At 44.6% G+C, this 126,901-nt stretch overlaps 2 protein-coding genes and 1 long non-coding RNA gene across 5 annotated transcripts; 1 reads left to right on the forward strand and 2 right to left on the reverse strand.

Moving 5' to 3' along the window:
• Positions 1-17,677: 17,677 nt before the first annotated feature.
• Positions 17,678-94,468, reverse strand: gli2a (GLI family zinc finger 2a). 2 transcript variants are annotated; one of them, XM_028022755.1, is made up of 14 exons: positions 94,068-94,468; positions 73,084-73,188; positions 58,383-58,485; positions 53,547-53,752; positions 52,056-52,241; positions 45,467-45,668; positions 45,073-45,250; positions 40,314-40,424; positions 40,006-40,146; positions 39,355-39,504; positions 24,103-24,267; positions 23,747-24,016; positions 21,138-21,483; positions 17,678-20,900 (listed from the first exon to the last, which is right to left on the reverse strand). In XM_028022755.1, exons 2-14 carry the CDS (start codon positions 73,172-73,174, stop codon positions 18,679-18,681), a joined length of 4,371 nt encoding a protein of 1,456 aa, XP_027878556.1. In that variant the 5' UTR covers positions 73,175-73,188; positions 94,068-94,468; the 3' UTR covers positions 17,678-18,678. The 2 variants fall into 2 exon arrangements, with proteins under 2 accessions (XP_027878556.1, XP_027878557.1); XM_028022756.1 differs by lacking the exons at positions 52,056-52,241; positions 53,547-53,752; positions 58,383-58,485 and having other exon boundaries at positions 94,068-94,467.
• Positions 35,787-38,154, forward strand: LOC114147938 (uncharacterized). 2 transcript variants are annotated; one of them, XM_028022758.1, is made up of 3 exons: positions 35,787-37,041; positions 37,121-37,200; positions 37,753-38,154. In XM_028022758.1, exon 1 carries the CDS (start codon positions 35,845-35,847, stop codon positions 36,880-36,882), a length of 1,038 nt encoding a protein of 345 aa, XP_027878559.1. In that variant the 5' UTR covers positions 35,787-35,844; the 3' UTR covers positions 36,883-37,041; positions 37,121-37,200; positions 37,753-38,154. The 2 variants fall into 2 exon arrangements, with proteins under 2 accessions (XP_027878559.1, XP_027878558.1); XM_028022757.1 differs by lacking the exon at positions 37,753-38,154 and having other exon boundaries at positions 37,121-37,487.
• A 30,838-nt stretch (positions 94,469-125,306) lies between the features above and the next one.
• LOC114148372 (uncharacterized) lies at positions 125,307-125,617 on the reverse strand. The gene is made up of 2 exons (XR_003596264.1): positions 125,557-125,617; positions 125,307-125,496 (listed from the first exon to the last, which is right to left on the reverse strand). It is a non-coding gene; the product is annotated as an uncharacterized LOC114148372 (long non-coding RNA).
• Positions 125,618-126,901: the final 1,284 nt, after the last annotated feature.

Raw genomic sequence — 126,901 nt, forward strand, 5'->3', positions numbered from 1 at the left:
AAATAGAGAAGATGGGCACATCGACTACCTGATGCAATAGTTCACACTACATGATTTTTTGCTCCTATTTTTCCCCTTACAACAGGGGTGTCGAACTCAATTTCACCAAGGGCCACTTCAGCATATTGGCCACCCTCAATGGGCCACATTGACGGTATAAATCAGGAATGCCCAAGTTCAGTCCTTCAGACTGCAACTTTTAGATGCGTCCCTGCTAAAACATCCCCAGACAAAAAGTTGACTTCCCTCATTAGCAACAACTCAGTTCTGTAGAGGCCTATGAATGAGTCAATGATCCAGGTGTGTTAGAGAAAGAACGAGTCTAAAGTTGCAGAGTGATAGGTCTGGAAAACTAGACTTGGGCAACCCTAGCATAAATGTATGAAAATACAATGTTAAAAATAAATTAAACAACACCTCATATTGTTAAATAACTGATTTTATGTGTTCAAGTTTTAAATATTACATTTGAGTTTGCATGGATGTAAAATTACTGCTCAGTTTAAAAATATGCTCAGTATTTTTAAGCTGCTCAGCTAAACTTCGCTCTTTAGCTCGTTAGCTTGTCGATGTTTCAGTTTTATTCGCTGGGAAAATTAATCTTTGTCTGCTTTAAAGATAAACAGACAAAGAATAAAAACAAGTTTTGATATTAACTCTCAACTTCATTCACAAAACTTGTTCGTTATTTATTACACAACGAACATGTATTTCACATAAGAACAAAACAATGAGGTGATGTTGCCTGTCCTTGAACACAAAGCTGATCCTCTTCACCCTGTCACCAACTCATCCTCATTGTGTTCTGTAAATAAACAAAACACAAGCAAAATCAATAAACTATATACATATTCCAGTATACTGAGTTTTGGTTTTACATTCATTCTGTTTAAATTTAGTTTGTTCGTGCTTACCAATGTTTTCTGGCCGCATGTCTGGCACCGTTTCCCCCTGGTCAGTTCGTCCATGTCTGGTTTTAGCTCTTGTGCTGTGGCAATCCGCAAAACGGCGTGTAGGTTTTCGTCAGTAATGCGCGATCTGGTCTTGGTCTTTGTCGCGAGATTAGTTTCTGTTGTACATCTAGAGTAACGGTAGTTACACTTCCTGGCCACTGGGGGAGCACTAGGAAAGGACACACAGAAACGAGTTCGAATAAGAAGTAGTTCATGTTGTTACCTGATGTTAGAAGCAACAATAAAGAGCACGGCTTTTCAACCGGATAGCTTCTCCTGTCTTTCCTCATATCATGACAGTCTTGTTTAAATTAATTATTGAAAACATCTGTTCGCACAGATAGGTGCCTCCAAACATGGACAAAACACACGAGCTGCATGGAGTCGAAGCTGTGGCATCAAATCAGGGGGCAGGAGACGGTAAAAGTCCTCGATTGAAACATCACGGGACTTCGCTCTTTAGCTTGTCGATGTTTCAGTTTTATTCGCTGGGAAAATTAATAATCAGCTTGAGGTGACTCTGCTGCACTCTAGTGGCGAGAAGCCGTAATGTTGGCTGGTAACAATCGGAAGGCATTATGGGAGATGTAGTTTGTAGTCAATTCGTGCTCAAAACCTATTTTAAGTCATTCAATGGGGCTGTAAAACGGTGGTGGGGGTAGAGGGCCACATAAAATGACGTAGCGGGCCACATGTGGCCCGCGGGCCTTGAGTTTGACACATGTGCCTTACAACAATCTTAGATCGTTGGTCTTTCTAAGATTGTGTGGTGTGTTATCGTTGCCGCTCCGATCTAAATCAGGGGTTTTCCCCGACTGGCAGCTTTAACTCCACCTGTTGAATGTGACAGGCAGCCAATCAGAGAGCGCGGATTCTCCTCCGCGCTTTCTGGGGGGAAATTATGGAGGGGAATCCCAAACAGCTGACACGGCGCAACCAGAAGTCCAGCTGACATTGGAGATGATATGTGGAAACAATATTAATGTTTATTCAACATGCAAAGAATATAGAAATGACAAGAGGAGGAGTTGGAGCTAAATTGCTACCGCAGTTGATAAACCCGGTAACTTTTCAGCTGTTCTTTGTAGGCCTGTCGCGATAAACGATAAATCGATTAATCGTACGATAAATTAAAACTATCGACGTCATTTCAATTATCGGCATTATCGTCTCTTTTTCTCTTTCTGTTAATGACACTGAATGAAAAAAGGCTCAACTCCGGTGCTCTCCACTGACCCTCCCTTCCTCATTTCCTCAGTGTAAAGCCCAGAGCACACTACACGATCTTAGAGCTGTCGGCCGATTGTCGGCCCATTTTCAAAACCTGACAGACCAAACATTAGCCGACAGAAATCCTAGGTATAACGGTTCGATCGGTTCGGTCCTGCCGTGTGGTGTCCAACAATGGGCACAAAATAATGGCTACAAGTCCAGTGAACTAATTTTAAAACCAGGCATTAATCAATGCTTTACTACAATCTACCTGCAATGCATGTGGCTAGTGTCAGAGTAAAGTCCTGACTGAATGAAAATCATTATAACCTGTTTACGTCACGTTAACGAAGAACAACTGAAAAGTTACCGGGTTTATCAACTGCAGTAGCAATTTAGCTCCAACTCCTCCTCTTGTCATTTCTATATTCTTTGCATGTTGAATAAACATTAATATTGTTTCCACTTCGGCTGGACTTCGGGTTGCACCGTGTCAGCTGTTTGGGATTCCCCGACGTAATTTCCCCTCAGAAAACACGGAGGAGAATCCTTGCTTTCTGATTGGCTACCTGTCACATTCAACAGGTGTAGTTAAAGCTGCCAGTCGGGGAAAAACCCTGATTTGGATCGGAGCGAGAAAGACCAACGTTTTAAGATTGTCATAAGGGGAAAAATAGGAGCAAAAAATCCTGTAGTGTGAACTATTGCATCAGGTAGTCGATGTGCCCATCTTCTCTATTTAAATCTAATTATTACTGAAGGGCAACATAATATACAGACTTCATAATCTGCACTCTTGGTTGAATGCAGTATTTATTTCCACTTTGGCTTTATGGTGTTTAGTTTTTATCAAGTACATTTTTTGTTAATGGAGACTGAGAATCCATTTTGTTTTTGGTTGTTTTGTTTATTTTGTTTATCAGCTCCAGTGTTAAATATTCTTTTGAAAATAAAGTGTATCTATCTTTGGCAGGAAATCGCATGCATTATTATATCATTTCCATTAAATCAGTGTAAAAAGGTCTTCAGACAATATTATCGTTTATCGCAATAATTTTTTGAGACAATTAATCGCTCAGCAAAATTTGCTATCGTGACAGGCCTAGTTCTTCGTTAACGTGACGTAAATAGTTTATAATGATTTTCATTCAGTCAGGACTTTACGCTGACACTAGCCACATGCATTGCAGGTAGATTGTAGTAAAGCATTGATTAATGCCTGGTTTTAAATTAGTTCACTGAACTTGTAGCCATTATTTTGTGCCCATTGTTGGACACCACACGGCAGGAACGAACCCGATCGAACCGATATACCTAGGATTTCTGTCGGCTAATGTTTGGTCTGTCAGGTTTTGAAAATGGGCCGACAATCGGCCGACAGCTCTAAGATCGTGTCTCTGCGCTGGGCTTTACACTAAGGAAATTAGGTCAGAGGTCAGTGGAGAGCACCGGAGTTGAGCCTTTTTTATTCAGTGTCATCAACAGAAAGAGAAAAAGGTCAGAAGAGACGATAATTAAAATGAGGTCGATAGTTTTAATTTATCATACGATTAATTGATTTATCGTTTATCGCGACAGGCCTAGTTAATCGTAACACAGGAAGAATGTTAGGTTGCACGGTGGAGCAGCTTCTGTCTTAAAGCATCAAGGTTCTGGGTTGAAATCCCGGCCAGGTCTTTGCCTGTTCTCCCTGTGTGTATTCTCCCGGTACTCCTGCTTCCTCCCACAGTTCAGAAACACGACGGTTAGCTCTGCTTCCTGTGGGTTTCTGTTGGGTAAATTGTATTATTAGTATTATCAAATATTCGTTGTATCATGTAGTCTTGTAGTTACATTTAGATAATGTTTCTGTGTGTTAAATAACTTTGATTCCTTCCTGTGACTTCCTTGAGATGCCAGCAGTGAAGCGGAGACAACTCTTCTAGCAATAAACTCTGCTCTCCTGTGTGATATACAACTTGTTTTACTCAATGCCGGCCGTGTCTGGTACTCGAATGGAGCAGAGGGATTTAGAGTGTAGATAATATGTGTCTAAATAGTAAAAGTCATTAGCGCTGCAACTATGTGATAAATTGTTTTGCCCCTCCCTTTGAGAAGTTGCAAAGCGCCCAATGTACGAGGGTTTCTGAGAGTAATAAAAAGAGAGGAGCGGCCAGATGTGTTTCAGAGCGGTAGGAGATTTGTAACTGAAAGCACATCTCTGTCCGTTCTCCTCGCGAGAAACAAAGAATCTAACTCTCTTGTCTTTCCTGTGTTTGTTTAAATTGTCTCTAATAGGTATTTAGACCTGACAGTTTCCCAAAGGAGGGGAAGTGGAGGTGTGCAGGGCCGGCCCAAGCCTTCATGGGGCCCTAAGTGAAATGTGGTTTTGGGGCCCTCTATCTCTGCTAACAATGTGGACTGGCTGCAATCAGCGGTCCGATGATTAGATCCTTCACACACTTGCTGAACATATTGCATCTCTGACAGTGATGTCTACATTATATCTTATATGCATGTATAATATATTATACATTTATCGCCGCTGATTTCCTTAATTTTGGGGGATCGGTGATCGGCCAATACTTGTGTAGCCAATCTTATCCCCTGATCTTCATCAGCAATGAAGATTGCTGATGAAGATCAGCAATCTTCATCAGCAAGATGATGAAGATCATCAGCAAGATGATGAAGATCTCTTTTAAACCAGAGATGGTTTAAAAATCATCTCTGTCCTCTTCTGCCCTGCAGCGAGAGATTTGACCGACCCAACAGGTCAGGTCTGAACGTTTGCAGGTAACAATATTCACTGTTACCAACTCAGCCACTTTCTTGCTAGCGACATTTCAGACAAAACAAATTGGTATCGACCAAAATCAAAATCAGGTCAGGCTTTTGAAAGATCGGTAATCGGGGATCGGCCAGAAAACTGGAATCGGTGCAGCTCTACTTAAGATGGAATACACACATTCATGACATTCTTTGATTAAATAAATTTCTCTTAGGCGTAAATACAATAGCTAAAAATGTAATTTACACCAGGTGAGTCTTTCTCTCATGAGAATGTGGACCGGTACCGGTACTGGACTGATTCTGAGCCTTCAGATCATTTTAATGGGAGAAGTTTCACATAACTTATTAGATGATGTAAAAAATAATGTTTGTTTTAGCCAATAAATGATCAGCAAGCAACAAATCGCCAAGTCCAGCTTAGAGCAGCTCAGTGATATATTAATGTAGCCTAAACATTTACTAGACAATGATTTAATTATTGTTATCAAACGTTTTGAAGACAAAGAAACCTCAGAAAGTTACAGAGAAAATCAACTCATGTAAAGTTAACACTTAGTTTCACACAAAGACGCTAGCTTAAATGTTTGGCTGTTGAACTGGACCGGTCCAGGTCGCTACCAAGCTAAGTTTCTATTAGCAGCTTCACAAAACTTTCTGATAAACTTTCCATTACCAAGAGACATCTTGACGTATCTTCCCCTGTCTTTTCTCTGTCCCTGAAGGATAGATAAGTCCTTTTTGTGACATTTACTAATTTATCTTCCACCGGAGCTTTAGAGATATTACTCATATTACTGGTGACACGTGACCTGCCGCGGCCACCAGGGGGAACCCAAGAGCGATTTCTTTTTTCTCTTTTCTTTTTGTCCTTATAAAAAATTATTTCTACATACATTATCAAATATATTGTTGTAAGAAAAACCACAACTTTATAATGAAATTGTGTGTTTTTGTTAATATAATCACATAGAAATCATTACTAATATTAATAATAATAATCTGTTACACTTATGAGGCCGCCTAACGGCCCCTAACCCCAATTGGCTGCTAGGTTTGCTTATAACTTGGGCCTGCCCTGCAGGTGTGCGTGTGTGTGTGTGTGGTCCTGCGTCTCTGTGTTTCGCCGCCTCTTGCTTACCAACTGCTGGAGAAAGGCGCCTCCACTGCTCCACTGCTCCACCGCTCCACCGCTGGGCGAATAGGAGGCGATGCAAGGGGTCAGTGTCTAAGGCAGAGCCTGAACTCATTTGTCTTCATCCTCACTATATGTGAACTTCTGTGATCCAAAGCGTTCACATTGTTCCTGACCTTCAGGTTTAATTCCTCATAACCTGAGTTGGCATAGAAACTGATTGCTAATCAAGCTGCTTTTGATTTACGTCCCAACAATTAACAATAAGAAGACATTCATCTTTCCAAACTTGTCCAGTAAATCCTGCTATAGTTCCAGACTTTCAGCACTGAGTCACACCGAGTCTGGCTGGCAGAACCGGAACGTAAAGATTCACCACATATCGGCGTTATCATTAAAAACTGGGCCGATATTAATATCCAGTATTAATTTCCTTCTGTTTCTGGTGATTTTTTTCCCCAAAAGTGCCAAAAAGATAAAGCAATACATATAACATCATATTGGTTATCAACCATAACAGCAATGTTGATAATGACATCAGCCCAAATTATTGCATCGTGCATCCAAAACTTTTATGACGTCCACTGATAGATCTTCTTCTTCTTCTTCTTTTTAAAAGAAGAAAACCAAACAGCAGTTTGCCTTACCGCCACCAACCGGTGAGAAAATCAGTCAGAACCATAATCTTACTGAATTTGCAAAACAAAAAGAAACAAAACAGCAAAACTTTGGGTCTTGCAGAAGAACTCTTCTGCCTTCAGCTCCACGTCAACAAAACGACGACTTCTGAGAGACGGAGCGATGAAGACTGGAGAGCGTCAGGTTGAGCAACCAGGAAGGTTCTGAGGTTCAGTTCTGCAGTCCGGTCCTGAGGTCCGGTCCGGTTCTGCGGTCCGGTCAGGATATGCAGCTGCAGGATTTCTGAAGCGATTCCTGAATCTTAGGCTGAACTTCAACAGGTAAGCTGAAAAGCGGCTGAACCAAATCTTTTAGGTTTTTTGACATCAGACAAGAAGTTTCCCACAATTCCCTGCGGCTGCCAGCCGGAGTGACCCCCCACCCCATCTGAGTCTGCCAGCGGTGAATTATAACCTTCACTCTGGGGAAACAAAGTGACGATTGTGATTGGATTTTAATTATGGCGCTGAGCTGAAAGCGATGGCTTCCTGAGAGAAGCGGCCGAATTTATGGCCGCTGGCCCCACATCCTCTCTGATCTGCTTTTACTCCGGTGACCCCACGACCCCCGGGGGTCATTAGCAGCCCCCCGAATACTCTGCCTGGCCGGCGGCCCACTTTGCAGCGCCTGTTTTCCAATCAAATCACTATATTTAACAGAGACACGAGTCCAGAGCCAAGTCCAAACGGACATCTGTTTGAAATTGGTCCTTGCAATTATTTCACACAGAAGCTCTGCCCCCCCTTGCTCCTTGCTCCACTTTGGTCTTTTGTTTGTTGTTGTTTGTTCCCCCCCCCACACACACTGTGCTGCTAATGGACAGAAACGAGTGGGGGAGGGGGGTCTGGCTCCTGTATCGGGCCCCTGCTGAAACCAGCCAGGTCTTTGTGGTTCAGCACAAAGCAGGTTTTTACCCGGAGCGGCTTTCACTCCGCGGGGCGGCGGACCGCAGCCAGGCTCATGACGTCATGACCATCAGCGCCGCAGAGAGCCGCTTTCACCTGCAGCCTGGGCTGAGCGAACATTATGAGCAATGGGTTTAAAAACAGAACGTCTGCTGCTGAGAGGATACGGCTGAAGGAGCAGGGGAACTGCGACGCCTGCAGGGGGCGCTGCAGGCGGACACACACGGCCTCTCATTGGGGCGGACGGGACCAAACAGCAGCCGGTCTCGATTCAGGGGACAACATGGAGGAGGTTCGGACTGAACACCCGTCTGCTTTCTACACCAGGAATGGGGTCATCCTGAGCTGTGTCTGTAGTCATGATGCTACCTGGCCATGTCTCCTCACTTTCTTCTCCTACTACTCTCCAATCTGCATTATCTGCTGTTATTTTAACTGGAAACTTTTTATTTTCTCAGATATTTTCTTTCCCAGAAGCTACACCTGGTCTGGCATTCTGATTGGCTGATTCCTTCCTGGAGGCGGGGCATCAGCTGCCATCACCTAACTGTCCTCCCTCTCCTTTCTTAGCTTTTGGCTGCAGAGCGAGGCGTTTCAGATCCTCTGACCCTGAAAGTTTATCTCTTGATGGCTTTTCATTCCTGTAGCTACAAGGGGAGAGCACCAACTGATCCGAATGTTTAACTCTTTAGGATTTTTACTGTACTTGAAATACTTTTTAAACCTTTTAGAGTTCCCTGGGTTGTGTTGCACTGTGGATGTAACGGTGGCAGTTTCTTCCTGTTGAGTCCCTTCGAGCCGGGGAATTTCCCCCGCGGATAAATTAAGATTTTATTTCATTCTATTCTCACTGCTGGTCGGCAACACAGACAGAGTTCTGATCCGCTCCAGATCACTGACCCGGTCAGACTTCTGGATTGGTTCCAGGGTTGTCCAGTCCGTTTGCCTAGTCAAAGTCCGGTCCGGTTGGTGAGGTGTGAATGCTAATTGACCTCTGACCTCTGGTCCTCCAAAACGCGATAGGGGCTCGGTTGAAGTGAACTCTGGTTCAGTCTGAATGCATATGTGAACGCCAAGCGGACCAGAGACCGCTCCAAAAGCAGGAAGTGGACTACAGTGCAGGGCATTCTGGGTAAATACAACCAAAATAGCTATAAATGGAACAAATGTTGCAGCTTGGTCTCCAACCAAACCGAGTCTCCCGAACTGAGCGGCGCGGCTCCTTCGTTTTTCAGCTTCCAAGTTGCTGCTTTAGAGCGCCGATGCACCAGAGGCTGCTGGGCAGAAGAAGTTGGCCAGTACTGGATGGAGTAGTTTATAGACAATGCTCTGAGTTTGGGGTTGGGCACAATAATTTAATTTAAGGTTGATAAGAAAAATGCTCTGGCCATACTTCAGTATGATAGATGGCGATAACAGATCTAAACGGTGGAAGTCACAGCAGACATGAATACGCTGGATGCTGAGTCCAACGTTACGTTGCCGCCATTTTGAATGTGGCAGTAGAGCGATGGGCGCTCCATACTTCATGTACTGAGTAGACTTGTTTCAATTGTTTTACAGTAAAAACTGGACCCATTAGCATTACATTTCAAAGGTAAGAATTAAAGAAAATAATGTAATTTTATGAGCAGAATTTCTTGGCTTTGCGGCTAGAATCTACTTCTAAACAGCCAAGAAATATTTCCCAGGTACATAACTGGGCCAAAGAAACCACTCTGGTTATAATTTTGTTAGCTTAGCTAACTTTCATACTGTGTAGTTTTATTAACAAGAGAAAGCTGATGACCAGAGGGTTTTAGAGGTCAGTCAGGATCAGCACCGACTGTTTTTCTCCAGTCTTCTGTTTCAAAATGTCGATGTTTAACTATGTTGTAAAGATGCTCAAGTCAATGCCCCTATTTGTTAAAAATGTATGTTTTTTCAAAATGTGAAGGAGTCACGATTTAATGTTCTATTAAGATGTTAGATTATTTGTCTTTTATCTTTGGCTTTAGCCACCAGGACGTCACTGGACTGCTCCCAGTTTGACCAGCAGACTGAACCCGGTGTTGGCAGTACAGATAAATCTGTATTTAATGTACAACTTTTCTCTTTTACTTTTTGTGTGTTTTTATGTTCATGAATACACTCCAGTGTGTCTTCATTAATGTCGATATAAAAAGGATTGATGAGAATCAGTTGTACCAAATATAACACTGTGCTCTTTAAACAATTAATCACATCAAAAAGTTAGAAATATTGTCTTTAGTGCTTTTCTTTAATTCCCAAATATATTAGGGTGTGACAGAATGTGTCAACGACAGACATTAACTTCAAATATTTTCTATAACCACGCTTTATAAAGTTCGGGCAATTTACTTACTGGCACATAGGCCACATTTAAAATGGCGGACGCTGTAGAGGCGCCTACGTATTCGTGTCTTTGTACGAGGTACATGGAGACATGGGGAATTTTTTTCTTTTGCGTTCCCTCGCAATAATGTACTGATCAGTTCATGCGGCATAACTGAATCCTGTAAGCCATAATCTCTGCTTTAATACAAGGTTATGTAACATTTATATGTTGGGATAGAAATGCATCACAAACCTATGACATAAACCAAAAACTTTACGTAAGTAGGATAGAAATAAAAATATACATCCAAACTGAACTATTTCTGACTCATTATCTAAGTCAATAAGTCATCTGGCAGTTTTTTGTGTCTCTACTGTGTCTGAAAGGTTTAAAGGGCCGTTTTTCAACCTTACACAAACAGACATAAACATGCAGTGAAGACATCGATTTTCTTGTTTTTTTTTGCACCAGAGATTTAATAATAAACACGATTTCACTGAGGATCTTTAAATGTGTATATATTTGGCATTGTGGAAGTCAGCAGAAAAAGACGGAAATATAATTTGAGTCTTGTTTTATTCTCAATGTCTTCCAATTCAAACCAAATATAGAATGAAGTAAAACCGTTGGTGTCTTCTCACCTCACCTTCTCCCCTTCACAATAAAAGTATACATTCAGGTGTGAAATATATACATTGTACACGCCACAACATTTTAAATGGACATTTGTGACTGTATACAAAATAGACCAGTAAATATTGCAGCAAGCATATTGCAAGGGAACGCAAAAGAAAAAAAAATCCCCATGTCCCCTAGAGGGCTCCGTACTCCGTAACTACGGATGTCACCCACCATAAAACCCAAGAAGAAGAAAGAGGAGGACGCACGGAGCTGCAACCTGACATGTTCTGTGTTTTACAGGTGAGCTGCCTGCTAAGTGGCATACAGGTGATAAGTAACAGTGCTGATGTCTCATAAGTGCCTTGCGGCGTAATGAAATCTCACATTTAAGCATTTATGAAGGTGATTGGCTGCAGGGTCCTGAAATGGCGGACTTCATGGTCCGAGGCGGTAGTGATGGGCGGACAAGGCCTCACTGGGTTTGTGGCGCATTTCACAAACTGTGTTGACCATAGACATAATATAATGAGTAGAGCCAAGTCCACCTCGCTGCAGCAAACAGGAAGGGGCGGGACGGACCGCTGTCAGTCTCAGACCTTCTTTAGAAATGGGACCATTGCACTCCGGAATTGAAGGGGGCGCTGTTTCCTATATTATCCGCGGTCTCCCGTTTTAATTTTCTTCTGAAATCTGTGATATATCTTCACCTTTAGGAAGGATTTTCACTCTCAGCATGTATTTGAACTTCTCTCTCTCTTATTTACTTCAGTGCAGCTCACAGTTTTTAACACATTCTGTAGCTTTCTGTGAACTTCTAAATCTGCTCCTTAGTCACATCTTTTCGGGCCTGATACTGCCTCTAGTGGCGTGGAGGTGGTAACACAACTAATAAAATTACATTACTAAATCAGAATACCACGAAGTCTTTATTATTTATTATTATTTCTTTCATTACTGGCAAAGTGAAAGATGAATTATATTCTAAAACAGTGGTCCCCAACCTTTTTAGTCGCGCGGACCGGTCAGCCCTTCGCAATTTTTCCGTGGACCGGGGGGGGGGGTGGTTTCTTCTAAAGCCCGCGGTGCAGGTGTGTTTCTTAGAGAGAAGAACATAGTTATCGGTAGATGTTGTCGCTCTTTTTTCTTCTGGGCAAAAATATTCTTATAAACCGACATGCCACCATCGATTATGTTAAATCTGGCAAGGTGTTTTACGTACGTGTACATCTTAAACCGCAACGTTGTTGACACACAGGTAGAGAAGAAGCGGAGAGACTGTTTAGCCAATCAGAATGCAGAACACAATGCACGATGCAAATCCGTGAAGCAGCGAGACCGTGACAGGTGAACCGCGATATGACGAGGGTTCACTGTAAAGATGCTGTTTTGTTACTCATTCTGCTGCAAGTTGGCTCAATTTTGACGCGCAAGATGTAACCGGTAAAATCCGGTTTAGGATTTTCAAAATAAAAGATCCGGAAGTAGTTCATTATTTCTTGCGCGGCCCGGTACCAATTGGTCCGCGGACCGGTGGTGGTTGGGGACCACTGTTCTAAAACAACATATTTTTCCATTTTCTCCAGGATGTAGAGCTAATTAGGTGACATAAACAATACCTTTATACATTATAAATAATATCTACATATCCATCAGTTATAGGAGGAACAAAAGAAATAAGACATGAAAAACAACATGATCAACTGAGACCCAGCAATACATTTTTGTCCTCTGTGGAGCACATAGGTGTTTTGTTCATAACTCTGAAACCATACATGCCACTGTGTTAAATCCTGTTGGTCCTTAGAGAGGACATCCTGGGCTCTCCAATGATATGACATGTGTGGGGGTAGGGCTTTTCTAGAATTTTCTTCCTGATTCTTCAAAATGGCTGCCATCCTTGTGAGCACATTTTATCGAAAGAAGAAAGGTAAGTATATTATTTTCTAATTATGAGCTTTGTGAGTTTAATATTCAGATTGCTTCTAGTAAATGAACATCTAAGGAATAGTTAGGTGAATTTTCAGAGCAGTTTAATTATTTGTTGGCATAAAACATAACCTGTTTATGTGTGTCCTCCATAGAGGACATCAGGATTTGCTTTTTATTTTTTAACCTGTTTTAATAGAAGTCAGCTCACTGACTGAGGCAGAGAAAATCCTAAACAGGATTACTTATGGAGACTCAGACATAGATTTGTCAGATGAGGAGGACCAAGAGGGACAGATTGACGGTGATTTTGAGGTCGGGAGTTCAGAGGATGAGGCATCAAGTGAGGAAGAGGAGAGTGAAGTTGAGGATGCAAGGGCCCGTCGCCCACTTTGGACCAAAACTAACACGTAGGCTTCTGAGACAAGAGTAGATAAGCTTAGACAGATAAGAGTATTTTTTGGATGAACTATCACTTTTAGAGGACATAATTATTTAACGTATTTGTCTGTCTCTTAAGATTCCTGCCTGTGCTGGAAGACTCCGGAGAGGTTGTCTGTACTGCCCCAAACCGTGTAGACTGGCCACCATCAAAATACTTTGAGCAGTACATTGACAACAAAGTTTTTGAGGACATGTCCTTTTGCACAAACCAGAGACAGATTCAGGTATCAGGCTCAAGTCTGAATACAACACCTGAGGAGATTAAGACCTTCTTTGGAGTCTCGGTGTACATGGCATGCCTTGGTTACCCAAAAATCAAAATGTATTGGGCCAAAAAAACAAGAGTGCCAATAGCTGCTGAGTCCATGACAAGGGATCGCTTTTTCCAAGATCAGATGTTCTCTGAAAATCACTAATGATCTTGATGTAACTGAAGAGGAGAGGAAGCTAAATATGCTTTGGAGAGTCAGTCCACTTCTGAAGAAGGTGCAACAAGGCTACCTAAACCTACCCAGGCCAGAAAATGTTTACATTGATGAACAAATGATTCCCTTTACTGGTCGATGTCCAGTCCATCAATTCGTTCCTGGCAAGCCAAATCCAACCGGATTGAAGGTGTTTGTTCTTGCTACTCCAACTGGAATTGTATTGGATTTTGAAGTCTACCAAGGAAAGAACACCTTCGTCGGCAGAGACACAGGACTTGGAATAGGAGCAAATGCAGTTCTTCGGTTGACTGAATCCATTCCCAGGGGAACTCACCTGTACTTTGACAGGTATGATGAAAATGTCAACTGTGGTGCTGTTGATGATGATTCTCTGTAAACAAATGACACTTATTTAACTTTTGTGTTTGTGTCTGTCTGTCTGTCTAGGTACTTCACCTCAATAAAACTACTGGATAAATTGCTAGAAATGGGTCTGCCTGCAAGTGGAACACTGATGAAAAATAGACTCCCAAAGGATTGTAACATTACATCTGATAAAGAGTTGTTGAAACAAGGAAGAGGCTCCTCCGTAATGGTGACAAGGAAGCATCCTGAGCTGGCTGTGACAAAATGGGTTGACAATAAACCTGTACTCATGGCATCTACAGTGCATGGAATAGAGCCCCAGGATACCCGGACCAGATGGTCACTGAAAGACAAAAGGCATGTTCAAGTCTCCAGACCTGCAGTGGTGGCAGAGTACAACACCAACATGGGTGGGGTTGATATGTGTGATAGAATGCTTAGCTTTTATAGAATGGCTAACCGCACAAGGAAGTGGACTGTACGCACAATCCTACACTTCTTCGATCTGGCCATCACCAACTCCTGGTTACAGTATAAGGAGGACAGCCACGCTTTGGCACGACCTATGAAGAAAACTCTCCAATACCATGACTTCAAACTGCTCTTAGGTGAGGAACTGATTGCCCAAGGGCAGTCAGGCCAACCCAATCCAATTGAATCTGATGCGTCAAATGATGAGGAGTACGTTCCATCACAGAAGAGAAGGAGGCCCCAGCCAGATAAGGAAGTGAGAAAGTATGGAGCTGTCCATTTGCCACTGATGATGGACAATCCTAATACTTCCAGGTGCAGAGCAGAAGGGTGCACTGGAAAAACCTATATAAAGTGCATCAAATGCAACATGTACCTCTGCATCTCAAAGAAGAAGAACTGCTTTATGGACTACCACAAACCAAAACAGAACTAACACACCTGATTAAACTACACTAATCAGCTTGCTTTTGATAAGTTGAATGAGGTGCCTGGAAATCTCAACCACTGGCTTAAATGATGTAGCCATTTGAAATTTACAGCACTAAAGATTGTCAGAGTTCAGAGGTAAATGTATGCCTCAAAATGTGTTCATATTTGCCACAAATACTCTAAAAAATTAATAAAAACATGTTTTGAAAATTTTTCAATTGTAGTGATGTTTTTTCACTCCAAAGAGTCATGTAGTGTAAAAAAAAAAAGAAATTCAAAAACTTTTTTTCTCTGGGTCTCATCATTATTAAAAATACCATTTACAATGTATAGATAAGAAATTTAATTGAGCAAAAGTCAATAAACAAATGAATTACGTTCACAGAAGAATAACCAGGATTGTTAAACAGATACAAGCAATAATTCACATTTTTATTTTTACTGTGCCACATATATTATTCTGAGACTTTTTGTTGGTAGAGTCTTATATATAGGAAAAAATCTGGTTAAACTATTTAGTCTTCCAAGGTGGAAATTTTTCTTCGACTCTAAAACGATAAAATAAAACTCCTTCATAGAATCACAATATCAGCAATTTGTGCATCAAGTGAAACTGGAATCACTTTGAGGTTTTGTTTATGTCATTTAAGTAGCTCTACTTCCTAAAGAAAATGAAAAGGTATGTTGTTTTGTGAGGGACTTTATCTTTTATGGTTCCAGTAATGCCAGAATTAATAATAAATAATAAAGACGTTGTGGTATTCTGATTTGCCTGATTACGCAGGATGTCTATAGAGACAGTAAGGAAGTTTCATAACAGGAACTGTTTAAGTGCTGCTGCCTCGTTATTGGGTTTCCAGTATGAGCGCATTCTGTTACAACAGAAGAAGTCGGACAGTCCTTGATGGAGCGGCTTATAGACGACGCACCGACAAGCTCCTGCTACCTGCTGCTTTCTGTGTTCTACAGTTTCTGCTAAAATAAATGCTTCATGGGAAATGAGTTAGTCCATCACTTTCAGCATAAAACTTCCCTTCAGAGGATTTGATATTGGAGAAACGGGGCCTTGCCCAGCCTGGGGGCCACAGGTCAGCCTGGGATTTGAGCCAGGGACCTTGAGGAGGTTCTGAGTCGGGACCAGACGTGTCTGTGCTAATAGACAGAACCATCCAAACTGCCTGATGAGTTCATGGTCCGGTTTAAGTGAGATGCTGTGGGACTCAGACTCGCCTGCAGGAATGTTTCAGCGTTTAGCCGCTCCCACCCACCCAGCTGGACATTAGACGTGTGATGATGTTTCGCCACCTCAAATGGAGCGTTTTGACACCTTGGGTGCTAAAAGCCAGCCTATCAGAGACCGGCGCCTCCGGGCCACTAAAAGCTGGTTTCCTTCACTCATTCAGAGAAATAAAAACATCAACGCCATAAAGTCACAATCCCAATAAACTGCCAACTTTCCAGAAACGCTACTGAGGAAAAAAGGTTTCATGTCTGAAAAATACTTTTGATTATTTTGAGATGAGCTCTTTAGCTCACCTTTTCCTACAACCAATTGTTGCTCCACCCAAACCAGAACCCGGAGCAGAACCCAGAGGTAGTCAATTCAGAAACATCTGAAGTTTCTTCTAGTTTCTGTCTGAAGTGAACTGCCTGACCTGACGCGCGTCCTAGGAGAGGGTTACAGTCCTGGACCTCCGGCTCGGCCCGGCCCGCTCTGGCTCAGAGTAGTGCAGCTAGCCTCAGAGAGAGGCTGGACAGTTGGACTTCTGGACCACCTGTCAGAGATGATTTGGCCTTGATCATCTCTGAAGAACCACTGGTAGGTTTTGTTTGGACTGGAAACTGAGTGGGATCAGCCGACCCTGGCCAACAGAACCCCCAGATCTCTCTTCCTTCGACCCGCTGGACTCATCAGTCCAACTGTCCGCTGAGTCAATCAGTGAAAACTCATTGAATTGAAAACCCCACAATGATGAACTCTGTTGTCCGCAGAATCAACAGAACTAGCAAAACCGGCAGAACCTGATCTGCACCAGAACCTTCAATCACTTCCTGTCAGGATCTGACTGTGTGGCTACACTCAGCACCTCTGAAACCTGAAATCACTGAGGCTGCCATGTTGGTCACGGACTGTGGGAACTTCATCTCCCAGCATTCATTGCACTGGAGATGACACAGGTAAGGACTGACCTGCTATGAAGCCCAGAGTTGGTCCAGAAGACTTTTAACCCTTCGAGTTGTTGCCTGGTGAACTGATAGCTGTTAGCGCATCCAGCTCTTTCAGAACCAGCAGCTCATCCGCTGGACCAGAACCACTTCCTGTTCTCCTTCCATCGTTTTTACCTCTGCACATTTTTGACTTGAGCAGTTAAATCAGAGTTGGTGGTCTTTCCTTCACAGCTTTGCTGATTAGATGCTGTTCTGTCCTCTGGATGCTGCAGGCTGGATCTGCTGAAATGTTTCTTGCTGCTCATTCTCCCCCCAGCAGGCAATGAGCAATGTCAGTGGCAACAGCAATCAGCACTCGCTGTCAGATTCTCTGAGCTCCGGCTTGTTAATCCTCATCTGAGTTCTGCTCTAGTTAGTTTCTGCAGTCCAGCCTCTCGCATCTTCATCCTTCTGTGGATTCAACTAGACCAACATTGAGCAGATTGTCAGGAAGGATAACTTGAAAAGGAGTGGACCCCCATACTCTGATACCCCTAAACGCAGTCCAGCTGGATGGGAGGAGCTCCAACAGCACCACCACAGTGAAACATGCTGTTGGCAGCATCATGCTGTGGAAAGACAGATGGAGATAAACCCGGACAGTCTCAGAAGAAAACCTGGCAGCAGCAGACCTGAGATTGGGGTCAAAGTTCACCTTCCAGCAAGATAACTAGCCTGAACATGCAGCCAGAGATATTATGGGATGATTAGAACGGCCTAGTCAAAGTCCTGCTGAAAATCTGAAAACTTGTTAATTGTAACATCTGACTCCAATGAAAACACAAAATAAATTTAACAGAAAAGAGAAGATAGTTTATTTAAAATGTACCAAAGCTACACACTCGCTGTGAGTGGAGCGGGACACATGGAAAAACATGGATGGGGTTGAGTTCACTGGGATTGAGTCTCTGCTGACGACACAGAAAATACATCATCATCACCACCGGGGATGAAGAAGAACCTCCGATCCAGAAACGCAGAACCCAGAACCTTCAGAATTAAATGTAACTTTTAACAAGGCAGTTCATCCGCCTTCTGCGATTTGTAGTCACCCTTCCCTGCAGACGGGTGACTACCCTTCCCAGAAGACACCATCCTGCAGGGTGAGTCCAGCCCCCTATAGAGGCAGCTGGTTTCACTTCTCTCACTGTGGGAACAGAGGACAGGAGACATCCTCTGGGACAGAGGGTTTTCGTCTCCTTAACAGACCCGAACAACGGATGCTCTCATCCACACTCCTGGAACCTTACCCTCTGGACCAGTCTCTCCCCAACCGGAAGGTGGAGGTCCGTCTCCTTCCAGCTGAGGAACACGACTGGGTTGGGGTTAGTCTTTAATCAAAAGCAAAAGGAAACATTCCAGATATAAAGTAGAGCTGTTAGCAGCCCCAGTTTAAACACACAGAGTACAGCATAAGTTAAAACGGTAAACTCCAAACACATCAGAGATCAGTCTTCCTGTATCTACATGTCCATTTCCTGATAAGTGTGTCCTCGGGTGCTGAGCTGTGATGTCCCAGAAAGGCACAATATGGTCTGTTTTCAGTGCACTACTTTGTAAACACCAGTAGTCCTGACAGGCATTAATATGCCCTGGGCTGGATTACTGTTAAAATATGGCTTTAAAGACAGAAAACAGTACCTCCAGCTAAGCTAACTATGAAAAAGAGAAGATTGCCATGGTGCCATAGACAGCGGAAACAAAGGTCTGAAGCAGCTAATCAGTGCTTTCTGCGAGTTTCCTGAAGGTACCCAGATGTTCCCATCTCCAGGGACTAGAGGAGGTGGAAGTCTCAACTGATGAAGTTGAGGAACTTGCTCTCTTCAGCCAGAGCTGTAAGCAAGGAGTTCATGTCTCCAATGGCCATGTTGCCGATCCCAGCTGGGACGGACGCCAGGGTGATGGAATTGCGTGGCGTGGTGAGACGGGAGGAGCTCTGAGACAGGCTTTGCAGAAGCCCTGGACTCAGCGTCCCAGACATCAGGCTGGAATGATCTCCGTCATCTAGCATGGTGTCGAAGTCGATCTGAGTGTGCTCTGTGGCTCTGGACCGGCCGGTGGACGAGTCAACGATACTGCTGGAGACCTGGTTGGCTCCTGGAGAGGCCATGCTGGCTGCAGCAGCCATGTCGCTACAGGTGGCCTCATTGGCACTTGGGGACATTGAGTCATCATCACTGCTGTGAGACGAAGGCTGAAACATGTGAATCTGAGCCAGGTAAAACACAGCAGAGTTCTGGTTGACTGGGCTGCTGTGGTTCAGCCCCTGGCTCTGCCTCTTTGGGCTTGCCTCAGAGCAGATGTTACTGGGGTTCAGTTCAACTAGCCTGGGGCTTGGTTGTGTCATGGCAGAGGCTGAGTGCTGCCTGGGGAAGGACTTGGGCTCGTTAGGTGGCTGGGGTTGTAACATCCTTCTGGCTCCGTTCTGGATCACATACTGCTGCTTCTTGAGGGGAATGCTGTAGTTCTGCTCCTGGTTCACTTGGTTCCCATGACAGTACCCGTCCACCTGGGCTCTGGTCTTAAAGCTCTGCAGCTCAGAGCTAGCCGCAATGTTGAGGGCTATGCTAGAGCTTCCAGATAACGAACGAAGCCTTCCTTCCTGACTGAGCTCTTGCTGATGACTCATGTGCTCATTAAAGCTGCATTGTCTCTGCTGCTGATGATGCTGGAGGGAGGTATTCCCCGGGCTCTGGTGGCTGTGGTACCCCTGTATAGAGAGGTTGTGGCTTATTGGGACGACCTGCTGGTTGCCACTCAGGGCATGTAGCACCCCAGAGCTGTGCCTTTGCTGAGCGGAAGCCAGGTTGCTCCTGAAGGGATGCTGCTGAGGTTTGGGGAGTTTGGTGTCCATCGTCCCGGAGCTCACCTCGTTCCACTGCACTGGCATGTTGCTCTTATTGTCTCGTGGTGCTGGGACGAGCTGCTGGGAACCATTGACACCCCCCTGGTAGGAAATGTCATGACCAGACTGTGACAGGGTGGCGTCCACCATGGCCATCCTCCTCTGGCCATGAAAGTGCAGCGGTGGAGCCATGCTGGCTTGGTAGCCCTGACTGTTATAGCTGTGGCTTGTTGGGCCAGAACTCTGAGACCTCAGGTACTGAACCACATCATCTGGAAGCACAATCTCATCCTCTGCACTCTGCTCCCCACTGCTCATCAGCCCGTCGACTGCCATGGTCTCCATGGCAATGTTCTCAGAAATGCTTGGCGGTCTTGGGGCGAACGGGTAACGCTGGAGACTCCCATCCGAGCGTGTGTAACCCTGCATAGCCAATGCCTGATGGCGCTCGGCAGATGACAGGGCATTCATAGGGTTCACATTGTTCATGCTGCTGTAGCGCTGAACCCTTGGAAGAGACAGCGGGTCTAGGGGTGGACGGCAGACGGGGTCACTTGCCCGACGTGGGAGGTTGGTCGGAACTTCATGGGGCATCATGCTGTGTGAGCCATAGGTGATGTCGCTGCACCGCCGGGGTGCATCGCCGGTGGCCGGCTGGAGGAAGGTGGAGCCTTCCTGACAGTCACTGTATAGAGCCATCCTTGTCCTCAGGCTCATTCGATCCATGTTGGGGAGAGGAGTAGGTGGAGCACCGCCAATAGCGGCAGCGTACTTCGCTTTGAGCCGATAATGCTGGGCTGGGGTTAGACTCAGAAGGCTGGGCAGGGCTCCTCCACTAGCCACACCCCCACCACAATGACTGGCCTCACTGGAGCGCCTAGACAGATCGGTGGAGATCGGGTCATACGAGTCAGCCGAGCTGATGTTGTTGTGACGGTTAGTGCCAAACTGGGATGCCTCGCTGGAGCGCCGGCTAGAGTAGCAGGGCGAGATGCCGGAGGAGCGTCGACTGAAGGTGTAGGCTGAGCTAATGGTGCTGGTGGTGCTGTCGCGGCGGTCGTTGAGCTGGTTCAGTAGCGTTATGTCGCAGGAGGTCAACTCCCCAGTGGGTTGGCCAGTGTACGGAGTGCAGAGGCTGCTCGTCATGATGGAGCTCTCCAGCAAGGAACCTAGCAGACATGAAGGGAAAATTACACCAGGAACCTAGATGGCTATGTGAAGTTTTACAGTTTACAGAGAGATTATGATTGATTTATACATCCATAGGGGAGAGGGAAGCTGCTGGTAAATGCTGTCCATTGGTTTTTACTCTGACTGGCCTGACCTTTCTCATTGGAGCAACTGGGACCACATGTTGGAGCTCAGAGACATTAGTGGTTCATGGACATTCAACATGTGATGCTCACCAGCTGCAGGGATGGGAGGAAGCTTCATGCCCTGTGGTCTGCTGGTAGCCCAGCTGCAGGTCTCCCGCACCGCCTTCAGCCTCTCCTGCTTGATGTTCTCCAGCTTGATCGTGACCGCTCCTCCGTGAGCCACCGATTTCCTCAGCTGAAGCCCCATTCCCACCTGCGGCACCCCGGCGGGGATCGTGGAGTCGACTGTGGGACCCTCATCCGGCGCGCTGAGGTCCCCGAAGCTGCCCCCGCTATACATGGCCATCTCTACCCCACTGTCATTGTTGTTGGCGCTGCCAAGAGGCGACGGCTCGCTGCTGCACGATGACTGGCCGCCAGGACTGGACTGATGCATCTGCAAAGGAACAGCAGGGAGTGGCGTTCATGCAACACTGAAAATATTCTGCTCAAACCGATGTGGGTTTTCTGTGGGAATATTTGATGCAAATAAAGACGAAGAATGAGATGAAAGGTGATAAAAATGCAAGTGAAAATAGAACCATGCCATGTTCACACAGCTCCATTATGCATTAATCACTAGTTAATTATTACCAAAGTTCAGATATTCTGACTGTAATGGTGTTTTGTAATGACTAATGCAGGCTTGTTCTTCCAGAGTCATTAGTTATGTATGCATGTGATTTATTAACAATATGAAAACAAGAGAATAATAGATGATTCTATGTTAAACAGTCCAGAATGCAAAAGTCTGATCATAGTTTGACCCACAGCTGAAAACTGTCTGATTCTCTGAATATTAATGACAGCAGCCGGATGATCGGCTCGACTGGAGCGATTCATGCAGGTCTTTCATATGAATAAAGAGACAGAGATGCTCTCTCACCTCAGAGATGTCTGTCCGATTGTTAGAGGAGAAGCAGAGGAAAGCAAGAAGCCAGACAGTTCAGTGGAAAACGACTCAGTCAACATTTACGGGAACCTGAAACACATTTCATTCTCCTGCTTCCCCAGCAGCAACCAGCATTCATACCCTTTGAGGTGACTGAAGGTGATTTTAATGTTCAGACTCCGGTCCAGACTCCACTCTGGACTCGGGTCTGATAGAGACTTAGCTGCAGATTAGGGTGATGGTAGAGAGGCCTTCCTTGGAGGCTTGGAAAGCTGTTCCATTGTAATTAGATGGTCTGAATGCTGTGATGCTAACTAATGGGTGCAAATGCTATTCAACATTTACATTTTATTGAAAACGTTTTGAACATTGAAGTGTCCTTTCTTCTCTTCCTCTTAGTTAAATAGTCCCTTGTTGAAACCTTTAAATCTGCCAGGGGTGTGAATACTTTAAGGCGAAACTGTAGAAGATAAATGTGAAATCTCTGCCCAAAATCACCATTGCTTAAAAAACTGAACTGCACTAGAGTTCACATGTTAGCTGAGGCTGAAACAGAACATCCTCCACACAGCAGAACATGGTAATGGCGGGAGCATGCTGCGGGGATAATTGACATGACGCCGGCTCCACCCACATGCGGACATAGAGCAATCCTCCGTCAATCATTCCAGTGCATTTGTCAGCAACTGAACAATTGGCGGTTTGTCCGGAGGTTTCACGCCCTAATCTGGAGGACTTGACCTCCAACAATAATGCCAGTGGTTATCTCAGCAAACACGCTGTGGTCAGAGAGGTTTCCAGGAAAATAATAGGAAGTCATGGCCCAGCATTGTCAGCGGGGAACGGGCAATTCCAACAGCTGTTACCCAGAACTAGTAGAGGGTGGAATACATTGGATTTAATTTTCAATATGTGAAAGTATGCATGATTTTATATGTGCAGATTCCAACGGTAGCTCTGTGGCAGCATGATAATGTGCTGCAGTAACTGCAGTATTTACATTTAAGAAACTTTTCATGCTATTGTTTATTTCAACCATTTCCCTGAAGGGAGATTTTCACAAGCTGGTATTATTCAAGTCATTACTCACCTGCTATGTGCAAAATGTGTCCGACAGCATTCATACTTGGATCCAACCAGACTTTGTTCCCCTCAGCATTGTTCCCAGTTTATTGTTGATTTTTCTGTTGTTTCTAATAACCTTATAGACCTGACGTAGGACTCGTTAGAGATTTTCTTGCTCGCCATCTTTGCCTCAGTGTTGTATTATAAGGCAAAAATGACTCGATAAATGTCTCAGGTAATGCATTGAGTTCCTCTACCTACCGCTATTCGTAACACTGTTTGTCGGAGTTTGCTCTACTTCCACATGTGGGCGGAGCTGGCGTCATGTCAATTAAACTGGCCAGAAATAAGTTATGAAATAAAGAAAAATAAATAGGACATTATTTTATAATTTTGGATTGAAATCTCAAAACTAGCAAACTCCAGAAAAAGCCTGATCTCCAGTTTATCCTCACCGTCTGCTCTGTGATCAGTCTGTGGTAAAACAGCCTGAAAAATGCAGCCAGAAACGCATTTTAGCATGAGTGACGGCACTCATGCCATGCAGAGGGAAACGGGCAGTTTGATAGAGGAAAGGCTAATTAGCCTTTGAGACGGTTAATTAGGGAAGAGGAGTAGATAGATTGACTAGAGTCGGTTAGCGAGGCTGGTTGAGGAGAAAGCGTCCTGCTAGCTGTGATCCCATGAGGATACAGGAACTCACCACAGAGTCCTCCATCTTGATTGGTTTGACCTGCAGCCGCTCGTCTCCTCTGGATGCACCGTTGGCCTCCGTCTTCCCATCTGCGCCTGCCGGGCCATGCTTGGCCTCGTTCTCCCCATTTCCTCTAGGGGGCAGTCTAGGTGGCGCGTCGCTCCGCTGCTTCTTAGTGACGTGGGCGTCGGGTCCGTGAACCGTCTTGACGTGCTTCCTGAGGGAGCTGGGGTCGGTGTAGCGCTTGGTGCAGCCCAGGATTTTACAGATATATGGTTTCTGCAAACAAACGTCTAGTTTACTGCCAAACACATTCAACAGCTGGCTAAACACCGTCCTCATGGAGGCACAAAGAAGACCGGTACCTCATTGGAGTGTGTGCGGTTCTGATGCTTGGCCCTGTCCGAGGCGTTGGAGAAAGCCTTGTTGCAGCCTTCGTGCTCACACACATATGGTTTCTCACCGGTGTGGGACCGGAGGTGAGTCTTCAGGTTCTCCAGGCGAGAGTAAGCCTTGAAGCATCCCTCAAACTGCAGAGACACGGGGGACCAATCAGGGACCAACTGGCCACTGGATGCTTAGTGCAGGTACAAACACCCTGATACATCAAGTAAAGAAACACCCAATGGTTCCTAGTAGCGATGGAGAACTGCTGCTGCTTGGAGCTCCTCCTAGTGGAGACAGAGAGTACTGCTGTCTGCAAGCTCCTTGTTCTCAACAAGGTACCATCTGGTTTCATCAGCTCCTTCTTGGGAGTCTAAGAGACTCTGAAGTGGAAACAGAATCAAATCAGAGAAAATGTCAGAACTTCTTCCTTTCAGAGCGGCAGCTCTGAGACGGTCCATGAGGGACTCATTAAACAGCGGGGCCCCCTGCTGGGGAGTTATCTTAATTACCCCCCTCACTGCTTTCATGCTTGCAGCAGAATCAGATGGCTTTAAAGCTTTGCTTCACTCTGCAACATGGAATATTCCTGCTCTGCTGCAAAACTATTCTGACTCCTTCAACTTTATTTAAACAGATTTATTTTATGTTTTTTTTATTTAGTCAGATATCATTCATTAGTTACAGCTTTACCCATTTAAGGTTGTACATGAGGATGGAAGCACAGTCCAAGTGATTTTGTACATACTGCCTTTCTAGTATTTTTTTACAGACTGTCACTGATTTTAGTTGTGAACGATAACAAAATTGAACAATAACGGGGAGTGCACCACCTCGAGCAATAAAAACCACAAGAACATAAAAGGGCAGGACACATAATTCAAAGTACAGTCAAAAGAAGTCAGATCAAATTGGTTTTATATGCTCAGTCCATTTGGTCCAGATCTTATAAAATTGTTCTTTTTCTACTTGGAGGGAAAAATAAATCTTTTCCATAACATAAATCTGGTAAACAATTTCAATCTGTCATGTTTGGTTCCAGTTTAAGAACCCACATGCACGAACACAATCAGGAGACGCTTGTGTAAAACAATAGTGAAGTTTATTGACATGAGGGTATAGGGTTGGAGAGAAAACACGGAGCAGGAGTCTGGAAGGGACAACCAGTTCAGCCACTGTCAACGAGGAGAAGCTGTTAGAATATATGAATCCAGGAAGGTGGATGAATATATATGTTGACGAAGGGAAAGGCTTACGAGGAGCGGATGGATGTTTCCTTTGGAGCAACAACGGACCCAGGGGCGGCGTGGAGAGGCAATGAACCGTTGGAGGGCGGACAGGTAAGTCAGGCTGAGTGGAGGAGCGAACTGGCGGCTGGTCGTAGTCTGGGACAAACGACCCACAGAACTCTTCTCTCGGAAAACTCCGGAGGAATCCAGGTAAACCAAGGTAAACAAACACTCAGGCAAGGAAGTGTCAGCTCGCCGTTTCTTAAATACTCCCAGCCTCAGTCAGACAATGCGCCACAGGTGTGTCCCCGGGTTCGACCCCACGCCTCTCCAGGGGTTCTGCTCCTAGGCGGCATCCGGTGGAGGAAGTGGGAAGCAGCAGGCTTCCACAACAAACAAAAAAAACAAAACAACGATCCTGACACAATCCATTCGTCGATGGTGGGTGGATCCAGTTGAAGCCATTTCCTGGTGATGGATTTCTTACTGGCTGCCAGTATAACCAGCAGTTTTTAGTCTTTGTTGGTCCATGTGTCCAACTGTAAGTTGCCCAGATACAAAGATTCACATTTGAATGGAATTTTTACATTAAATATATTTTCAATGTGTTTGTGGAACTTTTCCCAATATGGTTTTATTACCTGCCAGTCCCAAAAACATGGACGTGGTTTGGCTCCGTTGGACCCACCAAGTCTCCAGCAGGCGTCCCGTTGCTTTCATATCGTCTCTGAATGGGTGGAACAAAAAATGGTTTTTCCAGCAAAACTCCCGCCATGTGTTTGATCCGGTGGAGACTCAGTGCGGCTGACAGATTTCCTCCCAGCCTTCTTGTGGGATTAATACCTTCATTTCCTTTTCCTCTTTATACAGTATATTCTGTATTCTCATGTTTAGATAGCTGTATGGCATTATATAATTTAGAGATAATTCTGCTGTCTGATCTGGGATTAATTAGTGATAGAAATACCTCCATGAAACTTGAATCATTTTTTCTAAACACCTCTTTAAAGTTTCTATTAAAATAATGTCAGGTACCTAAAAAAATAATCTTTTTCCAGTCCATGATCCGTCTGTAAGGTTTCAAAACTCTGAAATATCCCTTTGTGGGCAAATAAATAATAGGTAGTTAATCCTTTTGAGATTCATAACTTGAATCTGTTATCAATTCTATTTGGTGTAAAATCTGAATCATAGGCACACCACCTCATAAGTTCAGATATGTCTCCTATTTTGCACATTTTAGCCAATTCCTGCCAGGACTTGAGGAAGCTACCAGTTATAGAGTCTTCTGGGATCTGCTGTTTTTATAATTTATAATCACTAAGTAGGGCTGTTATTGGGATTCCTTTTATCGTCGTTCCTTCTCTTTCCTTCCACGCTGCGGTGTATGATGGTGATCGACTTCAGGAAGAACAAAACGGACATCCAGCCTCTCACCATCAGTGGGACCTGTGTGGAGAGGGTCCCAGTGTTCAGGTTTCTGGGCATGGAGTTAGAGGACAAGCTAACCTGGAGCACCAACACCAAGGAGCTGTTGAAGAAGGCACAGCAGAGACTGTACTTTCTGAGAATATTCAAGAAGAACCGTCTCCCCTCAGACCTGCTGCAGGCCTTCTATCACTGCTCCATAGAGAGTGTGCTCACGTACGGTCTGTGCGTCTGGTACGGCAGCAGCACATCAGCGGACAAGAAGGCGCTCCAGAGGGCTGTTAGGGCAGCAGAGAGAACCATAGGCTATGGAACAGATTTACACTTCCAGGCTCCACAAGAAAGTTTTGGACATTTTAAATGACTCTTCACACCCTGGCCATGGTCTCTTCCAGCTGCTGCCATCAGGCAAGAGATACAGAGCAATAAAAAACAGGACAAATCGCCTAAAAAACAGTTTTTACCCGATGGCAATCATGGCACTAAATTCAAAGGCATAAGAACTTCTGCTCTTGACATCACTTTGTTAAAAATGTCAATTCTGTTGCGACACCTCCAGGCGCTGCAACCATCTTCTGATGTCTAAGTTTATTTCTCATTTTGTACTATTTATTTTGGTATATTACGTATATACACATAACCTGCATCTTAACTCGAGTCAAGCAAATCTCAATCTCGTTGTAATCTGTTGATGACAATGACAAATAAATCTTATCTTATCTTATGATGGTGAACAGAGGCAGACTAAAGGTCTCAGCTGGGCTGCATGGTAGTATTAAGGCCCTTTCCACCCTTTTCTTTTTTTAGTTGCAGAGTTCTAAACTTAATTCTGGCCTTTTTACCCTAACCCTGCCACAAATACCTCGCTATTAATCTATCCCATTCTACGAACCGTTTAGGTGGGATTCTGACTGGTAAACACTGAAATAAGTACAGTAACTGTGGAAGGATATTCATCCTGATGGATTCTATCCAGGAGCTTAAACTTAACCCCTTAACTGGCGGTACCAAAATCACCAAAAACGCCTGAAAAGGCAAACCCAAATTAAATCAGCTGCTGTTCTTGAACAATTTGGAGTTCATGCAAAAGCTTGGTCTCTTTATGAAGACGACAAGCTGAATTTTCTATTTTTGTAGTCAAAAATACTTTAACTGTAAGTAGTTTGTAGCTATTATGTTTATAACACAAAAGAAATTGAAAAATTTTGCTTCACCCAGATTTTTTACTTTTATTTCTTGTAAATACACATTGAGTCTTGAATGTATGGACTGGAAAATACAATAAATCTGTAGAATAAAGTATTTTGCTTGTGGATTTCAAGATTGATCAAAATAGCACAAAAAGAAATGTAATTTTGGACATGTTTATTTTTGAGGATGTACAGGTGTTGTCCAAGTGGCCATTTGGAGTCTCTATTTGGAGTCTCCAAGTGGCACATTTAGATAACACCTTGTATACAAACTACTAATGACTGTAACTCGGTGCTTCGACATTACGACTAACATAATACACATAAAACTGAACACAATTTGTCCATGTATCTTCCTAGGTAGGGGTCTATTAACCTGACCCTGTTGAGTCCCCACAAAGTCCCCCTCCTTGGTCCAGAGGGAGAGGCCCTTACCTGCAACAGTCGCATGTCAAAAAAAGGGAAAAAGCGAGAAAAGTATCCCAAAAGAACCGAATTATTCTATAGTTTGTTTCCACCACAGATTTGGTTGAAGATATTTCACAGTTCCTCCCGCCGTCTTCGGTCTGGGGAAGATCCGCTAGGTCCCAGAGGGGCCCGCAGGTGTTCTCCTGAAGGCTCGCAGCTTCTCCTTGTAGCTGGAGCCCTGGCCGGCTTTAAATGCACCCTTCATCGCTCGTCGGTCCACTCTCGTCAAGGACAGTTGCTGCACCTGCTCCATGAGCGTCTCCGGAGGTTTGACGGTTGGCACGGTGAAGCCTCGTCTCAGCAGGTCCTCTACTGTATCGTAGGTTCTGGTTCCGGTTCTGTCTTCGTATCCAACATGCAGCTTTGTGGGGAAGAGGGCTTCAAAGGGGACATTATTTTCCTTCAATACTTAGTGGGTTTCTGTATATTCCCTTCGTCTTTTAACTATGAGAGGTAGATAGTCGTGATCCAGGTTAATATGATTTTCTTGCCAGGTAAATCATAAAACTCAAGACCTTCACGCAGTAAGCTTTCGACAAATGAGATTGTAACCCACATGACCGCCACGCCCCAACCACCTTCCCTTTAAGCCGTCCCTTTAACAGCTGGGACCCTCATGTGTATTTCCGGGTTTCCACTGTGCTGCTGCTCACTGTGAGTTGTGGCGTTGGTTGTTAATAAAACAATCTCAAATCTCCAACTCGACTCATCGCTGAACGAATTCATCTCTAAAACTCGAGGATCTGCGGTGAGTTAAGTACCATCTGAACTTGACGTTGTATCAGCAATACTAGCACCGCTAATATATCCGCTGCAATACTCACCAGGTTGGGCTTTGTTGATGCCTGGTTTACCTTCTGATGAGAACAAGTAACATCCACTTCCTCAGACAATCCGTTACTCGACGGTGAGTAAATATTCATCCATATATGATGGGGCGTTATTTCCGCTGTACGCCGCCAGTTAGCATTAGCTACCAACTCAACAATCAGTTGCCACATCAGCTCAGTCCACTTACTAATAACTTACTTAATAAAAAGTCACACTGTTAAAGCCGAATTAAAGGCCACACCTTTAATATTTAAAGGCTTCTCTTTCAACTTTACATTTGATTATTTTTCATGATTTCTTTGTTTATTGTTGTATTCCATGCTGGTGCATCAATGAAGTCTGGTACCTAATATGATTTTGTTTATAGCTATTTATAGATCACATTCTTAAAGTTGATTGATTTGATTTATTATTAGCTGTTCGTAGCGACTGCTAATTACCTTGAGAAATTTTGAACTTGAATTATGAAGTGCACTTTTCTTTTTAAAAGGATTTTTTTTCCCCTCTCATTTTTATAATATATGAAGTGGTTGTCAATACATAGCAGTATGTATTTGGTTTTTTCCCCATTTAGCTTATATAAATATAACATTTATAGATGAACTTAATGTATGTTTTCTGGCCTTTTAGGTCAGGTTTTTTTTTTCTTCCCCTTCATCGACTCGCTTGCTGACGGAGGATGGCGAGCTACTCACACACCACCTGGTGGTAGGAAAAAGAAAGACACTCTCCACACAGGAAAACCAAACAACACTTTCCATACAGGAAACAAAATAAACTCTAAGGGAGTATCTAAAGGAAAAGAACAATTCTCCCGTTGCTCTTGGACTTTTGAACTACATTTGGTTTTGAAGTATTATTGATTATTTTATTTTGGGTTTGTTCTTTTCCCCCCGTCCTTGTTTCTTTTGAACAATTTCTCTTTGTTTAGTTTTTGCTGTTATTATTATTATTATTATTATTATTATCATTATTATTATCATTACTATTTCCACTGCAATAAATGGCAATATAAACAAAGCTCTTTGCATCAGTTGCATCAATTATCCACCCAATCATGACTCCATGCCGTACCTATTTCTGAATTTATAGAGTGGTTAACACTAAGCCCTGCAGTCAGACCTGCGCATTTAAGAAGGCGCTACATGCGGCGAGCTAGCCAGGAGTCTTGTAGTGGGTGAATAATTGCATAATTCCACGGTACCTTTATTTTGGATGTGTTATCATTATCAATAACAAAAACAAAAATGGATGTTGTTACTCAGCTGGGGTTAAACATGCAACGATCTGTGTTAGTTACTGGCACTCAGAGCAGTGAGGACGAAAAAGAGATAGTTGATCGTTTACAATGTTATGGTGCAGTAAAAGAGGTTTTCCATGTCAGTGATCCACAAAGTACATTTTATAAAAACCTGATTGTCGAGTTTGAAGAAGATTCTACATTAAATGCACTACAACCCCTTTTCCCATATAATTACCCTTCCAGAACCACAGTAGATGCGATATTTCGTGTTACTTCTCTCGCTTCAGAGTATGCAGCCTCAGTGAGTAGCAGCAGCCCTCCCATGGACTACATTGATGAGCTGAAGAACATAGCTAAACGAAGTGGAAAACGGTTTGAGGAGGTCCTGAAAGGTGTAATGGATCAAATCAGCACACATTTGGAGACAACAGGAGATGATGATGATGATGAGGACGATGATGATGGTGGTGATGATGGAGATGATGGTGGTGATGAAGAGGAGGAAGAAAAAAAAGAAGACATCCTTACCTTAGCACAGTCTGTGCAAAGTCAGCAGATGTTACCAACTGTGCCTCAAGCCTCTTCACCTCCTCCAACCCATTCGTCCACTGATCAGCAGGGAGCACCTCCTGGACCCAGTCACTCCTGTATACCACCAACCCAGAGGGTTCCTTTGTCGAGGAATGACCTTATTCCACAGGACGTTCAAAGAGTTGTGGTGGAGCATGTTGTACAAAATAGTGACTTTTCCACATCTTCACTTAGACGCCGCTCATTTTCAGGAAAAATTCCTAAACCAAGCAATGAAGCGGACTATGACTCATGGCGATCTCAAATCGAACTGTTACTTGCTGATCCCAGCCTTTCCAGATTGCATGTTAATCGGCGAATTGTGGAAAGTTTGTTGTCGCCAGCTGCAGATTTAATTAAATGTTTGAGCCCTGGTGCACCACCTTCCACTCTTCTTCAAGTCCTTGATTCAGCTTTTCAGACAGTACAGGATGGAGAGGAGCTTTTCGCTCAGTTTTTAAACATTTTCCAAAATCCTGGAGAGCGGCCATCTTCCTATCTCCAGCGATTGCAGCTTACCCTCAACACAGTAATAAAAAGAGGAGGAATATTACCAAGAGACAAAGACACACATTTACTTAAACAGTTCTGCCGGGGATGCTGGGACAACTCAGTCATCTCCAAGTTGCAACTTGAGGAGAAAAAAAGCAATCCTCCCCCATTTTCTGAACTTTTGTTGTCACTCCGGACAGAGGAGGACAGACAACTTGCTAAAGAATCTCTAATGAGAAAGCACATTCATTCATCTAAACAAAAAGTGACCATTCAGTCTCAGAGTACCTGCTCTTGTGGTCATGTCACAGTTAATGAAGAACTGAAAGAATTAAAAAAGCAGATTCAGCAACTCCAACGGCAGATGTCTTCCTTCATGTCCAGAAAGACACCTGTTGATGCAAAATCAGAACTGCAACAGACCAAGTCTAAGCCAAGGACCAGCAACACCTCACCTCAGACCGCTGGAAGACCAAAGCCAGGGTACTGTTTTAACTGTGGTGAGGATGGTCATATGTCTTCCCAATGTAGCAACAAAGCAAATCCAAGCCTTGTGGAACAAAAGAAGAAACAGCTTCGTCAGAAACAACAAGCGTGGGATGGACAAAAGTCAAGTCAGCAGTTAAACTAAATGCAGTTCCTGCTGAGGGACACCCAGGAGCTGCCACCATCAGCTGTCCCAACCCCCATTCTGAATCACATTTTGTATTACCTAAGGGTCTCATCGGTACAAAGAGCATGGGCCAAATCCAAATAAAGGGGACAAACTTCAGCTGCCTCCTTGACAGTGGGTCGCAAGTCACTACAGTACCACATTCATTTTATAATACCCACCTCTTTGACCATGAAATTATGTCTCTGAACAATCTGTTGGAAGTTGAGGGCGCCAATGGCCAAAATGTACCATACCTTGGGTACATTGAATTAAATTTGACTTTTCCACCTGAATTTCTTGGCTCACCAATTGAAGTGGACACCCTAGCTTTGGTAGTCCCAGACACCAAAACCACACATCCACTTTTACTAGTAGGCACAAATGCTCTTGATATTGCCTACAAGAAGCACCTTGAGAGCCAGTCTACTACTTTTAAACCCACTGCTTTTGGGTATCAAGCTGTCTTGAAGATCCTGCAGAACAGGTATGTTCAAAACTCACCTAAACATCCAGTTGTTTTGACTCTGCAGCCTGATCAGCCACAAACCATTTTATCTGGCCAAACTGTTGTCCTTGAGGGATGTTTGACCACACGGGTGTTGAGGGAAGAGAAAGTGGTTGTTGTTGAACACCCAGCCTCTTCCTGTCTGCCTGGGGGACTTATGGTTAAAGCCTGTCTAATTAGCATACCTCAACATCGGCCTTGTTACCTGCCAGTGGTAGTAACTAATGAGTCAGACCATCCAATTATCATCCCCGCGAGAGCAGCCATTGCAGAGATTGCCGCTTTAGAGTCTGTTATCTCCAAAGAGCAAAGTGTCAAAGTCCATGACAAGCCTGCAGAGTCATTAACACCTCAGCTTCAATACAATTTTGGAGAATCGCCTCTAACACCAGAATGGAAAAGTCGGATCATTTCAAAGCTCAACAACATACCAGAGGTCTTTGCCAAACATGACCTTGATTTTGGTCGTACAGACAAGGTGAAACATCAAATAAAATTGTCTGACCCTACACCGTTCAAACAAAGACCACGCCCTTTACATCCACAGGATGTTGATGCTGTGAGAAAACATCTTCAAGAACTGCTTGAGTCTGGAATAATCCGTGAATCAGAATCTCCATTTGCTTCACCCATTGTGGTGGTGCGTAAGAAAAATGGCTCTGTACGCCTCTGTATTGATTATCGGAAACTTAACATACAAACCATTAAAGATACTTATGCCCTTCTGAAGCTAGAAGATGCATTCACCGCACTAGCAGGCTCTAAATGGTTCTCTGTGCTGGACCTAAAATCTGGGTATTACCAGATAGAAATGGAGGAAGCTGACAAGAACAAAACAGCCTTTGTTTGTCCTTTAGGCTTCTGGGAATTTAATCGTATGCCTCAAGGAGTGACCAATGCTCCAAGCACTTTTCAACGACTCATGGAAAAATGCATGGGTGAGCTCCATTTGAAAGAAGTTCTGGTTTTTATTGACGATTTGATCATCTTCGCACCAACTCTTGAAGAACATGAAAAAAGATTGATGAAAGTCCTAAACAAATTAAAGGACTTTGGACTAAAACTGTCCATTGAAAAATGTGTGTTCTTCCAAACTTCAGTGAAGTATCTTGGCCATGTTGTGTCCAAGGATGGTGTGGAGACAGATCCTGATAAAATTTCCACCCTTGCATCTTGGCCAGTGCCAAAGAACCTGAAGGAACTGAGATCGTTCCTGGGATTTGCAGGATATTATCGGCGATTTGTGAAGGACTATTCTGCAATCGTCAAACCGTTGCATGACCTTACTGCTGGCTATCCACCTAGCCAAAAGAAACTAAAACCTATGTTGAAACCCCAGAACTATTTCAACCCAAAAGAGCTTTTTGCTGAACGTTGGACTGAATCCTGTCAGCATGCATTTAACATCATTATTAAAAAACTCACTACTTCTCCTGTACTTGTATTTGCAGATCCTCGCAAGCCATACACTCTCCATACTGATGCCAGTTCTTCAGGCCTTGGAGCAGTGCTATATCAAGAAAATGATGGCAAAAATCGAGTTGTAGCTTATGCAAGTAGAGGTCTGTCCAGAAGTGAATCAAACTACCCAGCACATAAATTAGAATTTCTGGCACTTAAATGGGCAGTTACTGAGAAGTTTAATGACTACCTGTATGGCACACACTTTACTGTGGTCACAGACAGCAATCCGCTGACCTACCTTTTGACATCAGCTAAGCTTGATGCTACAAGTTATAGATGGCTCTCTGCTCTGTCCACATTTACCTTCAAGATTGTTTACAGAGCAGGAAAACAGAATGCAGATGCTGATGGGCTGTCCCGACGACCACATCCTGAGATACCGGATAACCTTAAATCCTGCAAAGAAAGGGAGAGAGTATTAAAGTTTGTTCAACATCATCTCGAGGAACCAGGTTGCACCACCATTGACCAGCACATTGTCGAAGCCATCTGTGACCGCCACCTGGTGCTCAGCTCAAGCAATGACCATGCCCTTGTTCTCTCTTTGTCTGCCCATGTGGAAAGCCTACCTGACAGTTACACAGACGATGCCCAATTTGCCACTGCTGTTCTGCCCCGGTTCTCTACTACTGATCTTACTGCCAAACAGCGAGCTGATTCCACCATCCAACATGTGATTGCTCAGCTTGAGAGTGGGGAATCTCCACCGCCATCACTGAGGGATGTACTTCCAGATTTGCCACTCCTGTTGAGAGAAGTAAATAAATTGGAGCTCCGTAACAACCTTCTTCTCAGGAGACGGCAAGTGGGAAACAGAGTAGCCTATCAGTTAGTGTTACCAGAGGAGTGTCGGCATATGGTGATGGTTCAGCTTCATGATCGTATGGGCCATCTTGGGATCGAGAGGACCTTAGATTTAATTCGTTCCCGGTTTTTCTGGCCACGAATGTCTACTGATATTTATAATAAAATCAAAACCTGTGAACGATGTGTAAAAAGGAAAACCTTACCAGAACATGCTGCACCTCTCGTTAACATCAAGACATCAAGACCCCTAGAGTTAGTGTGCATGGACTTCCTGTCTCTGGAGCCAGACCGCAGAGTGAAAGATATTCTCGTGATTACAGATCACTTCACAAAATATGCTGTCGCTGTTCCAACACCAAATCAGAAAGCTCGAACTGTTGCTAAATGCTTGTGGGAAAATTTCTTTGTCCACTATGGCATTCCAGAGAGGTTACACAGTGACCAAGGACCGGATTTTGAGTCCCGTACCATCAAAGAACTTTGTGATATTGCTGGCATCCATAAAGGAAGAACAACTCCTTATCACCCTAGAGGTAACCCGGTGGAAAGATTCAATCGTACATTGCTTAACATGTTGGGGACATTAAGTGAGCAGAATAAATCAAGATGGAAAGATTTTGTGAAACCACTTGTACACGCATATAATTGCACTAAGAATGATGTCACAGGGTTTTCTCCATACGAACTAATGTTTGGTCGCCAACCTCGTCTTCCCATAGATGTGGCTTTTGGGTTACCACTGGAAAAGGACACCTCCACCTCTCACCTACAGTATGTTCAAAGACTGAAAACGCATCTGCAAGACAGCCATCAGTTGGCTGCGGAAAACTCAGAGAAGGTGATGTCCCGCAATAAGACCTCTTTTGATCGGCGTATCACCACTTCTGAACTTGCCGTAGGCGACAGGGTCCTTGTTAGAAACGTCCGACTGAGAGGAAAGCACAAATTGGCTGACAAATGGGAACCTGACATATATGTAGTGGTAAAGAGGGCTGGCAACCTCCCTGTTTACACTGTAAAACCAGAGAACCAGGATAAACCTCTCAGAACACTCCATCGTGATCTTTTGTTGCCTTGTAATTACCTAGCTGAACAGAGTTCTGTAAAAAACTTACCTGTGAAGAGGAAAAAGCACCTGCCTGTGAACTTACCTGACCCTGATAATGAAGATGCATCAGAAGATGAGATCATCTCACCTCTGTATGATCCTTCTTCCTTCGAGCCTGTGAAATTCATCACTGTTGTTAATTCACCAGTACCTCCTGTCCAGCAATTTGTTCCACCTGCAGACCTACCTGAAGTTCCTGATCAGCCCCCATCCTCTGCTGCAGAAGAGGAGGAGGATTTGGAACAGGAACTCCCAGTTGTCACAGAGGAACCAAGGGAATTTCAACCTGTGGACAGAGAGGCAGTAAACATCAGTTCAGAAACTAATGATTCTGCAGGAGATGCTGCTGGAGATCCTGCTGCTGAGGGAGGTCCTGAGCCTGTCACTCCAGAGCCCTCCACCAATAATATGGAACCAGAAGTGGACTTAATTGTTCAAACAGAACCATCAAGCCCTGAAACAGAACCATCGAGTCTTGAGGGAGAACCATCTTTGCGGAGGTCAACCCGAGCAAGAAGACCACCAGAACGTTTACAGTACTCCCAACTCGGTCACCCGCTGTTGAAGAGTATCCAGTTGTTGTTTCATGGACTGACCACTGCATTTACACATGCTCTTGAAGGGACTGAGGATGATGAACACATGACTGTTCCTGGTATTATCCAGCCAGCCATCCAGACTCAACCTGGTCCATGTACGGGGACGTGCATGGGATCAGGGGGGGAACATGTAACCCACGTGACCGCCACGCCCCAACCACCTTCCCTTTAAGCCGTCCCTTTAACAGCTGGGACCCTCATGTGTATTTCCGGGTTTCCACTGTGCTGCTGCTCACTGTGAGTTGTGGCGTTGGTTGTTAATAAAACAATCTCAAATCTCCAACTCGACTCATCGCTGAACGAATTCATCTCTAAAACTCGAGGATCTGCGGTGAGTTAAGTACCATCTGAACTTGACGTTGTATCAGCAATACTAGCACCGCTAATATATCCGCTGCAATACTCACCAGGTTGGGCTTTGTTGATGCCTGGTTTACCTTCTGATGAGAACAAGTAACATCCACTTCCTCAGACAATCCGTTACTCGACGGTGAGTAAATATTCATCCATATATGATGGGGCGTTATTTCCGCTGTACGCCGCCAGTTAGCATTAGCTACCAACTCAACAATCAGTTGCCACATCAGCTCAGTCCACTTACTAATAACTTACTTAATAAAAAGTCACACTGTTAAAGCCGAATTAAAGGCCACACCTTTAATATTTAAAGGCTTCTCTTTCAACTTTAGATTTGATTATTTTTCATGATTTCTTTGTTTATTGTTGTATTCCATGCTGGTGCATCAATGAAGTCTGGTACCTAATATGATTTTGTTTATAGCTATTTATAGATCACATTCTTAAAGTTGATTGATTTGATTTATTATTAGCTGTTCGTAGCGACTGCTAATTACCTTGAGAAATTTTGAACTTGAATTATGAAGTGCACTTTTCTTTTTAAAAGGATTTTTTTTCCTCTCATTTTTATAATATATGAAGTGGTTGTCAATACATAGCAGTATGTATTTGGTTTTTTCCCCATTTAGCTTATATAAATATAACATTTATAGATGAACTTAATGTATGTTTTCTGGCCTTTTAGGTCAGGTTTTTTTTTTCTTCCCCTTCATCGACTCGCTTGCTGACGGAGGATGGCGAGCTACTCACACACCACCTGGTGGTAGGAAAAAGAAAGACACTCTCCACACAGGAAAACCAAACAACACTTTCCATACAGGAAACAAAATAAACTCTAAGGGAGTATCTAAAGGAAAAGAACAATTCTCCCGTTGCTCTTGGACTTTTGAACTACATTTGGTTTTGAAGTATTATTGATTATTTCATTTTGGGTTTGTTCTTTTCCCCCCGTCCTTGTTTCTTTTGAACAATTTCTCTTTGTTTAGTTTTTGCTGTTAGTATTATTATTATTATTATTATTATTGTTGTCATTATTATTATCATTACTATTTCCACTGCAATAAATGGCAATATAAACAAAGCTCTTTGCATCAGTTGCATCAGTTATCCACCCAATCATGACTCCATGCCGTACCTATTTCTGATTTTATAGAGTGGTTAACACTAAGCCCTGCAGTCAGACCTGCGCATTTAAGAAGAGCGTTACAAGATCATTGTCAGTTTCTTCTCGGATCCCTCCGGTACCTCATACATTCTTACATTTTCACGTCTGGATCAGCTTTCCAGATCCATCAATTTGTCCTCCAGCTTAACGTGTAGCTTTAGTATAGCCATGATGACCTCCTCCGTGTTTAGGATCCTTTCTTCTGCCTTCTCAATACGTCCCTCCACCTCCTTCATTCTGGTGTTCACCTTCGCTATTTCTTCTTTTCTGGTCTCAAATTGATCTTTAGTTTCTTGGCGAAACCCTCTTAGTTCTCTCAGAATCAGTTCGGAGTCGGCCATTTTTAGACGCTGCGCCTTTTTGCTTGTTAGCTTCAATGTGCTAGCTGCTAGTTCTTGCTGTGTCCTGTCTCTCTCACCCATCTGACTTCAGTCGGCATTTATTGCTTGAAGCAGTGGTACATCTTTTATTTCCATCTTAAGGAGTTATAGTGGTAGATTTACTTAGTTTATTTGGGGAAATTTCTCTAATTACTCTGGTTCAACCAGGAGCGCTCTCGTTATGCGACCATCTTGATGGTGATTCGACCCAGAAGCCTGTTTTATGGGCTTTAGGGTGATGAACCAACAGAGTGGAGCTGAACTGGGATGGTTAGGGTAACTGACTGTTAAAGTGTTGGTTTGCATTTAAGTTCAGCACCTTCACTCTGATGCCCCTAAATAAAGAACAGCTCAACCTCCAAATCACACCATCTAAATCTGTACAGTCAGTGGCCTAGTCAAAGTCCAAACCTAAATCCAACTGAGGATCTCTTGGAGACGGACCAAACTTCTGACTGTGGGGCGTGAATATTTATGCACACTGTGGAAAACCAATAAATAATTTTCCTTCACATTCGGTTTCTTTCTGTTGTCTAATGCAGAACATCTCCAACTGAATTGAAGTTTGTGTTTGGTACCATCTGGTACCAGTAGAAAGTACACCTGGTCAGAATGTTGATCAGACAGAGAAGAACAGTGCCTACATCTGGCCCTCACTTCCATGTTCACCTTCAAACAACCAGGTATGCACAAGGTTTTCATGTTCCCATCATGTTCCCATCATGTTCCCAGCCCTCCTCACCGTGCATTTGTGCGGCTTCTCGCCGGTGTGTCTCCTCATGTGGACCACCAGCATGTACTGGGCCTTGAAGGGCTTCAGCTCCCGGGAACAGTCCTCCCAGCGGCACACGAACTCCTTCTTCTCTCCGTGGATGTGGTCGTTGTTGATGTGCTGCGTGGAGGAAAGCAGCTCAGGTCAGCCATGTCTCTGCAGCAGACACAGCTCTACACACAGTGCAGATAGAACTATAGAAACCAGGTGATGAAGTAAAGAAGAGCAGAATGAGTGGAAGTATGCCTGATCTGGGTCTGGACCTTCTGGTTTTGGGTGGGTTTAGATCCACCAGAACCAGAACCATTAGTCTGGACCGAACTGGAATTAACTTGAAATGTCTTTAATAATTGAACTGGGCCGCCTGGTTCGGTTCATATGGTGCTGGGGCCAAAGCCCAGTTATGGATGGGAGGACCAAAACCAGAATGAGGTACTCCTTCTGGACTTCATCAGCCGGGCCGACCCGGTCTCAGAACTCTGGGTCACTTCACCGTTTCATAACCCTTAATCCTAATCTTGGACTACACCTGACAGGAACTGAACCAGTCTGATGCTCATCTGATGGCTGCAGTGCAAACTGGCTGTGAAGCAGCCGGATTGAATAATCCCTGGGTCTCACATGGACAAGCTGGTCCTGGGTGTCGTACTCCCTGCCGCAGCCCTCCCAGTGGCAGTCGGTCTCGTAAATGGCCTCTGGCTCCTGCTTGCACTCGTCCTTGTCCAGATCTTCGCTCAGGTCCAGGACTCCTGCGGCGTGGTCCTGATGGCAACGACAAGCGGGAGGGAGAACAACCGCTTTATTCTGACTGGTTAATCTGATCCTTAATCTGCAGCTTTGTTACAATCAATCAAAGGTGAATCGGTAAAAGCTGGTGGTCCGGGGAGCGGAGCTGTTCCGCCTCCTGGTTCTGGTTCTGCTGGTCCCACCTGAGCGGACGGTGAAATGGGAACTGGACCCTCTGCTTCAGTCTTCACCTTGGTCCTCTTGGTGTTCAGCGGATTGACTGTGCTGCTGACCGCCGGATCTCCACCGGAGCTCTGAGCAACACAAAAACAAGAGAGGGAAGTTAGAGGTAAGAAACATCTGAAAGAAGAGTCAGATGACCAACAGACTCCTGAACTGGTCTCTGGGCCGCCTCTGGATGAAGCGTGTCGTACTACCGCAGGGAATTGTCAGTTCATTAGATCTTTGGTTTAGCTTTATAGATGTGTGGCAGAACAGATTACCTGAGCCAAGCGTGGGGTGGTTTCATCAGAAACCTCTGAACAGAACCAAACCATCGCCAGCCAGACGCAGCCGGGGCAGAAAGTCCAGCAGGAAGCGCCTGAGGCGTATCTGACCCAGCTGATGAGCATTGCTCTGTGGTTCTGAACGGTCCAGATAACTCGTATAAAACTTTTGCTCATCTTTGTGCGTTCTGTCTGATTCTGCTTTATGAGGTTTTCCCTCCTCGGTGTTTCAGCAGACCAGCGGACAGGAGTTCTGGTAGGATCTCTGAGGGGATTCCTGATTCTGCAGGCTCAGAGCGACTCCAGCTCTGAATCATGAAGCTGCGGTCTGCAGGTGTGTGAAGGATGTGAACGCTTGGACCTGATGGACATGAAGCACGTTGAGATGGAGCGCTCTCACTGGTGATGGACCAACACTATGTTAGCACAGCAGGTCTCCATGTTAGACTCTGACTTTTCCTTAGACTCCCCAATGCTCCCCTTTACTTTGTGATTCATCCATCAATGCTCTAAGTTCCTTCGATTTATTGGCATATTTTTCAAGTATGATTTGAAATGATTAGGACCTTCCTTCCAGGTGCTGCAGTTGTTTTAGGGTCAGCAGAAGAGAGACAAATAACTAAAACTCTGAATCCAGCTCAGCAGAAATGCAGAGCTGGATTCGTCAGACTGGGAGCCGCCGCCAAGACTAAACAGTTTAGATGACTGAGATCGCAGAAACCTTGCCAAAATATGAAAGAAGAGTTATTGCTGCTGTTGCAGATTGGGCCGGATGCATTAGGAGTGGGGGCTTTGATCTACCCAATGACTCTGAACATGACAGAGGCTGAAGGCCTTTAAGCGCTAATGGAGGCAGAGAGAAGGGGAGGTTTGAGGCTGCATCAGCGGAGGGTCTAATCCCACCCAAACGCTCTGCAAAAACAGGATATGGTTCTGATCAGCGCTAATAAAGCTGTAGCGGCATTCCCAGAGACGCCAGGAAGGGCGTCAGCTGGAGGTCATGACCGTTCTGTCACCTCTTTATTTATTTTTAGTCATTTATTCCTTCATTTGCTCATTTGAATTATTTTGCTGTTTGATCTTATTGTGAAGCACTTTGTGATTTTTATCTGTGAAAAGTGATGAATAAATAAATCTGAGCAGCTTCTTCTCTGGACAATAAACCTGTTATTGTTTCATTAAACAATCGACCTTTAATCATTAACATTTAAACCAAGCATGTTCATTTGTGGCAAGAAATCCAACTGATTTATACACAGCCTGGCCAAAAAAAAAGTCGCCACCTGGATTTAACTAAGCAAATAGGTACAAGCCTCCTATTGGATAAGTCCTGCATAGGCGATTATCTTTCAGCTGGCAACAAGTTATTTAACCCCAGCTGATGCAATGAGTAACTCCTCATTTCTTAAACAACCATGGCAAAAGACACATCCTGTGGTCGTGGAAAAGACGTTAGTCTGTTTAAGAAGGGTCAAATCATTGGCATGCATCAAGCAGAGAAAACATCTAAGGAGATTGCAGAAACTACTAGAATTGGGTTAAGAACTGTCCAACGCATCATTAAAAACTGGAAGGATGGTGGGGAACCATGATCTTCCAGGAAGAAATGTGGTCGGAAAAAAATCCTGAATGATCGTGATCGGCGATTACTTAAACGTTTGGTCAAATCAAATCGAAGAAAAACAACAGCAGAACTCAGGAGTATGTTTAATTGTGAAAGCAAAAGCATTTCCACACGCACAATGTGAAGGGAACTCAAGGAGTTGGGATTGAACAGCTGTGTAGCCGTAAGAAAAGCTCTAATCAGTAAGGCTAACCAGAAAAAAAGGCTTCAGTTTGCTAGGGAGCATAAAGATTGGACTCTGGAGGAATGGAAGAGGGTCATGTGGTCTGATGAGTCCAGATTTACCCTGTTCCAGAGTGATGGGCGCATCAGGGTAAGAAGAGAGGCAGGTGAAGTGATGCACCCATCATGCCTAGTGCCTACTGTACAAGCCTGTGGGGGCAGTGCTATGATCTGGGGTTGCTGCAGTTGGTCAGGTCTAGGTTCAGCAACATTGTGTGCCCAAAGAATGAGGTCAGCTGATTACCTGAATATACTGAATGACCAGGTTATTCCATCAATGGATTTTGTCTTCCCAAATGGAACGGGCATATTCCAAGATGACAATGCCAGGATTCATCGGGCTCACATTGTGAAAGAGTGGTTCAGGGAGCATGAGACATCTTGTTCACACATGGATTGGCCACCACAGAGTCCAGACCTTAACCCCATTGAGAATCTTTGGGATGTGCTGGAGAAGGCTTTGTGCAGTGGTCAGACTCTCCCATCATCAATACAAGATCTTGGTGAAAGATTAATGCAACACTGGATGAAAATAAATCTTGTGACACTGCAGAAGCTTATTGAAACAATGCCACAGCGAATGCGGGCTGTAATCGAAGCTAAAGGCGGTCCAACAAAATATTAGAGTGTGACCATTTTTTGGTGGCGACTTCTTTTTTGGCCAGGCAGTGTAAAACTCAATATTTTGTAATTTTTATTAAGATTATTATCAACACTTTAATATCCTGTTGTGTTCAGTGTTATATTCCATGTTGACTTAAAGCGGCTCTGAGCATTTCATTCAGATTAACTGAGATTAGGACATATTTAGAAATAATAAAAATACATTTATTTATACATTTGAACAAAATCAGTATGTTATTTGCATTAATACTGGGACAAATATGGGTCATATTAAAATGTAGTTGAACAAAGATTGTGTTTACTCTAAATAGAGAAGGTAACTCTACCCAGATATCTATCATTGTTCCTCCTCTCCTTCCGTATGTTTTATTTTAACATATGTTTTATTTTAAAGCAGAGACAAGATAAATTAAAATAAAGTAAAGAACTCCAACATGAATAAAACTTGGACCACTCAGAGGCCTCAAACGTGTAAAGATCAGAGCTGACTTGAACCCTTTCTTGGTTCACCATTATAACTGGGCCTGGCAGCATCTGTTCAGGTCAGGGCTCTCGGCCAAAGCAACAGGCTGGTTTCACCTTTCACGTAGCTGAACCTCCAGAGTGCAGACAGCAGGCAGGTGGTTGAAACAATTCCCATGTTTACCACTGCTCTGACTTGTAATCAAGAAAACAGGAAAGCTTATTACCGAGGGCCAAATGTTGTCATTTGTAAATGTGACATGTAAAAAACTCACAGAACAATACTGTAAAAAGTGAATTTTATGTCGGGACGTTTAAGGGGCAACTTCTTTGTTAACAGCAGGTTTGCTTTCCAACCTGGTTTCTGGGTTTCCATGCGCACCCAAACCAGTTTCATGTGGCGAGCTAGCCAGGAGTGTCTGAATGAATAAACAGGACCATGACAAATAAATAAGAGGGCTTAAAAATGGGTGTTATCATGCAGTCGGGCGTAAATGTACCTTAGCCTATTTTAATCAACTTCTACATCTAACCCACTTCTGTCCTTGGATTATCCAAGTCATGGTTCTTTCACATGACTATGGAGCCACAGTGGACAGCAGCCCTGAAAACCGGACAGCGACGTTCCTGGAACATCAAGGGAATGGGATTCAGTCATGGCAGTCACATGGGTTACATTGACATTAGAGCCACAATTGCTAGCTGCTGGCATCACATATTATTAAACAGTATATGACACTCATCATAATAAAGACCAAACCACATTTTTCATGGAGCTGTTTGGTATCAAAGATCTGGACCCACCCGCTGAGAAAATGTTCTACACCTCCAGACTTCTCTAGGCTTTCGTCTGCTGCTTGGTATTGTGGGATACTTAAAGAACCAGGTAGTTTCTGATACCAACATCTTTGAGTGTTGGTAAATCTTTAATTTGTTTCATATTCTTTATATCCATCACATTTGTTTGTGTATCTCTGCATTGGAAAGGGGTGCTGTGTTGGTGCAGGGGTAAAGCACAACCCTCACATACAGGCCTTAGTCCTCCATGTTCAAGTCCTGGCCTGGTGACCTTTGCCACATGCTCTGTCTCATTACCCATTTTTCTGTCTGACCACTTTCAAGTAAAGACCACTTGGGCCAATATGACCCTTAATCAAACAAAACAAACAAACAAAAAAACAGATTTCAAGCTCTACAATACGGAGTCTCGCCAACGGTTGCCTTCATTAACTAAGAACTTCCTGCACTCCACCTGAAATAGCGCCATGTTCATGTGTCGTCAAAATTAATAAACTCTGCCCTCATATGGCAGCAACTGGGACCAATGCTTTTTGCATAATCCCACCTCATGCTGTTGCCATGGAAACGAGTTGGGGTCTGAAATTGGTGAAGCTACTCCCCCCTTACCGTCATGACACTACATCCCTCTAGGGCCCGAACCCCACAACTTGAGAATCACTGGTGAGCAGGTGAAGCTGGTCTGTAAGTGAAACGTGTTCAGAAGGCTTGTCATGCTGGACCTACCTGGTTCACCTCTGCAGACATGGAGGACGCAGCGTTGGGGTGCTGGCGGGCGGGGAAAGAGGGCGGTGGTGGCTGCAGGATGGGGGCCGTCTGACCGAAGGCGTTGAGCGGTCTCTGCTGGGACAGCAGCTGCTGGTAGGCCACAGGGTTGAGGGAGTGGGGGAAGCTGAAGGTCGGGCTGCAGGAAGACACGGAGCAGAAGATTCAGAATGAAGGCCTGGAAACTTCACACAGAACCCAATGCTCCAGAAAGCAAGCTGAGCCTCTGAAAGACCTTCAGGAACTCTAGTGCCCTGCTAACCAACACAACTCTGACACCTAAGGGAAAAGAGCCGTGAACTGTCACAGACTGCTAACATCCCTAGCGCTGTGCAGAGCTGGCTAACATCCACACCTGAGTCCTCCCACGGACAGGTGTCCATAGGAGCTGCTGGCTGCTGAGCTGGAGCGCGAGTTGTTGATGTAGGCCACCAAGGAGTTGGGCGACGTGCGAATCATGGTCTGCAGGTCAATGCTGGCGTCCGACAGCGGGGAGATGGACAGCGCCCTCTTCCTGTTCAGCCGAGGAGTCAACCTTGGGCTGGAGAAACGGGACACTGGAGACAGAGACAACTTCAAGATCAGGATTTACCTGGAGGTTTCCCTCATCAGGCTTCTCATGACAGAATTCCTGACTTTTCCAAACAGAAATTTCAAGACTTCTTCCCTCATTTTCAGTAAAATACAAAACTTTACCTTGAATTTGTGGCAGAAATATCTACGAATGAACTGATGAACGGAATATTGATCTGTTTTCCTTCAACCTATCCAGGTGAAGGAAATGGTTACATTTCAGATGTTTCCAGTCTTGATAAAACCTTGAATAAACAACCAGACCAGAACCTTGGACCAAAGCCTTGGACCAGAACCAGCCTAGAGCTGGAGGTTTGGCCTGGTTCTGCTCCAGTCTATCTCCTCATCTGTGCTGCTCAGCATGCGCAGACTCTGATGAATAATGAACGGTTCTGTCGTTACTGCGATAGCATCTCAAGTTAAATGGAGGCAATTCCATCTAATTGATTTGAGAATAGCATTAGAACAAAGGTGGAGTTCAGGGCCGTCCAGAAAAACTCCAGGCTCCACCTCTTTGTTCAGTTTGCTCAACAAGCAAACCATCCATTCTTTTTACTGATGATTGAAACATTTAGCTGCAGAAAGGCCCAGATTGGAGCCAGCAGGTGCCGCAGGATGCCAGGCCAGGCTGCGTTGTGTTTTACCAGGACATGATCAGAGGTGTGAGAGGCAGGAAGCCATTTATGGGCCCATCGCAGCTCACCCTCCTGGCTTCAGCTGCAGCACTGGCAGCATGGTGCCGATGCTGCAGCCTTAGCTGGAGGAGTTCACAGCGCCTCAGATCAATGGATTCAGGCAGCGGCAGCTGTAAAGCTTCAGCGCTTGGAGGTGGCGAATCGTAAACTGTGGACATGTGGCCTCGATTAAAGGGCCCCCGGGGTGTCTGGTGGCCCCAAGACGAGGAGGGAGAGAAACGCCGCTGGAAACAAGGAGGCCTTCTCAGGAACGTTTGACTCAACGAGTCGCCTATCTGGGCCGTGCAGACTGCCGGGACCCTTTCTGCAGTAAGGCCAGCAGCTTTACCATGTTTGCATTAATACATAAAGCAGGAGACGGGCCCCACGAGGCCACATGGCGTGGTGTCCAGTGCTGTGTTACACCTCCATCTTCTCCATCCTCACATCACCGAGATCCAGCAGCGAAACATCCCACAGTCATTCCTCCGTAAACTGAGTTTAATCTGGCCTAAGTCTCCCCAGATGCCCTCCACCCCCCGAAGAGGGAGGTGTTTGTAGGTGGAGGGTATAATTGAGAGGGTGAGCATGTTCCGGCTCCGAGTGAGAAAACAGATGTTGCGCAGGCTGAGGCGGTGCAGTGGCATGCGTGTCTGGAAGTGTGAGTGGGTGCACGGCAGCGTGTTGCTATGCGGGCCGAGTCGAGGCTGGTTGTAATTGTGGGATCTGGATTTATATAGAGAGACATAATTACACAGCGATGCAGAAAGAGAGGGAAATATTTAGAAAGCACCGCAGAGGGGAGTTATGTGTTCAGGATTATTTCAAGCATGTGCTGCAGATTCAGGAGGAACGTTAATTTGAGGTTTGTGCTCTGTTGTCGTCACGGCGGCGCATAGAGCGGCTGTGGTAACAGTTAGTCTAAGACTCCAGCTTTGAGCTCTGCACCAGTTTCTGCTGGTAATTATCAGCCTGCAGGGGGCAGCAGTGGGAGGAGAGACCTTCACAGGTCTGTCCAACAAATCAATCAAACAGCTGCAGCTGATCCAGAACGCTGCTGCTGGCGTTCTGACTAAAACCAGGAAGATAGAGCACATAACACCAGTTTTAAAGTCCCTCCACTGGCTCCCTGTAGCTCAAAGAATAGACTTTAAAATACTGTTGTTAGTTTATAAATCACTGAACAGCTTAGCACCACAATACATTAAAGATCTGCTGTTGTTGTATCAACCTTCCAGACCTCTCATGTTCTGGTTCTGGTTCTGCTCTGTATCCCCAGAACCAGAACCAAACGAGGAGAAGCAGCTTTTAGCATCTATGCACCACAAATTTGGAACAAACTTCCAGAAAACTGTAAAACAGCTGAAACACTGACTTCTTTTAAATCTCAGCTGAAAACCCACCTGTTTAGGATTGTATTTGAAATGTAATCAATTACAAATTTATTGATGGAACTTGAATGATTGATTCTATGCTGTATTGTGTTTGTAATGATGTAAAGCACTTTGAAATGCCTTGCTGCTGAAATGTGCTATACAAATAAAATTTGATTGATTGATTGATTGATTAATCTGAACTCTGGCTTCATGCAGAAATAGATATGATTATATTTCTGGTCATTTTCTGCATTGTTGCTCTGCTGTACTTGGGCTGTTGTTGCCAATTTGGTTTAGAGAAATCAACCTGTAGAGTGTTGAATATCATTAATGACAAGATGTGATTATTGATCAGGTTTGTGTGGACGGATGGTTTGTGAAATCAGTCCTTTATCAAAACCCCGGCTGGTAAAACATCTCAAGAAGAAGAAGGCTTGTCTCCTCAGCTGTGTTAGCAGTGCTGCCACCACCACTACACCCACCAGTAGCTCCAGCAGCTGACTTGGTACCAGCGCTGCTGCCTCAGGCCTGTCCATGGCGTTCCTCCCTGCCGGCCTCTCCAGCCTCAGTTTCAATCCCAACTCTGGGAGTTTTATGAATAGTCGGCGAGCCCTCAGTGGAGCGTTGCGCCTAGCGCCAGCATGTTTATTCTCACACTTCCAGCAAGGCGCTCGTGAACTAACATTTAGCTAAGTGTTTGTGTTTGCAGTCCGAGGGGACGGCTCGCCCCCCGCTGAGCCTCCGGCACCACATCAGAACCCGGGTCGTTCTCGCTCTGCCTCGCCTGCAGCTGCACATAAACCTCTTTCTCTGCAGACATTTTCTTTGGCTGCTGCTTTTGTCGTGGCAGTTTCTACTCTCGCCACCCTGCCTCTGCCCCTCATGTGCCGTCCCCCCTATCCCTGACATAGCCACCCGCTTGTCCTCTGAATGCCTCCCAATGTGAACTTTCTGTTCTCACTCAGCACTGCTAGCGCTAATCATGTTTGAAAAATACTCCAGCTTCAAATCGCCCTTTTTAAAGGAGCATAACCTGCAGTGCTGTGAAAAGTATTAGCAACCCCCAGTGTTCCTCTGTTGATGCCAGTGTTGAATGCTAATGTCACACACAGACAATCTAAACGGCAGTTTATGATTGCTTTCACTGAAGTCATAAATCTAATCAAGCTGGAACTGTGTGAAAAAGTAATCACACCCTAATAGCTGACTCTCCTGTCTTTGGGAGCAACAGCTGCCATCAAGTGTGATAGCTGCTCATCTTTAGGACCATCTCAGTCAGACCAAGGTCGAGATTTTGACTGAGCCATTTCAAACGTTTGTCTGTTGGCCATTCAGAGGTGGACCAGCTGGTTGCTTCAGGTCATGACCTTCCTTACAGCACAGTCAACCATACTGGTCTGTGCTGTACAGACCTACATCTGAAGGTCTGATGTTTTTGGTTTTGAAACATTGTTAGTTCTACTCCAGATCAGGCAGACTTTTATATCTTCAGTCCACAGAACATTTTTCCAGAAGCCATTTTTACTCCTTGACTTAAAAACACTGAATAGAGTCAGATTTCAATGCTTCGTAGTTTTGATCAATGACTGAAAAAAATTGCGTGGCACATTCTCATGGCAGGTCAAAAGATTGCATATATTTATATATATTTCTCCAGATGTTCATGAAACTTTTGTTTTATACATGAATGTGTGTCTGGTGATCTGGTGTACCATGAGTTCACTGAGGGCTTTCAGGCCTTGTGGTGGGTCTACTGAATATTAATGCGTCAATTGATTTTTTAATATGATATTTATCTGTGGCTCCATCCAAAGTAAACAGAAAAGATTGGATGTAGGTTCTATTTGCCACCTTTACCACTGCTGAGGCCCAGTTCTCAGTCTAAATAAGCTCTTTGATTAAATCTAAGGCGGCCCACAACCACCATTAGCTGCTGCCTCGGTCAATATGGTCTCTGTGAGTGGAAGAGCCCCCAGACTGGCAGAGTGGTCCGCTCCTGACCACATCACTCACAAAGATCCTGGCTAGAGGCTGCTAGCGTTGATGCTGCTGAGCGGCGGATCGTCAGGGTGACTGAGGTTGTGGCTACGGCAGTTAACTACGTCCCAAACAAGCATGGCCAGCAGAGGTTGCTGAGGTGGTTGGACACTTCCAGCTCCTCTTGTTTACTTCTCTGATGGGCCACATTTCTAAGATTAATGGCCCAGTAATCCAATATCCCATTTTATTACTCGGTGTCCTGTCAAGATGGCTGCAGAGATTATGAACCTGCAGCGGCTGGTTCTTGGGTGACTGGCTGGATGGAATCAAAGACTCCTGGAGGAGCAGGCGATTGGATGATGGACTGACTAGTGGACTGAGAGAGCTTTTTGGATGCTGTTTGCTGCTGAAATCCAACTCCAGCTCTGCCGAAGGAGTTCACGTTCTAACCTGCATGAAAGAACAGGCTGGTCTCTGTAAGCTGCTGTGTAAATACTTCTCCCTTTTACAGGGTTCTTACACATTCTTCTTGTCAGGATTCCAGACTCGCATTACAAAAGTTCCTGGTCCCTTTAAACCAGGACTGTACTATTTAGTGGCATCATAGCTTTAAAGATGGATGGACGGACATGTTTTACCTCCTCTTGTCTACAGGAAGCTGGCATATTCATAGATTCAACAATGTGCTAGATTTTGACCCACTTTGGTTCCAACAGCAGGAAGAGGAGGAGTTTAGGGAGGAAACTGGGATGTCAAGAGGACCTTAAAAACTTAAGATTAAGATTGCTGTCTACATGCTGATGCTGACTGCTTGCCACCCCGTTTCTTCAAACGTAGAAGAAATAGAGAGCTGGGAGAAAGTTTCACCACAGCTGCACGACCGCACCAGCCTGATCCAGAGCTGAGAACGCCATGTTATGAGTCTGATTGGCGCACAGCAGACGTAGCTGTTAGCCACTGAAGCTAACCTCTGGTTCCTGACACAGACGTAGTGAACTGAAAGCTTGCTTCGTCAATAAGAACTCCATTCACACTGGCTGGTGCCTAATAAGGCAGGGCTTTCTGACTCAACCGTTTGACTGTTTATTGATTTTTGACTGGTGTCCTGACTTGGTCATTTTGATCTCAATTACTGATTTTATTAAAGATTGCCATAAGGAATCATTTGTAGTTATTCAAAGCTAAATGCCTACTAGCACAACAGATGGACAAACAGAATGGTAAACGTAATGAAGAGTGATCCCAGACTCAAGAGTTCTTCTTCTTTAGGTTTTCAGGTTCTTTGTCCTCAAACAGAACAAAAGCACAATTTCAATGCTTTACAAGCTCCTGGTGTCCATTGTGGCCATTGTGTACAATGACCATGCCCCCACTATGGCCATGCCCCTACAATGACCGTGCCCCACGATGGTGGGAAGCATTCCAGCAAATGCCTCTAGAACAGGGGTCTCAAACTCAATTTACCCGGGGGCCGCTGGAGGTAGAGTCTGGGTGAGGCTGGGCCACATTCACACACATGGTCTCCTCAGCCGAACCTTTCTGATTGCCTATTACCATATTTGGCCGTAGTCAGGCGCTGTAACAGCCGTAATTGTGTAGTGTCTCTTTAAGATACTCTAGTATTGCTAATGATGTCAGAAGTATGCGCCACGGCTTCTCTGTAGAGAGCGTGGGAGAAACGTGCTAGACGGACATGTTAGCTCCCTAACTTTTAGTAATGTTACGGGTTGTTTGGACGCTGCTCAATTTTCATGTCTGATAATATAGCAGCCGTTGAACCGGCTTTGTAAGGTTGGTGAAGAGCGTATTTATTAAAGGACAACACTGGGAAATTCCCAGTACCAGTGTGGTTGGGAGTTTTTGACCGTCCTGACGAATCTGCCGCCTCCTCTCCTTCCTTAAACACAACCCAAGCATTACAGCGCCTAACCTTAATTACGTTACACTGATCAGCAACTTCCGGGTCTAGACTGGATGCTGAAGCACGTGAAGCGGGAGCGGCCACGGAAATTGCGCATGTACCGCATGCAAATAATGACAAATAGAAAATGCAAATAGGCCCGGCCGATGTCCCGCCCCCGAGAGCAATATACTCCACTGTGATTGGTAAGTTAATTCAGCTCCGCACACAACACTGAAAAGTGCCAATTATATCAAACACGCGGCCGCACTAACATTAAACTTTCATATTAAGGCGGGGGCCACAAACTATCGTCCTGAGGGCCGCAGTTGGCCCGCGGGCCGCGAGTTTGAGACCCCTGATCTAGAGGAAGGAGAAAGGGACGGCATGATGGCCGATCATTGTTTGGTCTTTAGTTGGATGCTAGCTGCTTCTCCTCACCGTCCACAGGGCCGATGTAATCCGGCAGATGAACCGCTGTGGCTGCGCCGTTCTGGATCAGTAGGTCGCCGTAGGGGCTTCTCTGGCTGGCGCTGGCCATCAGGTGGTAGTACTCCGAGGGGTTGGCCCCCGGCGGTGGAGGGGGGAAGCTGAACAGGGCCCGGTCCTTCAGATGCTCGTGGGTCACTGGGGGAACAGAAAGGAGGAGAATCAGAGCGATTGAGGGGGGCTTCCTCTAGGACAGACCATGCTTTATAGGACGAAATGAGGTCATTCCCAGAATGCAGGTGCACTTCTTTTACCGGAGCAACAGCAATATTGACATCAAATCTGTATGCAGTAAAGCTGTGTTTAAGATGTCAGAACCGATCAGAACCAGAGCTGGAGCTGACGGCTCATGGGTCGTCCCCATCCCCACTTCCTATGAGATGGAAGAGACCTGGGAGGCATGGGGGGGCAGGGGTACCTGGACTGGATAGCACAAGCTTCTACTGCACCCAGTCTGCGTCCATCAGAATCAGTTCAGTGAAGAACCTGGATGATGTTTTCACTGGTTTACAGATTTCCTGGAACCTTCATCACTGATTGAAACCAAATCAATGTGTACTCATTCTTGAGTCTATTATCATTATAAACCATGGAAACACTATTATTATTATGATCCTGATGACCACAGATGTCATTATTGTCCTGATGTGGATTCGTTTCTTCTTTAATAATGATAATAACACCAGAACACCAATAAAACAGAAGGTTAACCAGCAACAAAAAGAAAACCCACAAAGGCAGCGATTGACCAACTCCTGTGGTGATTTGTTGCTACCTGGTATCTTGTGTCTTCTCCAAACTGATATTATCTTTTCAATCTCAAACAAACCCTGATGGAGCTGTGAAGATAACTTGATGACAGATGTGTTTCAGTAGCTGCAGCTGGAAATGGACTGTATGCCGGCTGATAATCAGGACTGGAACCTCCGTATATACAGACTCAGTGAGATGCAGCCAAGCAAGAGGAGTTGCTCCTCAAACATCTGGATGTCTGCTCAGCTCTAATCAGCGCTTCATCACTAAAGTCTTCACTTCTTAACATCTCACCAACCGCAGGAAGCCGTCTTTGCTAGATGTGTGACAGCAGTTTCCATGGAGATAACTGAAGGTAATTGTTCATCTAAATAAACAAAACCTTATTCAGCTGGAGAGAGAGCAGAGGAAATGTTTCAGTTTGACTGAATGAGGCGAGACAAGGGCTCCTGGTTTTTACATTTAGGTTCTTATGGAACGACTTCATGTTCTAGCTCTACGATAAACTGGACCCGATTTTCTCTCTCTGTCTCACAAGACTCAAATGTAGGTTCCTGGTAGGTAGGTCACCAGGTCAGCACCTGACCCCTGAGGTCATCAGAGACCCGTCAACCCAAAGATTGCGACCCAGAACTAAACAATTCAGACTTCTCCTAGTTAATTCTGTGCTGCAGTGATTTAAAGTTGTACCTTCAGCTGGGCTCAGTCCTCGTGCCGCTGAGATCATGGACAGGGTGGGACTGCCATGGACTGAGCGGAGGTACTGGTCCATGTGAGGGCTGACGTATGGATGGGGCAGGCTGAACGGTGACTCGCCGGTCCCAGCCGTGGCATGTGGCGAGAGTCGAATCAGAGAAATGTCTGTGATGACTGGACTTCCTGTCAGTCCTGGGGCGCTGTAAAGAGGAGGAAGGAGTTAAACGCCTGAAGAATCACACATTGGTGTGTTTAAAAACTAGACTTGGTGTCTTTTATTTAACTAAAATGTTTGAGTGTCAGTTTTCCTCCACCCCAAACCCCCACAGATAATACACAGTAATCCCTTTGTGTTCACCTTATTCTATTAAAGCCTGCAGCTACAAACAAGCCAGAACTGATAGCTTTCAATTGAGAAGCTACAAGAGACGTAGAAAGTACAATGCACCGGTTTGGGAGGCCAGAGCTGCTGGCTCTCTCCCACCAGACTGCAGGACCAGACAGAACCCGGAGCAGCTAGCGTCCAGAACCTGGAGCAGCCGGCGTCCAGTCTGCTGCAAAATGGTCTGAATTTGTCCGCCTGTCAGATCAGGCTGAGCAGTAAAGTTGTCGTCTCTGGCAGGTAATTGGTGGATGCTTGAGAGAACAAAGACTAGTGAGTGTTGTAATTCCTGACAGCCTCCGGGGCTGAGCTGGAGATGAAGCCGTCTGCTGCAGGAGAGGCCTTTGGCAGCTCTCATGGTGACTTAGTCTCATCTTGATCATGTTCTCAGTCTGAGGTCCAAACACCTGAGAGGAGGGACATCTTGACATGACAAGCAATTCCTTCATACTGCAAACTCCTGATTCCTCTGTCCAAATTGTGTTGGCAGTAATACTGAAATTTCAAGATAAAAAGATTATTTCTTTCTTTTTAAAGGGTCTACAGGTTGTTGAGGCTTCTGACCGGTGATGACGCTGCTCATCTTCTGCAGCCCTTTCTGTTTCAGTCTTCGTGCGACCTTCAGGACATCTGAGGGAGCTGCTCTATCAGGAAGTTGAGGAGCAGCACAGAGAGGTCATGACCCCGGCCTCTCCTAGGCTGTCAGACTAACGGATCAGAGTCCAACCTACAGCTCACTATGAGCAACATTAATGTTCAGATAATGTGAAAATATTCCATGTTTCTTTTCTCTTTGCAGTCTTTTTTTCTGAGCCGTGGCCGCTGCATCCTTGGCCCAGATGTTGGTTTTGTTCAGCTCTGCTGTCTTTCACCCCATTTCTGTCACTGAGACTCAAACTCAACAGTAAAACACAGGAAACATAGAAGTGACTCAGAACAAACAAAGAAGCTAAACCTTCTGCAGTTAACGAGGCTCTGACTGTTGCTGTGCTGTAAGTCAGGCTGGCTGCAGGTGAACGATGGGCCAGGGAGCTGGCAGGGCTGGCCCAAACTCTCGCTCCATTTCCAGTAAGCGCCTGCAGACTGCTGGTCTTGTCCCAGTGCCAACTTTCTGCCGTCTTCCACTGCAAACAGCCATAAAGACCCCTCTGTTTGGGGCGGCAGGGAGACGTGAGAAGAAACAGACGGTCCATACACAAAAACACGCTTCGCTCGCCATCCATGGAGGTTGGCACTGCCGTCTCAGATTAGCGCTGGGGTGATCTGCTGGGATAACTGGCACTGGGACGGCTTCTCTGCTTCTTCTACAAGGTGTCTGAAAGTCATCGCTCACCATGACTCCCAGTGAGACACTGAAACACAGGAACACCTTCACAAATCTGTCCAAACACGGATGCATCCCATTATAAGGTACCAGGTTACGTCTGTTTATGTAAATGATCAGGAAAAGCCTAAATATTCATCACAAATGTAACTAAATATTAATAATTTATTTCATCCCAATTGATCTAAAACGTTTGTTCTGATTTAATGTCAGACTATGAAGAATAAATTAAGCAAACTGTAAGTAAATATCTGATTTAAGCTGCAGTTTTCTTCTGAGGGAACAAAAAGAAAATAAAGTAGCTATTATTGTTTTCTATGTTAAGGCTTAAATGTTTTAAGATCTAAAAATAAGTTAATTAAACCATGACAAACAAGATGAGGTAGATTTGTCAAGATGTTAACCAAGAGATGCCTGGGGATAAAGAAAAGAGTTGGAGTTAAATCATCAGTTGGAGGACCTGGAGCAAAGAGCAGCTGCATCAGCAGTGAACTGTCTTGCTTGGTGCTTTTGATTGATCATCATCTGCTCTGATTTCTTCTGCAAAAGGTTCAATAAACCTCAGATTTCACTTGTTGGTGACTTTGGTGGAACCTTGACAATGAACCCTGCATTAGAGCAGCCAGGAGCTCCTGAAGCCTCAGAGGGACGAGATGTTTCCTGACACGAGCAATCGGACGAGAGTTAGCACTGAAGGCCGGCTGGTCCAGCCGCTGCCAGACAAGATGGAGGCCGGAGTGTTTCCTGAGGGTCCAAGGATGGAGGGTCACCACTGACCGAACCCATAAGCTCTTTGGGTGGCAGAGCTGGTGGGGTGAGAGTTGGTGGGGTGAGATGCTCTTAAACAGCTAGCTGCTGTTTGGCTCTGGGTTGTCTGCGTGATCACAAGCTCCATTGTTTGGTGGTTCTAACTGCCGGGAGGAAGGTTGCTGGGACAAGGTGCAGCTTGTTGAGCAACAGCAGGAGTAAGAGCATACCACAGCTCTGGCTTCTGCTGATAGCAGAGTCCGGGCCCGGCTCCATCCAGAACCAGAACTAGCCGTGGATGGAGCTCCTGGTTCAGAGTAACGATGGAGAGAAACTGATTTGTTGGAAGGTTCTACTATGAGCTGAAATGATCCATAACCAGACCTTTAGACCCAAACCACTGTCTCCCAGCAGCTTCTGCAATGCTGCATTCAGGTACATCTGGATTCTTTACATTTTTATCAACTGTCAACATTTATTGAAAAACAACAACACTGAACCTTTTCCAGGTAGTTTTATTGATTTTGTGATTTAATTAAACCTTTGGTCAGTCTGTACAGCTTTCCAGCTGCTCTCTGCAGGTGAACAGTCAGTGAGCTCAGGTGTTCCTGCCGTCCCCTCCACCTCTGGATCTGTCTCTCCGCAGCAGTTCTGACCCCAGTCCAGCATGATGAATCCTCCACTGGGACTGTGGTTCCAGACTCTGAGCATCAGGACCATCTTGTTCCTGCTAGAGGGGGCAGCAGATGAGGCGGGATTACCCCCGGGGTAATTACCCTTTCTTCTGCCCCGCCGCTGTCACTAAGCATTTGGTTTTGTCTTGATTGTGTGAAAAGGGTGTTGAGACCACGCGATAAAACATGAAACTCTCTGGCTGCTGACTGGTGACATGCCACTCCCTGATTGATGGCTCCAAGGTTCTGTGTTTTCAGCGGAACATTCCTGGCTCTCAGTCAGGGGATCCGTGACGATGAGTAGGACCTTGGAGACGAAGAGCATGTCCCCTCCCACTGTCCACTGTACGCTTCCATTCTTCCTCCTCACCAAACCAAAACAACGAAGGAATACTTCATCTGTAAACTGGATGTAGTCAACACATTCCCCACCGAGGGGCTGCGAGGATTCACCGGGCCGTGGCTTCTGAACATGACCACGTGTGTTTGTGTACAGAGCGGTGCAGACCACAGCTCCACCACACACAAACCTTCAGCATATTTGAACGTCTCAGAGCCTCTTTCTGCTGTCCGACCACTTCTGGGATCGGGAACAGTTGGAGGATCCGTGTTCCTTATTCTGTTGTGTTGTCACTGAGTTTCTGGGAACGGCAGGCTGGATCCTGGGTGCTAATTACCTCCTCAAACACGCCGACTCTCCTAAGCTTCTGGTTTTTGCAAAACACGCCTGACCACCAGCAGGAGAAAAAACTTCAAGTCAAAGTGGACTGAAGCCTGATGAAGAGGAAACGTTGCAGTGACAGCCAGAACTCCACATCATAGGCCTGCTACAGTTCCTGAACTCCTGACTCTAAGCCAGATGACGTCTCTGTCAACCGTTAGAGAATTCGTCTCATCTTTTTGAAGCTGATTTCCTGATGAATTAGCAGGAATGCTTCATCAGAGTCTTCCAGCATTAATCACGGTGCCTCCTGTGCTGCTGGTGATGAACAGCTGCAGTGTTTGCAATGTATCACCTGATCTGCAGCTGAATTTACACGTCTTGATGGAGCTGCTATCGATCTGGGTTCCTCGGTTCCCTCCAGCCTCCTAATCAGCCGAAGGCCTGAGAACTCCAAACAGATCCCACGGTTTGAAGTCGGATCAGTGGGAAGCGCTCAGTGAGACTCCCTGCCTTTGCTGCACACTGTTAATCAGCTGTATGAAAGACGACCCCTTCACATGACGCTACTCTGAAATAAATCCCAATAAGGTTGGAAAATGCACAGAGGAACTATAGGAGCAAAGAGAAACTACCTAACTTAAGGTACAGTTGGATTTTTCTAGATTTCTTCCGGAATGTTCAGATTGAGAGATGATGGTTCTGACCCGGTAAACCATTCAGAACCTTCTGGATCGAACCAGCTTCTCCATCCAATCACAGGTCTTTCTTTCTCCCATTGCTTAAGACTTCCTGTTTTCTGACCAATCAGAGTCCAGAGAGCAGAGACACACCCAACCTCCAGTAGATTTGGTTCTGATTGGTTCTGTTTAATGGACCAGATCTTCTACATCGGTTCTGTGGGTCCACCAACAGAACTTCTTTACAGGGACCGTTTGAGTCTACGATGAACAGGAAAAGGCAGGAGTCACCATAGCAACCAGTGAATCAGCACTTCCTGGACCCAAGAAGAGAGGGAACCCAGTCGGGTCCAGTTACCTACCTGTGCATGGCGTGGAGCGGGTGTGGCTCATAATGGTACCGGCCCTCATGGTGCCTGGTGTCGATGGGGATGGGGCTGTGGAACGGGAAAAGGTGGTGAGCACCTGTAACGATAAAAACACATATCAGGGTGCTGAGAAGAAATACTTGAGCTAAGATCCAGTTTCTTATTAATGTGGGCCCAGCAGAACCTTTCACTGTTCCCGTAACTCTGCACTTAATTCCAGCTTTTATTCTGTCGCCCCGAGAAACAGCGACTCATTAATGACTCCCTGATCCAGCGAGACCAAAGCAGCTTCGACACTGCCAAGATTTTATGGCCCAAACAAAGTCTGCAGAGATGCAGCGCTTCCTGCCATAAACCTTCTGAAGGCCGCGGGCGAGGCCCGTCAGAACAACGCAGCAGATCCTCATTAATTATCCCTCATTCCAGCAGCGACCCGCCTCGTCTTCTACAGAGGAAAACACAATCCAGAGCAGGTTTGCCGCCTGCTGGGGTTAAAGGTCAGAGAACGGCCTCACCTGTTCTCAGATTTTACCTCTCTGCAGATGAAACATGAATTTAATTTCCTACCCATGTTTCACCATGCAGTCTGAATGCAAACTCTGAACTTTGACCCAGAGAGACGAGCGCGTCCGGTCGGAGGACTCGCTCTTCTTCTTACTTTGAAAGAAGGAGAAAAGTTTTCGGACTCAAAAGTCAAGAAGACCGTGCGGCGGTGGAGCAGAACCTGCTCCTGCAGGCTCCAGCAGCGCAGCAGACTGTTGTCTTTAGACCAGCCAGACATTTCTGCTGCTTTAAGCCTGATTGAGCCTTTTGTTGTGTGACTGAGGCAATCATGGTGACGCTGCAGCGTCTTGTTCTCTGTGAATGTTGTTGGGATTACAGCTGAGCGAGGAAGAGGAGAGTTTCCCTCCATTCACACAAACCTTTGACTGCCGCCGCTCTTCGGGTTAAATCTCCGGATCAGGATGAGATCTGCTTCTTTAATCAAGTTTTGTTCTGGTTGAAGATCTCCTAAAAAGATCCAGTGAAGGTGAATTTCTGTCCCCTGGATGTTGAGGAAAACAGGAATCTGAGCTGGAACCAGAACATGTTTTTATGCAGCATTGGGTTCTTCTGTAGACTCTGCATGTTTCAACAAGTCTTATTTAAGACTTTTTAGGACCTTTAAATGCCTCCATGAATGAAATTTAAAACTGAAAAAGTTCCTGCTGCTTTACAATCAAGCAAACGTTGTGACGTTTCTGTTTGTGTCTCTTGGCGTTGAGCTCCTTCATGACCCTACAGCTGTAACCCCCATAGGTTTTCCGTTGACGCTCCCGGCCTCGTCCGGTTGGCAACAGGAAAGAGCCAGTGACAAAAACAAACATTATCCAGCCAACTGGACGTAACGGCCACATGGGAGGCCATGTTGCTCCTCTCCATTCATTTCCTACGGAGCTGGCATGATGAGGCAGCAACCTGGAGCTGTCCTCCGGCCAAGAGACCCATAACTTTCACGCAGGGGAAATTTGGAAATGTAAACATGCAGAAAGGTTTAGCGACGCCACCAATCCGGGCCTAGAGAGCGCCGTTGTCACCATGGCGTCCTGCATGTTGGGTTTCACGATTGCAAAGGACACTATTGCCGTCTGAGTGTCGAGATGAGGCCCAACACATTTGCTTTCACCAGTGGAGCGTTACGCCGGTGCTTTCCCGGCTGTTTGAGCGACTGACTCAGAGTCGGCTGCCTCCCGGTGATCCAGAGTGTTTGCTTCAGAGGCGGAACCAGAACCCGGGCCGGTCTGCTGCCTGGTTAATAAAGCGGAGCTCTGGAGGCTCGGCTCCTCTCGCTGGACGCGGGGTGAGGAGGGCTCGGCAGGACCGTCCATCACCCAGACAGCTGCGTTGTTCTGCAGGCTGCAGAGACGCGTCAGGGTTTGATTTACGGCCCGGCCGCTCTGAGCCGAGACACGGAGGACCGTCGACGTCTGACGTCTCAGGTGAGACGAGGACAGACACACGGCTGCTTCCTCAGGAACCACCGACGCTCATCGTTTCCTCGCTTTCTGACGCAAACCAGGACATTTTCTGGAAATGGACTTTAGTTGTTCTGATTTCAGAATAAAATATTTTTAAATAAATTAGATTTATGATCAAAAACATGAAACTGGAATAAAAATGATTAACATGCAATAAAGTCGAATTATTTCCTTAAATTATAATAGAATAAATTTGAGTGAATGTAGAAATATAGACTGAAATAAACTGAGTTGATTAAACAGGAAGTGAAATGAGAAGAAGACAGAATGCTTCCTGTTTATCTAGACATGAAATATAACAGATATTAATAACCAGAGATAAACGTCACAGGGAACTTAATATTTAACATTTAATGTAACAACAGACTGACTGAAATGTGGTATAAATATTATTATTTATTCCTCCTTAAACTTTTCCATATTTTCTCACATTACATCCACAGAAAATATATTTTATTGAGATTTTATATGAATGACCAATAATAAGCAAACGTTGAAATGAACAAAATGTTATCTGATTTCACTGAATCAGAGTAAAACTGAACAAATTGAACTCTAATATATATTATATATATAATATTATATAAATGTTATTGCTGTAATAAATCTGAGCAGGACACAGAATCACCGTCTGAGTGGAGCTTTGGAAACAAAGAGGCCAACAGGCGGGGGAGGGGAACAGGAAATTCCAGCAGGAAGAGTTGGCTCGGTTCCTAACGACACAGCGCCGCGCCAACATCTACACACACACACACACACACACACACACACACAGCTCAGAGAAGAAGCGACTGAAACTCAAGTGCCGGTTCTCCAGAACCTCATGAAACCCAAAGGGTCTCTGGATCTGGATGGATCCACACGGAGCCTCCAGGGAGAGTAAACAGTACCGGGTTCGGGCCAGAACATCAGATCTCTGGGATGAGATCAAACTCCCCAGGAACTAAAACCAGAACCTCAAACCGGAGCCGGACCCTGGACTAGTCTGTCTAACAGAACCAGAATACTATGGTATATGATACTGTACTGTATTCTGTTCTGAGCCCGGTCTTGAGGTTCTGGTTCTGATGGTTTATGGATTATTGATGCTGTTGAATATTTGGCTGTTTTCTGATTCAGGCGGAAGGATTTTTCCCTGATGAGGTTCGATGATTAAAATCTCTCCATGTGGGCCTCAGGCCTGTGTTTACATGTGGTAACCATGGCACCCTGATCGCTTCCTGTCCCGGCCTGTTTGTGGACCCGACCCGGCCGGTACCTCCCTGTGAGCCTCATCCATCACGGAGCTGCTGCTCCGCTTATCATCTCACCTGAGCAGAGGGAGGAAGCAGCAGCAGCAGCAGCAGCAGCAGCAGCAGCAGCAGCTCCAGCAGCAGCAGCTCCAGCTCCAGCAGCAGCAGCAGCAGCAGCAGCAGCAGCAGCAGCTCCAGCTCCAGCTCCAGCTCCAGCAGCAGCAGCAGCAGCAGCAGCAGCAGCAGCAGCAGCAGCAGCAGCAGCAGCAGCAGCAGCAGCAGCTCCAGCAGCAGCAGCTCCAGCTCCAGCAGCAGCAGCAGCAGCAGCAGCAGCAGCAGCAGCAGCAGCTCCAGCTCCAGCAGCAGCAGCAGCAGCAGCAGCTCCAGCTCCAGCTCCAGCTCCAGCAGCTCCAGCAGCAGCAGCTCCAGCAGCAGCAGCAGCAGCTCCAGCTCCAGCAGCAGCAGCAGCAGCAGCAGCTCCAGCTCCAGCTCCAGCTCCAGCAGCTCCAGCAGCAGCAGCTCCAGCAGCAGCAGCAGCAGCAGCAGCAGCAGCTCCAGCAGCAGCAGCAGCAGCAGCAGCAGCAGCAGCAGCAGCTCTCTTACTCTCAACAAAACTACAAATGAAGCTTAAATGAAACTTGAATCAAATCTTAACCTCTTGCTGCTGACGGGGGAAACGTCTCTGTTGGTGACATGAGATCCATGAAATGACCGACGTGGATCGTCTGGTTGTGGTGGGAACCTTCAGACCTCTGATGAAGAGCTATGAGCTGCCAGACCCAGCAGCCCCTGATTTTTCGCCTGGCGTCTCCCAACAGAGCCGGAGCCATCGATTGATCAACACACGGGTCGGTTCAGGCAGGAAACGATCTGGAGCCAAGAGCGGATCCACCGGACCCAACTGAGGATCAGCCGTCAGAAGATGGATGGATGCTGAGTTTCTGAGAATCTGTGCTTTTAATGCATTGTTGCTGCAGCTGCTCCAGTTGGTTCCTTACTGGTTAAACTGGGAAGACTCCCACTGGGAACCAGTTTAGCTGCAAACACAGATGATGTTTCATTGCAAGATTAAATGCTCTGATGCTGATGGATTTCTTTGTTATTGTGTTTTTAACCTTGTCATTTTTTTATTTGACAATTTGAATCATGATGTTGTTGGTGTTTGTGACCAGCCTGCTGGTCTGCTGCAGCGCCCCCCGCAGGCCACCCACTGACTCTGCTGCTGCGCGCCGCTCAGGGGTCTTTAATCCGGCCCAGTGAGCGGCTTGGCAGCGCGGTGCCAGTGACAAACCAGTGCTGCTGTTTGGTGCTGCTGCCGCCGTCACTAAGCTCCGCCTCCAACGCCGATCCTCGGCCTCTGACCTTTCCTCCTGGGTCAAACTGCTTCCTGTCTCGTAGATCTTTTCTGCCTTGAGTTCCAGCAGCAGGGTCAGGGGTCGGGCTTCAGGGTCAGGGTTAGAAGCCCTTCAGAAGCCAAAGGAAAACAAATAACTGCCGTCAGGTCCTGGATCGGCCCACTGACCCGGTCCACCGTCACACCGGGTTCGGACCTGCAGTTCTTCTGCCGCCTCATGAACCTGGATGACCTTCATCGGCCCAGACGGCCCGACCTCCACCTGTTGCTGTTAGCGGGTTCCTCTGAGGAAACCGGGTCACTGCTGCTGATCCGGATCACAAGACACCAACAATCGGCCCGAACCAGCAGCCTCGGCTAAAAATGACCAACAGAACCGACACCGACCACTGCAGCAGAACCAAGGATTTCTAAACAATGAGAACTTCTGGACAATGGAGCTCATAAGAGCAGCTGGTATTAATAAAAGAGATGAAATAATAAAGATAACCAACCGGACCAGAAATCAAAAAAAGATGCTTTGAGTTTTGAGCTACAGGTTGAGCAGAACCGACCCGGTCCTTAATTACAGGTTTTCCTCCAGAAACGAAACATTAAAACCTGCAGAGGAAAATTACAGTTTAACTGAGAGGAAACGTCAACAAGTGGAGAGAATCCTGGGAATCCTGGGAATCCTGCTGATCCGTGGGAAAAATCACCTGGACCCACAGCAGCATGAAGCCAGCCGGTTCTGGTTCCGACCCACTGCAGGTTCTGGTTTTTGCTTCAGCAGCTCAACTTTGAACTCATCCAGAAATCAGAAGAAAATATGAAAATAAATCAGAAGTTCAGTGAATTTTAAAATTATTATTTCTGAACCTTTTGATCAACATTTTAATAACGTCTGTAATGTTTATGACAGGGGTCTCAAACTCGCGGCCCGCGGGCCAACTGCGGCCCTCAGGACGATAGTTTGTGGCCCCCGCCTTAATATGAAAGTTTAATGATAGTGCGGCCGCGTGTTTGACATAATTGGCACTTTTCAGTGTTGTGTGCGGAGCTGAATTAACTTACCAATCACAGTGGAGTATATTGCTCTCGGGGGCGGGACATCGGCCGGGCCTATTTGCATTTTCTATTTGTCATTATTTGCATGCGGTACATGCGCAATTTCCATGGCCGCTCCCGCTTCACGTGCTTCAGCATCCAGTCTAGACCCGGAAGTTGCTGATCAGTGTAACGTAATTAAGGTTAGGCGCTGTAACGCTTGGGTTGTGTTTAAGGGAGGAGAGGAGGCGGCAGATTCGTCAGGACGGTCAAAAACTCCCAACCACACTGGTACTGGGAATTTCCCAGTGTTGTCCTTTAATAAATACGCTCTTCACCAACCTTACAAAGCCGGTTCAACGGCTGCTATATTATCAGACATGAAAATTGAGCAGCGTCCAAACAACCCGTAACATTACTAAAAGTTAGGGAGCTAACATGTCCGTCTAGCACGTTTCTCCCACGCTCTCTACAGAGAAGCCGCGGCGCATACTTCTGACATCATTAGCAATACTAGAGTATCTTAAAGAGACACTACACAATTACGGCTGTTACAGCGCCTGACTACGGCCAAATATGGTAATAGGCAATCAGAAAGGTTCGGCTGAGGAGACCATGTGTGTGAATGCGGCCCAGCCTCACCCAGACTCTACCTCCAGCGGCCCCCGGGTAAATTGAGTTTGAGACCCCTGGTTTATGACCTCATCGATATTTGGTTTTTACCACATTTATAACAATTTTTCTCTGTCAAATAAAGAACCTGGTAAGTGAGTTCTGTTTGACCCGGTTCCATCGGGTTCTGATCAGCTCCATTTGGACTGACTCAGATTTCACTGATTTTCACAAACAAACTACAAAGTTTTGATTTTTAACAATAATGCGATAATAACTGGTGGTGTCATGAAAGCGGTACCGGTACCGACCCGATGCTCTGACCCGGTAACGGTTCCTGGTGGGCGGGGCCAAATCTCACTCCATGTTACTAAATCTGACAGGTTGGATTTGAATAGAATAGAATAGAATAGAATAGAATAACTTTATTCATCCCAGCAGGGAAATTATTTCGCAGTTACAGCACAGAGACAAGACACACAACAACCACCACTGAGTAGCAATTGTAGACAAAATAAAAATAAAATATAACAATAAAAATAAATATGAAATATTGTAGTTGCATATTCAGAAATCATTTTAGCAGATTTTCAGCAATGAGGCTGAAAATGATTATTATTTTGACTTTGTTTTAAATGTCTGCAGCAGCATTAATAATTTATTAATACAGATGGCCGGTAGGCCAGCAGAGAAGAGCCGGTTACTAACTACTCGCTTGCAGTACTTGGAATAGGCCAAGTACGCTGAAACCCTTGGGCTGGACATCCCTAATAATAATAATCATAATAATAATAATTGCACCAAAATATCAGAGCTTAATGAGGAAACTATTTCCCTCCATGCTTGATGTTTGGGTCGGATCGGGTCGGTTCCGGCTCTGCAGCAGTCCTGTCTGTACCTGCAGCTGCCGGGTCGGGGATGACCCGCTTTGCTTTGAAGCCCGAGCCAAGAATTCACAGGAGCAGCAAAGAGCGCTGGGAAATCACCAGACAAACAACACACACACACACACACACGCACACACACACACACACACACACACGAAGCAGACATGCTTCTCCCTCTGTAGCTCATCGATGCTAACAACACGCCGCAGGAGCTGAAGTGGAAAACAAATCAGGATGCTAACGTTGCTAACGTTGAGTTTGACCCGGAAGTGCAGGAAGATGCTTCAGTCAGATTCTGGACGTTTCTATCTATGTTGTTGATTTTGTGTTTCCTGATGACATGTAAAAAATAGCAGAAGCTAATGCTAATGTCGCGGTGTCTTCTTCTTCTCCTTCCAGCTGATGGCTGTGAGACTCGCTAACAGCGAAGCCCTCAGTTTCTGATTCTGCTGCATTTTATTCCTGTAAAGTTCGACCACGATGAGCAAAGTGTGATGTGACATGAAGTTCATTTAAGTCAACAAAATTGGGAATATTTTATGTCAATAATTGGTTTAAAAGACTCACAGTGGCTCATGGGAAATCTGAGCTAACGTGAGCGGTTAGCATGCTAATGTTTACACTACAGGCAGCGAAACGCTGCAGCAATAAATAAAAGCAGAAACTTATAGGAACCAGGATCGGGTCTCTGTTAAAACGGGCCGGTTGGGTTTGGACCTGCAGCCGGGCCATCCCTGGAACCTTCCACAACTCTTCATCGTCCAGAACATTTTAGGAGCTTTGACCCACAGAACCGCTTTGTGGACCAGTTCTGATGTAAGATGGTTCATTTCTGCTTCATGTTAATGAAGGCAGAAGGTTCTCCAGAACCTGTGAACCCTGCAGGGACGCCGTCCAGGTCTCAGCAGGACGGCGTCTCCCCGTCCAGTAGGCAGCAGGGATGGTCAATAAGATTTCCTGGAAGCTGTTTGCTTCTCCAGTGTCAGACTTTATTGAGCCGCTGGAACGAGAAGCTGCAGGATTCCACACCTGACGGAGCCGCTCCCCTCAGGTTTCGGCCCAATCCAGGGCTGGCTGAGAAACCAGGAGGACGAGCTGCTGCAGCCGGAGGCCCGGGCTGCAAATACCACAAATATCAGAGTTCAGGATCAGATATTTGTCAGTTTCCTTTCATAAAGTCGCATATTTTACAGGAATTATCATAATGCAGCAGAACTGGGAGCAAAGAGCTTTTCTAACCAGATTCCAGTCAGTTTTTCTAATATTAATGTCTCACATTTAATACAAATTTTCCCATTTTCAGGACAGAGAATCGTGTCTTCAAATGTTCCCTCTGGATCTGAACAACTTTACATAAATTTATTGGTTCATGTTGACGTCTGAAGCTGCAGGAAGGAAACGTTTCTATGACGATTACTGCAAAAATGTGTGTGTGTGTGTGTGTGTGGCGGGGGGGGGGGGGTACCACCGGGAAAACCTTTAGACTCAACCTGCAACGCAGAATCATAGAGTCCATGATTAATCTGCTGACCTTTCCCAGTCTAACCAGTAAGACTGGATCCATAGAGAAGCTGGTGGAGGTGGGCGGAGCTAAATCAGGACAATCCAGCAGCAGACTGGAGATTGGGGTCAAAGTTCACCTTTCAGCAGGGCACCACCTTGAACCTGCAGCCAGAGGTATTATGGGATGGTTTAGGTCAGAGCAGATTCATGGTTAGAATGGTGTAGTTAAAGTCCAGACCTGAATCCAACTGTGGAAATTCTGTAACTGCAGCACTGTCATCAAAAACCACCAAATGTTATGATCATGTGACCCGATGGCGGTTCATGTGACCTGCCGGTCAGAATATGTGAAGGAAGCGGTTCCACATGTGAACACCTGGAGGACCCAGAGGACTGGCTGGGAGTCGGGTTGCCTGCAGGCGTACGTTGGGACGCAGTGAGACAGAAGGACAGATGAAGGACAACCGGTCCCAGTGTCCCTTGTCCATCGCGCTTCCACTGAACTGGTCCGGCAGGACCAGGCCCGTCCCCCTGAGACATGAGCAACCTGAGCTGCTTTCACAACAGACAAGATCCTTAATCCCAGATTAGCGTCTGCTCAGGATGTTGTTGCATTAAGGGATCGCTGTGAGCCTCAAATCAAAAATCTTTGTTTGTTTTGCTCACAGATGTAATTTATGGCTGTTAGCTTGAAGCTAACCCATTGACGCTAGCCGTGTCCGTCTCACTCAGCAGTCCCTCCTCCACTTCACCGTCGCTTCAGTGACTCATGATAATCATAATCACTGGCTTTGTGAAGCTACTTTAGAAATATTAGCAAGAAATGTTCCAGAATTTTTAAACTCCATCCAAAATCAACATATCAAAGATAAAAAAGAAGGAAAAAAACAAGCAGACAGTTTTACGGTTTAAAGATCTTCCATCGTTCTATTTTTGTTACTCGCTGCATCAATGTTGGACTTTAACTTGATATGAAGCAAGTCTGACAATGTCTGTCTGTCTTCTTCTCCCTGCAGGGGGCATTTAGCATCACTTCAACTCAGTGTTTTTTTGTGGGAACTTTGCAATAATGGCGCTTCCAGAATCTCAAAACCAAGAAAAACTGGAAGGATTTGAGAAGGAGCAGCAGCCTGGAAATGCCTGAAACACTCAGATGGTTTCCACGCCTTCTTCCTGAAAGCCCCGCCCACACGCTGATGTATGGACACTGTCCTGGCGTCGTCATGGCGTCGCCACCGTCATGGGGGATCTGGGTGTTTTAACTCCTTCACTTTTCATGCAGTTTTGCTGAAAAGCTGTGTTTCGGCGCCACGTATCCATGGAAACAAACAATAATTTGTGATGTTGAGCGTTTAGTAAAATACACGCTTCACTTTGATGCTAAAGCAGACGCGCCTGACGCTCAAAACGCGTTTGGTGTGAACGCACCGTTAGCCTCCAGCTAGCAGCAGCGGGAGGAACCGTCCTACTGCTACGGTCAAAGGTCAAAGTGGACAAGTTAGATGGAGTGCGTCCTGCCCTGCCATGCAGCTAAAGTCCAATCATCACCCAGTAAAAGTTTTGACCAGGTTTGGCTGTCAGAGGGGAAATACTCAGCCTGACTATCTGAGCTCATAAGGAAATAAACCTGATAATTACAGAGAAAGATACAGTTGATAAAAACGGAAAGGAGAACAAGAGACAGATAAAAAAAGGTATGAAGGATAAATAAATACAGTACATAGAGAATGAATAGAGAACATTGTCAAGTTTTTCTTAAGCATGTTCTCTCAAATATGTAGACATATTCAAGATGTTCCAGTATTTCTTTAATAACCATTAAATGTACAGTAATCAACCGTTCTGCAGACAGATCAAAAAGAAAGCAGCGATGCACTGATTGCAGTTTTCTGGCCGATCTTTAAAAACCCTGACTTGCTGATTTGTTTTGTTTGTGCAAAATATAGTGAAAAAGTCACTAAGTTGTGGTGACTGTTGTAAACTGTGCAAATAGAAAGTTGACCTGGTCTGTGTTGGCAGAGCAACAGGAGACAGTGGCTGATAACTGCAGGGGGCCACACACTGGCTCAGGCCCGGGGACCCACGCCCTCCTAGGTCCGGCCCTGTGTCGCACAGACAGTACTGTAACCAAAGTCTGCAATATAGTGACGCAACACTCAGAACGATCCGAGTCCTCTGAACGATTCTTTACTGTGAACGATAGTAAAGAGCCGGTTCTCAGTTCTTTGTTTTTGTAATGCTCTGCACACTATTATTATATTAAAAATATAGATTTATAGCCTCTGATTGAAGACTGTCGCAGTCTGTCTGTCTGTTCTGAACTTTTATAGAAGCAGTTAGTTCTGCATATGTACAGTCTTGTGTTTGCATTACTGCTAATATGTTTTTGTTTATGACCCTATCATCACCAATATATTGACACTTTTCAATTCATGGTCATGGAGAGTCCTGGAGAAGCCATGGAATGTTTTTTCTAAATACCAGTGGGAACCTTAAGTGCAAAATTCTGTCACAACTGAAACCATACAACCACCCAATCAGACGGATCGCTTTCATCCAATCAGCGTATTCATTGGATGAAAAAGAACCAATCACAACCAACATGTCAAAATCCTGTAGGAAGTGCCAGAAATCACCAAACTGATGTGCAGAAAAACACGACGATGTGCAGCTGAGGAGAGAAAACCTGCTCTGTTCATTTCAGACCACATACTGTAAAACCCACAGGAAGGATTTCCAGTTTGGACTGGGCTGGTCCTGGTCAGAATGTACAACCCGTACTGGATCGTTCTGACACAGAGCAGACTGATGGTTCTGATGGACCTGATGGTTCTATTGGGTCCGATGGTTCTGATGGACCTGATGGTTCTGATGGTTCTGATGGTTCTATTGGGTCTGATGGTTCTGTTGGTTCTGAGGAACCCTGCCGCCATTTGGCCCCGGCGTTGGCGGACTCTCTCTCTGCCAGTCCGGTTCCTGTGGTTCTGCTCAGGCGGCTCCTCCTGCAGCCTCAGTAATTCATAACTCTGAGGCCCAAACTGGATCCTCCGGCTCATTATGAGTTTTCTTCGCTCTAATGTAAACATGAGCTCTCGTCATTCTGGGCTCTCCGGCCCTCATGGGGTCCAGCTGCTTTTCTCTTCAGCAAGGTTATAAAAATTCAGCCTACATGGCACACTGTGGTCATAACAGCATCGATAATTCATGCATGGCCATCTCAATATTTTCTTCTCTTGTTTGAAGAACTCGAGGTTCCTTTTGTGAAGGTGCCAGCTTCTGGACCGGCCCAGTTTCTCTTCAAACATCCCTAAACAATTAATGATGGCGGGCCACCAAGTCCATCATTAGGTGCAAATACAGCCACACTGTCATACGACATCTTGTTAGCATTTCAAAGACGACCCCCGCCTAGCCTCTCTCCTGCTCCACGCCGGCCGTTGCCAAGCCAAGCAGGTTTTAGTAATTCATGAAATTTACACTTGGGAGGTGAGACAACCGTCCTTCGCCCTCATTAGAGCATTTCTGTGATTTCTCATCATAGATTCTCTGACAAGTCGGCTCCGACTGTGGGTCGGACTCTTTTCATGAGCCAGCTGGCTTCTCATCATCCCACACTTCCGGTTCCTGCAGCGCACATCAGCCACAACAACTAGAGAAAAACTAGAGAACAACCAGAGAACAACCAGATAGAGAACAACCGGGGAGAGAACAACTGGAGAGAACAACCGGAGAGAGAACAACCGGACAGAGAACAACCGGATAGAGAACAACCGGGGAGAGAACAACTGGATAGAGAACAACCGGAGAGAGAACAACCGGGGAGAGAACAACCAGAGAGAGAACTGGATAGAGAACAACCGGAGAGAGAACAACCGGAGAGAGAACAACTGGAGAGAGAACAACCAGAGAACAACCGGAGAGAGAACAACCGGGGAGAGAACTGGATAGAGAACAACCAGAGAACAACCGGAGAGAGAACAACCAGAGAACAACCGGATAGAGAAACACTGGGGAGAGAATAACTGGATAGAGAACAACCGAAGAGAGAACAACTGGATAGAGAACAACCAGAGAACAACCGGGGAGAGAACAACTGGAGAGAGAACAACTGGGGAGACAACAACTGGAGAGAGAACAACCAGAGAACAACCGGATAGAGAACAACTGGGGAGAGAACAACTGGATAGACAACAACCAGAGAACAACCGGGGAGAGAACAACTGGGGAGAGAACAACTGGATAGACAACAACCAGAGAACAACCGGGGAGAGAACAACTGGAGAGAGAACAACTGGGGAGACAACAACTGGAGAGAGAACAACCAGAGAACAACCGGATAGAGAACAACTGGGGAGAGAACAACTGGATAGAGAACAACCGGAGAGACAACAACCGGGGAGAGAACAATCGGAGAGAGAACAACTGGAGAGAGAACAACCGGGGAGAGAACAACCGGAGAGAGAACAACTGGGGAGAGAACAATCGGAGAGAGAACAACCGGGGAGAGAACAACCGGAGAGAGAACAATCGGATAGGGAACAACCGGAGAGGGAACAACCGGAGAGAGAACAGTCGGATAGGGAACAACCGGAGAGGGAACAACCGGATAGAGAACAACCGGGGAGAGAACAACCGGAGAGACAACAACTGGATAGAGAACAATCGGGGAGACAACAACCGGATAGAGAACAACCAGAGAGAGAACAACCGAAGAGAGAACAACTGGATAGACAACAACCAGAGAACAACCGGAGAGAGAACAACTGGATAGACAACAACTGGAGAGAGAACAACCAGAGAACAACCGGATAGAGAACAACTGGGGAGAGAACAACTGGATAGAGAACAACCGGAGAGACAACAATCGGATAGAGAACAACTGGGGAGAGAACAACTGGATAGAGAACAACCGGAGAGACAACAACCGGAGAGAGAACAACCGGAGAGAGAACAATCGGATAGGGAACAACCGGAGAGGGAACAACCGGAGAGAGAACAATCGGATAGGGAACAACCGGAGAGACAACAACTGGAGAGAGAACAACCGGGGAGAGAACAACCGGAGAGACAACAACTGGAGAGAGAACAACCGGAGAGAGAACAACTGGGGAGAGAACAACTGGATAGAGAACAATCGGGGAGACAACAACCGGATAGAGAACAACCAGAGAGAGAACAACCGGAGAGAGAACAACTGGATAGAGAACAACCGGAGAGAGAACAACTGGGGAGAGAACAACTGGATAGACAACAACTGGAGAGAGAACAACCAGAGAGAGAACAACCGGAGAGAGAACAACCGGATAGAGAACAACCGGAGAGAGAACAACCGGAGAGAGAACAACCGGATAGAGAACAACCGGAGAGAGAACAACCGGAGAGACAACAACCGGAGAGAGAACAACCGGGGAGAGAACAACCGGAGAGAGAACAACCGGAGAGACAACAACCGGAGAGAGAACAACCGGGGAGAGAACAACCGGAGAGAGAACAACCGGAGAGAGAACAACCGGGGAGAGAACAACCGGAGAGAGAAAAACCGGGGAGAGAACAACCGGATAGAGAACAACCGGAGAGAGAACAACCGGAGAGACAACAACCGGAGAGAGAACAACCGGGGAGAGAACAACCGGAGAGAGAACAACCGGAGAGAGAACAACCGGGGAGAGAACAACCGGAGAGAGAAAAACCGGGGAGAGAACAACCGGATAGAGAACAACCGGAGAGAGAACAACCGGGGAGAGAACAACCGGAGAGAGAACAACCGGATAGAGAAAAAACCGGGGAGAGAACAACCGGATAGAGAACAACCGGAGAGAGAACAACCGGAGAGAGAACAACCGGGGAGAGAACAACCGGAGAGACAACAACCGGAGAGAGAACAACCGGAGAGAGAACAACCGGATAGAGAACAACCGGGGAGAGAACAACCGGAGAGAGAACAACCGGATAGAGAACAACCGGGGAGAGAACAACCGGAGAGAGAACAACCGGAGAGACAACAACTGGAGAGAGAACAACCGGGGAGAGAACAACCGGAGAGAGAACAACCGGAGTGTCTACCTCTGCTCATGCCGGTGGGCAACGGTTTCTTAGGATTCTCGGAGAAGCTGCTCCCATCCGGACCAGAACCTTTGACCTCCTTTTTGTCCATGCTGCTGAATCCACCTGGAGAGTAACAAGACACAAGTAGATATTAGACAGGTAGATATTAGACATGTAGATATTAGACAGGTGGATATTAGACAGGTAGATATTAGACAGGTAGATATTAGACAAGTAGATAGATGATAGACAGTTGATGATGTCGGCAGGTAGACTCTGTATCTGCAGCAGGACAAGAAGTGAAGCTGTTCTCTCTGGGTCAACTTTCAAAGATTTTAATGTGATGATTCCAGGATGATTATAGTTATTTATACTATATATATATAGTACTTTATATATATATATGTCAACACGTTCTCGTGTCGGACATTTTTTTATACCTATTACTCAAATTATTACTTATATTATTTTAACAATATATGTGGATTTTTTGTAATATTTCTCTTTTCTTTTCAACTTGTTTTGTTATGGTTCTGTGCAGAACTTTGGTTCCGTTTGGAACCTGTTTTTAAAGTGCTATAGAAATAAACTTGACCTTGACAAAGCCACTTGTTAGACTTGGTGGGAGCAACAGCATCAGTGGCGGGTTGAAAGGAGATTCGCTCCCGACTCCTGGGTCAGGGTCAAAGGTCAGCGCTGTTTGATGAAGGTCTGACTGTCTGTTGGAGCTGCAAGAAGTCGACTGAGTGTTCTCTGCCACATTTGATCCATTTCTGACCAAAAACTTCAGTTTTATTCAGAGCAGTGGAGGGAAACAGCTCAAGTCTTTAAACCATTTATAGAAGTAACAATCTGAAAAGTGTGGCATGCAATTCACTATTCATCCCGTCTGCGTCAGAACACAGTAAAGCCTCCTCTGCAGCTCTGCTGGGTTCATTCTCCTTTAGATCAGACTGGATGGAAAACACCAGTTTTCTTCCCACAGAGTCCTGAATCTGCCCTAGTCAAAGTCCAAATTCAAATCTGGACTTTGACTAGGCCATTCTAACCCATGAGCCTGCTCTAAACATCCCATAACACCTCTGGCTGCATGTTGAGGGCAGTCTCCAGGTTTTCCTCCAGGACTGTCCTGGGGTAGATCTCTGCAGCTCCTCCAGAGTCGCCATGGCTGCAGCTATATTTCACGAGTCACTTGACTGTAGAAAGATTTCCAAATTGGACTCTCTTAAAGATTTGGGAATTGAGGTAGAAGGTCATGAACAAGCTCTGACACAAACTCCCAAAAGGAATTATTTTATTGACCTTAAAGAGCTTCTATCTGTAATATTCACTGATTATGACTGTTTAATAATTGTGGGAGATTTCAACATCCATGTCCAGAGAGGCACTTTAAAACTTTGTTCTGACTCAAGATGTTAAATCTGGAGCTGATGATCAGTCAGGATGTGACTGATGTTTGATCGATTCAGTTTTATCCATCAGCCAAACATTTCATCACTTCTTCAACACTCACCGGCCACTTTATTGGGTACACCTGTCCAAGTGCTCATTAAGGCAAATGTAGAATCAGCCAATCATGTGGCAGCAACTCAATGCATGTAGGCATGTAGCCAAGACAATCTGCTGCAGTTTAAACTGAGCATCAGAAAGTGGAAGGTGATTTAGTGACTCTGAACGTGGCATGGTTGTTGGTGCCAGACGGGCTGGTCTGAGTTTTTCAGGAACTGCTGATCTGCTGATGAGTCTTGATTTCTGCGGCGACATTCAGAAGGCCTGGTCAGAACATGAAAGCATGGATCCATCCTGACTGGTGTCGACGGTTCAGGCTGGTGGTGGTGGTGTGGCACACTTTGGACCCATTAGTACCAATTGAGCATCGTGTCAACACCACAGCCTTGAGTGTTGTTACTGACCATGTCCATCCCTTTATGACCACAGAGTTCCATCTTCTCATTGCTACTTCCAGCAGGATAACGCACCAAGTCATAAATCATGTCAGACTGGTTTCTTGATTTTGAGTTCACTGAAGTCGACTCCACAGTCACCAGACCTCAATCCAATAGATGTGGTGGAACGGAAGATTTGCATCATGGATGTGCAGCCGACAAATCTGCAGCAACTGCATGATGCTATCATGTCAATCTGAACCAGACTCTCTGACGAATGTTTCCAGTACCTTGTTGCATCAATGCCACCCAGGATTAAGGCAGTTCTGAAGACAAAAGGGGTCCACTTGGTACTAGCCATGTGTTCCTAATAAAGTGGCCAGTGAGTGTATTATAACCATCTAGAACAGTGGAGCCCAAAGTGGGTCCTGGAGGCCCGGATCCTGCATGTTTTATTCTCTCCCTGGTTTTAGTAACAACCTTCTCAGCAGGTCAGTGTTCTCTAACGATCCATCATTGGATCCAGGTGTGTTAAACCAGGGAGAGACTAGAACATGCAGGATGCCGGGCCTCAGGGACCCACTTTGGGCCCCCCTGATCTAGATAATCATTTCCATTCTAAGATCTTTGATTCCACTGAACCAATGATACCTGAGAAAGAAAGACTGGTAGCCATCACTCCACACTAAACACAGGAAACATTCTTTACAGAAATAAACAGAAACACGAAAAATGCTGGAACTTTATTTTCAGCAGTGACAGAATCACAAACTATCCAACCTGAAACACCTGAAACACCTGAAACATGACCTGCAATGGATTTACCAACAAATTTATAGAGAAAAATATAAAAATCAGAAGATTAATCTGCACATCCACACTAAGTCCAGTAGCAAAGCTAAAGCCAAACATAAAAAAATTACCCAATTTCAACTACTTAATTATAAAAGCCTAGAAGAAATGATAAATCAATTAATCTCCTCTTCCTATTGTCTGGATATCCGACCCACAGCTTTCTTTAAGAAAGTCCTGCTTTCATCCCAAATGGTCTGATCTCCACAGCCGCCTCTCATCAGGCGTTTTAACCGGTACAATCGTTCTGGATGAATCTTAGCCCATCGCCAACCTCCGTTCATCAGCAACGTTACTGGAAAATCTGTTAAACAGCCGCTTCCAGTCTGGTTCCCATGGTTACCGCAGCACTGAGACCGGCCTAGTCCAAGAGTTTAGTGACATCCATATAAACACAGATGGTGGAAGAACCACAGTGTTGGTTCTGGTTCTGTTGGACCTCAGTGTTGATCATGACAAATTACTGAACCGACTGGAAAACTGGGTCGGACTCTCTGGTCCATATCCCAACTGGTTCCAGTCCAACATGAAGAACTGGGATTTCTTTGTTTCAAAGCAAAACTTCTCATCAAGAGGTCAGAGGTCAGACGTCACATGTGGTGTACCCCAAGGCTCCATTCTAGGACTTCTCTTATTCTATATCTATATGCTCTCACTGACTCAGGTTACAACAGGAAATAAGATCAGTTACCATGACGACACAGATGATACACAGCTCACGTTATCTCAGTGAGATCTAGAGAAACTCATCCAGTCGCATTGAATCTGTCCAACAAATCAACCCTCCAGCTGGAGCTGATCCAGAACGCTGCTGCTGGAGTTCTGACCAGAACCAGGAGGATAGAGACATAAACCCAGTTCTCCAGAACCTCCACTGGCTCCCTGTAGCTCAGAGGATAAACTTTAAATCCTGTTAGTTTATAAATCACTGAACGGATCAGAACCACAACACATTAAAGATCTGCTGCTGCTGCTGGATCAACCTTCCAGAACCCTCAGGTTCTGGTTCTGGTTCTGCTCTGCACCAAACGAGGAGAAGCAGCTTTCAGCTTCTATGCACCACAAATCTGGAACAAACTTCTAGAAAACTGTAAACCAGCTGAAACACTGAGATCCTTTAAATCTGGACTAAAAACTCTAAAAGTTGTTTAGATTTGCTTTTGAAACCTAATCATGGAACATTGATCAATAATCTGATGTGACTGTAAAAATACAATAGTTGACTTTGTATTTTTGTGTTTTTATGATGTAAAGCTCTTTGAAATGCCTGAAAGGTGCTATACAAATGACCTTTGACCCGGTGACATCAGAGTCACCGGGTCAAAGGTCACCTTGGTGACCTGGTCCTCGTCCATCTGTAGCCAAGAAACGTTTACCCCCTGTATCTAAGGTCAATCTGTTTTGAGTAGAGTGGATATCTGTTTACTACTCTCTACTAAAAGAACTTCAGACCGTTGCATTTTAGTTGGATGTAATTTGTGTACTGTCGGTTGCTGTTTTTGACCTGGTGACATTATAGTCACCAGGTCAAAGGTCACCTGTTGGTTAGAATTAGATGCTGAGAACAGATCAATGTGTGGATGAGCCAAAACTTTCTGAACAGAAACTGAGGTTATTAATAAGGAAGCATATAGAGTTCTATATCTAGAGTTATAAATCTATCAGGTAACCCTGCTCCCTTACCCTAGGGTTAGAGTCAATTCTTCCAGCTGTAAACCAGAGGCCAGGCTGACCTCTGACCTCTGACCTGAGCCTCCAGAGCCACATAAACCCGGTTCCACCAGCTGCAGAACATTTCTAATGTCTCAGATCAGAGAAACTCATCCGACGAGACTTTAAATCCTGCTGGTAGTTTATAATTACTGACCGGATCAAAGATCTGCTGCTCTCAGGTTCTGGTTCTGGTTCTGGAGGCAGAGCAGAACCAGAACCAGAACCCAACATGGAGAAGCAGCATCCAGCTTCTATGCAACAAAATCTGGAACAAACTTCCAGAAAACTGCCAACCAGCTGAAAGCCTGAGTTGCTTTCAGGCTAAACCAGCTGGTTGGAGTTTATTAGTAACAAGTGAAACGTTGATCAAGCGTTTTGATGCGTATTGATGATTTTGATGATATTTGACAAAATGTAATGTTTACTGCTCGTTTCATAATTTGTGACTGTCTTTAAACCGCCTTGTTGCTGAAATGTTCCACCCAAAAAAGTTGACTAGACTTGCTCCGATCCGTCCGTGTCCTGGCAGGTCTGGACTCGGCTGGATTTTTCCGAGTTTTATTCTGAAATAAAGTAGTTTGGCTTGCTATGAAGACTTGAAGACGTGACGTGTCAGAGGACACAGTAGACCGTGTCAGTTGTGTCATAAACCTGTTTGAGGCATTTTTAGCTGAACTGAACTCGTCGCTAAAAGTCCAGATCAGCATCGTGAGCTGATCCTTCAGCAGTTGATCGCTCAGTGATCTTCTGAGCCTGAATGTGTGAAGAGCTGCTTTGGCTTCCTGTGGATTTCCAACATGTCGCCCTCCAGCGAGAGCCGCGGTGCCGGTCACCTGTCAGGGCGCCAGGGTAAGCCGATTAGAGGTGGGCGACCAGCAGCTTTAGGAAGCCTCCTGCCCGGAGCGTCCAGCAGTGAGCCGCCTCGGCTGGGTAACGGTGACTCCACAGCTCTGCCAGCAGAGCGTACCTGGTGGCTCAGAGAGGAACAACCAGCGGCCGGCGGTCTCAGGAACATCTGGCAGCTCCCTGCAAGCTGCTACATCTGCTGCTCTCTGGTTGGGTCTCTGAAACAGGAGCCAGGTTCTGGTGAAGCGTTGTTGGGCCGGCGCCCCAACGCTTCACCAGAAGGAATGGAATCGTTTCTTGTTAAATTCAGGGAAACTGGAAAGTAAATCTTAAATTAGCTTTGAAAAATGTCCTGAAGTTCACCTGTCCTTAATTCAGCGTCCCAGCAGACCGGACCCGAGGACAGGGATGTCCAGCTCTGACGGGCGGGTCCAGCTGTCAGGAAGCGAGCGGACAGATGGCGTCGGCCAAAGGTGAACCAACAACAAGGCTGCGCTCCTTCTTCTGTCTGCTGGTCGGCAGGGCGGCCCGACGGGACGAGCGCCTCCTGATCCCACCCAGAGTCATGTGACCGCAGGCCGCAGAGAGCCGGATTAGGCCTGTTTCTCTGAGACACCAACAAGGTTCATGGAGGTACAGTTGGTCTTCCGACCCGCTGTAGAAACATCCAACTGGAACGACGACTCCAGGAGCCAGAAGGAACTCTGCTTAATGTCAAAGTTTTCACTATTTAAATCTTGATCAAACATTTTCAATTCTTCCAGGTGTATTTAGTTTGGTTCTTCCTCCACAGTTGGCCCACCTGGTCCAGAGGTGAAAGGTCGCCGGCTTTCAGCCCTCAGCACTGATCATGAACTGAGCTCCACCTCTCAGGTCAGCAGGGGGACAAACGGAGGATCCAGAGTGATGAATATGAAACTTCTTACACATCTGACACGTCACCTAGCAATGTCCAACTTTCAATTTTAAATATAATTTAGTTTAAAAATACTCTCCATCTCCTGCTTCATCCACCATTGTTACAAGAACAAATATTTCCTCTTCGACCAGCAATGCATCTTGGGAAATGGTGGGCAGAGTAGGAGGAACAACTTTCGCTGCTTGGCTGTGATGGAATCAGCCTTCAAAGGACGCGGGTCCTGAATCTGGACTCAAGCTAACGGCGCTACCACCCCGGCCAGCTAGCTTAGGTAAGGTACGTGAGGTAAGGTAATTTTATTTCTATAGCACATTTTCAGCAACAAAGCAGTTCAAATTGCTTACATGAATTAGAAGGAAAAACAAATGAAATACAATCCAAAGGAAAGAGCAAAAGAAGAAAAATAATCTAATAATGTTGATCTAAAGCAGGGGTGGGCAATCCTGGTCCTCAAGGGCCGGTGTCCTGCAACTCTTAGACGTCTCCCTGATCCAACACGCTTGAATCCAACAGCTGAATCACCTCCTAAGTGCAGTCAAGTTCTCCAGAGTCCTGCTAATGACCTCATTATTTGACTCAGGTGTGTTGAAGTAGAGGTACATCTAAAAGTTGCAGGAGACCGGCCCTCGAGGCCTGGAGTTGCCCACCCCTGATCTAAAGTATATAAACTAGATACTCCTCGTCTGGGTTGCTAGATAAGTATTCTATCTATGCTCTAAATTTGTAAAAGTAGTGATTAAGTACTCCACAATTTCTAAGTAAAAATAAAAACTAAATGTTCCTGTTTTGGAAGTAGTTTGTTTAGACTCTAAGTTTGTTCTAATTCCTTTTCTGGGTTAATAGTGAGTATTCCACAGTTTATAAAATAAAGAGAGGAAACGACACATTAGGGAAGTATTGCACTTAGCAACATTCAGACAAAACAAAGACATGAGTGAAAGGCAGTGACATTATGAGTGTATGTATTTGTGAGTTGCATTTATATGTCTGATATGATGGTGTTATCTAGGAGCAAGTCTTTGGGAGTGCCCAGCTCACAGTCACATGGATAACAGGAGGGGTTGAGGGAAGGAGTGTTATGTTCACATATCTCCAGGAGATTTGAAATATGCAGCCCTTCCAAAGAAAATGAGCAACTTCTCTGAGATGGATTCCATCCTGGTAGTGAGTTTTAGAGTCCTCAGCTGGGCTGCGAGTCTCAGCAAGACTCACATCCAACTTGATGTGAGTCTTGCTGAGACTCGCTCCCACAGCACGTCAGTCTGAGTTTTTGCTAGTCGGCCCAATATAAATTTGTCAATATGCCAGGTATCAGCCAACTCCAAACAGAAATCCTATTATCATGAATCGAAATAAATCCAGGATGTATCCCGCCGGGTGTGTCCCCACAGGACAGGAGGGCTCTCCTCTGCCCCGTCTTCTCATCAGGAAAATTTGATCAATTGCATTGAGAGACCAACTGACCATAATTTGTAAATTTGCAAGATGTGCAAAAATAAGGATCCAAAAAAAGAGAAAGCAGCCTTGCCGGCTAGCTTAACTTGCTGTCCTCTCAGTATTTGCTGGTCTTCTGCTCGTTGCTCCATCTGATTTCTGTGGATTGTTCATGGTGGAACAACTGAGAATGAAGACCACGAGCAGCAGAATATTTAGTTCCAAGCTGACAAGTCAATCAATCAATCAATCAATCAAATTTTATTTTGATTTGGTCACTGAAAGTTCCAACATGGCACCTCATGGCAAAGAACTCTCTGAGGATCTTAAAAGTCAAATTGTTGCGCCACATGAAGATGACCAAGGCTGCAGGAGGATTGCTAACACCCTGGAACTGAGCTGCAGCACAGTAGCCAAGATCATTCTAAAGAGCAGGTCCACTCAGAACAGACCTCCCACTGGTCGTCCAAAGAAGCTGAGAGCACATGCTCAGAGTCACATCCAATCTTTGACAGATGGGTGCAGTAGGTCTGTCAGCATTGCTGCAGAGACTGAAGAGGTCAGGGGTCAGCCTGTCAGTGCTCAGACCATACTCTGCACACTACATCAACTTGGTCTGCATGTCTGTCACCCCAGAAGTAAGCCTCTTCTGATGTCTGCACACAGTTTGCTGAAGACATGTCAACAAAGAACATGGATTACTGGAAGCAGGTCCTGTGGTCTGATGAGACCAAGATGAAACAGTTTGGTTCAGATGGTCTCCAGCATGTGAGGCAGCTGCCAGGTGAGGAGTACAAAGAGAAGTGTGTGATGTTTACAGTGATGCAGCATGGTGGTGGGAATGCCATGGTCTGGGGCTGCAGGAGTGCAGCAGATGTTCACATGTCATGAACTCCAATCTGTACCTTGAAATACTGAAGCAGAGCCTGATCCCCTCCCTCTGGAAACTGGATCCCAGGGCAGTGGTCCAGCATGATAACAAACCCAAACACGCCTCTAAGACCATCACTGCTTTACTGAAGAGGCTGAGGGTGAAGGTGACGGACTGACCAAGCATGTCTGCAGACCTAAACCCAATAGAACATCTTTGGGGCGTCCTCAAGTGGAAAGTGGAGGAGTGCCAAGTCTTGAATATCCTCCAGCTCTGTGATGTCATCATGGAGGAGTGGAAAAACATTCCAGTGGCAACCAGTGAAGCTCTGGTGACTCCAGGCCCAGGAGGGTTAAGCTAGTTTAGGTCAATAATGGTCAAAATATTGACACTTAAGGAACCCTCTCTAAGCGGTGTACTCACTTTTGTTTCTGGTGGTTTAGACATTAATGGCTGTATATAGTTATTTTGAGGGAAGAATAAATTTACACTGTTATATAAGCTGCACACAGACTACTTTTCATTGTGTCAAAATGTCATTTTTTCAGTTTTGTCCCATGAAAAGATAAACTTAAATATCTGCAAAATGTCAGGGGTGTACTTACTTTTGTGATACACTGTATATTGCTATATGTTTATTCTAAATGCTTGTGAACACCCACCGAATGAAGCTATTTGGGTTACATGTAGGAGGTTGGGAGTTATTTTCCTACATGTTTTGGATTCTTTCTCCTTGGTACAAAACTCATGTTGAAACCCCCTGGGGGAGATTTTCCTTCAGAACTTCATTATTAACTGTCTTACAAGCTCTCTGTATTGTGCACAATATACAAATAAACCTGCATCCTGGTTCAGGGGATGCAGACCAGAATCAGAACCAGAACCAGAAGACCTGAGGTTGCAGGTTGAATCCAGCAGCAGATCTGTAATCCGTTCAATGATTTTTAAACTACCGGCAGTTTTTAAAGTCTCTTCTTTCAGTGAAGGACTGTAGAACCAGATGGTGTCTCTATCCTCCTGATTCTAGTCAGAACTCCAGCAGCAGCGTTCTGGACCGTTGGGTTGTCAATCAGACCTGTGAAGACGCTGCTGCAGGAATCAAAGCCACTAAAGAGAAACTAAAGCCTGGATGAGTTTCTCTGATCCAAGACTTTAGTCTCTGGTCCCGGAAATGTTCTGCAGCTGAGAGAAGAACCACTATGGAACCGGCTTTATGTGGATTTGGAGGGTCAGGGCAGAGGGCAGAGGTCAGCCTGATCCAGGTGAAAGAACTCAAGCTGACTCTAGATCAGGGGTCTCAAACTCCAGTTCTCGAGGGCCGCAGTCCTGCAGTTTTTAGATGTGCCACAAGTACAAAACACTGGAATGAAACGGCTTAATTACCTCCTCCTTGTGTAGATCGGTTCTCCAGAACCTTAATGACCTAATTATTCTGTTCAGGTGCTGCAGCAGAGGCACATCTAAAAGTTGCAGGACTGTGGCCCTCCAGGACTGGAGTTTGAGACCCCTGCTCTAGATGTATAGCTCTAGATTGTTCCTCTTTAGTGTCATGATTTGAGGCTGTGAGGTAGACACGGTGGACCCAGGTATGAAGAGTAAATGATGGTTTAATGAAGCAGTGAAGAGGTGAACGATGAGGCTAATAGCTCAAATACACTGGTAGCACTGGCGCACAAAATGACAACAGACGACTGCATAGAGACGACAAGGATCCGTCAAGGAGCAGGAGACACAAGAGGGCTTAAATACACAAGGAAAGTAATCAGGGGAAACGAGGGACAGCTGGGGACGATCGAGGGGTCGACGGGAAACACGGAGATTCAACTGAACACAGAAAATAAAAATCCTCACATTTAGGTCCAAAGACAATAACTTAAGTTTTGTTTTTGTTCAGCTGGAAAAGGTTTTGGCACATCAACATATTTATCTGTTGTAAGCATCTATTCAGTTATTGGACGGGGTCAAAGGTCACCGGGTGACATCATAATGACATCATAATGTAGAGCTGTATCCAAGATAACCAGCAGCCTGGCCATGTAACGCTCTGAATGTCAGCACCAGAACTTTAAAACCGATTTTAAAATCAACTGGAGGCCGGAGTGTAGGATTTAGTCAGGACTCTGACTGCTGCGTTCTGACTTCATACCAAACGAGAAATTAAAGATTGATCCAGGTAGGTAAAAAGGGCGTTACAGTAACAGACGAGATGAGACTAAAGCATAGATGATTTCTCCAGATCAACTCTGGAGACCATCTGTTTGATTTTAGAAAAGTTTCTTAAATGGAAGAAACAGGAACAGGAAACGGCCTTAATGCGAGTCGAAGCCTGAAGATGAATCAAATGTGATATCTGGATTTTTTACCTTTGATTTTAGTAACGGGCAGAAGGATGCAGATGTAACTGACTGGGAGCAATAATCAGTTTCCATCTTACTGGTGTTTAAACCCGCCGATGGCCGACCTGTCCAGCTGTGATGAGAGAAATCTGAAAAGGTCTCAATAATGCCAGCAAGGGGAATAATATAAAAGGAAAACAGAAACACAGGAAGAGCCTCGTCTGATTATTGATCTGTAATATCAACCAATCAGCACAGAGATGGAATCCACTAAACTTGCTGGTGACAGGGTGAATCCTGAAGGTGAAGTGGTGAGTGTTTGGTCCGATGATGCCAGCCAGTCTCAGAGGTTAATGAAGCTTTTCATTCAGGCAGAGGAGCAGTAACTGGGTCAGCACTTCTCTTTCTTCTGTGGCCCGTTTGACTTTTCCAGATAAAGCCTCTTCCTCTCTTCAGCTTCATCTACTTTCTGTCCTCTTTTGTCTCAAACTAGCAGGACTTTTGTTATGAGACCCGGTGTGTGTTTTTCTTAGCACCTCGTTCAGTTTCAAGTGTTGCTCTCCTCCACCAGCAGCTCCTCTTTCACCAACACTGAAAGGAATGCAAACACACATGAAAAGAGGCCCTCTGGTTTTGAAGATTTCCAGGCTTTGCTTGTCCCACTTTCTTCCTTCCTATCTTTCGCTGGATGCGATCCGTATGCTGGTCGGCTGCCTTCCTTGCCAGCACATGCACGCAGACACACATTGGGTTGTTGAGCGGCTCACCAACTGCTGCTGCACACTCTGCTCACTTGGCAGACTCTGAGGGACGGATAAGTGAGGTCTGCTGCCCCCATGCCGCCTGCACTCAGGTTTCTGACAGCCAGTCATGCAGGCGAACAAAACAACCAATAAAAGTCAAAATATGGCTTTATTTGACATTTTTTCTGTCTTCCTTACTGTTATCTTGGACGAGTGGTTAGATTACATGCAGCCTTTTGATTTGCTTTTCCACCAGATCTCCTGTGACCGTTAAAAAATTCATAAAACAGGACTTTGATTTTTATGTTTTGGAGAATAAATCACTGATGCACTTCTTCCAGACTCAGTTTTTTTTCGAGTGCAAACTCTGCTCCATCTGTCTAGACAAAGTCAGGTCCAGTTGGTGAGGTGTGGATGCTAATCACCCTCTGACCTCTGGTCCACCAAACCCAGAGGTCTGGGTTCGGCTGAAGTGAACTCTGGTTCGGTTGGAATGAATATGTGAACACCAAGCGGACCGGAGACCGCTCCAAAAGCAGGAAGTTGTGGAGCCGCAGGAGAACCGCTGTGCGATGCGCTGTGACAGCAAACACAGGGCCGTAACACAGAAGGCTGGAGGCTGGGGCAGGGGGGTGGGGGCTGGGGGGCTGTAAAGTCCTACAGTAGTGAAACACAAAAACAGGAAAAAATAACTAGTTTTCTTTTTGCACTGTTGTAGTCAGTAAACAATCTCCCCTTCAGTTCAACCTTATAAGTAGAGACACGTTGTTGATGAAATTATGAAATAACTTGCAATTAAGTTTTGGCAAAGATCAATATTATTTACACAGGTGGCGGAGCGTTGTTGTCAGCAGCTGCTGAAAGTAACTACAAAAGTTACTTAGTTACTTTCTAAATCAAGTAATCACTAATCTAACTAAATTACTTTTTCAAGGAGTAATCAGTAATCTGATTACTGTCAGTTAGCAAGTATTTAGCACATAAAGCCAGAGAACGTCACCATGTTACATTTCTGACAAAGAAAGGACGAAGATTTGGACGAGGTCAGCAGTCAGAGAGGAAGAGGAGGAAGAGGAGCGAGGCTGTGGTGGAGGGAAAAGCTGAGGACATGTTCCAGTTTCAGCTGGAGGTCAGCTGGAGGTCAGCTGAAACAGGAACTTCTGTCTCAGTGTTGACAGAAACCCAACCCCCACTTTCTGGCATTCTGGGTTTTTGAAGTTCTGAAGTTCTGAGTTCAACCCGACCCTCTGCTACTCAGCAGTTCTTCCTCTGCCCTGAACTGGTTCCTCTTCTGAGCTAATTGCTCCAAAGCTACGAATCAACAGATGTCAAAATGTTCCTCAGATCGAAAACTTGACCAGTTTATGAGAAGCTGAACTAGAATTATTTCATAACTCTGATTCATCTGGAACGAAGACGCCTGACTCGACGCAGTGTGTGGCTGAACTGAAGCCGTCTTATAAAAACTGGACTTGTTTCTCCTGTAGAGCCTTCCGATAACATTTGATACGAATCAGTGAAAGATCAGTTGACTGACTTGAATTGTACCAACTGTGAAGCATGGCAGTGGCTGCATGGTGCTGAGGGGCTGGTTGGGCACCACTAGCAGTGTTTCAATTGCATTGTGAAGTATAACATTAGAGATTGTTGATGAAAACTGCTAAATTCAAAACAACTTCCTCAGTTCTGCAAAAACTTGAGACATTTTTTGGCAGGAAAACCGTTAATGAGCTAAACTGGTGGAGTCCAGCAGCTCAGTGATCCAGACTGGTTTTAATGGGAAAATCCCAGTACCAGGGAAGCCACTGATGCAGGAATGAAGTAATTCCTGCAGGAACCGTGGTTCTGATTGCATGAGGTTCTGGTGGAACCGGTGGAACCCAGAAACATCTGGAAACCAAACCTCTAATGAATGAACTGTGAAAGTGAACGAACTGAGTTCCTGAAAAACCGTCACAGAGAATCTTATTAACGTCATTCAGGTCCGCTCTGATGGTTCTGATCCCGGTGGTTTGGATCTGATGTTAACCCAGCCATGTGGAGGTTCCCTTCCCATCGGAACCAGTCTCTGAGGATCCAGTTACACTGGTTTTCTGCTGACTTCCCCAGGTTCTACTGGGACCACCTGTCTTCATGGTTGAGCCCAGACGGGCCCAGAACCAATGACCCTAACGAGCTGGTTCTGGCCCGGTGCCAGAAGAGGGGGGACAGTTAAAGAGAACTTCATGCTACATTCTGCCTCTGGCTCCCGATGCGTCTTCCACTTCAATCACAGAGGAGTCTGCGGCCTGGCGGCGACTCAACTCCCTTCAGCTCTAATGCGTCCCATCCCACCAGGCCCCGCCCACCAGGCCCCGCCCACCTACCAGCTACAGGACAGCCCTTGTCTAAATCAGAGCTGACAAACTGTTTGTCCTCTGCTTCCCGACGCACCGTCCTCCAACTCTGATTCTGCTCTATGTACATCTACGCAGTTTCTGCAAGATGCGTCTCTGCAGCAAGTTTCATACTAAACAAACCAAGAGCAACTCAGAAAAGTTCCTCTGCACCGACCGTCCTCCGTTCAACCCGACGTTACAGCTGCAGTAAGAACCGTCCATCACTGAGCAAATCCTGAGAGCAGAGAAATGAGCCCAAACCTTCTGCAGCTGAACAAAAACTGAAATTAAAGAACAATCTAGACTTATAGCTCTAGAGCTATAGATCTAGAGTCAGCTTCAGTTCTTCCACCTGGATACCAGGGATCAGGCTGACCAGGCTGACCAGATCCACATAAAGCTGGTTCCACAGTGGGCCTTCTAGCAGCTGCAGAACATTTCCAGGACCAGAGACTAAAGTCTCAGATCAGAGAAACTCATCCAGGCTTTGATTCCTGCAGCAGCGTCTTCACAGGTCTGATTGACAACGGTCCAGAACGCTGCTGCTGGAGTTCTGACTAGAACCAGGAAGATAGAGACACCACCTGGTTCTGTTTTGATTCTCTCTGTTCTGCTGCACTGAAATGTTTCCATCATTTAAATCCTCTGAACTTCCTTGTTGCTGAAACGTCTTTGCTGACAAACTTGACTACTAAAAAAAATCGATTTTTAATCTCCTAACTGGAGTCAGAATCATCGGCCACCAAGTGCACATCATGCAAACCTCTTTATGAAACTTTCTGATTTTAGGTTTTGCACACTCTGTTGTCACAAATTATTAATCCTTCCAACAATATAAAACACTTCATAAATGTTCATGCGATAAAGCTTAAGAATCAGAGGAATCTGATCGATGGTGAAACTGGTCGTCCTCTCATTATACTCTTCTGCTTTCTGAAGATTCTAAAGTTTCTTATGAAATAAACATTTTTCCATAAAATCTCTTCACTTAAAAGTCTAAAGTCAATTTAATTTAATCAGTTTAATCGTCTTTTCCTGCCAACACCACAACAATGTCTCCTCTAGAGGTTAAATGTGCCCTAAAAGGTGAAGAAGTCAATCTGGTGACTTCCTATTGTCACGAGAGTTTATTGGGGTTCAGATAATGAAATCAGCCCCCTGACCCTTTGGTGACCCCGCGACCTCAGCACAGCTTCCCCTCTGAAGCTCCGCTCTGTGGCGGCCATTGTTCCTTTGTCAGCAGACGGACAATGATGAGGTTCCTAAAGAAACTTTAGGGGAAACTTTCTGATGAGTCAGCAGACTGTGAGCATCATCACCATGATGTCATCATGATGTCATCGTGGGAGGAACTGTTTCCTGAGGTTTGTGTTGCCTCAGTGAGGTCAGGCTCTACAGGCTCGTTAACAGACATTAGACAAGTTTTAGAGCAAAAAGAGAAAAGAAATGTTTCATTTTCACCCGAGTCTTTAGATTTACTCACCAGGGATAAAGATCGGACAGCTCTGCTCACAAAGAACGTCAGTTAGAACTTCTTTGACATCTAATTTCTCACAGTTCATCCAACAAGTGCAACGGTCCAGGTGAGCCTTTCTACCAAGCAGCAGAGGAAAGGACTCTGACTCCGCCTGGATCTGTTGTGTCTGTTCCTGGTTCTTCTCCTGAATCTGCTCATATCAGACCCAGTGTTGGGTCATATCAGACCCAACACTGGGTCTGATATGACCCAGAGTCTTGCAGGGATGATGCAAGACTCTGCAGAACAGCAACAGGAAGTGGTTTCATTGCAGATCCATGTTATCCTGTTTTCTCTGCTCACAGCAGCAGATAGGAGCGAACGTCTTCGTCTTTTACCTCTCCAACCCCTCGCCCCGCTCCCACCGGCCCCCATCAGCCCCCACCTTCATCAGTCCTCCATGGGGTCAAAGGAGGACCTGGTTCTGGTTCTGATCTGCACGCTCTCTGCCCTGCATCAGAGCTTACTCACCAAGAGGAGGAGGAGTTGGCACTGCTCCCCCTCCTCAGACTCAGTCTCTCCCCCCGACTCTCTACGCTAGACTGCATCGGTATTTACCCCCCACCCCGAAACGCCAGCCTCTCTCTTCTATCTGCTCCAGGTCAATCAAGCAGACCCTGGTTCTGAACGGACCCTCACTCACATTTAAACAGCTTCTTCAGGACAGATTCCATCCGTTTCAGTTTATTTCTATATCACCAATTTACAACACAAAGAAAACAATTACAAAAGTAATTCCAGTTCAATCATTCACTTATTTCATTTGATCCCATCAATCAGTTTATTATTATTCTCACTAGTGCAAACTGAATTGCAGCATTCACTCCACCAGCAGGGGGCGACAGTCACTTCGCCGCCACGCTGCGGCTAAAGCTACAGCTGCTTGAAAAGTTACGCAGAAAAAAAAATGAACAGAACTCATTTCTTCAACACATTTGTCATACATTTATTAATGTCACAGTTTCAAGTAAATATTTAATTCAGAAGCTAAATATTTAGTTTATAAATTTAGCTTGGAGATATATATTTAGTTGGTAGGTTAGACCTGAGCTAAATGTTTAGCCAGCATCCTAAATATGTAGTTAACAAATTCAGTATTTCATTTGGAGCAAAACATTTAGCTTGTTTGCTAAATATTTAGCAGTTATTGGCAAATGAGCCTGCTGATAAATTGGAAGTGGACTATGAAAATAAAGAGCAATTACATTTTAAAGGAAATATATTGATTCTTTTTCCCATGAATGTTTTTCTGTTGTGCAGTTTCCCGGCCGGTCCTGAACAGTTCAGCTGATTTCAGGAGAAGAAAACTGAAAACTGCTCTAACACAGAACATTCACTGGGCTAAATATTCTGCTGTTAGTGGATTTAGTGCAAAAGCCGAGTTAATGTGATTCTAATAGAGTCACATTCTGTTTCTGTAACTCTGGGCTGTATATTATTAGTAGTTAAAATCCAGTGTTAAAACAAAGTGTTTGTTCAAAAGGAATCAGAAACTCTTGACTCTGAACTCTGAACTCTCACAGCGGCTGAAACACTAAAGGACTGAATTCACCGACTCGCCCCCAGAATCACTGGTCTGACCGAGTCCATCAGAACCTTCATCAGAACCTTTTCATGGCAGCAGACGAGTCGTTTCAGGACAATTTACTGTCTGAGTTGTTCACCAAACTTGGTCAATCCATTTTTCTGAGATGGTTTATATTTCTATTATTTTGAGTTGAAACCAACCTGTATGCTAAGGCATAGCTCAGTGTTAGCATATTTAGCTTAGCACGCCGCGGTTCATTGTTAAGTTGGTATCAGTGATGATGAACCAGGTTCAACAATGTAATAATACATTATAATACATAATAATAATATCCAACAATGTAAGAAAGAAAATGGACTATATTACATGAACTTTCTCCACCTTCATACATGTTGTGTTGTATTGATCATACAGACCTTTTGATAAGCAACATGTGAAACATGTCAATTATTCCATGTTGTAATATGTTTTCTAATTATGAAGCATGCAGAAAATCATTGCCTCTTTATTAAATGTTTATTTTCCAGACAATTTTTAAAAGTTCAAAACAATCAAAAGTATACCTATTTAATAATTACAAATATCTCTTATGAAGTTAAAAATACTCTGGGAGAGTTAATATTTAATATCCATAAGAGAGTTAGTGGTAAATGACAGAGTTAAGATACAAGAAACTACAAGAGTTAAACTAACTATCAGTCTGTCCCCAGATCTGTCCCCAGTATGTCCCCAGTTTGTCCCCAGTCTGTCCTCAGTCTGTCCTCAGTTTGTCCTCAGTCTGTCCTCAGTTTGTCCCCAGTCTGTCCTCAGTCTGTCCCCAGATCTGTCCCCAGTATGTCCCCAGTTTGTCCCCAGTCTGTCCTCAGTTTGTCCCCAGTCTGTCCTCAGTTTGTCCCCAGTCTGTCCTCAGTCTGTCCCCAGATCTGTCCCCAGTATGTCCCCAGTTTGTCCCCAGTCTGTCCTCAGTTTGTCCCCAGTCTGTCCTCAGTCTGTCCCCAGTCTGTCCTCAGTTTGTCCCCAGTCTGTCCCCAAATCTGTCCCCAGTCTGTCCTCAGTCTGTCCCCAGTCTGTCCTCAGTCTGTCCCCAGTCTGTCCTCAGTTTGTCCTCAGTCTGTCCCCAGTCTGTCCCCAGTATGTCCTCAGTTTGTCCCCAGTCTGTCCTCAGTTTGTCCCCAGTCTGTCCTCAGTCTGTCCCCAGTCTGTCCTCAGTTTGTCCCCAGTCTGTCCCCAAATCTGTCCCCAGTCTGTCCTCAGTTTGTCCCCAGTCTGTCCTCAGTTTGTCCCCAGTCTGTCCTCAGTCTGTCCCCAGATCTGTCCCCAGTATGTCCCCAGTTTGTCCCCAGTCTGTCCTCAGTTTGTCCCCAGTCTGTCCTCAGTTTGTCCCCAGTCTGTCCTCAGTCTGTCCTCAGTTTGTCCCCAGTCTGTCCCCAAATCTGTCCCCAGTCTGTCCCCAGTCTGTCCTCAGTCTGTCCCCAGTCTGTCCTCAGTTTGTCCTCAGTCTGTCCCCAGTCTGTCCTCAGTTTGTCCCCAGTCTGTCCCCAGTTTGTCCTCAGTTTGTCCCCAGTCTGTCCTCAGTTTGTCCCCAGTCTGTCCTCAGTTTGTCCCCAGTTTGTCCCCAGTCTGTCCTCAGTTTGTCCCCAGTATGTCCCCAGTTTGTCCCCAGTCTGTCCTCAGTTTGTCCCCAGTATGTCCCCAGTTTGTCCCCAGTCTGTCCTCAGTTTGTCCCCAGTCTGTCCTCAGTCTGTCCTCAGTTTGTCCCCAGTCTGTCCCCAAATCTGTCCCCAGTCTGTCCTCAGTCTGTCCCCAGTCTGTCCTCAGTTTGTCCTCAGTCTGTCCCCAGTATGTCCCCAGTCTGTCCCCAGTCTGTCCTCAGTCTGTCCCCAGTCTGTCCTCAGTTTGTCCTCAGTCTGTCCCCAGTCTGTCCTCAGTTTGTCCCCAGTCTGTCCCCAGTTTGTCCTCAGTTTGTCCCCAGTCTGTCCTCAGTTTGTCCCCAGTATGTCCCCAGTTTGTCCCCAGTTTGTCCTCAGTTTGTCCCCAGTCTGTCCTCAGTTTGTCCCCAGTTTGTCCCCAGTCTGTCCTCAGTTTGTCCCCAGTCTGTCCTCAGTTTGTCCCCAGTATGTCCCCAGTTTGTCCCCAGTCTGTCCTCAGTTTGTCCCCAGTATGTCCTCAGTCTGTCCCCAGTCTGTCCTCAGTTTGTCCTCAGTCTGTCCCCAGTCTGTCCTCAGTTTGTCCCCAGTCTGTCCTCAGTTTGTCCCCAGTTTGTCCCCAGTCTGTCCTCAGTTTGTCCCCAGTATGTCCCCAGTTTGTCCCCAGTCTGTCCTCAGTTTGTCCCCAGTATGTCCTCAGTCTGTCCCCAGTCTGTCCTCAGTTTGTCCTCAGTCTGTCCCCAGTCTGTCCTCAGTTTGTCCCCAGTCTGTCCCCAGTCTGTCCTCAGTTTGTCCCCAGTATGTCCTCAGTCTGTCCCCAGTCTGTCCTCAGTTTGTCCTCAGTCTGTCCCCAGTCTGTCCTCAGTTTGTCCCCAGTCTGTCCCCAGTCTGTCCTCAGTTTGTCCCCAGTATGTCCCCAGTCTGTCCCCAGTCTGTCCTCAGTTTGTCCCCAGTATGTCCCCAGTTTGTCCCCAGTCTGTCCTCAGTTTGTCCCCAGTCTGTCCTCAGTTTGTCCCCAGTTTGTCCTCAGTTTGTCCCCAGTCTGTCCTCAGTTTGTCCCCAGTTTGTCCCCAGTCTGTCCTCAGTTTGTCCCCAGTTTGTCCCCAGTCTGTCCTCAGTTTGTCCCCAGTATGTCCCCAGTTTGTCCCCAGTCTGTCCTCAGTTTGTCCCCAGTATGTCCTCAGTCTGTCCCCAGTCTGTCCTCAGTTTGTCCTCAGTCTGTCCCCAGTCTGTCCTCAGTTTGTCCCCAGTCTGTCCTCAGTTTGTCCCCAGTTTGTCCCCAGTCTGTCCTCAGTTTGTCCCCAGTATGTCCCCAGTTTGTCCCCAGTCTGTCCTCAGTTTGTCCCCAGTATGTCCCCAGTTTGTCCCCAGTCTGTCCTCAGTTTGCCCCCAGTCTGTCCTCAGTTTGTCCCCAGTCTGTCCTCAGTTTGCCCCCAGTCTGTCCTCAGTTTGTCCCCAGTCTGTCCTCAGTTTGCCCCCAGTCTGTCCTCAGTTTGTCCCCAGTCTGTCCTCAGTTTGTCCCCAGTATGTCCCCAGTTTGTCCCCAGTCTGTCCTCAGTTTGCCCCCAGTCTGTCCTCAGTTTGTCCCCAGTCTGTCCTCAGTTTGCCCCCAGTCTGTCCTCAGTTTGTCCCCAGTCTGTCCTCAGTTTGCCCCCAGTCTGTCCTCAGTTTGTCCCCAGTCTGTCCTCAGTTTGTCCCCAGTATGTCCCCAGTTTGTCCCCAGTCTGTCCTCAGTTTGCCCCCAGTCTGTCCTCAGTTTGTCCCCAGTCTGTCCTCAGTTTGCCCCCAGTCTGTCCTCAGTTTGTCCCCAGTCTGTCCTCAGTTTGCCCCCAGTCTGTCCTCAGTTTGTCCCCAGTCTGTCCTCAGTTTGTCCCCAGTATGTCCCCAGTTTGTCCCCAGTCTGTCCTCAGTTTGCCCCCAGTCTGTCCTCAGTTTGTCCCCAGTCTGTCCTCAGTTTGTCCCCAGTCTGTCCTCGCCATGCCGCTGCTTCTTCTGCTCTCTGTTTGGTGATTTTCTTCCTTCTCGGAGGATCTTCCGTGTCAGAAACTTTATTATTGGTATTTTACAGTGAATTGATTGAAAGTGATCGATTAGCACATCGCGTGTTCATTGGTAATATTTCCGACTCGATGCAGGAAATGAAAATAATGTGGAGTAAAAAGCCAAAGTTGGAGGATTGGCGCCCAGAAACCTGAGCTCATCTTTCGCCTCGGATCGAGTTGCAGGAACATTTTTTGGATTCTTGTGTCAGAAGTTCAGCCGAGATGCGAAAGGTTCTGGTCAGAGAGCTTCATGTGGACCAGCAGCAGAAACCACGTTAGAAACGTCTCTTACCTTCAGCGGGTCTCCACCGCCGAGGCTCTTCCAGCTTCTGTCGTCCTTTTCTCTAGTTTTGGTTGTGAAGAAAAAGTGAAAACTTTTCTCTGCTTCGGACTCAGCAGCGCGCTGGATCCTCCGTGGAGCGAGCTGGGAAGTTCTGGGAAGCAGCGGGACATGAGAGTCCCGGAGCGGAGACAGAGACGGAGACGGACTCTCGGAACTTTTCCCCACAGTGATCCATGTTGGTCCGGAGCCGCGCAGGTCCGGCTGCTCCGCGCTGCGCCGCTTTCACCAAACTGACATGATGCGAGTCAAAGTTGGACCTGTCTGTCTGTCTGTCTGTCTGTCTGTCTCCGAGTCTCTCTCCGCCTTAGAGACACGCGGTGCTGGTGAGATCTGCGGGCTGCGGATCTGTTTTCAGTCCGACCCCCTCCTCCCTCCCGATCTCCTCCCCTCTCGCTCCCCGGTGAATTGGGCCATTTGCTGCAGCAGATGGGCCGGACTAATTCGGCCCGGTTCGGCCCAGCTCTTCAGAACTTCCCAAAACTTTAAGCGTCTCTGATGACTTCTGGGACAGGCTCGGTTCTGTTCGGGTCAACACATGGAGAGTTGAATTTACTGACAGAAACTTTCAGAAGATGAGAGGAGGAATTTTTTTTACCGCTGATGAAAAAAAATTCATGGAAAGAAAAACAAAAATAATTTAAAAGCAAGGAGTTGTTAGAAAACACACTGATAAAACTAAAACTACAACTAATCCTATAACTAACTAAAACTATAACAAAAACTATAACTAAAACTATAACTAACTAGATCTATAGCTAGCAAAACCAATAACTAACTAAACATATAGCTAACTAAACTATAACTAAAACTATAAATAAACCTATAACTAATTATGACTACTGTATAACTAAAACTGTAACTACCTAAAACTATAATTAAAACTGTAACGAACTAAAACCAGAACCTTCATTACTTCTGTTTTAATCCATTTTGTTGCACAGCTTCAGGTCCGGTTCTGGTTCTGTAATCACAACCTGCTGGCAGCAGGAAATATTCTAGAGAATCTCAGAAACCAGAACATCCTGATCTACAGAAGACTCTGATGTATGGAAACCCATCCAGAACCGTCTAGAAGGTTCTGGACTCCAGAGCCTCAGCAGAATCAGAACCACACCTGGACCAGAACCTCCCAGAAGGCCAACCCAGCAGAACCTCTCCAAACGAACTCCAATGACTCATAACCCACCAGCATGTTTCACTGCTAGACAGAGAATCAAGAATTTCATCTCATGAAGTATATTAATGTATATTAATCAGTATAAATATGAAACATCATTTATCCAAATAGGCTAATTAGAAACAACAACGTGACTCATGAATTATAACCGTTCAATTTACAGTAAACATTTATAGCAATAAAAAACAAGTTGTATCCATCAGAAGAAATATATGAAAAAAGTTGAGTTGCTTTAGTGATGAAATGTTTCTGATGTTTTCCAAGAATTACAATCAGAAAAGGAGGAAAAGAAAGAAAGACGTTTTCTGAACTGATTTTCTGGTTTTACCGTCTCTGCCAACGGCTCCTGGACTGATTTCCTTTTAGTGGTGAACAACTTTATTTATGAGTATTATGTCTGAAAAAACCATGGTGGTTTCCCAGCTCAACAAGTCACTTATTTAATACTTTACAGTGACGATGATGATGGTGAACCAGAACCTTCAGACTTTCTATTGACTCTTCATGCAGTCAATTATATGAGGAAGTCACAGCATTTTAAAATCCTTTTGAAGTTTTCACACTCAAGTTATTCCTAATATGTTTGAAATGTTTGTAATTATTACATAAATTATTACTGCACTATTACATGAATGTTGGCAGTTTCTCTGCAGCTTTTTTCTTATTTTTTGCATGTAGACAAATTACTGCATCATCTGCATGTATCTGTCATGTAGCATCAGAAAGGCTGGCAGCTGATTAATGAGCCAAATAATAAGGGAGCCAAGACTGAACCTTGAGGTACTATTCTATTTTGAACTGCGATAGATAGATAGATAGATAGATAGATAGATAGATAGATAGATAGATAGATAGATAGATAGATAGATAGATAGATAGATAGATAGATAGATAGATAGATAGATAGATAGAATGTACATCTGACGCTTCGCCTTGCACTTGGTGATGTATTGCTTGGATGCTGCTGGTCGCCATGGAAACCCATTCCATGAAGCTCTCTGTTCCTGAAGGCCACATCAAGTCTGGAGGTCTGTAGTGACCGACTCTGCAGAAAGTTGCCGACCTCTTCACACTATGAGCTTCAGCAACTGCTGACCCTCAGTTTACGTGGCTGACCACTAGGGGGCTGAGTTGCTTCCACTTTCATATAACACATCTGACTGTGGAATATTTAGGAGCAGGAAGTTTCAGGACTGGATTTGTTGCACATCTTCTCACAGTTCCAGGCTGGAACTCACTGAACTCCTGAGAGCGAAACATTCGTTCTCTAATGTCTGTGGAATCAGTCTGCATGCCCAGTGCTTCATTCATACACCTGCATCATGGAAGTGATGGAACACCTGATCTCCATAATCTGGATGGCTGAGCAAATAATTTTGGCTAGATAGTGTATATTAATGATGAAATATTGCACAGATTTTTCTTTTCCATCTTTTATTATTTTAACTGTTGAAATAAACTGACCTATCTTGACTCCTCCATAGTTGATCACATCATAGTTTCTCTTTAATATCAGACATAAAAATAATACTGGATATTTAAACACAAAATAAATCACTGAGCGTCTTTCGCTTTGAGAGCGTAGACCTAAAATCATTTTGATGTTTTAACCGTTCACAACATGTCTTATAATTTAATAGAGATTTATGGAGTCAAAACTAAAAACCTGTTTTTGCAGTAAAACATTTCCATTGTGTGAATGTTTTTATGTTTTCCTGGTCACCTTGTCAGCTTGCAGCTGCTCACATACTAGACTCTGATCGATCAATCAATCAATCAATCAATCTGGACCTATTACCACCAATCAATCAATCAATCTGGACCTATTACCACCAATCAATCAATCAATCTGGACCTATTACCACCAATCAATCAATCAATCTGGACCTATTACCACCAATCAATCAATCAATCTGGACCTATTACCACCTCCTCTGGTCTCTTGTCAGGCTGATGTCAAGAAACATTTCAGTTTCCAGATATTTTGGACCCGTTTTCAAAACAGATCAATTATCTATGATTAATTATTTTCAGCTGTTTAAGATTTAATTTTCTTGTACAAACACTTTGAATTGTCTTTGGCTGAAAGGTGCTAAATAAATACAGTTGCCTTGCCTTAATTTAATTTTTAAAATACAGAAGTGTATTTTAAATGTCAACGAAAATAAATCAGTTGAATGATATTTAATGCTTAAGATACTTAAAGACTTAAATAAGACAGACTTCAGACCTCATGGACCGAACCAGAACGTTCAGGAGCAGCTCTGGATTACTTGGACAATGCTGCCCTCTGGTGGCGATTCACAGCATTGCGCCAGTTTGTCAAGAAAGGTTCAGTCAGTAAAACATGTTAAAGTGAGCAGCTGGAGAAATGACCGTTTATGTATGGAGCAAAGACAGAGAGAGAGAAGTTTTGATTTTTAAAAACTCATTTATTTACTCTGTGGTGATACATAGGAACATTCAACACAATGTAAAAATTAACACATTCATAAACAAAAGTTCAGAATTATTTAAAGTAAATAAGACACCTTCATAATCCCAAATATTCTGAGAAATATTTAGTTCATCCACTTCTAAATAATATTTATATTCTAACATCACGCTTGCTCTAACTATACTCTTAAAGAGTTTTACACAATCAGTATTCTGTTCATTATTAATTTTCTACTCAAATATACTGCAAGCTCTGCTTGGCCGAGAAAAAAAATTAACAACCGTCCAATTTTCTTCTTTCTTTTGCCATATAAAAAAACCAAAAATAAAAGACTGTTCTGTAAAACTTTCTCCAAATGATTCCCAGATATCTTAGTAATGTAAATAAATCCATTAATCTAAAACATTGTACAAATCAATGAAAGATAGTTTCTCTTAATAAACAAAAGGGACATTTATCTGAAACAGCAGGATTAATAATAGAAACAAAAGCATTAACTGCAATAATGCTGTTCTTGCATTATAATAACAATGAGAATGGAGAATGTTGCATTCTCCATTATAGATCACCAACATTTTTAGTTAATGGTGGCTTATATAATAATCTCCATACAGGTTTCACCTCAAAATCAACTTTAAACAAATCTCTCCAAGGAGTATCATTTTTATCTTTTAATTTTACTTTGTTCAAAGCCTTAACACTTTTCTACGGTGGCCCTGAGGTGCAAACCACTACAACATTAACGAAAGCTAACTAAAATATACGCTGAGTCCTGCTTATGTCGCCGCCATCTTGAAAGTGGCAGTGGAGAAAATGTGCTGTGTGGACGAGTTTCAACCGTTTTACTGTACAAAGTGGAGCCACTGCCTTTACGTTACGTTTTTTAATTCATATCTTGAAATAGCAAATGCACATTGAATTATGGAATTGTGTTAATATGTTCATGAATACATCACTGTAAAGGTGTGTGTGTGTTCATCAATAAAAACGATTTATCAGAATCAGCTGTATCAAATGTAATTATTGTGCCACAAAACAATGAAATAATCACGTCAAAAAGTTTGAAACGTCCTTTGTTTTTGTTTTTCATTCCTATATAATAATGTGTGAGAGATTGTGTCAGTGACATTCATTAACATAAAAATACTTTGCAGAACGACACTTTACGAAGTTCGGTCCATTTACCTCCATTAGCTTGCTGGCAGACAAGCCACTTCAATATGGCGGACGCTAAAACGTATCGCAACAACAAGCCGACCCGCTCAAGTGATAACTTTTGGTTCAAAAGCACTGTGGTCCAATCAGCGATCTCCCAGAACTCCAACTGGGACATACCCTTTCCGCTTTTGTTAATGTTGTAGTGGTTTGCACCTCAGGGCCACCGTACTTTTCATATTTATTATCTTTCCATTCACAGAATCCAAAAGTGTCCATTCATTTTTTTCTTTCTCTGAAAAACGTCCAGGACATTCAAGGTCTTTCATTTGTGGCTTAAAACATCTTAAGGAAGGGATCTGCTTCATCAGGTGTTAGACGTCCATACAGGATATACATTCAGTAAAATAAACTTTATATTTTCATACTTGACAATAACCTTTAACAATCTTCCAGATACAACATCTTCAATTTCAATAGAAACTGGAAGAAAATGTCTTGAGAGAAGAATAGCTGCTCCTGAAGTTTTATGGCTCAGAATAATATTTCCATCCTGTTCTTTGTTTCTTCCAATCAACTTCATTATCAACACAGAGAGAGAGACAGACATCATGCTGTGGGGAGTGAATGTTCACCTGCGCAGACAGAGAGTCTGCATACAGTAGCATGAGATAACACTATGAGCTCATTGCAACAATGTTGCATTTTAAATATGATCAATGTTCACATTTATAATAAATCTCTTTTGTTGCTCTCTCTGGAAGTCAAGTCTTTATTTTTTCCTTTTCTTTCAGTCCCAGAACATTTTAAGAGCAATGGCCCTTTAGCTTTCAACCATGGAGGCGGAAAAAGGCTGAAAATTCAGCAGAAATCAGATCTATAGACTTATTGTTGGAGCAACTTGTCACACAGAATCAATCTGTTTCCAATTCTTTATATTTCAGTAGATGAAAAATCCAAAAGTTAAGGTGAGAAGATGGAGCGATGGGAACAGATGCTCAGAACCCTTCATCTGGTCTGAAGATCACCACATCCTGAAAATACTGAAGAACTCTTATTAAGAAATATTAGGAAGAATGTTTGTTAAGAACTATTTCTAGATAGTTCATCTAAAAAAAACACTAACTTTTTGTCTTTATTCTTTGATTATATTTGGGAGTTTTTCTTTTGCTTTAACTTAATTTAATTTTAGTTTCGAACGTAAAACTAATCAAAACATCAAAAACAAATCAGATCAGGACTCATTTGGACGACTGGAGGTGAAACCTTCACTCTAACCCGGTGAAGGTTCTGCAGGAACCAACATGGCTGCATCCAGAATGAAACTTTGTGTTTCGGTCCTGATGAGGTTTTGCCCCATAAATCACAGGGCCGCTGCTCTCTCCCCGGCGGGTTGCGCCTTCGGCGGCGGGAACGTGATCCGGCCGGCGTGCGTTGAAGCTGGGAGATGTGCAGATAAAGCTGGGGACTGTGTGCGTCACTCTCTTGTCATCACACTTTGAATGCGATCAGTCGTCTTTGTTTGCAGCTTGCCTAAACACACAGAGACCCTGGGGACGGATCAGCCCTAAATATGTACACCAGACCCAGATATACGTTGCTGTTGTGGGCCTCAGAGAATAAAAAGACAAGAGAAGAGAAGAAAGGAGTAAACTCCTTCTCATCTCTCAATCTCTCTCCCACGTTGCTTCCTTTCAGTTTATCGCTCTGAAAATCTGAGGTTACGTTTCTGCCTGCACAGGCAAAACGCTCAAACAACTCCTGACATCTGCAGCACAACGGATGCTGCCGAAAGCTGATCTGGTCACAAACCCAATTTTACTGCCATCATTTTAGTTTATTTGTTTTATTTTGCATATATGTTTTTTGTTATGACATTTATTTTGAAAGGTTCTAAGTAGGAAGTAAAATCCAGCATGTTCCATGGGCAACATTTTGTTATTTTATTCATGACATTTCATTAAGTTTATGTTGTATTTTAGTTGGACTATGGTGTCACTGGGAAAGTTGTAACAAGTAAAACTTTAAAGATTTGTGTCTCAAAAATAAACCCGACTTCCTACATCAGTAAAACAAACTTTATTACCGTTAAGAAAAGGTGGAAGTGATACGAAGACTAGACTCAGAAAACGATCAGAAAATACAGAATATTGAATCAACAGAAATCAAACAGAGAATCAGTGAAACACTGGATGCTGTACAGACAGGTGACCCAGACAGGACCTGGACAGGTTCTGGACAGGTGACCCAGACAGGTTCTGGACAGGTGAGCCCACCTCTCGCCTGAAACGTCTCGCTGCAGAGGCTCCATCACCTCCTGACCTCAGTAGGGACAAGGTGAAAGATGATGGATGGATAAAACACTGAATGCATCCTCTGGTTCCAGCAGAACCTGGTTCTGGTGGTTCTGATTGAATAATCAATGCTGCTGCACAACAACCTAAGGGTCAGAGGTCATCCTCCTCCAGGGATGCTAGCATGTAGCGCTGCTGTAACTGCTGGTTCTGTGAGGTAAATCCTGATGCCTGCCACACTTTTCAGAATCCATTCAATAAACTCAAAATTTAAAAATTGTTCAGTGCGTTTCTGTCACTTTGAGGAAAAAACATGGAAATCTTTAGTCATGAAGATCCTCAGCATCACCAGAGTGACGGTCCATGACCTCGTGACCCTGCCGACCTTGTGACCCTGCCGACCTCGTGACCTCGTCTCTGGCTGTCCAGGTGAGACAGGGAGACAACGGCCTCCTTTCAGGATCTTTAGCAGGTTTTCCTGGCAGGCGTCCCTGTGAGTGACTGCAAGCTGAGAGTCGTTGGCCGATGCCAGCTTCGCTTTAGTCTCTGGGTCGGCGGCCATTTTCCTCGCTTGCCTCTGACAGCAGACACTACCGTAGTGTCAACAGGAACATCTGCAAGAAATCCTCCATTTCCTTCCCTTGAGGATTAATGAGGAAACTGAACAGGATAAAAGTGATCCTGCTAAACCAAAAACTAAAAGTTGAAACCAACAAAACATGAAGAACAAAGAATCTCAACAATGTTTCCCTCATAGTTTCAGTGGACAAAGTTAGCACATCTGTGGATAAAACATGTTTTATTTCTGGAGATGAATTTGGTTGGTAGATAATAGCTGACTTACAGTGAGGCGGTTTCTGTCCAGTCCTCGCTTGCAGGAACCTCAAGGTCCAAACTGGAGCAAGACTTCAGTTGGGTTCATTAAAACCAAACGCATTCAACCCAACGACCAGATGAGCTGTAGGTTTATCAGGATTCCTGTTTCCACATTGATGATGATGTCTGAGTTCAGCCTCAGAACCAGCCAGAGACCAGACCAAACCGGACCGGGCTCACAGATAATCCCATTAACAATCCCACCAAAGCATCAAAATGTCAAAGAGACGACCGATGGACGTTTCACTCTTGGTTCATCCCTGGTTCTGCTGCGGTCTCCCACTGCAGTAGAATCTCTGGCTGAAAGGGTACTGGACCTCTGGGTCAAAGGTTAAAGAGAGAACAAAGGGACCGGAAGATCAGGACATGAGCTTGAGGTCATGTCCTGGTCACAATAATAAATAATGTTATTGCAGCCACATTCAAAACCTGAAGAATAAACTCTGTGATGTTCAGGACCAACTAGAGGATGAAGGGTTGTGACTTTGAAGCTGGCTGCCGTCAGTTCTTCTTCTTCTTCTCCACAATCAGACTTTTACTCAACGAGTTCTGGAGAACTCTGCTAACGTGAACAGCGCAGACATCCGCTAGATGTCATTTCCTCACAGTTTCAACTAAAAGATGTTGCCCGGATACCATCCGGGAGCTCCGGCAGTAACTAACCAGTAGCTTCAGTTAGAATCCACTGATCTGACCTGAAACCTGCTCTGATGGTACCGAGCCCGGTTCTGGTTCCGATGGAGGTTTCTGCCTAACAAAGGGGAGTCTTTCCTCTCCACTGTCGCCCCCTGCTGGTCAGGAGGAGTGACGCTGTGGGTCAACGACTCCATGGTTTCCTTAGACAGAAACTAAGATGAATAATAAACTGAGCTGAATGTTCTGACTGATAACTGGGATCAATAAATAGGAATAGAAGATCGATTGGATGGAGAAGTTCCTCCAGACGACATGCAGTGAATCACATCTGTAATAAAGTGACTGAACTTTACTAAACCCATTCTGGTTTAGTAAAGTGAAACATGAACTGCAGCTGAGATGAAATCAAGAGTTTTTCTGCAAGCTTTTGTTGTGCTCTAGTTTCTTTAGCATCTCTGATGGTGTGAGCGTCCAGAAAGCTCTTTGTAGTGAAACAGAGCCGGCTTACGCGTCCAACAATGCCATCATTTGTCTTTTTGTTCCTCTGCGTCCCCCTGCGGTGTCCATAACACTCGCATTGTAAAGGCATTGTGATGCGTTTGCTGGTGATGCGACACATTTTTCAATGTGTGGCGGTTCCTCTGAGAAATGTGTCATGCTGGTGTGTTTTACCCCCTGAGGACGCCACGGTGTCGCGTTTCACACCAGGACTCACACTTTTACTGCATACACACACACACTGATCCCAGCAAGTATTGGTTTGCACACACACTCCTGCTCTTCAGGTGTTGTGATTATTGTTGAAACTGTGATCCAGATTTATTGAGCTGAGGCCAGCTGGCTTCAGCTGATGGGCTCCATGGAAACAAAGACTTATTATAAACTGTAATAATCAAATCTGACACACATTCGCTGGTTGCAGGTCAGACAGGCGCTCGCCTCAAACCACCTGAACGTAAACGTCTGGGGAAGATGAGCTGAGGTCCAGTCCAGCTGGCTGGCAGCGCTGCAGGACCCTGGAAATCAAACCAGTCTAAGCTGATGGTGAGAGACCAGTTCAACTAGCTGGGTGAGTTACAGCAGGGTTCAAAGGTCAATACTAGAAACCACTTATGAGAGAAGAGGCAGTGGTGATTCAGGCAGCAGAGATCTGGACCAGTTAAAGCTTACGGGCGAACCATGTGGAAAAGTGTCTCAGTGGTGATGCTGCTGAGGGGCGGAGCCTGATGGACTACAACAGTCCAGGGGCCTCATGCATAAAAAAGTTTGCCGTTTTCACACTTAAACTTGGCGTAGGACAAATTTAGAAAAGTGCGGCACAAAAAAACTCCAGATGTATGAAGCCAAGCTGCAATCAGATCTGCTCACCTTTCCTTTATAAATCCTGATTTGGGGGAATAGAGCAGCTTTCCGCCTGTCGCCTCCATAAATACAAATGTAACCACTGTTCTAGTTTCCCCTATGAACAGCGCCCAGATTCTCTGACCTACACTCTATCAAATACTTCACAATGATAAAATAATGTTTTAATTGACAACAGTGTATGTTGTAGAGTGCGTAACTGAGCACAAGAGTAAGACTAAGATAACTACAACTAAGATCTAAATGCAGTGCAACTTTGACCTTATACTAAAATAAGGAAGGAAAAATTGTAAAGTTGAATATGTACCAGTTTAATAAACCGTACTGGTCAGTAATAAACCAAGGGCAATGCACAGTAACGGAGCACAGTTAACTTTCAACACAGTAGAACAATAGCACAGAATGTGTCCCTCCCACTAATGAGTTATTAATCACCGGAAGTGCTACAACTCAATATTACAACTCCAATGGATTAGTAATAAGATTTTTAGCACACTTAGTGCAACCATGCTGTCTCAGAACTGTTCAAAACGACCCTTTAAACAGGTTGTATACATAAAAAAACAGCAGACAAGGCTGAAAGTATCAAACTGGCGTTATCAACCACACTATTCAGTTTCTTGAATTAGTAAAACAGTCCGTTAGCTTTTCAACGTCGCAGGCCTGAGGGGCTCGGTTAGCTTCCGTCCTCGGTTAGCTTCCGTCCTCGGTTAGCTTCCGTCCTCGGTTAGCTTCCGTCCTCGGCTAGCTTCCGTCCTCGGCTAGCTTCCGTCCTCGGTAGTTCCAATGATGGCGGCTCCCAGAACAACCAGGAGGACTGGGTTACTCACCCCACCATGGATTACCAGTTTTTCAACGAACGGCAATAAACTGATCCAGCTCCGGTCCAACAGTCCGGTCCGGCTCACGAGCGTGGTTCCGGTCTGCAGCTCCAAAACCCAAGTAAAACGTTGAGCGGGGTCCGGTTCTGTGGTTCCGAAAACCAGTGAAAACGTTCAGGACAAGTTTGTAGCTCCAACTGGTTAGCAAAAACTAATAACAGTCCGCCGGTCCAACCTGGTCCATGAACCGGCCGACTGCCAGTACACCTCCAGTACCGGTCCATCACAGCCAATCAAATTGCTTAAACTTGATTTTGCCCTTGACTGACCAGTAAGGTAGAGACAAGTAAAATTGATGCATTTACTGGCGGTAGTAAATAACAGCTATTAACAAAACGCTACATTTACTGTGTGTATAAAGCCAACAGAAAATACCTGTTTATACTATATTGTTATGGACTTTTACAGTGTGTAAAACCTCCAATATGTGAGTGTAAAACATTAACCAAGTTAAGTAAAAGGCGATTATTATGGTTTAAGGTGAAAAGGTCTACAATGCATTGTATTTAAGAAAAATGTTTAAGGGAAGTAGGAGAAAAGAGTTATATATATAACCTGAGGGGTTACGCATATAAATATTAATTAGTATAAATACCTGGAGGTCTGCTGCCACGTGAAGCAGTAACCATGGCAACGTCCTTGTTTGTAGCAGAATAAGTATTTATAATAATAATATTTATAGATTTTATGTAATAAAAATAATAAATTTTAAAGAAAAAACAATCCAAATGAAATAATAAAGACATCCCCAGTGCAGATGGCTGTTGGAGCAGCAGAGCGTTCAGCTGGGATTTAAAGACTCAGAGAGTCTCTGAATGGGAATGTGGATGTGAGGATTTGGGTTTTTCTCTGTTAATTTAGGTTTCTGTGTCGTTTTCAGTTAATTGAGTCTTGGTGTTTTCCTGTCTGAACCTTGATTGTTGCCAGCTGTGTCTCGTTTCCCTGATTACCCTCTGTGTTTTTAATCCCACCTGTGTTCCTTGTCGGGTCCTTGTCTAATCTGTCTTGTCGTGTCTAATCTGTCGTCAGAAGTCTCTTGTTTTCCAGTTGCTACCAGTTTTGCGCCTTAGCCTTCTACTCAGTCTGTGCTGCCTGGAGTTTTGGACTTATACTCATTTCATCATTAAAATCATCATTTCTTCACACCAACCTGGGTCCTCTGCGTCTGCCTCACCACCGCTAACCACACATCATGACAGTGGACGTTTCTTCTGAATCCAGGAATCATGAGCAGAAGTTACATTTACAGAGTCCAGATGATTTCTGTCCATAAGGCGCATTCACAAAGCGGGCTGCTCAACTAAAGGACGGCTGCAGCTGGACCGGTACCGGTACCGGTACCTGCTTTAAGTTCTGCTCAGAGCTCCAGGATGATCAGTCTGGATGAATCTAAACGATCAGAAACCAGCAGATCAATCTGATCTCTGATCAATGGCTCCATGTTCTCCATCAGAGCCAAAGCTCCTCAGGTAGCGGCTCACCTTGATGCAGCTACTGATATACCTGGGATTGTCTCCACACCTGATCACCTTCAATAATCAAACTGTTTGATCAGCCCTGGTTTCTCTCTAGTGAGAATAAATAGATGCATTCTGACGATGAGTTTCACCTTTATGAGACACAAACTGAGCAACATGATTATTTACACTGAGGTTTTCACATCCTTTATTTTCTTTAAGTAAGTAAGTAAGTAAACATTATTTCTATAGCGCTTTTCACAGACCAGGGTCACAAAGTGCTGCACAAAGTGTAAAAAATAAAATAAATTAAAAGCAACATACAAAACAATAAAACACAGTATTAAGCTAAAAAGCAAGTTTAAAAAAGTGGGTCTTAAGTTGTTTCCTAAAAGTGTCTATACAATCCAGAGATCGAATGGTACAAGGTAGCTCATTCCAAAGGCGAGGCGCCACAGCTTTAAAAGATCTGTCTCCTCGAGTCTTAAAAAGGGTCCGAGGAACCATCAGCAAGTTCAGACTGGACGACCTGAGGCTCCTAGTCAAAACATAAGGCTGGATGAGGTTCTTAATATAGTCTGGCGCCTGTCCATGAAGAGCTCTAAAAGTCAGTACCAGGATTTTGTAGTGCATCCTGTAAGATACAGGCAGCCAGTGCAAACTTTTGAGGATGGGTGTAATATGTTCCCTCCTGTGAGTGCGAGTCAGCAGGCGTGCAGCAGAGTTTTGTACAACCTGCAGACCCGCAAACTCCCTCTTGTTAAGACATGTAAACAGACTGTTACAATAATCCAATCTCGATGAGACAAAAGCATGAACAATCATCTCAAGCTCACCATAAGTCACCATCTTACGAAGTTTAGAAATGTTCCGAATTTGGAAAAAGCAGTTCCTAACAAGCTGATTTATGTGCCGCTCCATAGACATCGCTCCATCCATGAAAACACCCAGGTTGCGCAGGTTGCTTTTAGCTGTGCAGCTCAAGTTTCCGAGGTGCTGCTTAATTCCAGGCACAGCACCGCCAGGAGCAACAATCAAGGTCTCGGTCTTGTTGGAGTTCAATAACAGGCTGTTTTCAGTGAGCCATTTTGTCACTTCGGCCAAACAACTAGTGAGAGTGCAAAGTTTATGTGGCTCACTTGGCTTGAAAGAGCAGTACAGTTGCAGATCATCGGCGTACAGATGATAGGACACATCACTGAACTTCTGGATGACCCTGCTCAGAGGAAGTAGGTACAGCAGGAACAGAACAGGTCCCAAGACCGATCCCTGCGGCACACCCCACAAAAGCTCTGCAGAATCAGACACTGCATTTCCCACTGATACACTAAAAGTTCTGCCAACCAGGTAAGAGGTGAACCATTTCAAAACGCAACCCGACATTCCAACCAAATGTTGGAGCCTGTTTATCAGGATGCCATGGTCCACTGTATCAAACGCCGATGACAGATCCAACAAAACCAGCACAGAACATTTACCGGTGTCAGCTGCCATCATAATATCACTAAACACCTTCAACAGGGCTGTTTCAGTGGAGTGAAACTCACGATACCCAGATTGAAAAGTGTCATAAATGTCATTTACCTGCAAAAATGATCTAAGTTGGGTGCAGACCACCTTTTCCAGGACTTTGGCCAAGAAAGGGGTCTTGGATATTGGCCGGAAATTCTTGAGTTCGGAAGAGTCCAGTCCTGTTTTCTTTAACTGTGGCTCCACAATGGCATGTTTGAAAAGACAAGGAAACACACCACTAAGCAAAGACATGTTAAACATTTTAGCAATATAGGGCCCAATGGAGTCAAAAACCCTCACAAACAGTTTAAAAGAAAGAACATCTAAAGTACCAGAGGACGGTTTCATTTTTTTCATGATGGTTGAGATGTCTTTCACAGTGACAGGCTCAAATGAGGCCCAGCTCTGAGTGGGAGGTTCCAAATGCTGGGAACCATGGCAAGGAGGCAAGCTGTCCTTTATTACTTTGACCTTATCAATAAAGAAATCCAGGAACTCATCACAACTAGTTGTAGACTTACGAGGATTTACAGCAACAGGTGACACAAGAGAGCTGATAGTGTCGAAGAGCACTTTAGGATTTCTTTTATTTGAGGCAATCAGACAATTAAAATAACTTGCCCTGGCCTCCTCAATCCTCTTATTTATGAACAATATTAAGTCCTTTAAATGCAGCCTATGGACCTCCAATTTAGTAGACTTCCATAAACGTTCAGTCTGGCGGCATGTTCTCCTCACAGACATAATTTCATCATTTATCCAAGGACAGAAACTTTCCTGTGGTGCCTTCCTAGCCTTAACTGGCGCTACTTGATCCAAGATATCAGCACATTGGCTATTAAAACAATTCACAAAACACTCAGTTTCAGTGAGATTATTAAGAAGAGAAGGATCAAGCTTTTCGCAGAAAAGCATGGCTGTCGCCTCTGTGATGATTCTCCTCTTTGCCTTAGTAAATACAGGCCGAGGTTCAGATGGCACCATCAAGTCAAAGAAAACACAGTAATGGTCACTGAGAAGCACATCCTCCACACACACATTGGTAATTTGCAAGCCCAGTGCAAAAACCAGGTCTAACGTGTGACCCTTGTTGTGTGTGGGACCTGACACATACTGTGTAAAGTTGAGCGCCTCTGTCAGTGATATAAGATCTCTTGCTGGGATAGAAGTAACATCATCAATCTGCAAATTAAAATCACCCACAATCAAGACCTTTCCCAATCTAATTATAGAAGATAGAAAGTCAGCGAAATCCTGAAGAAAAGTCCCAGCAGGGCCAGGAGGACGATATATCAAAATAGTATAAAATGTATCTGAGGAACCAACTTCCATCATGAGGGTTTCAAAAGAGGTGGTGTGGCTTGTTTTAGACAGTCTGCATGTGGACCAGTCACGGTGCACAGCAGCCAGTCCTCCTCCACGGCGGCCGGAGCGAGGCTTACCTACTGCCAAGCAACCAGCAGGACAAAGCTCATTTAAATGGACAAATTCATTTTCCCTCTGCCACGTCTCTGTGAGGAAAAGGAAGTCCAAGTTTTTCCTAACAATGAGTTCATTAATGGAGAACGATTTATTTGAAATTGAACGTGCATTCAATAATCCAATCCGATTTTGCGATGACAAAGAAGTCAGATCAGAAGTCCAGTCGGCTTGGCACAGCGGGATAGGCTGAATACATCTCCCACGGTCACGTGACAAACAGCTGTACTGGCATGACCGATACTGCTCTCCTGATGTAAGCACGAAACGTTGAAATGAACCTGGGGCTCAGGCGGCTCGTCCATCGCGGGTCCAGCGATGTCCACGCCTAACTCCACAACCCGGAAGAGTGGCGAGATGGCGTAGATGGGGCAGCACCCCCAGCTGTAAGGCCGTGTACGAGCGGTACCTGACGCAGCCACCTGTAGCTCCGATTTACATGAACCGTACGCCACGCCTGATCCAAACCTGGACACCCGCTCGGCAGCCTCTTCTCCTCCTTTTCGGATTTCCTGGACGTCGCCACAACGCCAGGTACTCACGGGAGGTTGGGGGACACACAAACGGAGGTGGAAAAGTTTGTTTGTTGCTGTCCCAGTCGTGAAAGGGGCTTTCCATTGACTCTTTGATTTCGAAAAGAAAGTCACGATTATAAGTCCTTATTGCACTCACGCAAACGCTGTCCATCAGAGTTGATATGACAGCAAACACAAGCAGAAAAATGGCAAAAAAGCAGCAATGTAACAGGCGAGCGGCAGCCTGAACACACACAGGCGCCATCTTTATTTTGTGTTAGCTTATTGTCTGAGGATAAATGAGGTTCAGTTTCATCGTTTAAACACTAAAATATTAAAATCATCAGGTTTGATGCTTCCTGGTCTAAATAACTGAATATTGTCAGATTTCAGTGGATTTATGTGAGTTTTGACTCTTTGTAGTTTGATAATATTCACAGATAGTTTGTGTGGCTGCTGCACATTTTCACACCAGAGGAAAAGTGTGCGTATATTTATGTAAACTTTGACACCACCTTCATTTTTATACATGCCAACTTATAACAAATATGGCGCCACACATTTTTTGTGCGCACGCCGCTTTAGACATGAGGCCCCTGGTGATTGTCATGATGGGTTAGATCAGGGGTCTCAAACTCCAGTCCTGGAGGGCCGCTGTCCTACAGTTTTTAGATGTGCCACAGGTACAAAACACTGGAATGAAATGGCTTAAATACCTCCTCCTTGTGTAGATCAGTTCTCCATAGTCCTGCTAATGACCTAATTATTCTATTCAGGTGCTGCAGCAGAGGCTCATCTAAAAGTTGCAGGACTGCGGCCCTTGAGGACTGGAGTTTGAGACCCCTGGGTTAGATGGTTGTTGTGGGACTCAAATGCAGGAGACGGCTGTGAAACTGAAGAATTAGTAAAATATATGGAGAAACAAACTTAAAACAATCAAAGTGAGCCATGGCAAAAACACAAAAATCCATAGAAGGAAAAGCAACAAGAAGAATAGGAGGAGAACAGGAGAAGACGAGGAACCGGCAAGGAGTGACTGAGACTGAAATGCTGAAATACTGGGGAGGGTGAAGGCAGAACAAAAGACCTGACTAGCTAACTGGTTACAGTGTGAGGAGAGACATGGAAGGAGTACGCAGGGAAACAGGAAATAAATCTAACACTAAATAATTACTATGAACAAGAAATAAACACAACTAGAAACACCAAGAACTGACCTAAAGGAAAAAACAGGAACAAGACTGATATAACCAGAGTCAGAAAGTTACACAAAATAATGAAACTAGAAAAAAACAAGGCAGCAGAACTAAAACATAACTGATGTAAGTATCAGTACCAAACAAGCCAGGATGCTGACAGCGAAGCTCTATATGGGCAGAGAAGAAGAGAGTGGCATCATGATGAGGCTGCATGGACAACAGAGTCCATCTGGAAAGTCCTGATCTGGAGCTGCTGCAGCATTGGGCTGTCAGGAACCTTCAGAAATGATTATTCTTGTCCCAATGGGCAATTCATTTTACAGAAGGTCACAATAAAAACAACAAAACACCAACAATTAATATTTAGTAATATTTAGCCAGGACATTTTGTGTGTGTGTGTGTGTGTTTCCATCTGTGCAGTAAGCAGCTTTGTCTTCACCATAACATAGTGACTATTCATAATCTTCATAACCAGAACTTTTTATGTTAAGAGTAAATCCTAGAATAATTAGCTGGTCTTTGTGATTTGTGATGAAGGGTGGAGGTGAAAACCATCTCTGATGTGTGGAAAGGACTCCCCGCCCCGCTGAGTCCATGAGCAGCCAGAGCAGAAGGATTAGCTGCTGCCGACGAGGCGTTCCACCTTTAATGCTCATCAGGCCGTCTGCCACTTCCTTCACATAATCTGCAGTGGATCGGGCTGGCAGGAAACACTGGAGCCTTTAAGTTTGATCTGTTGGAATCAGAAAGAATTCAAACTGAACAAATCAAAGTTTATGGTCTCCTACAAACCCACATGTTCAAGAGATAACAGGTAAAATCAGGAGAAATCTGGTCAATCAGGCAGTGCAGAGGTCAATGTCAGCCCTGTGGAAGCGATCTGGACATGGAGCTTTCACCTGATTTACCTGATTGTGTTCTGTCTGCAGTGTCTACAGCTCCAGGCTCTCAGAGAGGATTTGGTTTGTGGCCGAAGTGGGGAACTGGGGCAAACTGGAATCTGTGGTCCTGGGCTGACCCCGATGCTGCGTCTCATTGGTCCAGCTGCAGCTGGCGGTGAGTTTGTGCTGCTGGCAGCTGTCAGTCTGTCTCCACCTGCCTTGGTGCTGCATAGCTGCTTCTTCAGACCGGCTGCTTGGAAGCTGCATTTCCTTCATGTAGATTTTTATTCAACTTTACTGGATTGTCTGAAACATCGGGATGCCATTTTCCAACATTCAGGTGAGTCTGTGTCTGAATCCTGCACAGAGTTAATGTTGTCCTGGTTTGATTTAGTCTGCAATGACTTGGTCTTCATGTTTCTGCTACTGACAGAAATGTGTCGCATAAACTTTTCACTGGAATCTGATTAGAAGACCAGCAGGTGTTGCCTCTCTGCCTCATCGCGGCCGGCTGGGCGTCTGACTGACGGTGCGCCGCCGTCAGCAGAAAAGCCCACTGGGCGTCAATCAGGCGGCCATCGCCACTGAGTCAAGAGAAAACATGCTGGGAACACGCAGCGTGTCAGAGGCTCATTAAGAAGCCAAGCAGCGTTTATCCACCGCTGAGAGGAAACAGTAAATCACTGAGCTGCTGTTCCACAACCTGCAGCTAAAACAGCCAGAAAGGCTTCAGGCAGGTTTTGGTGAGAACAGCAGAAAGTTGGAACAGCAGAGATGTTTTCTTGGAAACTTTCAGGATGTTTGTGATGATAAAACTGAGAGGAATTAGTAATAAAATACTGTAAACAGCGTGAAGAACAGGCCTCGTCCCAGGAAGTTCCTGCAAACGAGAAACCACAAATTAAAACTTGTGGCTGATCTGATCTGACTCAACAGGAAGGAGAATTAGTGGACTTCCCAAAAATCTGACCATTCCTGTTAACTTCACCGTAAAGTTAAACACACCTAGTCAACCTTTAATGTCTATTCAGCAGATTTTTATTCTCCTGTGGAAGTTATCTTCATATTTCTATTCCAGAAAAAACAAATGTAAATAATTACTGAATTCAATTCAGTAAATTGTCACAAAAACCAGATTTATGTCAACAGCTGGAAATGAAAAGCATTAAATATAAAAAAGACATTAACACTGAAAATAATAATCAACATTCACTTAAAATGATCCAGAATTAATAAAAAAGTATTTTTATATGTTGCAATAAAAAACCCAGAAACACAAAGTTATGAGCAAAAATGAGAGAAGAGAGAGAATCCAACATGTCTGAATGTCTGGGAACATCATCCATCCATCCATCATCCATCCATCTGATCATCCATCATCCATCCATCATCCATCCATCTGATCATCCATCCATCATCCATCCATCTGATCATCCATCATCCATCCATCATCCATCCATCCATCATCCATCCATCATCCATCCATCTGATCATCCATCATCCATCCATCATCCATCCATCTGATCATCCATCCATCATCCATCCATCTGATCATCCATCCATCATCCATCCATCCATCATCCATCCATCATCCATCCATCATCCATCCATCTGATCATCCATCCATCATCCATCCATCTGATAATCCATCATCCATCCATCATCCATCATCCATCCATCATCCATCCATCTGATCATCCATCATTCATCCATCATCCATCCATCTGATCATCCATCATCCATCATCCATCCATCTGGTCGTTATGAATTCAATAACTTAGAGCCATTGAGCAACGCCGTTAGACATCGCGGCGTCTGTTCCCTCCACCATCACGGCGTCCGTTCCCTCCACCATCATGGCGTCCGTTCCCTCCACCATCGCGGCGTCTGTTCCCTCCACCATCACGGCGTCCGTTCCCTCCACCATCACGGCGTCTGTTCCCTCCACCATCGCGGCGTCTGTTCCCTCCACCATCGCGGCGTCCGTTCCCTCCACCATCACGGCGTCCGTTCCCTCCACCATCACGGCGTCCGTTCCCTCCACCATCATGGCGTCCGTTCCCTCCACCATCGCGGCGTCTGTTCCCTCCACCATCACGGCGTCCGTTCCCTCCACCATCACGGCGTCTGTTCCCTCCACCATCACGGCGTCTGTTCCCTCCACCATCGCGGCGTCTGTTCCCTCCACCATCACGGCGTCTGTTCCCTCCACCATCACGGCATCCGTTCCCTCCACCATCACGGCGTCTGTTCCCTCCACGATCACGGCATCCGTTCCCTCCACCATCGCGGCGTCTGTTCCCTCCACCATCACGGCGTCCGTTCCCTCCACCATCACGGCGTCTGTTCCCTCCACCATCACGGCATCCGTTCCCTCCACCATCGCGGCGTCTGTTCCCTCCACCATCACGGCGTCCGTTCCCTCCACCATCACGGCGTCTGTTCCCTCCACCATCACGGCATCCGTTCCCTCCACCATCGCGGCGTCTGTTCCCTCCACCATCACGGCATCCGTTCCCTCCACCATCGCGGCGTCTGTTCCCTCCACCATCACGGCGTCTGTTCCCTCCACCATCACGGCGTCTGTTCCCTCCACCATCACGGCGTCCGTTCCCTCCACCATCGCGGCGTCCGCGGAGGTGGAGGTTCCTCCGCGGAGGAGGACAAATGGCGGCGGCCGTTCCCTCCACCAGAAGGCCCCTGCTGTGGGCCTTCACCCCCAGTTGTCTTTTAAACACGGGGCCCTTGGGAATCCCATCAGCCGTCAGTGGGAGTCTCATGGGTGGGAATCCCATCGTCAAACAAATATCCAGAAATAAGATGCAACACAAACCCAAATGGATCCAAAAGAATTCAAATCAGTCAATAACACAGAAAGGTTAAATAACATGAATCAATATTTTGATGTGTAACGATGATTTTGGTGATGCACTCGTCAAAATGTAACGTTTGTTCTCAGTTGTTGACTGTTTGGAGTTTTTCATGATTGTATTTTTGTGATGCACTTTGAACTTCCTTGTTGCTGAAATGGTTGATACTAATAAACTTGATCGATTGATGATTTGATTTTGTCTCGTTTGCTGTTTAACAAGCTCATCTACCCAAACGCCTGTTGAGACACTTTATAATATTCATAAAAAGCCTGTCGGATAGCATCAGTGAGACATTTTACAGAAACATCATCTGTTGAGTTGGGCAAATATGACCATGTTTGCAAATGTCTGTTTGGTCTTTAAAATGTTGCGTTGCTGATGAGTTTGTGACCCGAAGTGTCCTGCAGATGGAGGGCAACTTTTCAGAACATTTGACTCTATTAAAACATTTTCTACTAACTTAAAAGCTCTTAGATCGTCAAATGTGCAGCACTATTCATATGATTCTTATTTTTATTTAGTTTTACTTTTTTCTTTTTTATGTATTGTTTGTATTGTGGTTAAGTTTTGTGCTTTGTATTCTTTTAAAACGTGTAACTTGACATACTCCTTTTAGATTAAAAATGCTTTTCGTTTATCATATTTTAATCTGTTTTAACGTGTTTGTGTTTTATTGTAATATAGTGATTGAAGCTGGAAGACTACAGATGAAAACTGGTCTTTATGGGTAACTCTAGCAGTTTATGTCGTGTATTTTCCTTTTGAAATAAATAAGCAGCAACAACTAAAGAGCAACGTGGCAAAAAGGAAACTTCTGGCCCTGCAGTTGCCTAACTCCAAAAACCTAGTGAACTCTCTAATGAACAAGCAGCACTTGTTCTAGACTAGAAGACTTTTAGTAGCTCCAAGGGGATTGTTTGTAACCAACTAAAGAAACTTTTGAAACCTCCAAACTTCCAGAATCACGTAACACAGATTTTTACAACATCAGAAGAACTCAACTCAGAAAATGACTCCATTCATTTGATTGTCCACAAGTCATCTTAGAATTTTGATGCGTCTTTATTAAGCAAGCTTTTTAGCAGAGTTAAGCAACAAAACAAATTGAATAATAAATGATTCTAGATCCAAAATAAAACTCTAAATTACCTAGTACCTTTCTCTACTGAACGAAGCTTCATCTGAAACCCAGACGGTGAATGAAAACTGGAGTCTTCATGTCCTTGGATGGTGACTTTCTTCTTCAGGCTGAATCTCCTTCTGACTGGATGCAAAGTGCAACTTGTTGTTGACCTCAGACAGTTCAGCTCCTCGTCAACACTGTGACCTCCTGTGACCTTTGTCCATTGACCAAGTGCAGCTGATAGAGATCTACATATTGACAAAATAAACATTTTCAATTCAAAAAACCATATTTGCTGCTAAATTATTGAATAACTAGCTTTAGCTGCTACTGTGGATGTTGACATTAGCATTAGCTGCTACCTGTTTAGCATTGACATGCTATTTTAGGCTAGCATAGCTACTGATAGCCTAACTCCTTTTAGCACAACTTGAACATAGCAACAGCGTTTTCAAGCATCCAATCAGATCAGAGAGAAGCAGCTTCATCGTCCACTGCTGTTGTTAGCAACAGCTGCTGTGCGTCAGATTTATAAGTGTACCAGAAACACATGAATATAAAGGTTCTGGGTGGGAACTTTAGTGTGTAAAAAAAAAAAAGTGATTAAATGGGTTAAAAGTTTTAACTTGTAAAAATCTATGTACGGTAATTGATTATTGATGCTGAGCAGAGGAGATGGCTCGGCTGCTCAGTGAGTCCTGAAGGGTTCTGGTGACACCATGAAGGCCCTGCAGCTGGTTCTGCTCCATCTCTGGCTGCTAACCTTGACCTTGACAACCATCACACCTTATTAACATTAACTACATTCCTCCCAGTGGATTCTGGACCCTTTACTGGCTCCAGCTGGCTGTCGGGTTTTGCCTCCCTTCTTCAGGTTGTGTGACCAGAACAGCCGTCTCACTCCAATGTGGAAAAGTTGGATCGCGTTCATCCAGAGAAAAGGGAAAACTCCTCTCAAACCTTTATTGTGGAATCCCTTAACAGCCTGCCTACAACGTCACCCTTTCTACATGTTATCACCTGTAGAAACCTAAGTGACAGACACAGAGTGGATGAAAGTCTGAATCATCTCAATTCTCTACAAATAAAACCCCAGGTCTCTGTCCAGGTCTTTTGTCTCTTCCGTCTCTGAACTTGTTTCACTTTCAGTTTGTTTCGAGTTCTTGAAAACAACACAGCCGTTTCCTTCAGTCACACCCATCTGGAAAATATGCTAAACATGTCAGTAAATCATCCTTGACAAGAAATATTCTCCTGATAGCTTTTCCTTTTAATCCCGCTTGACCCTACGACAACACCGAGGTGAAAAGAAGGGAAATATATCAGGAAAGAGCAGAAACAAGCTAAACTTTAGACTGAAAAACAAAGAATTATCTACAGCATAATCATAATCAGATTTACTTGTGTTGAAGTTGCTCTGAAAGAAAGAAAACAGGAGAAATGTGCAGGTGAGTGAGGAGATGAATGGAGGGAAAGAGAAACAACAAACATGGAAACTGGAAACAAAAGGAAAACCTCTGGAATGTTGTTACCTGGTGAGGAATGAATGTAAAGTCTTGATGGCAAGTCAGCAAGAGATGTTGCAATAAAATCTCTATTTCTGTTTTTGATTTGCCAACATTTTCAAAACCCTAAATAAAAATGAACTGACAGTTTTACCTTCTCTCCCTCCACCGATCAGAGATCACTTACTTTTTTCTTTTTTTATTTTTTTTTTACCAGATTTTCATTAATCTTTGTAAACTGATCTCCTCTGCGTTATGGATATTGCCAGTTATTACAGCATAAAGAGACGTTAGAAGCTGTGCTGTGTTTCCCCACCTGAGCTGGTCTCCTCCGTTAATTAAGATAATTCAGAAGCATTAATATATTCTTATCTGAACAAGAGAGAAAATCCTCCACAGGGTCCCTGTTAGATTTGAACATGAACATTTCAAATTTTTAAAAATGTTTCTGTGTTCATTGCCAAGCCGTTGGTATGGAAGACGCATGTAATTTATTTATGGGTAAATTTGAAGATGATCATGTGATTCATAATAATCATTTTGAGCCGAAGCTGAAATGCAGGTTTCGATACATAAATGACATATTTCCGACTTTTCAGGCAGCTCTATTCACACATCTTAAATTTTAGGTTTTGTACATTTTAGTAGAACAGACAGGAAGAGACTTTGACTATACACTAGTCCTCATGCTTCAGTCAGCCTACAGGGATTTGTAATACTAGGAACAAATGTTTGAAATTTCATCAAATCCAGATCAACACTGAAGAATCCTACTTTTGGTTTTGTTCTAAGAGTTTTCTGTAACATACTTTGTTAAAACCCGTACTGTCTCTTTAAGAGAGCGCTCAGTTATGATGTCACTGTTGACGGTAGGCTGCCTGAGTAGAGATAGGAAGTTTCCTTAAGCTCATGTTTTATTAATTATACAACGCAAATGGAACTACATGCAGCTGTGAATATTTATATGTTTTAAAACATAAAAACATTTTTCCTGAGTTTAGAGCAAATGTTGCTAAGCGACAGCCGTGGGGTTTCTCCTGTGTGTGGAGGAGCTGCATGTTACTGAGCATTTTGTTTCCGTTTGGCCAGCAACCAGCTCCTTTCTTCAACTGAACTCAACGGAGAGCAAATCCAGGCTGTCAGTTTAAAATCCAGGAAAAAATCAAAACCTGAAAAAATGGTATTAGGAAGTCAAAAGTGTAGATTCTGCCTGGTCTCTAAGATTAAAAATGATTTTATGTGTGGTTTCAGGGGTTTCCCTTCTAGCCAGACGTTACAGCTTTCCTCTTGTTGCTGTTCTCAGTGTGACGATCAACAAAATGTCTTCCTTCAGCCTCAAAGAGACGCAAAGTTTTATTCACTTGCTGAGCTCATGTTGAAATGCCCTAGCAGCCTGATTTCTAAAGGCAAAACTAAAAGAGAATTAAAGCTAATGTTGGTATTAAGATGAGACACATTTCATGACATAACACTGCTTCTCTGAAAATTAAAGGTGTTGAAGTTGAGTCGGGTCTCAAAGAGGAAGCGGCAGATAAACTCATATTGATCCGTTACAGAAAAGCCTGAAGGACTTCAGGAAGTTCTGCTGCTGAACTGCTTCTGGGATGATTCCTGTCATTTTAAACAACCAGCTGCTGCAGTAATAAAATCTCAGCTGATTGCAAGCAGTTTCTCTTTTTGCTGTTGAGAGACGTTCAGCAGATCCCTGATGCTCGGCAGAGATCTGAATCTCGGTGTTGTTGTCCGTCCGCCCCCGTCCAGCATGTGACTGACGGCTCACCGCTTTGCTTCGTGGCTCTAATTGTCCTCCGCTGTTTACTTCCACTGAACTCAAAGAAAATCCAGCAGGATGGGAAGGGTGGAACCGCAGCGAGAGATGTCAGACATGCAGCAACATGCGCTGCCACAGATTCCAGGTGATGTTCCTGTAAAAACCAAGAAAACAAAGGCTGCTAAAAATACATGCCACTAATGGTTCCTCTGGGCTAAATGTGACTGTTGGAGAATAAATGGCACCACATTTTAAAGGAACCAACATTCAGATGATTCCAGAAACATGACTGTAATTTTTAATGTTGAGACATTCAGAGATTTTTTTATGTCATTTGATTATTTAAAATGTTATCTAAATCATTTTTAAAGAAGCGTCAGTGTTTTTATGTAAGGTTATAAATGACAAAGTGGCCTGCAAAAGTATTCACACCCCTTGAAATTTTCCACATTTTGTCACATTGCAAACATAATAGACGTTTTTGGAATTTAAAGGCAGTTTGTCGCACTGAGAGAAAAAAATTCTCAATACTTGTGATACTTTTAAATAAAAAGATTTATTAATAAAAAATATTTTGAATCATGTATAATTTTCGTTCTACTTTACAATTATAAACCACCTTCTGTTGGTCTTTCACATCAAATTCCAATTAAATATATTTATGCTTGTGGTTGCATTATGACAAAATATGGAAAAGGAGTTAGAAAACTTTTGCAAACCACTCACCAGGTACTGATGGCCTTTTAAAATGTACTTAATGCTCATGTTTATTCAACATTAACAGATTCAGAACTTCTTGATTTAGTTGGGAGCAGTGATGGATGTAGAGTCTAACAGCTGCTGGGAGGAAGGATCTGCGGTAACACAGCTTTGTGCACCAACAACGCAGTCTGTCTTCATAAAGTTATGATCCAAAACAAAAAGTTTACTGACAGAAACATTTATTTTCCTTTTGAAAGTTGCACCTTCTGTCAAAAGGAAATGTTCAGTGTAGTTCCCTGGCATTTGTCTGATTCCCGTCGCTTTGACGACCTGAAGAAACACCAGCAGAAAAACGTCATTCCTGAAATGAAACATCTGAAACATCTGAAGAAATGCAGCTGATTAGATTCACATTCCGTTGCAGAGAGCCACACCCAGCCTGACAGGGTGGATATGGTTTCTTGGAAACATAAAACATGTTGAAAAATAATATTCTGGAGGCCAATGAAAACAAATGAGACGAGGAGGAGCGTATGTGAAGACATCATATCTTTATTCAATAATTGAATCTGAAGATACAGCCAGATATATTATGGGATAGTTCAGAACAGAGCAGATTCATGGCCTAGTCAAAGCCGAGACCTGAATCCAGCAGAGAATCTGTGAAAACAAAGATGTCCTCTATTGATAAGGACCGATCTGGAAACGCTCGGCTGAATCAGACGGGATAAAAAATGAAAAAATCTAACTGATTTTCCTTCCACTATTTTTATCGTTGCTCTGTGACATAAAACACAAGCAGCTCCTCTGAAGACGCGAAAAGATCAAATATGAAAGATTTGATTCGTTATATTTTATTGGTCGGCTTTTTATTCATTCTTTAAATAAAAAAATTATGAAATTTTCTTTCTTCTGATAAAACGTCAGAGCTTCTCCTCCAACTTCCTGTCAGACATGATTAACTTCCTGTCAGACATGTTTAACTTCCTGTCAGACATGTTTAACTTCCTGTCAGACATGATTAACTTCCTGTCAGACATGTTTAACTTCCTGTCAGACATGATTAACTTCCTGTCAGACATGTTTAACTTCCTGTCAGACATGTTTAACTTCCTGTCAGACATGTTTAGCTGGGCAGGGTCGGGGTTAGGGAAGGACGTTGTCGGGATCTTGGGTTGTTTGGTTTGTTTCTTGTTTCTGTTCCTTAGTTTCTCTTTTTTTATCAGTCCTGTTTCTGTTTTTGTTTTGGTTCAGTCGTTTCTTAGTGATTCTAGTTTATTATTTCTTGTGTCTAAGTTACTCTGGATTATTAGGTTCCTTATATCCACTCATTCTTAGTGTTAGTTTATTCCCTTGCCCCCTGTGCCTATGTCTCTCCCCTGCGACCCTTTAACCAATCAGAGCCGGTCTTTTTCTCCACCGCTCTTTCTACATAAACTCTTCTTCAGCTCTAACAGTAACCCTGGTTCCTCCTGTTTACTCCCCTCATTATTTTGTTTCTGGACTCTTGTTTTGCTCTCCTCTGGCTCCCTGGGTTCCCTGTGTCTCCATGATTTCTGTTGTCAAATCCCCTCGACGTCTGCTGCTTTTGGTTCCACTTTACATCCACATAACATGACGGACATCTGAAGATCGATCGACCCAAAGCTCAGTTTGCAAAGCCAGCAGGTGTTATGTTAAAAGGTCAGAGGTCATGTTGTCCATGTTGATGGACTGTGGAGTTCTTCAGCTAAGACGACCTCAACAACATGATTACTGCCAGGTTCACATGTTGGGGAGAAGCTTCATTCAAAGTTTGTGATAACTGCATTTATTTAGTTGACTGTCATCAGATCATCTATTGCTTTGACATCATCTTTCATATCCCAGTTATTTTGAGAATAACCACATCCCTGAAATAAATCATTTTTAACACATGGGATGGATCTGCATCACAGGTCTGATTCTGGTAACATATGAAATCTGGTGGATTTATGAGGAAAGGCAGAGAGAATCAGGCGACCCGGATCTGGCAGACGGAGATGAATCTGAGCTAAATGAAGCTTGAAGACTGGGAGACAGAGAAGAGGGCTTCATTTACAGCTTGGATTTTATTTCCAAACATAATAAAGGAAGTGGATGCAGCGCTGCACAGGAAGTGGCCATGGCCTGCCACTAAGCCTGAGAGGAGCGGCTGCTTCATCGTAAATTATAGCTTTGCTGCTGAGATTTTCTGACACTCAGCAGAAACCAATCAGGACCAATTAGGGAAAAAAACAACTGACTGATTTTAAGTCATAATTTAATTCAGTTTATTTACATATTACCAATTCATAACAAACATCATCTCACTTTACCTAATAAGTCAATCCAATCCAGTCATATCTAAAAGTTTCTATTGAAGGAAACCCAGCAGAGCATCCAGACATTGACTCCCAACCAGCAGGGGGCGACAGAGGAGGGAACAAAACTCCTCTTTCACAGGAAGAAACCTCCAGCAGAACCAGAACCAGAACGGGACTCAGGAGGTTTGAGAAGGCAGAGCAGAACCAGCAGGGAATGGTTTTCTGCAACCAGCTGGATGATTTTATTTAGGGGCATCAGGGAAAAGGAATTTCAATACAGTATATGCTGCTGGTCATAGTTTCTTTTATAAAATCTTTTAGAAACCATGAATCATTTTTCATCCACCTCACATTTCTGCTTTACTTGTTGATCAAATATTCATAAAACATTGAAGTTTGTAAAATCCGAAATAGTTTGAGGATGTAAACTTTTCAGAGGCCCAGTAAAATAAGATTTATGCTAAAGTACAAAATGTAAGAAATGTCCCATGAAAACCTGTTGGTGTCCTGCAGCGAAGACTCGTGTGTCAAAGAGTCGGGTGTCGGGTCCTTTAACTCGGACATGAACAGAAACGGAGATGAAAGTATATCAGGTATTGTATGGTGATTATGTGTGAACATAAAGCATAATCGCTGAGCTGCATTCTGTTCTGCATCAATGTTAGATTTTCTTTTACAAGCTCTGTCAGGATTTTATCTCCAAAAAGGTTCATTCTCTCTAATTTCTGATTGAATTTTCATCAGTTATGCTGTTCAGCAGGTTCCAAACTGGCTGTTAAAGAAACACTTTAGTCATACAAACGACAGCATCACTAAAGCTATTGACTCTAAGAACTTTCCTCCTAAAACATTAGCATGAATATATTTTCACCTCAGCAATAAAACCTTTAGGATTCCATAAAATCCTAAATTTCCATCTGTCCCAAACTGCTCCATAAACCCGAGTGAACCTCCAAACCCAGCAGATTAACGACGGCCACCATCAGAGCGCCGCTCTTCAGTCTGGCTGTACACAACGCCTCACTGTAACCCGGAGCTGCTCTGTCACTTTTTATTACCCCCAAAATTGAGCTGAACACTTTCACTGTTATCCCTGCTGGAGGAATCGTTAAAGTTACAAGCGTTGTCTGATTTTTAATGCTTCAGCTTTTATTTGGTAAAAGCCTCCATTCAATTGCTTAAATGTCTCTTTTGTCCAGAAGCAGACTGCATTCAGTTAAATGGATGTGTGTTATTCTGCTGCAGACAGACCCCAGTCAGACTCAACATCAACAATTAATGAGCCGAAATCAGAATGTTTAATAAGAATTTATGAACTTGATTTTAATGATGGTTTGATTTGAACTGATACATGAAACCTGGAAGAATGATAAATGCAAACTAATATCTATGAAGAAGATTTAATGTATAAAATAATAAAGACAGAGAAAAACTTTTCCCTCCTCATTTCCACCCTGACAGTCGGTTCATCCTGCTGCAGCATCTTCACATCAACTGATGCTTCGATAGAAGAAGCACTGCAAACCAAAACCTGCAGCATTGCAGCTGTAGGGTCAATTGAAAAGATTTTCCATAAGGAGTTTTGAGACGGTATTTGTTGGAGTAGACTAGAGCAGAGGCCTCCAAATGTCCTGAAATGTTTAGATGCGTTTCGGCTCCAACACGTTTCAGTTTCGTTACGCAGCAACAAGCAGCTGCTCAGTCTGCAGTCGGCCTGCGAATCGCCTGACCATCAACATGAAGGTGAAGAGAGATGAGAAACGAACCTTTACTGCTCACTTTGTGTTCAGATTAAAACCAACTGAAACTATTGGCAACAAAGGGAATCAATAACTGCTTCAGATCCGATCTAACCTTTAACCTTGCACCTCTCTCACCTGAAAGATTGAAGAATAAAAATACCAGAAGAAACACAGAAATAATTTTGATGTGCAGTTTGTAACGGCGACTCGCTGAAGGGAAAATCTTTTTCTGATTTAATTCTTTATATGATAAATTATTGCTGAACAGCAGAGCCCTGATAATATTTTCGTTTTTTCATTAATTTATTAATTTGCTAATTTGATTGGTGGACATCAGCGTACAGACAAAAACTGGTGTGTTAAAAACTAAAGAAAGAAAATTGTATATTTCTTGCAAAACTTGAAATAAAGATCAGAGTTTTTCCACTGATCTTCTGTCAGTTATTCTTCTAAAATGCAATTACAAAGTAATTACAGATTACCAGCAACCTTTCAATAATCCTTTGCCAATCTGCCCACAGTCACCCTAATTACCCCCACACCCATCCCTAACTGCTCCTGTTGCCCCCATGCCGACTCCCAGGAGGCAGCTTCCAGGCTGCTGGTGCCAAGTTGGGGTAGGAGAGTTTCTGGTGCTTCTGGCTGCTTTCAGCTAAAGCGTAAGGCTTTGGGTCAGTTAGTGAACTGCTGAAGTCCATCAGGTCGTTTTCCCTCCGGAGGCAGAAAACTGCAAAGTGAATAAATTTGAATAAAAACAGAAACTTCATAAAAACGCCATAATATGATAATAATGTTCAGGTGGAGGTTTTTATATCTCAACCTGAAAAAATCTGATGTTAATGTCCAGTTTTCTTTGTTACATTTCCAAGTTTTTTACATGATAATAACACAAAATATATGACATTACCGTGGCAAATAAAAGTTATAATATATCTATGTATTTCTAAATATAATTATAATCCAGACCAGAATAAGTAATGTTCCAGTTATCATTTATGAAAGGCGGCGCTAAACAGTTGGATTTTATCCTTGATTTAAAGGAACTCAGAGTTTCAGCTGTTTTGCAGTTTGCTGGAGGTTTGCTCCAGATTTGAGTTCTTCCACAGAGAAACTTTAAAAAAATCACTGAACAGCTCAAAGATCTGCTGAATCTTTGATTCAGTTGGACGTCTGTCCCCTGTGTTGGACGTCTGTCCCCTGTGTTGGACGTCTATCCAGTGTGTAGGACGACTGTCCCCTGTGTTGGACGTCTGTCCCCTGTGTTGGACGTCTATCCAGTGTGTAGGACGACTGTCCCCTGTGTTGGACGTCTGTCCCCTGTGTTGGACGTCTATCCAGTGTGTAGGACGACTGTCCCTGTGTTGGACGTCTGTCCCCTGTGTTGGACGTCTGTCGAGTGTGTTGGACGTCTGTCCCCTGTGTTGGACGTCTTTTCAGTGTGTAGGACGTCTGTAACCTGTGTTGGACGTCTGTCCCCTATGTTGGACGTCTGTCCCCTGTGTTGGACGTCTGTCCCCTATGTTGGACATCATTAACCTGTGTTGGACGTCTGTCCCCTGTGTTGGACGTCTGTAACCTGTGTTGGGCGTCTGTCCCCTGTGTCCTGTGAAGCTCACAGATTGACAGGACTCCGTCTCAAGCCGCTGGAGGACAGGAAGAAGATCTGGACTTCTTCAATAAACGGTGGAGGAAGTCTTCTGCGGGGGCTGGGCCAGTGTTGACCCCAGGTGACCCATTGGCCCATGTCTCCTTAATAAGTGCTGCCCTCCCCAGTGGTAACAGAATGGTCAAACATTATGTCAAGGGTAATTAAGGTCCAAATGCTCCTGACCCTGATATAATCCCTTTTGGAAGGATCTCCAACTGTTTGCTGTGATTAACACGGAGCGCTGCTCTGGAGGCTCTGCTGCTGTTGGTTTGTTGGCCCTATTTTTATCACCACATAAAGTTGCCTCCAAAAGCAACAGAAAATATCCTCAACAGACAACACGACGGTTCTTTGAGCTCTGATTGAACATTGCCGACCAAATGGGCAGCTGGCAACAAACATGAGAAGCTATAAAAGAGAACTTAAGCCGTCAGTCGTGACACTCCTCTGGAGAGCAAAGAGTTTTCCATGAATGGTATCAAAGCTTGTTCAGGTGATTTAATGTTCAGTGAAAAAAAAACATCTGTGCTTTGACTATAATTCTTCCTTGGTTTTAAAAACAATTATGCTCTATGGAGGGTGGTGATAAGAACATAGTGAGCCTCATCACCACTTTATGACAGTTTGACTTTTCTAAGAACAAAGAAATGCTGGTTAAACACTGTGGCTGTTGGGTTGCTAGCTCTTCATGTAAACAATTAGCCTGCCTTCCTGTACGACTTCACTCAAAAGAGGTTCTCTGTTGCAGTACAGTCTGGTCTTTCTCCCATTCACTCGGATTGTCTCTGCTCCATTTTTTCTAGACCAATCAGTGAACAGAAGGAGAAGCTGTGAACGCTGACATGGATTTTCTGCTGTTTTAGAATCAGTCTGGCTGTAGTTTGATCAACGACAGCAGAGGAAGTGAATGAAGCCGTTCAGGCCATGTTGGCAACGATTCCAAATATGAAATTAAAATCGTCAGCTGCCTCGTTCAGATCGGCTCTTCTCTCTTCACAGTGGAAGACGGTTGTTTACAGCGCCGTGATTTCCAGTAAGATTCTTAGCAATGAACTGGAGCATTAAGTTCGTCACAGGCAAACGTCAGCGATTGGGTAAAATTTCGAGCCACAAAGGCCACGCCTCCAGGAAGTGATTGTTTCTCAAATGCCAAGAGCCCAGACCCTCTGGACGAAGCAAAGGGTAGAACAAGGGTCTGGTTTTTACCAGGCCAATAAAGATAAAAACGATTAA

The sequence above is a fragment of the Xiphophorus couchianus genome, chromosome 7 (genome assembly GCF_001444195.1).
Source record: "Xiphophorus couchianus chromosome 7, X_couchianus-1.0, whole genome shotgun sequence".
NCBI classification, from domain to species: Eukaryota; Metazoa; Chordata; class Actinopteri; order Cyprinodontiformes; family Poeciliidae; genus Xiphophorus; species Xiphophorus couchianus.

Excerpts from the sequence above, each read along its gene's own strand:
- LOC114147938 (XM_028022758.1), top strand. The coding sequence starts at position 35,845 with ATGTCCCGCAATAAGACCTCTTTTGATCGGCGTATCACCACTTCTGAA.
- gli2a (XM_028022755.1), bottom strand. The coding sequence starts at position 73,174 with ATGGACAAAAAGGAGGTCAAAGGTTCTGGTCCGGATGGGAGCAGCTTC. Across the intron at positions 58,486-73,083 it reads GCCCACCGGCATGAGCAGAG|GTGCTCACCACCTTTTCCCG; the intron begins GTAGACACTCCG and ends TTATCGTTACAG. Across the intron at positions 39,505-40,005 it reads CCCAGGACCAGCTTGTCCAT|CACATCAACAACGACCACAT; the intron begins GTGAGACCCAGG and ends TCCTCCACGCAG.